This window comes from Camelina sativa, chromosome 19 (assembly GCF_030686135.1).
Source record: "Camelina sativa cultivar CO46 ecotype springtype chromosome 19, ASM3068613v1".
Taxonomy (NCBI): domain Eukaryota; kingdom Viridiplantae; phylum Streptophyta; class Magnoliopsida; order Brassicales; family Brassicaceae; genus Camelina; species Camelina sativa.
The window spans coordinates 24299249-24438519 of record NC_141898.1 but is presented as its reverse complement, the minus strand read 5'-3'; the positions used below and the strand labels follow the sequence as shown (position 1 = coordinate 24438519).

The window sequence follows — 139271 nt, the reverse complement described above, 5'->3', positions numbered from 1 at the left end:
CCCGTTTTTTTTAATTAATAATTAATAAATATAAATATAATATAACTACAACTAGTGATGTCATACCCACTAGCCACATATCCACAACCACAGACAACAGCGGAAATAGCAATATCAGTAAATATCCAATAATAATATAACCAATAAATATCCATAACAACAATCCAATAATCAAACATCAGGAAACATGAAACCGGCAACCTAACAATGTTCCTAAAAACCCAACTCTAGCAACCTAGCAATGCCAAACAACATATAATCGAGTCCCTAGAACATCCTCCTCTTCATCGCCTTGATTCCACGATCACACTTTGCCTTTACCTGCACCACAAACACATATTGAGATGCATGAGTATTTGATAAACACTCAGTGAGGCAATCCTCCCATCTACTGGGCTATACACACAAGCAACAGTGATTCCAATGTTCCAAACAAACAACAAACAAAACATACAAACCAGGAAATATAACATCATCTCGCTGGAAGGGAGGTGTCGATCGATGCCCAATTTGCTGGTGTCGATCGACACTCCCTCTGCAATCGCGATCCGCTCGATGCCGAGAGTCGAATCTCGCTCCTCCTCCAAATCGCCCAATACTCATAACCCAAGCCAAATACGTCCATAGGAACTTGTAGCAGCCAATCCCAACAAGAAAAACACACAAAACAACAACAAACAAGCAAGAACAAGGAAATCAAAGGCTTAGATTAGCCATGGTCATGCACTCACCTCTCTGCAGGAAGATTCTGTCCAACATAGAACGAAACCACACTCCCAGAAAGCTTCCCACACGTTCCTAGCCTTGAATCCTCACTCCCACAACAAGATCTCACCCACAAAGCCTTGAAATCTCATAAAACTCACAAAAACTCAAGTACAAACTTTTCTCTCTTTTGTTTCTCTCAAAAACGGCGTGAGACAAAACAAAACACGACCTAGGTCGTTTTCTCCCTTTAATATCTCGGTTCAATGGTTTTTCCTAAACCAAACCGGTCTAAATTGATAATTAAATCGAACTGGTCGAACCAGAGACCATTGGTGTCGACCAACACCACCACGGTGTCGGTCGACACCCATCCCAGAAAACCAATAATTGGTTCGCGGATGTTACAATTCTCCCCCACCAATATAGATTCGTCCTCGAATCTCGAATAACCATCAGCCAAGGACTCTCGTGCAACCGTCTCCACGGCCTGCACTCCTCCGGCCGAACTACGAAAGATCACCTTTAGGCGATAGACTCACGCTCCAGCATTATTTGCTCTCAACTTTTGGATTATCCTTTACTCATAGGCCTAAACCTTGAGTTTTCATTGGCTCCTCATCAGGCCGAAATCTGCATGCCATAATATTGGCTCCTCATCAGGCTGAAGCCTGCATGCCATAATATATAAAGAAGCCCAATACTCGTCTCTCGGGTTGCCACCCTACAGCGCGCCCCCGGATCGTCATCCGAAGTCGATATACCAACCAGACTCCCAAGCCACAAAGTCTCAGAATATGGCAGTACTAGGAGAACCTAAGTCCCCCAAGAGTCACGAGCAAACAATTTTGAACACGTCTGAGTCCTATCCATATCCAGGTTCCTTCCCGTGGCTCGCGTAAGACATATCAATGTCCTACCAACCACATATCCCCTCACTGGAATACCTCATGACCTCACATGGTTCATCTCACTACCACAAGGGCCAAACAAATGTCCTCAACAGGACTGTCACAAAGACCAAACAAATGTCCTAAACAGGACCGTCACAAAGACCAAACAAATGTCCTAAACAGGACCGTCACAAAGACCATTTGTCCTGAAGGACCGTCACAAAGACTATCTGTCCCAAAGGACCGTCACAAAGACCATCTGTCCCGAAGGACCGTCACAAAGACCATCTGTCCCGAAGGACCGTCACAAAGACTACACATCTGGCTAAATAGCTCACCACAAAGGCCACACATCTGGCTAAACAGCCCGCCACAAAGGCCACACAATATCTCAAAAGACCGCCACTAAAGCCACACAATGACTAAAAAGTCCGCCACTAAGGCCACACAAGCCCCTCCAAGGCTCTCTCCACTTAAATGGATAAATTTTAACTCACCTAAAACATTCCACTTTTGGAAACTTTCTACTTTAAGAAACTTCTATTTCAGAAAACTTTCCTCCAGAAACCCCCGCCTCACGGAAACTTTGTACCCCGAGCACCACCTCATCTTGTTACTTAGTCGCACAACCAACCACCCCAAGCGACCTAGTAAACAAGAGAGATGGGCTGGAATACTTCATTCCCGCTCCAGCCACGGATTACTGATGGGACCAGGCTAGACAAGCTCAAGTTGCGGCTGGCTTCTCATACCACTTCTTAAATCTTGACTTCATCCTCGCCTCAGGCTCCCAAGTCTGCTCCTCAACACCATCACAGTCCCAAAGGACTTTCATCAAAGGAATCTTCTTCTTCCGAAGTTCCTTAATCCTCCTCTCGAGAACCCTCACTGGTCTCGCCTCCAAAGTCATGTTAGGCTGAAGATCCTCAGGAATCTTAGCTAACAACTGATCATCCTCACGGAGACACTTCCTCAACATAGAAACATGGAAAACCTTATGGAATGCACGCATAACCTCAGGTAACTCCAGTCTATAAGCCACTGGTCCGACACATTCAATCACTCTGAACGGACCCGTATACCTCGGACTCAACTTAGTCTCAGTCAATGACCTATTCGGACCCCGCAACATGGCCATCTTGAAGTAAACTCTGTTTCCTACCTGAAACTCAAGATCTCTCCTCCTCCTATCGGCATAACTCCTCTGCCGATCCTGAGCCTCCTTCATGTTCAGCTTGAGAACCCAAATCTCTTTTGAGGTCTCCTGAACAAAATCTGCCCCGTAAATGCTCCTCTCCCCCACCTGAGTCCAGCATAACGGCGTACGACACGGCCTCCCATACAAAGCCTCATAGGGAGCCATCTTAATGCTCGCCTGATAATTGTTGTTGTAAGCAAACTCTACCAAGCTCAAATGATCTGCCCAATGGCCTCCCCAATCCAACACACACATCCTCAGAAAATCCTCCAGCGTCTGAATCGTCCTCTCTGACTGTCCATATGTTTGGGGATGGTAAGCAGTGCTCATATGCACCTTAATGCTCATCTCTGCCTGAAACACTCTCCAGAACACCGAAGTGAAATTAGAATCCCTATTAGACACAATGCTCGCTGGCACCCCATGCAACCTGACTATCTCCTTCACATACTTCTTAGCCAAGACCGCTGCTCCATCAGTCTTCTTAATGGCCAGAAAATGTGCCGACTTAGTCAGCCGGTCCACAATGACCCAAATAGCATCAAACGTCCTGGACACTGGCAAACCTACCACGAAGTCCATAGTAATCATATCCCACTTCCACTCCGGAATGGGAAGACTCCTCAGTAACCCTCCTGGAACATGATGCTCAGCCTTCACTAGCTGGCACACATCGCACCTCGCGACCCAACTAGCTACATCCTTCTTCATCCCGACCCAATGATAGTACCTCTTGAGATCACGGTACATCTTAGTCGCTCCTGGATGAATAGAAAACTTGCTCCCATGAGCCTTTCTCAGGATCTCCTGCCTCAACTCCTCATCCTTGGGCACACAAACCCGACTGTGCACCAAGATAGTACCATTATCTGAGTCCTGATACTCTAAAACAACATCCTTTGAGACATTCACCAGCCCCAAATCCCCCTCCTGAACCAACCGCACTTTGCTCAAAAGATCTGCTCTATCAACCGCCTCCAAACCCAACGGTTCCTGAGACACAGCACACAAACTCAACACACAAATCTCTCCTACAAGAGACTCCATCTCCTGCTCCTGAGTCGAAGCTACCCTCTTCCGACTCAGAGCATCTGCAACCAAGTTAGCCTTACCATGATGATAGGCTATCTCCAAATCATAGTCTGCCACAAGCTCCATCCACCGCCTCTGCCTCAAACTCAGCTCAGGCTGAGTGAATATATACTTCAGACTCTTATGATCTGTAAGCACCTGTACCTTTGCACCATAAAGATAAGATCTCCAAATCTTCAGGGCAAAAACTACAGCACCCATCTCCAAGTCATTAGTAGGATAGTTGCCTTCATGCTTCCGCAACTGCCGCGACGCGTAGCAAATCACCTTCCCATGCTGCATCAGAACACACTCCAAACCAACTCTAGATGCATCTGTATAAACCACATAGGGTTCTCCCTCCTCACGCAAAGCCAACACTGACGCAGTAGTCAACATCTCCTTCAGGCTTGCAAAGCCTTCCTCACACTCCTCTGACAAAACAAAAGGAACATCCTTCCCTGTCAACTTAGTCATAGGACGTGCTCTGCTCGCAAACCCCTGCACAAACCTCCTGTAGTAACCTGCCAACCCGAGAAAACTACTGATCTCTTTGGCATTCTGCGGTCTAGGCCAATCTCTGATAGCCTGAATCTTCTCTGGATCTTTAGAAACCCCATTTGCAGACACAATATCGCCCAAAAAGCCCATCTCACGCTGCCAAAAACTGCACTTGCTCAACTTAGCAAACAACTTCTGCTCCTGCAGCTTCTCCATAACTGCCCTCAAATGCACTGCATGTTCCTCAGAACTCTTAGAATAAACCAGGATATCGTCGATAAAAATGATGACAGATATGTCCAGAAACTTCTGAAACACGCTGTTCATCAACCTCATAAACGTCGTTGGTGCGTTAGTCAACCCGAAAGGCATCACCACAAACTCATAATGCCCATACCTCGTCCTGAAAGCAGTCTTCCTCACTCTGCCTCATCTATCGGTAGCTGATGATAACCCGACGCCAGACCTACCTTGGAGAACCAAGTAGCACCCCTCAACTGATCCAACAACTCATCAATCCTGGGAAGAGGGTATTTGTTCTTCACAGTGACCCAGTTCAAACCCCTGTAATCAATACATAACCGGAAACTCCCATCCTTCATCTTGACAAACAACACCGGTGCTCCCCACGGTGATACACTAGGACGGATGAATCCCTTACTCAATAAATCCTCTAGCTGCTTCTTCAGCTCTACCATCTCTATAAGGAGCCTTGGATAACGGCATTGTCCCTGGCTCCAGTTCAATCGTAAAAGGGTCAGACCGAGATGGTGGTAACCCCTGCAACGACTGGAACACATCCTCAAACTCCTCTACAACCAAAATACCGCTAACCGTAGACTTCCCCACTAACTCAGGCATAGATATGGTAACCAAATAAGCCTCACGGCCCTTCTCGATCATCTTCCCAGCCTGAATGGCCGAGATCACGAGACTCCCTGAAGTCGGTCTAATCCCCTGAAAAACCAACTTTCCTCCTGGACGCTCAAACTCCACTCTACCCCGAAAGCAATCCAAATGCACCATATGCCGATGCAACCAATCCATCCCGAGAATAACATCATACAACTCCACTGGACTGATAAGCGAATTTGCTGGCCACGATTCCCCTGCGATCTGAATATCAATTCCTCTGACTCGTCCAATAACCCTCAGGAACTTGCCTCCCGCAACTCTGACTAATCATGTACGCTCCCCGGGATCCCCTCTGATTCCCGCGCTCTCTGCACACTCCAGAGTAACGAAGCTATGAGAAGCTCCAGAATCAAACATAACATGGGACTTAAACCCGTCCACCAACAAGGTCCCTACACAAACCTCATGTGTTGAGAACCTAACACTTTATCACAGGACAACATAAAATCTGAACCTACTAAGAATTCACAAAGTTACAGTACCAGAAATTATACTTGTGATCGCACCGGCACTGGTCCCACCAGTCTCTGCAGTCGTGTAAACCCGTGGCGCCTCCTCAATCCGTGTCACATGCTGCCCTCCATGTTGCACCTGCTGCAATGCTGCCATTGCCACCGGCTGCAACTTGGGACACATGGGCCTAATATGCCCCGGCTCCCTGCAATGATAGCACACACGAACCCCTGCCGTCGGAGCACTCCTCTTGGGACAACTAGCAATCCTGTGATCCTTGCTCCCACAACCGAAGCAACTCTCACCACTCGGCCTCTGCATAGCCTCCCACCTCCTCTTGGTTCCCTGCGCAAGCTTACCGTCCCTGCTAGAACCACCCTGCTGCTGAGCCCTACTAGGCTGAACTGCTGAACTAACCGCCACTAACTGTGCCCGGATGTCCTCCTCAATCCCTGCTGCAGTCTCAACCAGCTCTGCACGCGTAGCATAACTCCGCCCTCTATAGTGAACCCTCAAATCATCACATAGGTCCCTCAAAAACCTCCTGATCTGAGCCTCCTCAGTCTCCATATCCCGACCCCCATAACATAGAAGTCGACTGAACTCCAAGTCCAGCTCCCGCACCGACCGCGTCCCCTGAGACAACTGAAGGAACTGCACCTCCAACCGGTCCAATGCCTCTCTCGGAAAGTACTTGCGGTTCAACTCCCCCACGAAGTCAGCCCAAGTCATCTCCCGCTGCACTCTCCTAGCAGTCACTGATCTCCACCATAAGTACTTTCCGAGCCCCTATGTCCACCCAAAACTCCTCAGGGCATCTCCAATTATGGAAGTTACGTTCCACACTCGTCCTCCACGCATCTACAGCAGTAGGATCTGTACCACCCGAAAACTATGCGGTCACGAGACCCTTCATCTCCTTGAGCATGGACAAATAACGTCCATGTGCTCCTGCATCCACAGCCACTGGCTGCCGCTCCTCCGCCACCACTGGTGACACAACCTGAGCCTGAGCCGGTACCACTGCTAGCAACCGCTCCAACAACTGTGCTAGCAAAGCCGTAAAGTCAGCACCAAGGACTCCACCCGCTGGGACTCCCACACCCAGGGGCCCTAACATCAGCGGCCACTAGAGCATCAACACCGCCCCCTCCGGCCACACTCATGGAATCCTCCTGGACACCCTGCGACTCGCCAACACCCTCAGCTGTCACACTCTGGTCCTCAGTCTCACTAACCTCTGGGACTTTGCCCCTACCACGACCACGTCCGCGTCCACGACATCGTTCGCGTCCACGACCACGACCAGCAACAGCACCACCTCTAACCATCTGCACTACCATGAACAGAAGGCTAAGCACACAATTATACATATCACAGAAACATAAACTCATCGTGGAATCACACAGTAGGCTCGAAGAGGATGTTCTAGGAATCCATGCCACACACAATTGACTAACTCACATAATCATTCAAAGCATGAAATTCCCAAAAATCTATAGCACAAAGCCTAGTGAACCCAAACCTAGAACCGTAAGGGCTCTGATACCAAACTGAAACGACCCGACCCGTTTTTTTTAATTAATAATTAATAAATATAAATATAATATAACTATAATTAGTGGTCTCATACCCAGTAGCCACCTATCCACAACCACAGTCAACAGCGGAAATAGCAATATCAGTAAATATCTAATAATAATATAACCAATAAATATCCATAACAACAATCCAATAATCAAACATCAGGAAACATGAAACCGGCAAACTAACAATGTTCCTAAAAACTCAACCCTAGCAACCTAGCAATGCCAGAAAACATACATTCGAGTCCCTAGAACATCCTCCTTCTCATCGCCTTGATTCCACGATCACACTTTGCCTTTACCTGCACCACAAACACATATTGAGATGCATGAGTATTTGATAAACACTCAGTGAGGCAATCCTCCCATCTACTGGCTATACACACAAGCAACAGTGATTCCAATGTTCCAAACAAACAACAAACAAAACATACACACCAGGAAAGCAAACATCATCTTGCTGGAAGGGAGGTGTCGACCGACACTGGCCTTGGTGTCGACCGACACTACCCCACAGTGTCGATCGATGCCCAATTTGCTGGTGTCGACCGACACCAAGTGGTGTCAATCGACACTCCCTCTGCAATCGTGATCCACTCGAAGCCGAGAGTCGAATCTCGCTCCCAACCTCCTCCAAATCGCCCAATACTCATAAACCAAGCCAAATACGTCCATAGGAACCTGTAGCAACTAATCCCAGCAAGAAAAACAAACAAAACAGGCAAGAACAATGAAATCAAAGGCTTAGATTAGTCATGGTCATGCACTCACCTCTCTGCAGGAAGATCCTGACCAACAAAGAACGAAACCACACTCCCAAAAAGCTTCCCACACGTTCCTAGCCTTGAATCCTCACTCCCACAGTAAGATCTCACCCACAAAGCCTTGAAATCTCACAAAACTCACAAAAACCCAAGAACAAATTTTTCTCTCTTTTGTTTCTCTCAAAAACGGCGTGAGACAAAACAAAACACGACCTAGGTCGTTTTCTCCCTTTAATATCTCGGTTCAATGGTTTTTCCTACACCAAACCGGTCCAATTCGATAATTAAATCGAACTGGTCGAACCAGAGAATATTGGTGTCGACCGACACCACCATGGTGTCGATCGACACCCATCCCAGAAAACCAATAATTGGTTCACGGATGTTACACTTTGTTGCAGAGAAGCGTCTAAGAACCCGATGTTTGCATAGTATCTGCTTTTCAAAAGGCGAGACAGAAGATAATTTGGAGATTTCAGAAGTCTCCATGCTTGCTTTGCCAAAAGAGCTTGTTTGAATGCATGAATGTTTATGAAGCCTAAACCATCAAGATCCTTTGATAGACACAACTTCTCCCAGCTTTGCCAATGAATTTTCCTTGAATGATCACAAGAGTTCCACCAGAACAAGGCCATAGCACTTTCCAGATTTTCACAAGTGTTCTTTGGCAACTTAAAACACGACATATCAAACACTGGCATTGATAGCGCCACTGATTTGAGAAGAACCTCTTTCCCTCCCTAAGACAAACTTCTGTTATGCCAGCTTGAAATCTTTGTCTTCAATCTGTCTTTTAAATAATCTAGCATAGCAACCTTGGAACCACTGAAACATTCTGGGAGACAAAGATAAGCCCTTGCTCCTCCTTCAGCCGAAATACCTAGACAAGCTTTGATATTTACTTTAATCTGCTCTTGAACATTGGCACCAAAGGTGATGGAGGATTTATCCAAGTTGATTGTTTTTCCTGTAGCAGCTCCATATCTTCCCAAAATGTTTTGCAAATCTAAGCTTTGCTCTCTCGTTACTTTACAGGTGAACAGACTATCATCTGCGAATAGTAAGTGATGCACCATTGGACCATTATCAGAGAACTGAATACCCTCGAGCCTATCTTCCGATTGAGCTTTGTTTAAGAGGTGCGTTAAGCCTTCTGTACACAAAACAAAGAGAAAAGGAGAAAGCGGGTCGCCTTGTCTCAGACCTCTTTGAGGAGAAATCAAGCCAAAAGGATTGTCATTGATTAGAAATGAATACGTTACAGTTGATACACAAATCATGATCCAATTTACCCATTTCTGATGGAAACCGAGAGCCAGCAGGAGAGATCTCAAGTAACTCCACTCGACTCTGTCAAAAGCTTTTGACATATCCGATTTGATGGCCATGAATTCCTCAGAAATCCTTGGATTAACCTTGAGGCTATGCACCAGCTCATGAGCTACTAAAATGTTATCTGAGATTAACCTTTCAGCCACAAAAGCAAATTGAGTCTCTGAAACTATTGTCGGGAGCCAAGGTTGTAATCTCTTTACTAAAATCTTTGAAATGATTTTGTAAAGGACCGAGCAAAGACTTATAGGCCTAAGATTAGCCATCTCATCAGGGTGAAGGGATTTTGGTATCAGACAGAGATGAGTAAAATTCCATTCCCTAGGAAGCACACCATTGAGGAAGAAATTTTGCACCTCTATAGAGACCTGAGTGCCTACTGTTGACCAATACTTCTGGAAAAATAGTGCTGACATCCCATCAGGACCTGGGGCACTAGCTGGTTTGATTGAGAAAACAGCTTCCTTGATCTCCTGATTACTAACTTCTTCAGTCAAACTAGCATTCATTTCATCTGTTACCCATGGTGTAAAGCCCTCTAACCAATTGTTGAAACTAGAAGGATTTGACGAAGTAAAAAGATTTTGGAAATAGGCTGCTGCAACTTCCCCTTTAGCAGCCTCTGGAACCTGAAAATTCCCATTTATATCCTTTAACTTCTCAATTCTCTTTCTTTGTCTGTTTAACTTCACCGACGCATGGAAAAACTTGGAGTTTCTATTCCCACATCTTAACCATTTATGTCTGTTTTTTTGTTTCCAATAAGCTTCCTCTTCTCTATAGGCTTTAGCTAAATCTTTTTTTAGAAAGGCGACTCTTTGAGTAACTGGCCAAATCCGCGATTGTTCTGCCTCTAGGGACACTTCCAGCTGCTGGATCTTATCTTGTGAATTCATTGAATTTTTTTTCTTCCACTCGCTTAGTGATCTTCTGCAAGCTCTCATTCTGTCAGCCACTGATAAGTTGATACCTTCCCTTCCCAAATTCCAGGAATTATTGATAGCTTCTTTAACCTCTTTTTTGTGAAGAAATCTTCTATCAAACCTAAACTGACCTCTGTAAGAATCTTGAGAAGACATTAACTTTAACAGAACCGGTCTATGATCTGATCCTGTCAGTTCCAAAAAGGATTGATTTGAGGTTGGGAATTGTTTGAACCAATCATCATTACCAAAGGCTCTGTCTAATCTGCATTGGATCCAATGTTCCCCTCTTCGCCCTACCCAAGTGAACCTATTCCCTTGGCTTGGTAATTCAGACATAGCAAAAACTTTGATTATATCTATAAATGGTGTGAAATCTTTATCACTTCTTCTTGGTCCTCCATTTTTCTCACCATTATGTAGTAGATCATTAAAATCTCCAAACATGCACCAGCTATCTCTTCTTCCCCAGCCAATCCTAGAGATTCTCTCCCAAACAGCCCCTCTTTTTTTTCTATCCGGATCTCCATATACACAAGAAACAAAGAAGTTGAAAGCTCCAAACTGTACTTGAGCATCCAACAAATTTTTATCTACAAACTTGATATCAACTATTACACTACTCTTCCAAAACAGAGCCAGACCTCCACATTTACCTATCGGCTCCACCGTATATACTTGGTCATAACCTAACCAAACTTGCAAATCCACCAAGACATCTCTCCTGTGCATCGTTTCCATCAAGAACAACATCTCGGGAAGTAATTTTTACGCATCTCCCTAAGACGAGGAATTGTCAAGTCATGAGACCGTCCCAATCCTTGACAATTCCAACTGATGATGCTCATTGGAGTTTAGGCAATCCTCCATTTGGGATCACCTCTTGAGGGTTAAGCTTTGCAAATTTAACAGTGCTTGTACCCACAATGTCTGTTTTTTTTTTCCTGCATCCCCTTCTTAAGTCCTTCAACCGACTCCTCTTTATCAGTGACCAGGCTTAAAGTCGCTGGTTTAGGTTTCCTATTACCCTTAGTTGGTCTATTCCTGATCTTTGTCTTTGGTTTATTCGGGACAATCCCGGAGGACCCTGCTACAAAGAAGCTAGGTCCATAAACCGTTAAATTGTCCTGAAACGGTTGGGACAAAGCCAAGAAATTACCTGAATGCTCTGCTGAGAAGGATGTGTCAGCTTCCATCTGCCAAGAGTGACTGGGTCCCTGAGAATGCGATGATAAAGTGGGAATAACCAACTCAAGATCTCTCGAAACCCTCTCTTGTCCTGTAGCCTTTTCATAACTAAAAACCCTTCCCTTTCCTTTGGATAATTCTTGGTGAAAGATTGGCAGAGGCTCCAACCTTAAGATAGACTTTTGAGCTAAGGGATCCTTTTCCACCTCACTGACTGACGATTTAACTTTATTCATCCTTAAGACCTATTCCTCCTCATTAGCTACTCTTAAATACTGCCTCATCCCTTCCAATACCACAGGCGCAATTTTAGGTCTCCCTGTATTGGGGTCTATCCCAACTTGATCTTCTTTAAGAACCCCGAATAGTGGATCTGACTCCTTCAAAACTGGATCTTTCTTAGCTTTCACTATCGGAGTTCCCGCTCTTCTTGCATCAGCCTCTAATTGCTTTTTCCTCTGAATTAGGGGGCAAGAGACGTTATCATGAGTCATCCTTTGGCATTCAAAACACCTTTTCTGTACTCTTTCATACTCAAAGTAAACTGAAGTTGTTTCCCCCTTCAGCAGATTAACCACTTTTGTTCTTCGAAGAGGTCTAGAGACGTCAAAGAGAACTTTTGCTCTGACAAACTCCTGAAGTTGTGGCTTCTCCGTATCGAAAGACACCTCTAAAACTTGACCAATCTGTTCTCCTAAAGCTGTGAGAGCCTTTTCAGTATAGAAGTTTATCGGTAAATTCCACATTTGGATTCAGATGGACGTGAACTGTAGGAAGTTATCTGGAGGGTTCTCAGACCATCTATCCACCACGATAGTCCAATCATTGAAGGTCTGTAAACCTTTCTCTATAACTTCCACCAGATCATGCTCAGAATTGAAGAAAAACTGAAACTTTTCTTTTGATAAGGCTACACCTCTACACCTACCAACCTTCTGCCATTATCTTGGCATACTACGAATCAATTGGTCCATGGGTTGAGCTTCGGGGTTAAGAATGCGACCAATCAAGCTTAAAACGTTTTTTTTCAGAATATGAGAATTCAGGTAGAGCTGGCATATCAAAAGGAACTTCTTCTTCCTCTAGAGACATCTCCATCAAGGTTATATCCATAGTAGAAGACATCTTTTTTGCTGATGTTTAACAAAATAGATCTGAGATTTAAAAACTCGAAATCAACTAAAAACCTTTTCCTTACTCGATCCAAAGACTACCCAACACTAGAACGGATAGAAACTAAGATTAAGCAGGATAATACCATTTTTAGATTTTTCTAAGTGCGTGCTTCTAAAGAACTCTTGGCAAGAACTCAAGGGAACTAAAGAAAACGGTAAAAAGTGACTTGAACTGGATAGAAAGGTCTAAAAGGAGAATGTTTTACTCCGGTATGATCTCTTTTCTGCCCCTAATGGAAGACACTAGTTCAGAAAGAGAGTCTTAAAAGATATTTTGTCTTTTATGAGTTACTTTTTTCTGGTTTCACTCCATGTATTAACCATATAAAATGAATTTGAATAAACATAATTACTTTATTGATTGATTTGCGCTACTCCCTTCTAATAGTACTAACCTACTTGAACTGTGAATCTACAGCAAAAAAATAACAAAAGTTGGACTGAGAATGGAACAAAAAAACAAAGGGGAATTGCACTCAATAACCAACAAAAAAACTATATTTCAATAACTAATTATTCTAACCATACTAAAGTAATATACTCTGTATAAACTATAATGTATTCTATTTTATCCTTATCACTACCATCCACCACCATTATCCCCACCTCCTATCACCACCATCCCACACCCTACAACCACGACTCCCTAACCCTATCACAACTTCCGGCGACCACCACCACCACCACCTTCGGCAACGACAACCTCCGGTAACCATCACCTCCGGCCACCGTCGGACTCCGGCCACCATTGCCGGCCACTCTCTCCGGTCATCGGTCGTCGGCCTCCGGCCACTACCGCCAGCCATCACCATCACCCCTATCCCTTACACATCAAAATAGTAATTTTTCATACCCTTCATCTTATTCTTCAAATATACTGCTATATTCTTAATTATATTATTGATTTTGGTTATACACTTAATTCACCCAAAAACAAATAATATTATTATAAAAACAAAAAAAATATATATATATATATATATTATTATTATCATGAACCAAAGTAAAGGTGATTAACACTTGGTCAGAGAGTGCAGGACAAAAGGCTGGGCAATTGCCACGTGATGTATTTGTTGAGCAAGTCCTCATTGCATGCCCAATGCAATAAACGAAGATTTTAATCCATACATAAACAGATTGTGACATAACAGGCTAACGATTATTTTAGTATTTATCTTATCAATTACTCGGAAATTGCTCCGTAACAAGTTGTCATTGTCGACATGTTTTTAAGAAAGTAAAGGTTAGAGAAATATTTTAACTTATTAACAATTCAAAATTCCTATTGAAAAATATTCTGTTGTTGCCAGAGTATCCAGATGCATTACACCTGGTCATGTTCCTTCTTTTAATATCTACGTAGTTGTACGTCAATATCTGTTTTTCTATATATAAGGTCTGTTTTTTTTTTTTTACATATCCCGGTGTGTGTTTTGTTTCTTATCCTAATTGAGACTTATCCTAATTAATCGGGAACATATTTACACATTAGCGTGACGAAACAAAATAAGGCAGAACAAAAGATAAAACTTTTGCTCATTCTGTTAAGTAAAGAAACCAAATGAGTTTTCTTACTTTGAAAAATACATATGATTATGGTGTTGTTATAAGCTTAAAGTAGCTTAGACATCAAGCTGAGTATATTTAGGAGAATCTAAATATACATATCAAATTTGTTAGTTTTACTTTCTTTAGAAGTCATCTAAATTTAATTTTCCAAAAGTGTTTTGAAAATATAGTTTCATATATAAAGAGGTGTTAATGTGTAGCACAACTTATGAGTTTGAGAGAGAACAAGAAAGAGCTTTAGGTTTTGAGTAATTTTCCTAAAAATGAATAAAAGAGAGTAATTCTTTTAATCTTGTGTTCTTATTTCTTTGAAGTACTTTTGTTCTTGTTCTAGATATGGGACAATGTTTTATACACCATGTAACATAGACTTTTATTATTGTTGTTGTAGAATTTCTTTCTCGTATGTATTTGAGTTACCAAATAAATATTATGTTTTGGATGGAATCATGTTCTTAGTTATTTGTATTTTCTTATTTTCATGTTTTAGATCGTTTATATGTACACTACGAAAAAATTATTGTGTTAAATCATTTATTTTATATTTTGCATCAGATTTAAATGATGTAAAAATAACTTGTATCACTTTTTAAAATGATTTACTATTTGTTGATGCAAATAATTTGTATCAGTTTATTTCAAACTGATGCTCTATTAAATCAGTTATAACAAATGATTTTAATTATTTATGTCAGTTTTTTGTAAATGATTTTTAATTTTGGTATCATTTATGAATAACCGATACTAATAAAATATTTTTTGTTTTAATAATACAAAAATTAATAACAGATTTTTTACATTAAATATTTTCGAAATTATTTTTAATATGCAGAAAATTGTTTTAGATATCTAATAAAATATTTTCAAATCTTTACTAATATCTTTTTATTAAATTCGTTACTTACAAAAATAGTAAAAACAAAAAACAAAACCCAATTATTATAGATTCATCAACGATTTACAAAAGAAAAAAAAAATAAGATGAACTTAGATCATAAATTCATAACCTAGCTATGGTTTTTTCTTGCTTAAGTGTTATATGTATTTCTCCATGCTTAAGTGTTATATGAAACACATATTACTTGTCTTCCATGCCTTTCTTTTCCAGATTTTGATGACATTGTTATTTCATCTTGAGATTTTCTGAGTATATAACCAAAAATAACAGAGAGAAAAGTTCGAATTCTACATGAGATAATAAAAAATTGATAAAAAAAAATATGGAAAAGAAAATTACACTTACCTTCAAATCTTCTAAGATGTGATGATAATATGCCGAAGATGTGTTGTAGATGCATAATTTGTTTCACCAGTAGTTGTTTTGTTGATAATCAAAAAAGAACTTATACAAAAGTTGTTGTTTTGATCACTCCCAATTTTTTTGTTTGTTTTTGCTAATGGAGAACCACTTTCACCTTTAAATAATCACAAAGATTATTTTTTTTGGAAAGTTACAAAGATCGTAAATAGTATGGAAATGAATTTCAGTTTTTTTTTTTTTTTTAATTAATACATCTAAAATCCAAACAAAAAAAGTGAAGAATTTTAAAAATAAAAGAAACAAGTTTCGGTATTTTGAATATTAAAACCACATCTGGAAATGATTTGTGGTATATTGCTTTATTGTTTTAATAATATTTTATTATGAGATCAATTTTGTATCATTTATTAATTGATATTTAATTTGCATCATTATATTAAGTGATGTAAATTTATATTTTTGTTAAATATTTTTGAAGTGATACAAGTTAAAATAATTTTGTGTCACTTTTATTGAACTGATGTCAAATTATTCCATTACCACATCAATAATTACAATTGATACTAAACCACATATTATGCATCATTTATCAAAAGTCATTTAAATTAATATTATTTACATTTATGATACTATTTAAATGATGCAATCAACTATTTTTTTTTGTAGTGTGTACACTACAACCTTTACTATTTTTGGTATATCTGATACCATTTTAGAAAGAAAAGTAAAAAAAAAAAAGAGAGTGATGACTACAAGGATGATTATCTTCGTTGATCATGGTAAAAAAACTTCCTATACGGAACTTTCCATACAATTTGTTTACATTATTTGATTAGCATATGATTTTACTTTCAGACCGATTGTCGTGATATTAAATTAAACCATATGTACGTAGATTCTTATAGCCATTTAACTAAAAATAAATATATCAAGATTCTTTAGCTTTGTATTCAAAATATATTCTTCTTAAATGTCCTGTCATCAAAAATTATTCCAGCACTTTGTTTCTATAATCAATATATTCGTTTAGTGTTTACCTTTATTTTTAATAAATTTTTTAGATCAATAAGACATGATCCATAATTCAATCCTTCCTACGCAGAACAATATAATTTGATAGAATTGAATTCCGATGAAAAAAGACTGAGAAATGGACCATTAATCACTTTCTCTATAGTTCTTACTGGTTATTTTTTATAGGACTTTATAACTAATAATTATAGCACCAAAAACTGCTAGCTAACTATTCAAAATCCATATATGAAATCACTCTTACAATTGGCTTCTATAACAAATAACATTGAATCTTTTAATTTATTGTTATATACACCAACAATAAGTATCATAAAAACTAAAAGCTAATAAAAAAACTCGGCTAGAGTTCTTAATAAATATATATCTCGAATTGATGATCGAACAAAAAAAAACCTCATGCTTCAATATTTGTTTTCTTCGGTAGCCAAACTCTGAATGAATTCCACGAAAACTGTATATGCCGGAAATTATATAGTATGCAACATATTCGTTTTCTTCTTGTCTCCTAAACTTTTGAATATTATTTTCGAAAAAATGCATTATTAGAAATTTAAGAATATAAAATACTGTATATTGTAAAAGAAATAATCGAGTCAGATTTCCCCCAACGTGTGGCCGCGAGGAACAGCATATAGGATGGGACATGTCGCACATGAAAAATTCGTAGAGTTACATGTATCTAGACTGACATTTTAGATCTAAATATAATTGTTTAATTACATAAATTATAATAATCATTTATGCCATGAACGAATCATAATCATTATCCCAGCAATACAATTTTTTTTTGGTTTTCTATCATGGTGTCAGTGATACTTTGCCTCTTCATTTTGGAGGAATCAACCATAAGAGCATTGTTTGTTCAACAATACTATCTTATTATCATAAATTACCACTACAAGAAAATCGTGTATTTATAGCATAAGAAGATAGCGTTTTAACGCTTTATGCTATATTAACTAAACGTGAAATTATAGATAACGTGTGTTTATAAGTAGACGCTATAAATGCATCGGTCAAACTTAAAGATTTTGATGTGGAAAGTTTTTGGGTTTCGCGGGTATCAATTAATAGCATAAGTCATAAAAAATGCTATTGAAATGGAAAGCGGAAATATTTTTTTTAATGCCCGCCATTTGTAAAAAAAAAAAAAAAAAAAAAAGAGGAATATGAAGAAATAGATCTAGAATTTTCTTTCGACTCAGTCACTTCCAAACATCTCACCTTCTCACTCGTCTCTTGAATTCTCAGTCAATTTGTCTTTTTCAGTCTCTAATATCTCAGTTTTCAATCTCTAATCTCACTCGGAGCCTCACTCATCGAATTTCTCATTCGTTTGGTATCACTCGGAACCTCACTCGAAGCCTCACTCGTCGGATTTCTCAGTTTTCCATCTCTAATCTGTCAACCCTCACTCGAAGTCTCACTCGTCGATTTCTGAAAACCGAAGGTGATTTATTTAATCGAATCGTTTATCAAATCGTTTTCATTGTTTGGTATTTGCTCTCACTAGGATTCGTTTCTTTTGTTATTTTGCATGCAGATTTCAGGATTCGTTTGAGTTTAAGGTACTGTAAATTTGTGTTTTCGATCTTAATATTCTTCTAAATGTTATCGAGTTAATGTTATGTGTGGGTATATAGATCTAATTAGCGTTTTTTCAATTATACAGAGAATTTTTTAAGTTCGCAAAGACTTAGATCTATTTGTCTAGTGAGTAATTATTTAGGAGTTTCATTTTTTATTATGTTCTTGTTCTCTTCGATCTGTGTTTTTGATTGATATGGTTTGACAACCCTTTGTTCGTGGTCGATTCAACACTGTGTTCGTGGTCGAATTTTGGTGATTTTGTAAGATGGACAAATCTTGGGTCTGGCTTCCAAGGTATGAACTTGTCTTTTTCTTTCTGTTATATGTTTTTCCTTTTCTAAGAATTAACCTTTGAAATATTTTTCACTTGAAGGGCCAGCCTTGAGTTTCAGACAGGGGCAACTAATTTTTTGTATCAATCAACACTGAGATTGAGTAATCCTAGTGACATGTTCTGTCCCTGTATAGATTGCCGCAATATGTGCCATCAGCCGATAGCTATAGTGTTGGATCATCTAGTGATTAGGGGTATGGATCAGAAATACAAGAGAAATTCATGTTGGAGTAAGCATGGGGATATTAGGACTAATAAATCAGCTGAAGATCCGAAAGCTGACTTTGATGCTTATGACTTGATTAGGACAGCTTTCTTTGATGGTGATTCACATCCGACGAGCTATTTTGTAGATCAGGCAGATGTTGTTGATGGTGGTAGTAAAGAAGAGTCTGAGTTTAGGAAGAAGCTCGATGATGCTGAAACTCCACTATACTCCAACTGTCCCAACTACACGAAGGTGTCTGCAATTATGGGGTTTTACCGCCTCAAAGTGAAGAGTGGAATGTCAGAGAACTATTTTGATCAGCTTCTGACGATGATTCATGATATGCTTCCCACAGATAATGTTCTCCCGCAATCAACATATGGGATTAAGAAGTTCTTGAATATGTTTGGCTTCAGATATGATATGATTCATGCATGCAAGAACGATTGTATTCTATACCGGAAGGAATACGAGGCTATGGAAAGCTGTCCAATGTGTAGTGTTTCAAGATGGGAGAGGGATAAGAAAACTGGTGAGGAGAAAAAGAGGATACCAGCCAAGGTATTAAGATATTTTCCAATCAAAGACAGATTGAGACGGCTATTTAGATCCAAAAGGACGGCTGAAGAGGTTCGTTGGCATTTAAACAATAATAGTTCAGATGGTGCAATAAGGCATTCAGTGGACTCTTTAACGTGGGCCAATGTGACTGATAAATGGCCAGAGTTTTCAGCTGAACCAAGAAACCTCCGCCTTGGTATCTCTACAGATGAGATGAGTCCTTTCTGCCTTCAGAACAGCACATACAACACATGGCCAGTGTTATTAGTAAACTATAACATGCATCCAACTTTGTGTATGAAAGCAGAGAATATAATGTTGAGTCTGTTGATCCCATGACCTACATCACCAGGCAACAACATTGACGTCTATCTAGCTCCATTGATAGATGACCTAAAGGAATTGTGGAATGAAGGACTTGTGGTTTACGATTCATTTATGAAGGAGAATTTTACACTTAAAGCAATGTTGTTGTGGAGTATCACTGATTATCCTGCTTTGGGAACATTATTTGGGTGTAAGGTGAAAGGCAAACAGGCGTGCAATGTGTGGAAAGGATACACCTTTTAGGTGGTTCAAATTCAGTCGGAAGCATGTTTATTTGGGAAACAGAAAAAGACTTAGACCTGGGCATCCTTTTAGAAGAAGAAAAAATGGTTTGACAACACTGTGGAGGAAAGGAGTGCAAGTAGGATTCAAAGTGGAGTAGAAATTTTTAATATACTCAAGGATTTGAAAAATGAGTTTGGAAAACAGTTTGGGGAAAAAAGCAAAAAGAAACGAAAACGAGTATCTGAAGATGAGGTGCCTTTGGACGAAGAAAACGATGAAGACAATGATAATTGGAGGTGGAAGAAACGGTCCATTCTATTCGGGTTACCTTATTGGAAGGTAACTTTTTAGTAGATTTCAATAACTTACTACTTGCATATTCTTTTTGAAATTGACTTTTTGACTTGGTCTTTATCTTCTATGTTAGGATATGCCGGTTCGTCACAATATTGATGTGATGCATGTTGAGAAGAATGTGTCTGATGTTATATTGTCTATTCTTATGAAATCTATTAAGTCAAAAGATGGTTTGAAAGCAAGGAAAGACTTGGAAGATATGGGGATCCGTACACATTCAGAACAAAGGGAAGAGAAAGTACTTACCTCCAGCTTCTTTTTGGCTGTCCAAAGAAGAAAGAAAAATATTTTGTAAGAGGTTAAGTTCATTCAGAGGACCTGATGGATATTGTGCGAATATCACCAATTGTGTTTCTGTGGATCCTCCACTAATTAGTGGATTGAAGTCTCACGATCATCACGTACTTCTGCAAAACCTGTTACCAGTTGTTTTGCGAGGCTTGTTACCAAATGGACCAAGGATTGCAGTTACTAGATTGTGCAGCTTCTTTTAACAGATTGTGTCAACGAGTTATTGATCCTGAGAAGCTTATAACATTGGAGGCTGAGTGTGTAGAGACATTATGCCAGCTAGAGAGATATTTTCCTCCCTCTCTATTCGATATTATGTTCCACCTTCCCATACATCTAGCAAAAGAGGCATGTTTGGGTGGACCTGTCCACTTTCGTTGGATGTATCCATTTGAAAGGTACTCAAAAGTTTTCATTTGCCTTTGTGTGTATTTGTTGTGTTCTATACAATTAGTAACTAACATATTTATGCTTAACATGTAGGTACATGAAAACATTAAAGTCGTATGTAAAGAACTATGCAAGGCCAGAAGCGTGTATGGTTGAAGAATATTTGGCTGGAGAATGTATTGCTTTCTGCATGGAGTTCCTTCAGAATTATGTAATATTTCAAGAAACAACAAATCGTAATGAAGATGTTGAGTCCTCTGAAGGTCGTCCATTAAATAAGGCTGCCCAAGTTGTTCTTACTGACAAAGAGCGAGACATAGCCCATCGATATGTTTTAATGAACATGGAAATGATGAATCCATATGTTGAGTAAGTTTATCCCTTTCACGAAACTTATAAATTTTTATTTTGCCATCATTACTGTGTATAAACTAACTTATTGTGTTTTTCTTTAAGCATGCATTTGGAAGAATTACAAGCTACTGATCGTAGATGTATTTTGAGCTGTGTGGTTGGATTTTGATTTACTAGTTTATGCATTTAGAACATTGTAAACTTTGATTTCAATTATTCGATGTTCAGGATTTTTAAGGTTTAACCTTTTTATATTTAAATACAAATTAATCAAAAATCAGTTAAATTGACGACATAAAAATAACATAATACGAATGCTATTTTAAAAAAAAATATAACATTAAATAACGCTATTAATTAAAATAAAATAATAAAACCAAATTGCTATTATTAAAAGGAATATAGCACGTGAACAAACGCTATTTTATATTACCAAAAGATAGCATACCGTAAAGCGCTATGTAATATGCCAGATCTATTATTGCGGGCGATGATAGAACGTTTACAAAAACGCTATAATAATGTTCGATAGCGTTTTCCCGATGTTAAGAATACACAATTTTTTTGTAGTGTACATATCCAAATAAAAAATGGGGCAAAGAGAAAACGCTAGGTCAATAATTCAAACAGTTATCGGTTGTGATCTCTAATGTAAAAAGTTAAAAAAAAATATAGAAAATAAAAATCATTTAAATATCTTTTCTTATTGTAAAGGAAAAAAAATATTTTCATCAATTTGGCAAATAAATTAATACTCACATTTTTAAAACATATGCAACTATCTTTTTTATTACTTATTTTTAACATTCATTTTATTAATCAAAATAATAATTAGGTTGTAATCCAATTTTATTGGTTAGGAATCAAATCCGTCGGGTTAAATTAAGTATTGTTAAACAAAACAAAAAAGGCAGTTAGAGATGGCAATGATTGAATTAAAACCAATGGTCAAATAATAATTATGATGATTGATAACAAATGATTAAATAGTAAAAAAAAATACTAAAATAGTATTATAAAAAGATAATTGTTTATTTTTTCTCACTAAGATTTTTTTTTTTTTTTTTTTGGTAAAATTCTCACTAAGATAATTGTTCTTAGTGGGGTTTGAATCTTTTAAATGATACTTGGCTGCTAGGTGACTGAAATTGTTCAGGTAAGAGAACTCATTCATCTACGTATTTAGCTACTAATAATTTTTTCCATCAACTAAATTTAAAACACACGGGGCAATAAGATACAACTGTTGTACTACTACTTGACTGGTAAGAAAGAAAAAAACTAACGTAAGAACCGGAAGAGTCTTGTAACTCTTGTATGTACGGTTCGGCGAATGAACAATCATTGAATCCTCCTTTTTTCGTTTAACCTCTTAAATGCTTCTTTCAACAACATATTCAGTTCTCTCGTGTTACCCGCTTGTTTTAACTATTAGTCAGATTAGTAATCACATGAGCACTTAAGTTTCCAACCGCTCTTAATTAAGTCACCAGTCCAATTTATGTGGTATATATAATTATACATATGCATATATCTTGGTTTTACATTTATATGTTATATAACTTATATGTCATGAGAACATCATTCGCCTTATTTCTTTCTTTTTCGTTTTGATGTTTATACTGACTTTTTCTCACTTTTACATAGAGATTCGTCGCCTCCTCCAAGTCTTTTCTATGTCTCTCAGTGTAGCAAAGTTTTCTGAACCCTATCCAGCTATGCGGCTAGCCCCTAGGTCGCATTCTCATACACGAAACCAGCCAAAACAATGTCATTTACTCCGTATTTTTAATGCGCTTTAATACACCAAAAATTTCTGTTTCACAGTTCAAGAATTCCTGTTTTGCCTTAACCCGCTGATTTTTAAGGGTTTGGTAGAAAATATTTTTTTGCTACCCATGAGGTGATTGTATTGTACAATTAATATTAATTTCGAATCAATATTGGTTTCAAAGTTGAAATTAGAATATCGATGAGAATTTTGGTTCTTGCTATTAAAAATAGTAAGATATAATAAACTTAAAAAATTGTAAAAATATAGTCAACTAGAATTAAACCACACCATGCATTCCTGTCTCTTAATTTTAAAAAGAAAATTAATAGGTTAATTAATTTGATAGATCAGTTTTATTAAAGTTATAATGGAATCATGTCTTCAAATAAATGGTATATTATCATACTTTTTTTTTGAAAGGGATTAATCACCGATATATTTGTGATCTTTATATTCTTCAAAGTTAAAATAAGAATATCTATTATAAATAGGGGAATTTCAAAAATACCTCTTTTAGAATACCTTTTTTTTTTCAAAAATACCTTTTCTTTTAAACTTTACCAAAAAAACTACTAAAAATTTGCAATTTTCAAAATTTGTGTGTAAACTTATAAATATATGCATAAATTACCTTTTTATGTGTGTAATTTTTTATATATATTTTATAAATACAGTATAAATACCTTTAAAAACCTTTTAAAAACTGTTTAAAAATCTTTTAAAAACCTTATAAACCTTTTAAAAATCTTGTAAAAACCTTTTAAAATGTTTTAAAACTTTATAAATATTAGGATTGAGTCTAGAGGTAGTAGTTATTATCTAGAAGTACCTTGTGAACCATATAAAACTTCATAATTTTTCATATTTAAAAAAAAGATATTTTTGAAAAAAAGTCTACCAAAAGGTGTATTTCTCAATTCTCATTATAAATTCGCTTCCATTCGTATAAATATAAAAATAAATATAAAAAGTTGAAAAGTTTGACTCCACTAAGTCGCGTTAACCTGCGTAGTAGAGATTGATTATGAATCGGATTTTCTCCATGAAAAAAAAAGTTAAAAATTATAAAAAATAGAATCCACTAAAAGCAAATAGCAACATGCATTTAAAAAAAAATCGAGTTCTTGCTTCTTATTTTTTAAAAGAAATTTGTTAGGATAATTAATTTGATAAAGAGAGTTTATTTTTTATACGTTTCTATAGTATTTAATTTATAAATACACATACATGTAAGCAAGTATTTCAGAACATAAAAAGTATCCGAAATTCTAGATTGAAGTATTTCATTTGCCACTTATGATTATCTAAGTTATATGACAAATCGAATTTTTGTTATGACTTTTTTTGTTTGGTTATACTTATGACTTATGTGAATGTGAAACATACCATAGTATATACACGAACATTTTGACTGCACTCTTTGTTCAGCACGGATCACACTAATCCTACGTATTTTACTCTAAGCCACATTAATCTCATCAACCATACTACTAATCGAGAGTGTTATGAGACATTCGAGTTAATTAACACAAGATGATATCAGTAGCTAACATCTTTTTCTTTTATTAACAAAAATAATTTATGAGAGTATTACGACCAATGTGCGGACACTGTATGATAGAGAAACAACGTGGCACTGTCTGCTAACAAGTCCACATCTTACTTTCTCTCTCCATCTCTTGTTTGATAGTGGACTTGGTTATTATTGGCACAGACCAAACCCACTTGCTTTCCCAATCTCTTCCTTAGATTTTTTTTTTGCTTTCTCTCTTGGAAATTGATGGGCAATAGGAAACACAATTCTCTCTCTCTCTCTCTAGAAAAACCAAACACATCATCTCTCTCCTCATGTCTTTCTTTTCTCTCTCCTTTCCTCTCTCCATTAGTAAAGACCTAAACTTTATCTTCTTTTCTTGCTGGGTTTAATCTCTTCTTAAATGAGGGTTAGATCAAATTCACCTTTAATTTAATTGCTTGTAGACTTGAGATTAGTCTAGTGTAGGTTTTGGTGGGCTATCACTAAGACTAAGACAAAGTCAAAGTCAAAAAAAAAAAAAAAAGGTTTGAAACTTTGGAAGAGATAGATATTTTATCATCTCCATTCTCTCTAATAGGTAGCTTATGAAGCTAAAGCTATATATGATGACTTCTTTAATCAAAATAGCTTAGGGTTTTGAAGAGAGAGATAAGAGAAGAAATTTATAATCTTTGTTTAAGAAAAAGGTTATATAAAAAAAAGATTAGGGTTTTTTTTTTCTTTTTCAAGAAGCTTCAAGATCAAAGAGACATGGAGGTCAGAGAGAAGAAAGATGAGAAAATAGAGATGGTAAGAAGTAAACCATCAGTTCTAGATCATCATCGTCTTCCTCCGTACGCTTACCCCCAAACCGCCGACAAAGATAAACCCACCACCAAAAGAAACGGGTCGGACCCGGATCCGGATCTTGATACCAACCCCATTTCTATAGCTCCTGCTCCAAGGTCATACGCTAGGCCTCAAACTACTTCCCCGGGGAAGGCGAGGTATAGAGAATGCCAAAAGAACCACGCGGCCAGCTCCGGCGGACACGTGGTGGACGGTTGCGGCGAGTTTATGTCTTCCGGGGAAGAGGGTACGGCTGCGTCTCTTCTTTGTGCAGCTTGTGACTGTCACCGGAGTTTCCATAGAAAAGAGATCGACGGTTTGTTTGTTGTCAATTTCAATAGCTTTGGCCATTCTCAAAGGCCACTTGTTGGCCGCCACGTGTCTCCGATTATGATGAGCTTCGGTGGCGGAGGAGGTGGTGGTGGTCCGGCGGAGTCATCGACGGAGGATCTAAACAAGTTTCATCAATCTTTTAGTGGTAATGGAGTGGATCAGTTTCATCAGTTTCAGCCCAAGAAACGGTTTAGGACAAAGTTTAATGAAGAACAAAAGGATAAGATGATGGAGTTTGCTGAGAAGATTGGTTGGAGAATGACAAAGCAAGAAGACGATGAAGTGAATCGGTTTTGTCGTGAGATTAATGTGAAAAGACAAGTGTTTAAAGTTTGGATGCACAACAATAAACAATCAGCAAAGAAGAAGGATTTGTAAGAGTTTTTATATATAAACATACTATTTTTACTTCTTTTTGTTCAACGTTCCTTAACTTTAAGATTATGTTTCTACATTTTGAAAAGGAGATTGGATTTAGTAGGTTCAGAATTGTTGTATCTCTCTGGCGACTTGAAAAGCCTTCTTCTTTACGGTTTCATAAGAAGCGTATTTTATGACTTGTCTTCTATATAGTCAACCGAATCAACCATTGCTTTTGCTGTTTTGTCTTTGCCGTACTACATTGCATGTTCTGCTTTTATCAGCTGCCATGTCTTTCGCACTCACTGACTTCTCTTTGGCTCCTTCATATGCTTCACCTGTCTTGTTCGTTGCCACCCTGATCACATCGCCAGTCTTGTCGTAAGCTGTATCTTTTGCATTGCCTTGTAGGCGAAGTCTTTGGCCTCACCAGCTTTCACATAACCAGAATCCCTTGCCTTGTGCGAAATGTCATAAGCAGATCCCACCTTATCATAGGCCATGTCCTTGGCATTGCCTGCCATCTCATAAGCTGTCTTTAGCGTTGTCAGCTTTCTCGTAAGCCACGTCCTTGGCATTGCCTGATTTTTCCGAGACAGTATCATATTCCTTTGCATCCCCCGCTTTTCCATAGGCCGTGTCTTTTTGCAATGCATGCCTTCTTTAATGCCAATGCCCTTTACATTGCCCTCCTTCTCATAGGCCATGTCCTTTGTATCACCGGCCGGCCTTATCATAACTAGAGTCTATCACACTCAGCGCACTTTCGTAAGCAGATCCTACCTTATCATATGTTAAATCCTTCACGTGTCCCGCCTTCTCATAAGCCACGTCCTTGGCACTGCTCACCTTCTCATAGGTGATATCCTTTGCATTGCGTGCATTATTGCATATCCCGCTTTCTAATTCTCGTAGGCGATGTCCTTTACATCACCGTATCAGCCTTGAGAGAAGCGAAATCTTTTGCATATTGTGCCTTATTCTCGGCAAAATCCTTGGCAGTTGGCACAACCTGCATTGTGTTTTATCATAAACTTATTTTTCCGCGACTCTGGCTGCTTTACCTGCATCCATCTTTTTTCTTTTGGAAAATTCATACTTCCTCTTTCTTGCTACCAAATCCACTACGTACAAAAAGAGTAACCCCTCAACTCAATGTCACCTATAATAACGCCCAAAAATACGTGCCTATATATCCAATGTAGTCAACGAATCTAAAGATTCTAGAAAAGAAAACAAAAAACCAAGAAGACACTACTTACTTATGAATTATGATTAAAATGAGAAAGTGTAGACCAAAATAGAATCAACGTGATGGGTGGTACGTAAGCGACTGATTTAAGCCAGAAGTGGGTGTAACCAATTTACTCACGTCGTGGTTTTCTCGGAGACCCAACCAGCCCATGAACCAGACTTCTCCTGCGGCGTCGTCTCATTCCTTTTCCAAAAGACCCTCTGTCACGTCAGCACCACCACAACAACCAGCGACACCAATGTCGTACTTCTCTCCATCATCTCTTTTAACGAGTGATTACGGACGGATCAAACTAATTCTTTTTTTTTCCCTTGTTTAAATGTTTTGATTCTAGTTCCAATGTCCTTGGAAGTTTATACTTGTTAGTTTATAAAGAGAAGAGACGCTCGAGTCCAAGACCAGTGGTCTTTCCGAGAAGCGGTTACTGTTCTCCACGTGTTTTGACGAGGTTACGTGGCTACAAACTACAAAGGATGCGGTTTTGTTGTGGGTACGTGTCCTATTAAACGGCTGGTCTTGTTCCCCTCGTAGACCATACTTTGGAAAAAGTAATACAACGAGTAGAGAGAGAGAGAAAAAAAGAGAGATAGCTCAGAAACCCTTGTTTCTGAAGCGGTTTGCATAATCGGGCTGGTAAGCCGAAATTTATAACTGCACCACAATTCTAGCTAACCGAAATAGAACCGGTCACTCAAACAGTGTTCACTATTTCATTTTTATATAGAATCAATTCAAAAGTCAAAACTATGGAAACGATTGGCCGCCTTCAGTCGCAAGTCTGATTCTCTGGTGATGTTCTTCAATTTTATAATCCACAATTTCTTCAAATAGTTGGGAATCCAAGACGCAGTCCTTTCGTCCGTACACCGCAGCTTGAACTCCAGCAACAAGCTTAGCAATCTCACGACCAGAGAAACCTTCCATCTTTTTTGCAGCTTCTCTGATCACTTGGTCGGTTAGGTCTCCTTCAACGGTGATCTTCTGTGACTTCTTCTTGAAAAAGCTGCTCCATTTAAGGTTTGACTCTTTGTCTTCACCAGATAGGTACTTGTTGAGATAGAGCTTGAGGAGCTTGAAGCGCTCTTCTTCACCAGGGAGAGGAAACTCGATAACTTCGTCAATCCTGTCTGTGACTGCACTATCAAGATCACCGGGTCTGTTTGTAGCCAGGACAAGAACTATGTCCCGTGACTGATCACCGGTTCGAAATAGTAACGCGTTCAGAGCGCTGCGCTGGGCCTCGCTCATGTACGTACTGTTACGTCTGCAATAGAAGATGAACTATTAAGAAAACAAACCCTGGAGATACTGTACGAAGTAACAAAATGAGCTTTAGTAATCGGTGGGACAATCCACAGATTATTCTCAGACTATACTACATTCTGCCTTGCGTTGGTAAAAAGTTTGCAATCCAAGTAAGAGATATATTGGTTCAAAGTCCAAACTATATTATATATATTATAGAATTCTAGTAGATGAGAAGCACTAGAATATCAAAAGGCTATAGGAAAGAGGTGAAGCATCTTACTCGCATAGGAAAGCATCGGCCTCATCGATGAAAAGCAGTAAGCCTTTGTTTGATTTCTTAGCCCAATCAAATATCTGATGGATTTTTGTTACAGCCTGTGCACCAAGAGGAGCAACATCTCCTCCTGTCATCATAGCATAATCAAGACCCTGCAGCACAATATAATCAAAACAGGTGTAAAAGCAAGGCATGAATTTGGTCAATCCATAGTAGATTCATAATATGTGGTTCAAGTTCGCAGTTGCATAAAGAAAACAAACTCACCGACTTCCGAGCAATCTCCCTCGCCACCATAGTTTTACCAGTACCTGGAGGCCCATAAAACATCATGTTGCGGAATGGGGCTTGATGGGACTTGGTATTTGCTGTGGCTCTAGCAAGACGCTCAATTCTCTTCTTCAAGGAATGATGGAGAATTACATTCTCAAGGGGCTTTTCTCCTTCTGCAGATGCTGCTGCTCCTGCAGCTGTACTAATTTTGTTCTTAAACTGAGACACTGAGCTTGCCCATGGAAATCTACCCATGGAAGATTCTCTGATAAGTGATGGCTGCCCAAGAATCCTGTTGATATAACCCCAGGTAACCCTAGCACCCTCTCTGTTATCATAAGAGAACAGTTAAGCTTCTTAATTCACAGCTACATAAACTTTTAAAATGAGATATAAATATTGCAAAATTAGGAGATGCATACCGAGTTGTGTAAACCCCAGCAGCTAATGCTGTAACTCCTCCAACAGTCATAATCAGTTTATTTCGATCAGTTAATAACGTCCTGACTCCCCCTGACAAGTTCAATATAGAAGGAAATGAATATGAAGCCACAATTTTCAATAGCAATATATTCGCAGCATAAAACTTTTGAAAGCGAGAATTAAACAACATCAGCAGGTGGATGTCTTCTAAAATATTCCTCGGAAGGTTAATTAGTTTCAGAACAATCTAGAGAGAACCAAAGCATAACAGGATGGAACAATGCTTATAAGGTCTATACCTTCAATGTGACTGAAGGTTGTGTTGATTGCTGCAAGCCATTTTTCCCTTTCACCATTGATCTTATCCAGAAGCATTCTCCTATTCTGCTCCTCAGTAAGTTTAGCTTCATGAGCTCGGCCTTCAGCCTCAGCCATGGCTTTGACGCGAATTGTTTCTCGCTCAAGTTCAGCTCTCTCTTTCTCAGTCTGGCGCTGCTGTGCTTGAATCTGTTCTTCCGTGGAAATTCTTGCTTTCTCCTTCCGTATAGAAGACTCTTCTTGCATCTTAACCAATTCACCATTATGCCTTCTCTGAGCTTCATGATCTGTCTGCAAAATTTCCATTTCAAGGACAGACACACAACAGGGATCCCTAAAAACTGTTAAACATAGTTTCTTTCTAAAAAAAGTACCTGCTGTCGCTTCCTTGCCAACTCATCCTCATATCGAAGCATTTGCGCTTTCGCTTGTGCCTGTTGCTGCACTAGATTCCTCTGCTCCTCAGCTAGCTTCCGCTGTCTTTCCTGCCCCATTCAAATCCCCCATAAAAAACAATCATATTTATCACTTCCCAGCTTCCAATGAAATAACAAAGACATCAAAAAGACAGTTGAATGAATTCACAAGGAGAAGGTTTACTCACAATGTCCTTGTGAGCTTGAATAGCTTCATTATGTTCTTTCTCAGCCGCTAATTCAGCTAATCGAGTCTTCTCCTGCTTTCGCATTAGATCAAACACCTGGTGAACACAAAAGAACATCATGTAAGCAACGTCTCAACACACAACAAAGAACGACGAGGTATCTAGAGATTCAATCATCACCTGTTTGGAATGAGGAGAGCTGTTGATTTCGCGAAGAGCTTTAGCACCTCTTTCCAAAGACTCAGGATCGAAACCAGATCCTTTAGGCTCATCGGAGTCCGATTTAGAATTCGTCGATGAAGACTTGTGATCGGTTGGAGATTCTTCTGCCGGAGGTGAAGAAGAGAAGAAAGGAAAGCGAAATCGCGAGTCAGCGTAGGCGCGGTTCTGTGACATCGACATGGAAGTGAACGCAGCAGCTATCGCCGCCGCGGAACATAGTCTAGAAGCAGCCATTTGGAGTACACGACTAGAAGCAGCTTCCTAAACCCCAATCAAGAAACGAAGAAGAATCTTTCTAAAATTCAAACATTTCGAAATGAGAAATGGTGCTTCCAAGGATTACTATAGAAATGGTTGTGGACAGTCGTCGGAAAAGTTTCTCCGGCAGGCAAGACCATAAACCCCACGGTGGCTAGGTTATGATGAGTCTTTATGATTTATTTGTGAGCTGTCACAGACTCGAATCAAGCTATGGGCTAACTTTTAAATTTGAGCCCATCTTTAGCCCCTTGTTTAAAGCCCAGTTTTCATATTAGATCTTTTCGGAGGCACATAGTTTAAAGCCCAGTTTTCATATTAGATCTTTTCGGAGGCACATGGTTTAAACTTTGAATTTTGATTTAAGTATATGTTTTCGTAAACCCCACAGAGCCTAGCCTAGCTAGAAAATCAGAAAATCAGAAATTAAACAGAGATTAATAATTGAAAATTAATTTTAAAGTTATTTTATTAAATTAATAATAAAACAAAAATATATGTATAATTATATTTATATTAAAAAAGAAAATATTAAATAAAATAGAAAACTACAATACTGTGTTTAAAATTACGGTAAACACATAAAAACGTAACAAAAACATTTCATGATTTTCATTTAAAGTTTGTACATTAGTTATTGTAAAACATCATAAACTCTTAATTTAAATGTCTAAATAACAATATATATATATATATATATATATATATATATATATATATTTAGCTCCAAAAATAATAGGTATACACAAAATTAAGCGGGAAGTAATAGGATTAGACGGATTATAATCAAATTATATAGATATAATCAGATAATCGATGCTAGGCGAGGATTAGTTATTAATCGAGACGGAGAGGATGGGCCTAGCAATTTTACGGGACCACGGAGATTTTTAAAACAGTATATTTATATCAGTCTAAGTTATGGTTTGGATTTTTAATTTATAGGAATAACTTGATTTATCTTTGTTTCTTTCTATTATAAATTTATAATCATTGTTTATGTAATAGTTTTATAAAATGAATATTATTGTTTATGTTGTTGTTACTCCTTTATATTGCGATAACTCTTTATAATATTTCTATATGTGTAAACTGGTTATTATATAAATTAATAAAATAGATGTTACAAAAATTATACATAAACACAGACGTACGAATTTCGAAAGCATCGTTAGTACTGTGTTTCATTTGAGCATTTCGAGTTTTTGTCCATAATTTTTCTATTTACAAAACATAGACTACAAATATTTGAGTTATTATAAGGAATTCTATTGTCTTTTTAAAAAAAATATATATTATTTTTTAAATGAAAAAGACATGTGAATAATATATATACTGAAAATGAAACAAATTTTGTAGTCTAACAATTTATTTGCTTGTGAAAATAGAAATTTTGAAATGTTAAATGTAAAAAAGTTCCCGCTCAAAATCGTCTTCATATTTTGAAACAATCCATGATCTTCTCCTCTTCCATTTACCATCAATCATTTTTTAATATTGTTCGATCAGATAATGCCCAAGAGATTTCGGAATTAAGCTGAAAGCTAAGGTGCCAAATATGGCGTGTTGGCTGGTTAGTATGCTCAATACATTAAACTGAGAGTATGATCCGAGACTGTTACTATATGAACTCAAATTGACTAAAATATATAAATAATGGTGGAATTGAGAGAGATTATTACATAGTATTGAAAACCAAACAGAAATTAAACGAAGCCAATAAAAGCAATACATCGAATTCTTAATTAGTTCTTCATAGATTCTCTCAAATGTCCTCTTCTTGATTTAAGTCATGTTATTAATGGCTTCAATTAGTGTTACGGTACCTAGGTTGTGGATAGCGTCCAGACTCAATGTCATTCACATCCCTGATTAGCAATTCGTAATGTCGCTTTACCTCCTCAGCTGATTTCCCACCAACTGCTCTTGCAACGTTTTGCCAGCGGTCAGGAGTGTCTTGGTCATATGTAGCCAACGCCATTTCGAATTGCTTGTCCTGTTTAGGTGTCCATGAAGAGTTAGAGCTTCGGGAAGTGCTGATTGAATTGGAAGCCATTAGTGAAAATGTGGATCAAAAATGAGGAATTGAGAATAAGGTTGGTTGTTGTATTGATGATGAGTTGAGATGATTTGAATTGGTTAAATTTTGAGAGTGTGGAGCTCCTTATATGTAGGAGGGGAAAAGCAATATGTGGGGTTATAAGCCAGTTGGAAGAATATATACTTCGAAATGAGAGATTTTTAGAATGACCATTCTTTTAGCAACCACATAAAATTTTAGTGAAGGGACAAAAGTTTTGATATGATGATCATCATGATTAGAGTCTAGTCCCTTAAAAGGACATAATAAAGGTTTAATAGTTTAGTGGAATGAGATTCTCTTGACTATTGCTATAAGGAAATTATGAGGCTTCCTTTTTCTTGCTAGTGTCCTAAAAGTTTACCAATAACTATTGGACCCTCCCTTACCCCTTTCAGCATTTTTGGATCTTATCATCATTAGTGTCGACTTAACCCCCTATCGTATCTGATACTATTCATAAAGCATGTGCTTATAAGCATTTTGTCTAATAATATTTTTTGAACATTTTCTCTTGTGCGATTTAGAGATATAATATCTATAGGATTCCTATTTGCATTGTTTGATTAGCAGTTTAATTTTATGTCTTTTCTACGATGGACTGTGACACAAGAAGCGAATCTTGCCATTCTTGGTCCCAAGATCTTTGAGCAACTTCAGGTAATATTCTTTTTTCTTTCTTTTTATGAAATGTAAATATCAGCAAAACTGTGAGCTAGTACATAATATGGTTTTACAAAAGAGCTTTACCATATTGAAATGAGACCTTAACCAAAAAAAACATGGGATCATATGGGTGTTTATATATGAGTGAGTACGTAGTTTAACATCTACGTCGTCCTATTTGCCCGATGCTTTATATATAGCTCTAGTAGGTTTAAGTGAATTGTTAAGCTTGTGTTTTATATTTCTTGCAATTTTTCCTCCATCACACAAGATGAAAAATTGAGCAAGAAAAATAAAAATATTAACTAAGTTCATGTTTGCACTGATAGATGTCTTTTCGATCTGGTTGTAGCTCTAAGTCTTTATTCATCTCTCTTCCATCACCGGAGTGTGACAAAAAGAGAAGCATGCCAATATTGGTCTCGAGATCATTGAGCAAGTTCAGGTAATCATACATTTACTGGTTTATATTGAGCATCTCTAGGAAAACAAAAAAAGGACCATGATTTTGTGAATATTAAACCCTGTTTATGTCTGGTGCCTTTAGCTAGTAGCTGTACGTCAGAACATGATTCTAATTATTAGACAATAAGACAAAATCTCATACGACACACAGTACTAATTAAAGAAGATGTACTTTGGCATAATCAGAGGTTTTAGCCCTCAAAAACATTTTCATTCGTGGGTGCCACGGAATAACATTCTTTGACAATGATAGGTCCATTTATTATTTTTTTTTTAAAAAAAATCAAGATGGTTTACTCACTAACCTAACCATTTTTTTCTTTCTTTTTGTGCAGCCTCTTCTCTTCTAAACCTTGTGTAAAAATCTCTTATCTCTTGGGATTTTGTTCTTGCTTACCTAGAGATGGGAAAAGCTAGCTAGCAGCAGCACATTTGTATAAAGAATATTCAGGTGTTCATGTCTTCTTTTTAATTTTCACCTTTGAACATGGTTAGAGAATATATCGGACTAATTCTCCAAATCTTGGGATCTTATCTTCGAGAGATCTTCTGCGCCTTTCTTACGCTTCTTGTGCTTATTTGTTCAAAACATTTTTTCGATCCTCAGATTCTTCGACTACCGAGAGGGTGAGAAGTTATGGAACTTTCTTCGTACATAAAATTTGTATACAAAAAATGTGTTTACCTCTCTAGCTAACTTTGCGTGGTAGGTAGATTCCCCTACTTTCATGTTGTGTTTTATTTGTAGCCATTTTTTCAATCGTGGTTGTTATTACTTATTATGAAAAAAACAAAGTACAATTAATTACATTAGGAAAACAAAAATGGACTGTATATTGTACATAATAAGTTAAAGCATATAAACAAAAAAATCATTTGACGAGAATCTAAAACCGTACGTCCTACAAGGCTACAATGCAGCCATGCTTCATCTTATAGTCCAATATTTTAAGTGGTTTGTAAGCTTTGAAACTTTTATTTATTTTGTTGAATACAAAATTTTTAGAATTAATATTTTACATGATAAGTTGAAATATCATGAACCATAACTGAGATATTATGAAAAGGGAAATAAGGATCACTGAAAGTCTAATTTAGATTACAAAATGGGATACATAAAATTATAAATTTATATATTTGAAATTGAAACCTAAATTATTAGGATTGTAAATTTGCAATCACAACAATAAAATTAATTACAAAAAGTAAGAGTAACAAACAGAAAGCTAATAGTTAGTTATGAAACTTACTGAAAGGAAGACGTTTATAGAATTTAATAAAAATTGTAAATTCAACAATGACAATTTCAAAAAAAAAATAATAATAATAAAAAAATCAAATTGGCTATCTTGCAATATTTTTCTTTGACTAAAAGTATTAAGATTGTAGTTATAGCTTTACAATAACAAAAATGAACTATAAAGTGTACGAATAACAAACATATAGCTAATGACATGCAGCTGCATCAGTTACATTGAGTCTTGAATGGGTTTGGCATCAACTTCCGTGGAGCACCGACAGCATAAGCGAGTAGTCCAAACATCAGCTAATAGTTTTTGCAAAAGTTATTCGAAGCTTACAGATGGAAGTGGCAGTCCTGATGCGGTGGGTTCCCTGAGTGCTAAGAGCCTAAGAGAACTTTGAAATTTCTCGATTCCATTTTTTGAAGAAGACTGCTGAACACATCATTTGAGAAATTATTATTATTTGAGATCACAAACACACTAACAACTTGATTGGGATGAAGAGCGAATGGTCCACAGCCATGAGAAGAATGTCCCTCATCATCATTTTAGCTCTCTCATGTATGTTCCCTGACTCTATATATCAAATCAGAGATACTACTAATGATTACATAACATATACGATTAAAGGAAAGTGTCTTTAGTCAAGTGGTTACCGCACCACCTCTGCTATCGATCCTACCGGAGTTCCACTCTACTAAGTCGCGTTACCCCACGTTGTAGAAATTGATTATGAATCGAGACTTGTCGATTCAACGATCACAAGATAAAGAAGAGAAAAAGGTGTTAAAAAGAAGGTTTTATATATAGGACCTTCGAGAAGAAAAGTGAATAGGAGTTAGTAGTAATTTTCTTAGCTCCTCTGGAAAATCGTTCAGCTGTTCTTCTCTCCCAAGAAAAAAAGAAAAAAAAAAGAGTGGCACACTTTCACTAGCAAGAACCTTACCCTCAACAGCTAATTTGATATTGTGATAAAGAACATATGGACTAAACTTATGAGGAATTGGGTAATGAGTTTTTAAAACTTATGTAGTGTTGGATATAGATTTCACCCTACCTTAACAAGCCTCCTCTCAGCCCAACTAGCAAATGGTCAACGGAGCTTCTAAAACAGTTGACCAACCAAATAGAACGAGTTGGGCCGGCGACACACCTAGAAGGCCTGTTAGGACGCTCAGCCAATTTCAACGACGGCCCGACCACGATTAACCGCCGCCAAAGCAATGAAGTGGTACCACATGGATCTCAAGACAAGAAGATGATACGTACTGTCAACTATAAATAGAGGAAGGCCCCGAGTGAGCAGAGACAGAAGTTAACTGGAGTAAGAGTAAGGATATTATCTGATTCTAATTTAAGTTCTTAAGTTGTATTAGCGAGTATACGGTTCTGTAACTAGCCGTCTGGCTTTTAGTAACATTACTGTAATCTTGCTGATCCTTGATAAACTCAAGAAAAAGTTCTTCGTTTAGTCCCATTTATTACTTGTTCCTTAGTTCGACGAGCTCTAGATCAACATGTGGGATTGCGAAATCATCAATATCATATGGAATAAACTTATGAGTTTCTAAAAATCCTAAAAATACAAGAATCTCAGTCTTATGATTACGTTCAAACTAGCTGGTACAAACGAGAAGAAAAATAGGTGCTAGCATTCAAATGTTATTTACTTATTTTAGGACTAAAGAGAAACTTCTTACAATTCTGTTCATAATGACATTTACTCCCACAAAAAATGGCTACCTTAGCAAATAATATAAGAATACCCGGTCTGAGTTATCCCTAAAACCCGAATTGTTAAATATTCGGATAGAATTAGGAAAACCAATGTTTTTAAAACCGGACCGGAGAGTAAACTAGAAGTCTTTCGGGTCACTGGATCAACCGGTCGAACCGGTCCGACCAGGAGTCAATCAAATAATGTATATTTTAATTATATGAACATAATTTTAACCTTTTTTTATCTTTTTCTTACAAAATATATCAACAATACATTACTAATTTACGTACCTTTCAATTAATAAAACATAAATTAGTAACTGAAGAATGTATTATGTATATATAAATAATAGAAAATCTTCACTGAAAACAAACAGCAACATAAGCAACATGACATGAACCAAACAAAAAAAGGTATGAACCACGTATGATAGATAAACTTTTTGTCCCACATCGACCACGAGCTAAGTAAATTACATGATTAATTTGATATAAGCAGTTCAGATTTTTTTGGGCTGTAAAGGCCCGTGTCGTAGTGTAAAAATTGATTTTTTTATTGACCCGACCCATCGGTTTAACCCCGGATTTTTGGGTTTTAGTGGGTCTTCCCAGTTTTATCCGAGTATTTAACAATTCGGGTTTTAGGGGTAACTCGGATAGGACTGTAAGCTGGTTCATGGGTTAACCAGTCCGACCGGCCGGTCCGATCTAGGTTTAAAAACACTGGTGTTCGGGTATTCTTATATTATTTGCTAAGGTAGCCATTTTTTGTGGGAGTAAATGTCATTCTTTGATTGACCCGTGGTACGATTGGTTCAACCAGTTAACCCAATAATCCGAAAGACTTCCGGTTCACTCTTCGGTCTGGTTTAAAAACATCGCCGAACACAAATGTATACGTACGTACCTCACTGGATCTAACACTTCGAATATAAGGTGTATAGTGGCGTAGTAGTCGAAATCAAAGATTCTTAGACTTTTTGAGCTAAAATAGTTTCTTATATATATATATATGGTCCAATTACATAAACAAAAATCATGTTTTTGTTTACTTTGAATTGACAATGTAAGACAAAGCATTTGGAAGAAAATACACTATATGAAAAGATTTCAATAACTTATTTTGTCAACCAATATTATTGTTTTATTTTATTTTATAATTCATATTTTTTTTTTTTAATTGGCTAAAAATTTTCATTGTAAATTAGGATATCGATAGTGTAAAGTTGTAAATTTTGATTATGGAACTAGTGTTTAAAATAAGATTTATTACATATAATGACAATGAATATGAATGCTGTCTAAGAAAATAATTACAAAGATTCTTTGGATGATTTAATCTTCATTAAAACTATTATCAGATGAGTTTTTTTTTTCTCTGTAATATGTTAACTTTTAGTTTTATGTGGAAATCTATTTTATGTGACGGAGACTAAAGAGTTTAGGATTTTGAGTTTATATTTTACTTTTGTGTAGCATTCGATATTTAATTTTGTAAAAAAATCATGCATTACCATTTACCAAAATATGCGTCCAATAAATAAAAGACCCATATTTTAACCCAAAAGAAAAAAAATCTACGAAATAACATTCTCTAAAATCACTATGACATTTCAATAAAAGATAAAATATTAACTAATACTACTAAACTACCATATTATTATTTTCTCAATTAAATATTGTCTTTTTTATCGGATGTCCCCGAAGGGACACTCAATTATAAATATTGTCATCCATAATTCACTCTTTGAATTTTGTATTGTGATCAACTTTTTACTATATCGACCTCGTCATGTGCCACTCGTACTGGCTATTGGTTGTTGCTGTTGACTCTGTCTATAGCCTTCATGGACCAAATTCGCTCTGATAAAGTAAAGTTTATTTTATTTTATTTGAACAGATTCCAATCTTTACATGATCCCTTTGAAAAGATTAACATTCGATGTTGTGAAGATGCTCCCTCGTACTCATATGCCCACGTAAATTATTAAACATGTAATTTCATATATGGAAAAAACAACAATTATTGTTTATATAAAAAATGTAATTAGTTTACGTTATCTCTAGTTTTAAATTCAAATCTTGATATAGAGATTATCAAAACAGATTAGAACATTGCATTTAGTTTTCTTAGAAAAAAACTCAAAAAAACAAATTTTTGTTCACTTTCCATACAATACTAATTAATTAAAATTTTAAAATGTATTATGTATGCAAACTTTTTTTCTTTCAAATATCTATTTTAAATATACAACATACTGATCATAATATACAACCTAGCTACTGGTTTTGCTAGTATTATCATTGTGTCATTGGCCAACATAAAGTATGTAGAGTTTGGGTATTTGGATTTTCGATACCAAAATAAATTGTATTGAATTAGTAAAATAAGATCTTAGGCTTGACCAAAAATATATGTCATGGGAAAAAAATTATGCATTATAACTTAACTTATTTTTTCCTGACTTAAAAGCCCTAGGAATCAAACACATGTTCACATGGAACTAGTTGTGGAGTGTGGCAACACTAAGTTAATCAACTTTTTCATGCAAAGGAATTTGCATTAGTTTATTGCATATCTGGTCCAGAATCCCATTTATTCTATACTTTTTATACTTTTTAAAAAAAATATAATCTTATTCAATTTGTCTCGTAAGAGAATAGAACACACGGATTCGTCCGGATAGAAGGATATTTTATTTGGTGCCTATTTAAAGAAGTAAAAGTTGATATTGAAGTTTATAGCATCGCGTTTTATTTGGTGTTAGTGATATATTAGAAGTCGATTTAATCTGATAGTATGCGATAAAAGAAAAAACAAAGCTGCCAATCGTTTTAACTTTTACTAAAATGAAGAAAAAATATTTCTTCCTGTTAGAATATTTAATCAAAAATTAAGAACATTTTTCAGTGATAGATAGTCAAATTTATTTTTTAGGAGTCTTTTCATGTGCTATTATAATCTTAAATCATTTTAAATATTCCAGTTTTATAGTTACCCACAACAAAAAAATCACAATGTTTTTGTTGCAAACTAGATCGTCATTCCAACGATGTAAATGTATTTGATTACTCGCATGAGTTCGTTTTTGATATCATTTTTGATTAGTGGCGGATGCATAAATAATTTTTATCGGGGTCATTCAAGATAAAACTGTAAATTTCGAGAGAGTACATGGGTTATAGAGAGTCATTTTGGGTGGACTTGCCAACTTTAATTTGCTGCCAATTCTTTATTGTTCTTTTTGGCTAAAGACATATATAATTATCTAACATTAATATTATTATTGAGTATGCGTCTGTCCCTGGTTGTAACATCTTGACCGCCACCATCTGTGGAATCCTAACCCCGTCCGAAGGTTTGAGGAACTTGTGACCATTTAGTTATTCATTTCAATATTTTATTTTGTTGCATTTCTTATAAATTTTGACTAAAACCTAAGAAGTGTTGTTATGTTTCCTTTAGTCACACGATGAGAAGTTGAGAACTAACAAGGTTAGATTTGGATCAGAAAAGAATCTTTAATTGTAGGGGTTCTTCACACGCACTGTTGAGTGTTGTCTAGACTGGGCTTGACTTCATATTTGCATTGGAGCCCAAAATTGAAGCTTGTTTGTGTAGTCCTGTCCAGTGTCCACAAGTTATTGCCTTTCGTTTTGATTGTTCATTACCCTAGAATGTTGTTGATACACTCTAAGGTATCACAAGTTACTATAATTTTTTTTTTAAATGTCCGCATTAATGGATCATGTCGATTGTTTAAAAAAAAATAGAACACATCACCCAGTGTTCAACTACACCTTGTGATAAGATCCAAATATCTCTAAAGAAACAACACAAGCTAGTATTTTCACTATATGATAATTATGCCGGTGAAATTGAAGATAAAGAGCAAAGAACTATTCTAGTCAAGTCTCTTACTAGATTTTTTTAAAAAAACTGCCGAATAGAAACAAAATAATTGTCGACTACAAGAAAAAAACGAATGCGAAGAGTGAAGCTTTTTTTTTTGTTCAAAGAAAAAAGATAAGCTATCATCATAAAATAAGCTATATTAACAAATTGTAAGTCTTGTTGTTTCCTTAGCTTCGTGACTCGTAGTAATTAGACCTTGTTGTTGGTTGGTTGGTTTCCACTTGTTTTCTTTACTTTTGCTCTTCCTCTTTCTTGATTTGCACTAAACTTGGAACATAAGAGCTAGAGCAACACAATTGTGGTTCTTATTGTTATCATATCGAAAAGCATACATGCGTGCGGTTTTTGTTGTGGTTTTGGTTTGGATCCATCTGGTTTGTCCTAAATATGGGTTCTAAACCACAAACCTAGCGGTGTGCTCCCTGGTCACAGTAAAAGACTTTAGCTATCTCTACTTGTTTAAGAAAATTACGTATGTCCTTTATTGATGGCTCAACGAATTCGTCCTTGAGTATTCCATGAAGATTAAACCTCATTGAAAAATGTCTATAACAACCCATCATTATTGTAAGAAAAAATCTGTTTGTGTATCAAACTTTTCAGTCGACATAGGAAACGACATTATTTTAAGATTTTTCTCTTTGGCATCAACAGTTATAATGCCTCGTAATTTATTAAACAAAAATATTTTAGTATGAAAAAAAAATCATTATTGCATCTAATGTTACCAAGTCGTTTCAATTTGGTCAAACTAATTATATCGAAAAGTAATGAATGTATACGACATGTATTACTATTAACAGTAACTAGCTAACTATTTTACAATGGAAACTCATAATAACTCAAATCCAAAAAAAAAAGATCATTGTGCAGTGACCATCTACAGTGTAGTTAAATTATATAGAGGTAAAAGAATGTTTTGAAATTTGGAAGTGGGTAAAGTTGAAAACTTTGATATATATTATTGGGATATTTATGGATTTAGGGCTTTATTGTGCCAAATCTTTTAAATTATGAACTATAGTCCATACTCTCAGATTTAAGTATTTTTGGACTAAAGAAAAAATTAGTTTTGCCTCTATCTTCTTCTTCTTCGTTTTCTTCACCGAACAACAACAACTTTTCTTCCGCCGATCAAATCCTTCGCTTCCCCTCCCTATCAAAACTATGGCTTCTCACCTTCCCATCAGCACCATCTCTATTACGTTTAACACCAATTATTTAGCTTCTAAAACATAATCTCTCTCAACCAAAACTATAATTTAATAGATTTAATTTAATTTTGTTTTGAGTGAAGAAATATAAACCCTAAGAGGATACTATCTTGTGAACCCAAGGGATCTAATCACAAATAATGATCAAATAAAAAATTCCGATCATCTTTAAATCATCTCATTGACCTGGATTTCATTATCATCAGCTCATCGCCATCTCGTTCACTCATCGGCGAAATCGCTGGTCAAAAAAAAAATCATTTTCCTTTTTTGAGGAGAGTAAAAACGTCTTTCTATCCAACTATAAATGCTCATTTCTATAATCACGCACAGAAGTTCCTGATTCAATAAGAATCTGGAAAATGATGTCTTATTCAGTAATTAATCCATGTATTATTACTTTAGTGAATAGAGAGGGACATATAAGAATATGAGTGGGTAAATGGTATAGGAACACTCTCTGATCAAAAGCAATGGTCTCCTACCTTCCAATCACTATCTTCAAACCCATTGTTTTTTCTTTATATTTTATTTTGTTGCATTTCTTATAGTTAGAGAGTTCTTCACACGCATTGTCGAGTATTGACTAGACTGGGCTTGACTTCATGTTTTGTTTGCATTGGATGTATGGCCCAACATCGTAGCTTGTTTGTGTAGTCCACAGTTACTTCATTTGTTTTGATTCTCGATGCCGTTGAATGTCGATACACATACACTTACGGTATTACTATGAGTATATAACTTTTGATTGTGTTCATTAATGACATCGTGTCGATTGATATTAAAAATTCGAACATTATCACATTGTGTTCAACGACACCTTGTGATAAGCTCCAAATCAAGCTCAAAAGAAATAAGACAAGAGTTTTTTTTTTTTGCTAAATGAAATAACACAACAGTTATCAAATTAAAGTGATCAAAATCTGTTAATTAAGACGATGAAATTAAATTTAAGGGCAGAAGAGCTAATTTCTAGCCATGTCAATGACTACTCTTGAAAGAAATAGAAACAAATAATTATTGACTACTCTTGTTTAAAGGATAAAGGATAATGCAAAAAGAAAAGGGATTAATAAAAAAAAAGCTATGTTTATAAATTGCAAGTCTTGTTGTTTCCTTCTTGACTCGTACTGTTTAAGATCTTCTTGTTGTTGGTTCGGTTCCACTTCTTCGCTTTCCTATTGCTCTTCCTCTTCCTTAATTTGCACTAAACTTGGAACATAAGAACTAGTGGACACAATTTTTTTGTTTTGTTTTTTTTTTAGCTAAGCGAGTAAATATCATATAAAATAAAAAAGGTTTGGTTTTATATGTTGGTTACCTAACATTTGGTTCCTTGGCAAAAAAAGAAATAAAAAACAAGGGAGCAAATTAGAATTTCAGCTTTCTTAGACCATTTCTTCATCTGATCCAAAGACCCATAAGATTCCTGAATTTCCGTCGATGTTGTTTCGCATGGATAGTGTTGATGATCACTCGATCAATAGTCTTGAAAATCGTAGCTGGTGGTATGACTTGAAGATTGTGTAAAACGTTGTTTCTCTGCTTCCAAATAGCAACACCGTCGTTTGAGAAGCAAGTTTCCGTAGGATGGATGGCGATGAAGATGTGCTGAGTTTGATCCAGGAGAGCAGGCTGTCCCAGTCCCTAAACTGAACCGGAGCTAGGCGCAATCTGGTCTGCACTAAATTCCAGAGGGTGACGCTGAAACTACATGTGAGGAGGAGATGGTCCCTTGTCTCTGCATTCGCTACGCAAATACAACAGAGGGGGGAAACCTGCAGACCCCATGAGTTCAATCTTGATCGGGTAGGTAGCCTATTTAGGTGAGCCACCCACATGTGGAAAGAGTTCCTTGGGGTAGCTCCTTTAAACCAAATCACGGGGAACCAGTCCTTTTCAGGTTCTCTACGCCTTAAAGCTTCCCACGTCCTAGCAGATGAGAAACCGTTGCATTCCACGTTGTTGACAGCCCAGCCATAGTTGTCTTCAAGATTAGGCTGCAGAGGGAGGTCAAGAGTGGTAAGGTATGAGTGAAGGTCAAGAGCTTGTTGGGATCTGGGAGAGGGTAATCTCCATGATGTTCCTTCGATAGCATCGGCGACCGCTGCCGTAATTGGGATTCTCAGGTTTCTCGGGCCATCAGCTCCCAAGAATTTTATCAAGGGTCCAAATATGCTCCAAGAGTCGTTCCAGAAGCTCGCAGTTAAACCATTTCCTATTGAACATTTCAGAAACCTCTCTGCAATTGGTCTAAGGCGAAGGGTACTTTTCCAGGACCAAGTATCATTGATATGTTCTTTTAAAGACCAGAAGTCCGCTATGGAGCCACTTCCTGAGCCCGGGAAATGGTGATGCATATGCCATTTTACCCATAAAGAGTGTTTATTTGAGAATAACATCCAGATGAGCTTAAGGTTGAGGGTTAAATTCCAGTCGAAGAAAATTCTGAGACCCAGACCTCCCTCTTCTCTTGGCAAACAGACCTGCGACCAAGCCACTTTAGCTTTGTAGTGGTTTTCTATGCCTCCAGACCAAATAAAACGTGAGCAAAGTGACTCAAGTTCTTTGATACAGCTTCGTGGCAAAGTGAAAGTAGAGATCCAAAACACTATAACACCAGAGATGACTGAAGCTAAGAGTTGGATTCTTCCCGCAAATGATAGAGATTTTACAGACCAAGTGGTGAACTTGCTCTTCACTTTCTCCACAAGTGGGGCATATTCTGAAGTTTTGAGCTTGTGACTCATTAGGGGGAGCCCCAGATACCTTATAGGTAAGGATGCTAAGGGGAACCCGTATTGTGTAATTGTTGCTACCTCAGCTTTGCTCTATCTTGTTGACATTCATGTTCAGGCCAGACCAACCAGCGAAATCATCTAGCGTTTCATTTATACCGTGGAGAGAGGAGCTACCTCCGTCGAAGAAAACCATCATGTCATCCGCAAACATCAAATGAGTAATGTTCAGATCTGATGTTTTCGGATGATAAAAGATATAGCCTGAGGAGTACCTTGATGAGAGAAGTTTTGAAAATACTTCCATTGCTAGAACAAAGAGGTAGGGTGACATAGGATCACCTTGCCTCAAACCTCTTCTACTCTTGAAAAAGCCTCCTGAGACACCATTTATGGCAACAGAGAATGAAGGAGTGGTGATGCATTCCTCAATCCAGCTAATGAAAACATATGGCAGGTTGATTCCCTTTAAAACCGCTAGAATGAAATCCCATCGAACAGAATTAAACGCTTTCCTTAGGTCAACTTTAAGCATCCCTCGAGCATCAACATTTTTCCTGTTGTAACCATGTACTAATTCTGTGGCTAACAACACGTTTTCCGATAAGTTTCTCCCTTTAATGAAAGCAGATTGGCTTGGAGATATGACATTTGGGAGTAGGACCTTGAGTCTATTTGCAATCACTTTTGAAACCACCTTGTAGAGAGTATTCAGACAGGAGATAGGTCTAAATTCGCAGGGCTTTGAGGCGTTGGGGATCTTCGGGATAAGAACCAGGGTGGTTGCATTCCATTGCTTGAGGAGCTTTCCTGAGGAAAAAAATTCTTTTACTGCAGCGATGACCTCGCCCCCAATGATGTTCCAGCAACTGATGAAGAATTTTGCAGGATATCCGTCTGGGCCGCTGGATTTGTTTCTTGGAAGAGAGAAAAAAACCTCTTTAATCTCCTCTGAGGAAAAAGGCCTTACTAGATGAGCTTGTTGATCAGAAGAGCAAGTAAAATCCAACGGACTTGTAATGTCCTCCTTGTGGTGAATCAATTTTTTTTCCTATCGCGTTCTCCAGGAAATGAATATGGACACAATTGGGAGACCAAATGCTTCAACTTCTTTAAGATCCACTTTTTTCAAGCATATTTTCTCTCTAATGATGTAAGCATTGTAGCTTTGAGAACCATCAAACAGATAACCAAATTTAGTGAGCGGTTCTATCTCAAAGTTTAAGAATGGGATCCACGATACTGCGTTGGGATCCACGATACCATGGAGATTAAACCTCATTGAACAAATCCTTTTATAATCCTTCATGATGAACCTTATAAACTGATTCTTTGGTTTTGCTTTACATAAAATCTGAGTTTTGCACACCCAAGATCCAAGGTGGAGTTGAACGTGCATGCTTACCTAAAATCTACTTAAGCAACGCCAATTCCTGATAAGCAGGATGAATATAACTGGTCATTGATTCCACTAATTGCAACGGCTTCTCGACATCAAGAACCTGGAACAGCCTCAGACCAAGGCGTGATGAAACTACCTGGTACTCCGAAATCTGGTTCAAAGGAGCCATCCCAAAGCATGCTTTCAACATGTGGGTAACTCAGCTTAATCGACTTCCAACCAAGCAAAGACTGTTCTCTTGGGGGATCATTCCCTCTCCAGCCTACAGCTTCTGTTCTTTGGAGTCAAGAGATCACCTGTTTTTTACCTGCTTCTTTCCCTTCGAGATCTGGCGTCTAGTACCAGCAAGGATCGATCCAAACTCGCAACTTCCTCTATCCTGGACAGAACTTCTCTTCTGAGTTCGACTCTCTTCAGCAGCAACACCACCCCTCCTGCGTAAACTCGTCTCACAAGCATCAATCTACCACATTTGGAAGCAGCGCAACAACTTGATCCACAACCAAGTATCTATACCTCCAGCCATAACATTCAAGATAATTCATAAGGAGGTAAAAAATATCATCTCTGCAAAACAACACCGAAAGACTTTGATTAAAAAAACGTTGTGACTTTTCTCTCAAACACGCGATCCCTTTGTTTCTCCTCTCACCTTCGCCGATCTCGGCGTCGGTCCCCTCCGCCCCTCATGGGCAAACAGAAAGCCAAACAAAAACCTCCCCGCGGTATCCCCATTGGATCCGCTTCTTCCAGTTTGTCTTCCTCGAAGTGTACCCCACCGAAATCCCCAAATTCAGTCGGAGCTACATCGGCTCCAAATCCAGTCAATCCGTTGCCTGAATCCCCCAAGATTTCAGGCAACATCATCAACTCCTCCGATTCCTACCAAGCAGGTAACCCGGTTACTGTTGAGGTAGCAATCGAAAACCCTAGATCTGAAAATTCTGGGGAAATAGTCGCTGCTACAAGTCCCAAAACCAATGTACCAGCATCCGTAGCAATTGAGGCTCCCTCTCCTCAGGTAGAAGGCTTGGCTGCTGAGAGTCTCAAACCTACGCCTGTTCCGATTGGATCTGCTGCTGAATCCCGTAAGCCGTCTGAGGAATCCCCTTGGAAGGATCTGGTAAAGGGGTTCTCTGACCAGCTGGAAAAGAAGGGCACTCCCTACACCCTCGAGTCGGGTGAGATGTGTGTGACTATACCCAACTCAGTCATTGAAAAAAAACAAGAAATCCTGGGATTTATTTATCCTCGGACAATTTTATGAGGAACCTCCTCATCGAGGAGCGGTCCATGCCATTGTGAACGGTATTTGGAGCAAGCAAAGGAGAGATATAACAGTGTCAAAAATGGAGGGACACTCTTTCCTCTTTCGGGTCCCCTGTCCCAATGTCAGGCGTCACATTCTAAGTCAACCTCTCTGGCAGGTGGATGGACAGACAATGTTTGTTGCTAAATGGTCACCGGACATAACACCCAAGAAGCCAGAATTAGCTAAGGTCCCAGTCTGGCTTGATTTCCACGGAGTGCCGTTGGAGTTTTTCAACAGAGAAGGGCTGCAGTATGTCGCGGGGCTTGTTGGACATCCGGTTTGCTTGTACCCACAAACAGAGAAACTGGTAAACATCGAAGTTGCCAAAGTCTACACCATCATTGACCCTCGTAAGCCGTTGCCTGAAGCAGTTAATGTGAGGTTTGAGTCTGGTCAGACTAGAAGAATCTCGGTGACTAGTCCCTGGCTACCTTCGCTTTGCAGTAACTGCAAGAAGGTTGGACACACCATCAATCGTTGTACAAAAAATCCGCCGACCTGCAATCTTTGTGGTTCGGTTAAGCACATGGAGGGCTCTTGCCCGCGCTCAGGGCACAACAAGAAACATGGTAAGGCACCAGTTCAGTGTCACCTGCCTATTGTGGAATTAGCACCTCGACCCAACCGTACTGCTTCCCCACAAAAAGAGGCAATCTGGCAACCAGTAAAGGCTCCCAAGCAATTGGTTCACGATAAGCAGGCGAATGGAGAATCTAGTAATGCTCCTGCTCAAACCAACTTGGTGGGCTCTCAACCTTCCCCACCAAGGCGTAGGCAAATTCTGGATGAAGGGCAGCTATGTGTTGATCTCTCGGCAAACCTGTTTAACTCTCTGAGGCCCATTGCGGATAAAGAGGATAACCAGGTGGATGATTCTGAACCTGACAGCCTATCGGGGGATGAAGTTAATCCAGATGCTGAGTCGGATCGTTTCTTGAGGGTGATATCGAAAAGAATGCAGAAGAAAAAGGATGGTCGAGCCAGGGCTGGAGGCCCTCAAATCCTCTAAGCCAATATCCCTTTAATGGATATTTTTTGTCGTAATGTAAGAGGATTTAATGATCCTGTAAAGCGGAGAAGTTTTAGGAATTGGATTAAGGTATATAAACCTTGTTTTGGTGGGATTATAGAAACCCGCGTCCATCCTGAGAAGGCGAGTCATATCCTTTCTCGTAGTCTTCCAGGGTGGTTTTTGGTAGATAATTATGAGTTCTCGCCTCTTGGGAAGATATGGGTAGTGTGGCACCCTTCTGTCAAAGTCACAATCTTATCCAAGTCCTTGCAGATGATCACCTGTCTGGTAAAGATCCCTTTTGTGTCGGAGGAAGTGGTGGTGTCTATAGTCTATGCTTCGTCAACATGCAGTGAGGAAAGGAAACTACTATGGGCTGAGATTCAACTTCTAGCAGGTTCTACTACAGTAATCAACAGGCCTTGGCTGGTAACAGGGGATTTTAACCAAATCTTATCTCCTGATGAGCACTCTGATCCTGGTGTACTCACAACTACAAGAGGTATGTGAGACTTCGCTCAATGTCTCTCTGATTCTCAGCTCTCGGATCTCCCATACTGCGGTAACACCTTTACCTGGTCCAACAAGCACTCTATTGACCCCTTATCAAAGAAGCTCGACCGGATATTAGTCAATGACAATTGGTTGAATGCTTTCCCAACTTCACTGGGTGTGTTCGGTGATCCTGGTTTCTCGGACCATAGCCCGTCTTGCATTTTTGTGGACTTCGGTAAGCCAAAAATACATAAACCCTTCAAGTTCCTCACTCTACTGAATTGCAATGCAGAGTTTGTCCCTCTCATCAAGCTTTGGTGGAATGCTCTTTCGTTTGACTGCTCAAGGATGCTGTTGGTGTCGAAAAAACTCAAAGCCCTGAAACGGGTGATATCAGATTTCAGCAAAGAAAACTATTCGGACATAGAAAAAAGAACCAAGGAAGCTTTTGAGTCTCTCCAACATTGCCAGCAAGCTCTATTAGCCTCACCATCAACTCAGCTGGCTCTGTTGGAAAAAGAAGCGCATAACGTGTGGTGCACCTTGGCTGCTGCGGAGGAGTCCTACCTTCGACAAAAGTCCAGAATATGCTGGTTAGAGGAAGGAGACAAGAACTCCAACTTCTTCCACCGAACTGTCTTGACCCGTCAATCAGTAAACCAAATCTTGTTCCTGCTGGACGACAATGGTCAGATTGTAGACTCCAAACACGGTATTCAGCAAATGGCGGTTAGTTTCTTCGAGTCTCTTATAGGGGATAAAGGTTCAGTACAACCTCCTACTATTGAGGAGCTTGCAGTGATTGTGCCTCAACGTTGCTCCCAATCAGCATTACAGGTCCTCTCCTCACCCTTCACACCGGAAGAGATCAAGAAAGGTTTCCTTTCTCTCCCAAAGAACAAGGCACCGGGCCCGGATGGATATAGTGCAGAGTTCTTTACGGCTCACTGGGATACTGTCGGACCTGATATGGTCAGTACTATAATGGAATTTAACAACTCTGGTCAGCTCCTCAAGCAATGGAATGCTACATTGCTGACCTTGGTTCCAAAAACGCCTAATGCTTCAAGAATGTCTGATTTCAGACCCATTGCCTGCTGTAACTCCATTTACAAGGTAATCTCGAAGCTCCTTGCTAACCGTCTCAAAACCATTCTACCTGATCTTATAGCAAACACGCAATCAACTTTCATCCCGGGAAGGTTGTTGGTTGAAAATGTGTTGTTAGCCACAGAGCTCGTGCAAGGGTACAACCAGAAAAATATCTCTGCAAGAGGCATGTTGAAGGTGGATTTGAAAAAAGCTTTTGACTCAGTAGACTGGCAGTTCATCATCAATGTATTAAGGACCATGGCCTTCCCAGATCACTTTGTCAAACTCATCACTGTTTGCATAACCTCCCCCACGTTTTCGGTCTGTGTGAATGGTGAGAGCTGTGGGTACTTCAAAGGAGCCAAGGGCTTGAGGCAAGGAGACTCAATTTCCCCTTACCTGTTTACGATTGCAATGGAAGTCTTCACGCAAATGTTGATCACCAAATTCAGGTCCAACCACGTCGGATACCACCCTCAAGCGTCGAACCCCCGTGTGCCCCTGTTAGCATTCGCTGACGATATAATGGTCTTCTTTGATGGCCAAAAGGGTTCTCTGGAAAACATTTCATCAGTCCTGCAGCATTTCTCGGTTCTGTCTGGTTTATCAATGAACAAAGACAAGACAGAACTCTTCTTGGCAGGAGTGAACCAGGATGAAACCTTACAGTTTAATTCGCTTGGTTTCACCCTTGGTTCACTTCCTATCCGCTACCTTGGGTTGCCCCTGATGCATCGGAAACTACGGATCTCAGATTACAGACCTTTGTTGGACAAAATAACAGGCAAATTCTCTACTTGGTCAGCGAGGGCCCTGTCGTATGCAGGCAAAAAAGAGCTGATCTCATCTGTTATATATGGAGTCATTAATTTTTGGGCCTCAGCCTTCATTCTCCCAAAAGGATGTGTGAAAAGTATTGAGAGCCTTTGTGCTAGGTTTCTGTGGAGTGGTGATATCACTAAGCTGTCAAACGCTAAAGTCGCATGGTCATCTCTCTGCCTACCTAAGGAAGAAGGTGGTCTAGGCTTTCGGTGCATAGCTCAGTGGAACAAGACTCTTTGTCTTAAGCTTATTTGGAGATTGTTAACTGCTAGAGACTCCCTTTGGGCAAAGTGGCTGCAAAACAACAAGATCAAAGACGATGTGTTCTGGCAAATTGATGCAGAGAAGCAAACCTCCTGGACTTGGCGAGCAATCCTCTGACTGCGCCCTCTAGCTCTTCACTTTCTTCGTTGCAATGTGGGTAATGGAAGGATAGCAAGTTTCTGGTTTGATTGGTGGACTCCGCTAGGTCCCTTGCTGGACTACATGGGGCCAACGGGGCCTTCCCAATCAGGGGTTCCGCTAAACCAGACTGTGGCCCAAGCATGCTCTCATATTGGGTGGAAAATAAGATCAGCAAGATCAATTCAAGCGGAAGCTCTCCAAACTCACCTCACAACAGTTCCCTTGCCAACGTTATGCTCAGAGCCAGACTATTTCACTTGGAAAATTGAAGACTCGGAGCTGGAACAATTCAACACTTTGAAAACTTGGGAAATCATTCGCCCACGTCAACCTCCTCAGTCTTGGACCAGTCAAGTTTGGTTCAAAGGGGCTATTCCAAGACATGCATTCATGATGTGGCTTTTGCACCTCGACAGATTGCCAACTCGCACAAGATTGGTAAGCTGGGGTATGCAAATTGTTTCATCCTGTTGTATCTGTGGTAGGGATCCATAAGACAGAGAGCATTTATTCCTCCGTTGTGATCTTAGTGAGGATCTGTGGACAGAGGTAACGCGGTGGCTAGGATATCGCCCATTTGTATTCCATACCTGGAACGCATTCTCAGCGTGGCTAGATGTCAAGGACTCCACATCCTCCTTAACTCTCCGGCTGATAGTGGCACAGGCAACCCTCTATGCTATCTGGACTGAGAGGAACGCAAGGCTTCACAACAATCAGTCAACCACATCGCACGTTCTTTTCAATACCCTCGACAGGCAAATCCGAGATGCCGTCATCGCAAAGCATCATCGTAATGACTTTAAGGATTCACTTCAAGAATTGCTAACTTTTGTGTAATCCTCCCTTAATTGTAAAGGGTTGTATCAGATCCCCTCTGTTTTTTTTTTTTTTTTCTTGGGCAGGCTATTGTAAAATTTTACAATTGAGTTTCAGTAATGAAAATTCACAATTTTACAAAAAAAAAAAAAAAAAAAAAAAAAAAAAAAAAAAAAAAGACTTTCCGCAACTTGATGCAGCGATGGATCTAATGAACCCATTTTGTGTGTTCCCAATCTTGTAACCTTATTTTTCTTCTCTTTGCCAAGGTTTCAAGGACCATGTGCTTAATGTTTGTAAAAGCCAGACTTTTTCATTTTTAAATGATATTAACATTCTTAGTAAAAAAAAAAAAATCGAGTTTTAGATAAAACGTTACATCCTTTGCAAGTGGATCTCACTACTCCAAGAGAAGTTATGAGAACTCTAGATAATATGGCTTCTACCAAATCCTGCGAAAGATCAGACATCATTGTCATTAGAAATTAGGGTTTTAAGTTTTAACTTTCAATAACTGTGTTATTTTAAAGAAAAAAACAAAAAAACTATGTTATTTTGTTTCAATGACTATATAACTATATAACTGATTACTGAGCTTTACGCCTATATATAATCATAACCTGAGATGGGCCTGTTTGCTCATCTATTTATCTTTGTCACGGTGTGGACTTTTAAGCCTTTTAAATGTCATAATTTTTTTCCGAATGTTTTTTTTTTTGGTTTTATGTTAAATATTAGTAAACAAATTTGAAAAACTATATAACCAAAACAAAATAACTTAATATTGTTAGAAAAATACATCTTAGATGTGAGAACTTTAAGAAGTTTTTAAAAAGGTCTATTGACTCGTAACTATATATACATATAATAATTAAAATTGTTTAAATGTTTAATTTATTATAATTATATTTTTAATTTTAAAATTTGGCAAAACAAAGTTTTTGTATAATACATGGAAAAATCTCTAATCTTTCAAATTGACAATCACGATCACCTAAGTTACTAACTTTGAAAACTAAAGTTTATATAATAAAATATATATATATTATATAATAGTATGATATAAAGTCGATTTGGAAGTGGGTAAACCACATTGGCTGATTATTTCAGTAGAATTAAGAATGTTTTGAAATTTGTAAGTGGGTAAAATAAAAAACTATAATATATATATATATTATTACTACAGTGAATAGAGAGGGACATAAGAATATGAGTGGGTATAGGAACAAACACTCTGATCAAAAGCAATGGTCTCTTACCTTCCAATCACTTATCTTCAAACCCATTGTTTTTTCATTATATTTTTTAATATATTTGTATGTCCCTTTTAATTATTAACATGTTATGTTATAGATTGATTTCTAAAATATCCAATGATTGGTGGTATACTGTTCTTTATTGTCTTGCTGTATTATCTACTCTTGGATTTTTTTTTTCTTTTATGGATACTCCAAGATGACAAGATCTTTTGTATGATCTTATGTCTTTATTTTAGATATAGTTTTTATTAATGTTTTATTATAATTGAACAATTAGCTGGAGTAGCTCAGTTGGTTAGAGCGTGTTGCTGTTAACCACAAAGTTAGAGGTTCGACTCCTCTCTCTAGCATTTTTTTACATAATTTTTATTTTTGTATGAAACTTTTTCTTTGTGTTTTCAAATTTTTAGTTAGCAGTATTCATTTTGTGGACTTAGACATGGATGGTGAGATGAATACAGTACAAATTATAGAGTTAGATTACATATTATGGTGCAAATCCAAAAAAAAGTTTGAATATACACATCAACAAAAAGCACGTATGAGTTATGGACTGATCAGTGATCACATTGTAACATAGAAAACAAAAAAATATATATCACGTTCTTAACTGTTTTCACTTAACGCAAATTATAAATTTAAGTAAGATCCCAAATTAGTCAGGTTCAAGTTTTTTTTTTTAACATATGTTTTAATTTATTTTATATTAACATTATAAGGAAATAAGTAGACAACAATCACAACAGTGCAACTAGTAAAAGTGTAAAAATAGTAAACAAATTATTTCAAATTAAACATCATATTTAAGTAGGTTAGGCGGTCAGAAGTTTTTTTAAGAGTTAATTGGCATTTTGATACATTTTGAAACATAATTATCAGAATAATACATTCACTATTTACAATTAGAGAAACCCACATATGACACTGTTGGCCTGTTTTCTCTTCTCTTTTTTGCCATTCAACAGTCTTATTAATTACATTTACTGCCATTGTACCTTTTTTCTCCCTATTTCTTGATTTCTCAAATAATTATTGATATAATTTTTTTTTAGAAAACTTCTTAGATACACAAAAATCTATATTTTTTTCTTTACAATTTGATATGAATTTTGTTTAATAATTTTTAAATATATTATATACATCTTTTTGTATCTGTATACATTTTTAAGTGTACAGATACCTTTACACCTTATTAAGTGTACAGATGTGTGTACACATAATTAAGTGTACAGATGTTTGTACTTCTTTTAAGTGTATAGATCTTTAGACACAAGTGTACAGATGTCTGTACACATTATTAAGTGTACAGATGTAATTTTTACAAAACCATTGCAGTACACACATTTGAAACTCTAATTATCAAACAAATTACGTATGTACACTTAATAATGTGTACAAGCATCTGTACACATTATAAGGTGTATAAACATCTGTATACTTAAAAAAGTGTACGGATACAAAAATGTAAAAAATATTTAATATTGTTAAATAAAATCATCAAACAAAATGCATATCAAATTATAAAGAAAAAACATAGATTTTTTTATGTGGAAAGAATTTGGAAACAAAAGACATATTAATAAATATTTAGATAATTAGGAAAAGAGGAATGTGATGGAAAAAAAAATCCAAAAACAAGGAGACCCTTACTCGTAATTTTGTACATTGAAACCCAATCCCACATTTTTTCTATCTCACACCATCTGTATTATACAAACAGTACATATGGAGGATTTTTCTAATTTTAAATAGTAATTGTACTATAAAACCTATTATGTTTCCAAAATGTATTGTTTTGCTAAAAAACCATTTTTTTAATATAAGTTTTGTTACATCGGTTGAATGTAGTTTGTTTGGATTCACTTTGTGAGTTTAAAGTTTCTTTGAAACAATCAATTTTTCTATATTTTAGTTTGGTCTAAATTCAATTAATCTGACTATCTTATATTCTACCATCCAACCCCAAAATACATATGTCATCATATAAGCTCCTCTCACAAACTTGAAAGGGCAAGAAAAGAAGAAAATAAGAAAACATAACACATACACACACACAAGAAGGGATAAAGAACCTCTAAATTTAGTTTTCATAAGGACATGCCCACATGGTGTGGGTTATGTTACTTAGACCCCACTCCTTGCTCCTCTCACCTTCTTTGCTCCCAACCTTTACTTTTATCATCAATTTATGTCCCTCTCTCCCTTAGATACCGAATCTTTACTACTATTTTTTATGCAATTTGTTCTTGAGCCTCTATTTTTTCTCGTAGTCATAGTCAAGTGTCTCAAACGCTCGCTGGACCCGATTTATCCACCAACGCTAACGTTTAAGCTATCTAACTGTCCTTTGTGATGATCACATATCTACTACACTTCGACCATCTCCGTAATATTATCATATATTTGCTACACGAATTTCATTTTGCAACATTAGGTCTCCCAAATCCGTTACTATTTTTATGTTAAGACTTTATAGATAAGAAAAACAAAACTATTGTGATTGCTACATAGAAACCATATGTTTCAAGGGTACGTATAAAAAAGTTGTGGCGTATAAAAAACGTGTGGTACCATTTTTGTATTGGTAAGTATTTATTTCTAGAGGTAAGATAACATACATGATACCAAAAAATATCATTTATAAATTTAAAAAGGAAAATAGAAAACATAAGAAGTAGGGGACCTTATGTGTGTGGGTCAATGTTGTTTTCTATTTAAAGCTAAGAAGAATGATATCAATGGATTAGTTTCTCCCACCTCTTTCATCTTTTCTAAGCAATCACTCAAAGCAACAATTATACATAACCTAAATCTCTTCTTCTTCATACATTTATAGCAAATCCTCTTTTGCTTTTAAACCCACCAAAAAAAAACTCAGCTTTTCTCTTCACCTTCTCTATTCTATTTGTACTTTTGGTCTCACTTTATAAGATCATATATATAAATAGAAGTTGAAATATTATTTCAGAGAAGCAATATGTTGGAAGGTCTTGTCTCTCAAGAAAGCTTGTCCTTGAACTCCATGGACATGTCTGTACTTGAAAGGCTTAAATGGGTGCAACAGCAACAACAACAAGTTGTGTCACAGAGCAGTAATAATTCACCTGAACTTCTTCATCAGATACTTCAGTTCCATGGAAGTAACAATGATGAGTTGTTACAGGGTAGTTTCAGCCAATTTCAAATGATTAGATCTGGTTTTGGACCAAACTATAACATGGGTTATGGTCCTCAACATGAAGCTATGGATGGCTGCATTTCAAGAACAAGCAGCTGCCAGATGGAACCAGTGGATACAATGGAAGTATTGTTGAAGAATGGTACTGAAGAAGACAGACCCATTTCCTTGAAGAACAAGAGAAAACAAGAGGTTTGTAAGATCAAATTTTGGGTAATTGAAGTTATGTTTTGAGACATGGGTTTTGATATATATTATTAATAATGTCTCAGGTAAAGACAAGGGAAGAGGAAAAGACAGAGAAGAAGATCAAAGTAGAGGCTGATACAGAGTCAAGCATGAAAGGAAAATCAAACATGAGAAACAGAGAAGCATCTTCAGAGACTTCAAAGGAGACATTGAAGGAAGTTTCGAAAATTCCGAAATTAGATTATATACACGTGAGAGCTCGACGAGGGCAAGCCACTGACAGACACAGCTTGGCAGAAAGGGTAATAGATAGTGTTTCAGAGAAGTTTCTTGTGATACAAGAAGAAAGATATATCTAGGGTTTCTGACTGGATTTGGATTTGCAGGCAAGAAGAGAAAAGATCAGTAAGAAGATGAAATATCTGCAAGATATTGTGCCTGGATGCAACAAGGTCACTGGAAAAGCTGGTATGCTTGATGAGATCATCAATTATGTTCAATGTCTTCAGAGACAAGTCGAGGTAAGTAATAAAACCATTATTTCTCTGTTACTTCATTTCACTACTAACCAAAGAGAACAAGTCTAATTCTTCATGGGCAAATTGTGCAGTTCTTGTCGATGAAACTCGCTGTCTTGAACCCAGAACTCGAGCTTGCTGTGGAAGATGTATCTGTTAAACAGGTAAAGACACACTCTCTAGAACCTCAAGATCAAATTGCTATTACTCAAGAACTTATCATCATAAATGTAATTTCAGTTTCAGGCTTACTTTACAAATGTTGTTGGTTCATCAAAGCACTCCATAATGGTTGATGTGCCATTGTTTCCGTTAGACCAGCAAGGCTCTCTAGATTTATCTGCGATAAACCCGAACCAAACGACATCCATTGAAGCTGTAAGCACAACTATACATGAAACTAAAAAACTTGTCTGATAATTCTGAGTTCTTGTTCCTTGTCTAGGAAGTAACCCTGTCTTGTCTCTGTGTTTCAGCCATCTGCAAGCTGGGAATCTCAGTCACAGGGTCTCTACAACACATCTAGCCTTGGGTTTCAGTATTAGGAACGATTCTTGGGAAAACAAAAAGAGTCCAGCCACATTATCTTGTTTTCTGATATTTAAACTAGAAGAACTGGAGATAGCAATCCAATGGTCTTGTTGCCATCAATCTTTGTGTATAACTATATAATATATAGAGAGATAGTTAAATATGTTTTTATAGGACTTATAGATATGTCATATGTGTAGAAGAAAGAGAAAAAAAAAACTCTTGTGGTGATTACATTTCTTGTTATTATTTTTTGGATATATAAATATCTAAGAAAATTATTAAACATTTTATTGTTTCTATTTTTTTCTGCAACTTGTAAAAGTTCCGATCTTTCTATGATTCCATTATCAACGACATGTATCCATCAATATGTTCGCATTTGAAGGGTATGGATATAGAGAGTTATTAGGTCTAGGCTTTGGATGGCCAAGTTCATCAATGTCGATTTTATCTCCATATATAATTTTATTTATTGGATATAAATTATGTTTTAGCTAATTTACTGTAAAACTAATTAATATGATCGTAAGAAAAAAAATTTAAGCTTAAAAACATGGAAATTTTTATTATATATGATTGTATTGAGAGTTTTTTCCTATAAAAATCACAAACGAACAACTTCACATCGGGATATTAATTACTTCCGAATGCAAATATTGGTTTTAAAAATGAACAACATCAAGATGCTGAATATGGCTGTCGAATCCGGGATGACTCTCAATGCACATTTCACATTTGGATGAACAAAAAAAAAAGAATGGAAACTGACAGTTTAAAGATTCGTGAGGGATTATTTATATATTCGAAGTAGGATTGTTGTAAATGGCAAACATCATAAAATGTGAAATATTTTCACAAGCTAATAGTTTTTCTTATGATCATACTTTACAATAAAATAACTAAAATATTATTTTATACTGTATGAACTAATTTTCAGTTTTAGTTTATGATGATATAAATGATCAAATTAAACTGTTGGTTAAATTGAAAATAACTTTTCTCGGATAGTTATTTAGCATCAAAATTATTTTTACTGAGTTAAATGCTAAAATAATAATTATCATAATAGTAAAATAATAAAAATATAGAATTTTCAGTGTTGTCACCAAAACATGATTTTGAAATTTGGGTCTAAAATAAGATACAATTTTAATTCAAAGAATAATATTGTATGTTTTCTTCCTTTTTTTTTTTTTATAGCTAAGAAGTTTTAAGTCTAAACTCGTACATCATCTTATGCAGAAACAAGAGCATTTTAGATGTAACTATTTCATTTTAACTTTAGTTTTCGTTACATTATTCCACATATATAATGTTTTATCCGGATGCGCCTATGGATAATTTGAGAAAGCGAACATTCATGCATCTATATGATGGAGAAACAAAAAAAAACCCTTAAATTTTCAGCTTACTGTTCTCTTTTCCAACTTGATCAATGTACTACAAATCTATTACTATACTGCTATAGGGATATGTATAATGTTACTGATGCTGACACAAGCTTTCTCCATCTATATATAATATCATAATATGTTTTTTGAAAGTAGCTTTCAAGCTAACAAGTGGGTACGTCAATGTTCTTTCCTCATATCAATTTTTCCAACCAATGATCTAATCCATGAACTGTCTGATTTTGACAAGATCTATGACAAGATATTATCCATAACCAAAAATGAAACTGGAGGTAGTTTTTGAATAGTAGGAGTAGTTAGGAGATTTGGGAGGATCGAAGAATGGAGAATGAGAACCACAAAGAGTGGGAATCATTGTGGTTGCAGAGATTTTTAACCAAAGTGGACCTTCTTTTGTTCTTTCGGTTCCTATGGTTTTTATTATCCATCCCTTTTTCTTTTCTTTTTGAAGTATTTGGAAATTTCTACTACATTATTTGATATTTCTAAAAAGGAAATATTACGGAGGTGTCGTTATCATAATTTTTTTTATATGCAACTTTAGTTTTGTATATATTTAGGTGTTGACTGGTTCTTCCGCTACCTCCCGCAAATGCTGCGTTTGCGGGTGGTAGCGGTTGCTAGCGATTGGAACCAATCACATAAACCGCTTTCAATCGCTCCTAATCGCTCCCAACCGCTCTAAACCACTGAATTCCAAAAGCTGCTTCCCGCAAGCGTTTGCGGTCGCGGGCGATTGCAGTTGGATTTTTTTTTTTTTGTAAAAAAACTTAAAAGAAATCAATGATAATGAAATTTTTTATATATATATTTTCTATCTAACCATTTTACTCGTTAAGGATGGGAGAAAATGAAGTACGGATACGATTACATAGATTATAAAATAAACAATTAGAAGAAAATAATATTCCAATTAACAATAACCCGAAAAACTTGATGTAAATTTAATGGCACATCGCACATAAGTTCAAAAAAATCTAAATAAATATAATATTTCATCAGAAATTTAAGAAAATAAGATTATTTGTGAAAAATATTAATACAAATCACCAGTGACTCTTCTCAACTCTCACTTGACCATTCCTACCGATGCAACTACTGACCCACGATCTAAGAGAAAAGAGAAAAGATCTACGATCTAAAGCATATGTTTTGTCATTTATCAAATTACTTGATTAAAATCTTGGTGAAAAGCCAAATGCATAAAAGAATAAGTATCTCAATATGAATTTTGTTTTGAATAATTATTATTTTAATAAATTTTAATTATAAATCAAGTTTAATAAAATTTTTGGTGTTTTTAAACATTTATATATTAGATATCACATTTATTATGTTCCAACCGCTATTGCACCCGCTGGTCAACCAATCCTAAACCTCCCGCAAACGCACCAATTTTAAACCGCTAAACCAGTCGTTCAAAACGCTTAATAACGCTTGAAACCGCAATCGCCCGCTTCTGCAATCTCCCGCAACTGCAACCGCAACCGCAGCGTTTTAACCAGTCAGACCCTTACTTAAAATTTTATTAAACTGATTGTATATATCAATGATCTTAAATGATTTTTATTTAATTTGATAAAATGTGAATTCTATCACCTAATAGTTAAGGAACACTGTTATTACTATGCCTGAGAGAAGCATTAGAATTAGAAGTTTAAATTTTAAGAATAGCAAATGCTCCAAGAATTAGTCTGGATTTTAGATTTGATATTCGTCGATTTTTTTTCTTTCTAATATCAATGATATTGAATCGCAATCCTATGAAGATGGCTATTATACTTTATAAAAAAATAAGTAAATATCAATTTTGCTTGTTCATTTAGCAGTTTTTAACAACGACATATTTTTTAGCCACCAGCAAAAGTAGTGATTACTTCTTGTTCGTTTTGTAATTATTGGTTAAATAATAATTTCCAGTGATAGATTTTAACAATTCACAACATAAAATTTTTGTTGCTTACAACTCTTTTAACGTTTGAAATTTTAAATGAATGACTAGTCGTTGTCGTTATCGCTTCTCGCTCTCGTTGTCTTTAGTTGCTATTTGCTAATGGCTGCGGTACAAACATAAAATAGTTATTTGTCATCGTCACTGTCGCTGGTCACTAGCAGACTGACCATCCTATCGTATGCAAGTTACACATCTTGTTAACGGATGGTTTTCTGGTTTGGTTTTGGTTTAACTTTTTCAGTTTATTGATTTTTTATAAAACCATATAGAAACGATATATAATTCGGTTTGGTTACAGTTTATCCACTTGTAAAAATAAAAATATCTATAATTCGGTTCGGTTTGGTTTCAGTTATTTTAATTTATTTTATGAATTTTCTACCCAAAAAAAAAATGACATTAGTTGTTTATCTTGAATTGTAGTATCCTTGATTTAGAATCTATGAAACTGTTCGTACATTGCAACATGTTTTTTAAATAAATATTAAACTATGAATTATATAAGTTTTCAAAGAGTTTTTAATTTCCTCTGTTCAATATGAATAGAAAGTTTCTAAAATAAAAATAATTTGATTCAGAAATTTACTCAAATACCTTAAATCACCGAGAAAAAGAAACAAAGATTGTAAAAATTAACCTCTAACCAAACAAGTTGTATTATATCAATTAAAAAACCAAAAAAATGAACAATTTTATGGTAAAAAAAATGAACAATTTTATTGTTTAAAAAAGAACCAAACCAAAACCGAAACCAAAATAAATTTAACAAGTATAACCGAAAAGAATTTTAGAGGAAACCAAAACCGAGAAATTCCAGGGACACAAGGGTGACAGGGTATCTGGTCAACATAACACCAGTTATTTGTGTTATGTGGATGGTTCTTGGAAAGCGACTAATCCATTTGTAGGTAAAGGTTGGTATTGCTCGCCACCGGCGGGGGAATCACCGACCATGGGGGCTGCCAATCTTCGACGTAGCCTTTCTCTTCTACATGCCGAGGTTGAAGCACTAGTTTGGGCGATGAGATGTATGATTGGAGCGGATAATCAGAATGTCGTTTTCCTTACAGACTGCTCCGATTTGATGAAGATGGTGTCTTCGTCCTCTGAGTGGCCAGCTGTCAAGCCTTATATGGATGCGATTCAGCTTGACAAAAAGGAATTTACTTCTTTTGCTCTGTGTTAATTCCACGTACTCAGAATGGTGCTGCAGACAGATTGGTCCGACGTGTTCGGTCCGAACTGCGTTTGATTACCTATGTAAGCGAAACCAAAACCAAACCGAAAACTTAAATCAATATTTTGGGTAATTTTTTTTTTTTTGCCCTATCCCCTAAACTTCTCTCTTTTACTCAGAAAATAAACTATCTGAGTAACAAACATAATGATCGTTTTTTTGTCGTTTCCATTTAACAATAACAAACATAATGCCGTTTCAAGCGCTCATTAACGACACGACATTTTTCTATGAGCCAGAGAGAGAGAAGACAAATTCAAAACCTCGTTGGAGGGTTTTAGGTGTACGATTCTCAAATATCGAATCTAAGATCTCGGAGAGGGGTGAGCTATGGCGACAGAGTCATCGGAATCGGAAGAAGAAGGAAAGATCAGAGGAGGAAACGATAAGCTAATAATAGAAGACGATCTGAGAGAGATGAGCAAAAACGCAGCTTGGAGCGTGAGCTCTTGTAAGCCTGGCAATGGCGTCACCACTCTCCGCGACGACAATCTCGAGACTTATTGGCAGTTGAGACCAAAAAAAAAAACCCTTTAAATTTCATCTCTCTCTATTTACTCAAATGATTCGACTTTATATTTTTTTTTGTTTCTGATTTTGTAGATCAGATGGGTTACAACCACATCTGATTAACATTCAATTCCAGAAGAAAGTGAAATTGCAGGTATGGTTTTGTGAATCTGTTCGCTTATTAGATCTTTCGTTTTGTTATCTTTGGGTATTTTGATTTTGAGTAACCCCTTTTTGTTTTGAATTTTGAAAGTTAGTGGTTCTGTATGTTGACTTTAAGCTTGATGAGAGCTACACGCCTAGTAAAATCTCTATTCGAGCTGGTGATGGTTTTCATAACTTAAAGGTAATATAGCTTTTGCTTAGAGAATCTAACTTCTGATGATGGATTGATATTTCATGTTGTGTGTTACTCTTTCATTGTTTAGGAGATTAAAAGTGTGGAGCTTGTTAAACCAACTGGTTGGGTTTGCTTATCTCTCTCTGGAACTGATCCACGGTATGTTTGTTTCTTATTCAAATTATGGCTCTGTGGTTGTTTCGTTACAAGAATCTAGCTAGCTGCTGATAAAGATGAGGAGAGGTGTTTGCTACAATGTTAGTTCTCTGATTAGAGAAAATCTGCTAGCTACCAAGTTTAGACATGTCTTTAGCTAGCAAGTTGTATTAGCTTTTTGAGGTTTCACTTAGTAAAGGTCTAAACTAACTTCTGCTGTCATGAATGATTTGTTTCTGTTTGTTACTACTACGCATTGAGCTGGTAACTTTTAACCATTTTGTGCTCTCTTCTCAGGGAAACTTTTGTCAATACATTTATGTTGCAAATAGCCATTTTGTCGAATCATCTCAACGGGAGAGACACTCATATCCGCCAGATCAAAGTTTACGGCCCTAGACCGTGAGTCCCATTTCTCCTTCACTTAAACTGTGCACATTATATGCTTTGATTTAAAATTGTGATTGCCTTGGCGTGACTCCTTGCTCTTTGCAATTGCAGAAATCCTATTCCCCGCCAACCATTTCAGTTTACGTCAATGGAGTTTCTGACTTATTCAACACTGAGATGAGAACCTTTGGGCAGGAAGAGTATGAAGGACATGGACTGTGAAAGAGACCACTGGTATTGGGGGGAAGAGTCTGTAGTCACGTTAGGTTTTGAAGCTCAAGAGTTTTATATGTTGTTTGTAATGGCTTCTGTTTATATATTACATTGGATATAATATAACATCATTAAGCTTATCCACCGAGTGCCCCATCAAACAGAAGCATAGTTCAAAAGAGCTACAACATTCTACATACAAAGAACTTTTCGTGAATTGAACATTGAAACCTAAAGATAAGAAAAGCCTTCTATGACGATTTGCGGAGATGGATTATACTCAAGGGGGTTAACTTTACCCTTCACAAGCCGGTTTGGTGTCAAAGCTGCTGATGCATATAGCAAAGGCTTGAAAAGCAGAGAGAGGGTAGCGATAATCCATGGTGAAAATGTCCTTACCGATTTTGCCAAACTGTAAAATCACTCTCTCATGTTCTTCAGGCGGCGCTTCCAATGAAGTGTCAATGTCTGCCACAAGCTGAAAGTTTTTAACTGAAGCCACGGTCACCCTCCCCTTGAAGTTGAGGCACCAGCACTGCAATTGCTCGTGCCATCGTGGGGATTTGTTTTTGAGAACCAGCGGCTGATCTCTTAAGCTTGGGGAGATATCAGGGACCTCTCTGTCTGTTGCGCTGGTTTTTCCTTTTGGTGAAGGCGAGGATGATACTTCCTCTTTTATGCCTTGAACTACTGATGGTTCAGCAATAACAGAAGAGAGGGGTATAGAATCCATAGCGCAATGCATTCTTCTAGGTCCCCTTGTGCGAAGAACATTGAGCTCGTAGGTAATGTTTCCTACGGTAGAGCTATTGGCAGGTAACTTAGGGGCCGCTTGCTTGGGGTGAAGCCTTCTGTTAGGTTGAGCTTGTGTTGTGGATGATGCTGTTTGGTTGTCATATATTGTGAACTTGGTTCCAAGAAAACCAGACCTATCCCACAATATAAGTACAGACTCTTTAGAAAAAGGAGCTTTCGATGGTTAAGACTTGATGCAGGTGGAACTAGGGACAGTTACCTTAATTTGCCAACATAAGTGCTGCTGCTGCGTGAGAAGTTTTTAGCAGATAGTGAGATTATAAAATCCGTGCACGTCGCTCTTCTAATCCTTCTTGCTGCTAACAACAGTTTGTCGTTCTCTGTCTCAGCTGAAACTCACAAAGTGATCAATATCGTCAGAACAACCACATCGTTGAACAGCAATTTCTTAAACTTGAAATAAAGATCTCACTCACAAGGCATCAAGCCATAGTAGAGAATATATGTAGCTGTTGTTCTGTTCCTCTTAATAAAGCATTGAATAGGAGAGTCTCGAGGCCCCGGCTGCTCACAATCAAACAAGAAGTTTAGATAAGCAAACATGAGCAGCTCTACAGAGAGCTTTGAAGATGATGATGAGAGCTTTGAAGATGATGATGTGAAGAAAGAACCGGTAAGTTAACTTTCTTTACCTGTTTCAATGAGATTGGAAAAGTGAGCTTCCCACACTGCTCAGGGATCTTCACAATCTCCATAGTGATTCCTCTCCATGATTTACAGACGGAAGCACAAGAGACCACGGCAGCTCGAGCAGGCCAAGACGTCTCACTCTCTTCAACCCTCCGGATTATGTCGTGAAGCAACTCAGGCGGCAAAGAAGCCCATGGGCTCTGCGGGATGTTTTCCAGAGGTGGTGTTGTTTGATCAGGAGCAATGTGAGACGACTTTGACCAACTACGCTTCGAGATACCTCCAAGTCCATCCCTCACTTCCTTCAGATCACGAAGGATGCTTTTCAAGGACATCTCTTTTCAGCATACCAATAACTGCAGTCACACAAAGTTCATATTTTTATAAATGCTTCATCAACGCCAAATTAAAGGAAACAAAACAAAAGCTCAACACTTTTGACATACAAAGTTGGGATTTGCAATCAAAGTTGAGGTTTTTATAATCTAAAGCTAGACACTTTGACAAACCCAAAAGATAAAAACATGATCTATGCACATGAGACCCAATCTTGAACAATCTCAGATTCACATTACTCCCAACTTATTAACCATTGAAGCTCCTCAAATCCAATTCAGAAAACACAACAGATCCAGAAACAGAGGAAGAAGAAGAAGAAGAGCCTTCTTCCCCAAATGTTAAAGAGAAATGAAAACAAACCTCAAATGAAATCGACGGATTCAAAAGACGAAAACTTTTAAAAACTGCAAAGATGAGATCAGCGGGCAGCTTCTCTTCACCGGATCCGAGAGACAATATCGTCGAGAGAAAAAGAAGAAACAGAGGCAAACATTGGCTGTTTTCTTGACAGATTCTTCGATGCTCTCGTCGTCTCCGGAGAAGAAGAAGAAGAACGGATTCGCCAGTGACTATCTCGGCATGACTCCCGTCGTCTTGAGTCCGCCGCCGATCTCACCGCAGGTAACAAAATAAAAGAAGTGGTCACCACCAAAACGTAACCTCTCTCTCTCTCTCTCTCTCTCTTCTTACAAATTTGAGAAAGAAAGGATCCGAAGTCTTCGCTTTTTCTTATAGTTTTCAAAGAAACGTTTAAAGGGCAGATAGAAAACTCCAAATTGTAATTAAATTTTTTTAATACTATTATTAAGAATATAGTTTTTGTCGGAAAATATATTTTTAACATCTAATAAAGTTTAGTTCTTTAGTTAGTTAAATAATTTATTAGAAGCATTGTATGATAATAAGACCCCTGGCTTCAATTTATAATGACTTACTGCATGTGGCAATAACATATTTGGTTGGTAAATAATATTACTATTTATATCAAGAAACCCTTTAGAATTAGCCGACAAAATAAAGCTTTAAGAAAAAAAAATTAACAAAACAAGTCGAGATATTACTGTTTTTTTTTTTTTTTTGGTTTTCAGTTCAATAGATTGGAAAATACAACTCATATGTTTTCGTCCGTTAATTTCTTACTAATAACTATAAGTTGGATAAAACATCTGTCTTATGAACCTTTATAGTTATTATCTTCTTCTTATGAAACTGTTTTGTTACCAATGTTTTCTTTATTTAGATAGAAGTTGGAGATATTATCTTTGGGTTTTTCATAAGACATAGAATGCTCATTTTATTTCATTTTCATGATAAATATCTCTTATTTTATGAAAAGTCGCAATCAGGATGTCAAGCCAATCAATAATTAGTCTAACACTATTCTTATAATTAGGCTTAACTTAGTCTAATCCACATCCATAACATATTCTCTATTTCTTTAACAAAAAGTACATATTCTCTTGCTAAGTACGATATTCAACTTTAGTTTTCTTTCTTAATCCAATTATATATTCCCCTCCAGACAACTTCTCGTAATCGGTGGACAATTGCATATACGTTAGTACGCTTGGATACGACCATCAACTCGTTTTGTAATAGTTAGTTACTTGCTTGAGTTACAAAACTTTTTATCAATGTTTTTTCTTTATGTTTTATTGTATCTAATTAATGTTTGTATTTTTTCTGACCTTAAATGTTTTGTTTTCATTTATTTTCATGAAAATATATTTGTTATATATATATATATATGAAAATGGTAATTACAAGATAAAGTCAACAAATCTAGTTCTAATCCATTCTCCATACCTAAAAATATATTTCGTTGACAAGAGAAATTATATTTGTGCTAAACACAAATAATATTTCCTTGAACATACGTACTTCCTTCATATTTTTTTTGTTTGACCTCCTTATCCAACAATGTGAAATATTTTATAAATGATACACACATCACGCATGTATATATGATGTATCAATTCACATAATTTAAACTTCATACTAGATCTCTCTGTCTCTCTCAAGCCACCCATTTTGACACCATGCATATATTTATTGTTTTACCCAATCTATACATTTAATTATATATGAGAAAGTCTGCTTCAAAAACTTCAAAGCTTGATACAGGTGGTAATTAAGATCAAACGATCTATGAAGTGATATCATAATTATATATGAGAAAGTGTGGTTCAGAAATTTCAAAGCTTGATACAGGTGGTAAAGATCAAACTCTAGGAAGTGGTGATATTATAATTTTTTGATATTTGGGAACAGTATATCAATATGCCACCAGCCACCTAATCAACTTTTTCATACATTTGTTTGTCAATTACTGACATATTAAATTTTTGATGACTTTTGTTATGTGGTACCTACAAAACCTAATGAATCGTATACCCGAAAAATATAATTATTCTCCACCACCATAGCCATATGATTGATTTTCTGAAAAACTATTATAACTAATTAATTATCTTAAATCAAAATAGTAATTTTCTGCAAATAACATGATACTTATATGAACATTAACACAATAACAACACTAGTACAAATCACTATTACATTTTTTAATTATGCCTTTGAAACCTACAATTGATCGTGAATGTTTAGCATTGATAGAGTTCATGGAAAAACCTACAAAATATTACTATAACAAAGAAGCATGTTGTTAATGTTTTAAGACCAGCTTCAATGGTACTTTAATCTTACTCCAAACACTATATTTAGATTAAACTGATCTCCACTAATATTTTATATCTCACATTAAAAATAGAAAAATATGTAGATTTAATTTGTAGAATCCAAATAATACTGCATCAGTTTCTAGATTTAATTTGTAGCCAAAACTATATTATTTTTCTTGGTAATTTGGGTGAAGGGGCAGATGATGAAATTGACATTTATCTTCCAAAGACTTAAAGATGTTGACCAGAAATGAATTTATACAACAACAACAACAAAAATCTTTTGAGAAGTCCATTTCAGTGGATTCCACTAATGCTCGAAAATCTTTTTACTAAAATTCTTCGGTAACTTTTATGATTCAGTAACTGGGTAGAAATTTTTTGGTAATATTCGAGAAAATTTTGAATATAGCTTAGTTCCAATGAGTAAATTATAGAATTATTTTAATGATTTTCGTTAAATAAAACACAGTTATGTTAATACTAAAATTTGAACTTTAAACTTCACCTAAAAAAAAACTTTAAAGAGTAAATAAAAAGGTTAGTTTTCTTTCTTTTTTTTCCAAAAATTAAAAAAAAAAAAAATCAACTTTCTACAGTAATATTTTGTAATTTAGTTTTTTTTTCTTCTATATGTTCCTTCATTTTACCTTTGCAATGTTACAAAATTCAGTCTAATGAATCGTAATGATTAATTCCATTCATCTTGACATATAAGTATTAGTTATTCACCACATCCTCTCCATTAAAGTTATGATGATGTTGAAGCGACTGAAGAGGCTATGATAGATACTAAGCAAAAGGCTTTTTAGAAGATGAGAATCATTACATTTTAAAAGCTAAATACATGAATCATTGAAAATTACAATCAGGAGGACTAATTAAAACTTAAGAGGGAGTGGCTCATGTTTGGTGTGTGTGGACCATTAACCACAATACTATCCTATATATATATACACTCATAAATATTTGTGTATACAAAGTGTGAAGTAGATATTATGTAATTCACAAATGCATATGTAAGTTATGTGTATGGGTCCATAAAGAAAAGAAGAAGAAAAAGCATGATGGGTATTGATTCCAGTTTTGTGTGTTTGTCCATTTGGGATTGATAAAATTTTGATTAGATTGGGAACCATATGTTTTTGCCATCTTACACTTGTCAATTCTCTTAAACCATTACCCCATCACTCTTTTCTTAGTCAATGTTCTCAAAATCTGCTAGTCAATTGAAAATTTTAGTATACCTTGGTTTACTGACTAGTTGACGTAAATGGTAGATGCAAAAAGTAACTGAAACAGCAAGTGATCAGCCAATCATCTAATCTAAAAGAGAATCAACTAGTTGTTGTGTACTAATTAGTAAACCAACTTAATAATAGGTTTAACAGTTAAGTTAACCAATTTTAAAACTTCGTCCATTTCCATTTCCATTTCCATTAGCTTGCTTGTTTTCTATTGTTTGTACCACATCTTTGTCAAATCTCACCAAATTTTGTTTGATTCTTGTTGAAATCTCTCTACTCTACTAGTAGTAGTCCAATCTTGTCAATTAATTATATAAACTATTGTCTCGATTCAGAACACTTCAGATATCTAACTAGTCCAATAGAAACATTATCTCGTGTACTTGTCTCTTAAGTTAAGCCAGTCAATTCAAGTTTGGTTATACGATCAACACAAAAGATCTCTGGACAAAGAAAGATTCATCAAATCAAAACCTGAAATTCAAATACAGAGTCAAGAAATTTCATAGTTTCAAAACATAAAGTTTCTGATCATACACAAATCATGAAAAACATCTACTGAATAGAGATTAGACCAGCGCAGTATCTCTCAAGTTGAGATCATTCAAAAGAACAGAATAAGCAACCTAATCTCTCCTCAAGAACACTCAACGAGAAGCAAGCATTGAGATGACACATACAAGGAGAATAAGAACACCCAAAACCGAAACCCAAAGAACCCAACTCTTAGTCTTCTTCTTTATCTGATTAGCATAGTACAAACTGTTGGTTCCTCCACTGACATAGCTCCCTGCATTAGCCACATTAGCTTCAATGTCATCAATCCGATCTCCTTGAGTCTCAACAAGAACAGCCATGTCAAGAAACACTTGATGAAGCCTGTTAAGACTCCTCTTGATATCATTCACTGCTTCATGTCTCTCTTTAGTCTTCAAATCCATCTCTGGCCTCACTTCAAACGTCTTAACCAAATCAGAACCAGACCCTGATCCAGAGATCATCTTCTCCATGTCCTCATTACTTGGTTCTTCACCAGTCGCTAAAAAATACTTCCTTTTGAGATCTTCTCTGTAATCAGCAAAGATCCTTTCCCTCAGACGATGGAACTCACTCATCGTATCTCTCAGTTTCGCCCTAACTCCATTAGTAATCGAAGTTCTTGTCCTGTACACGCAAGACCCTTCCTTGAAACTCGCACGGTTCGCGACGTTGCTCTTCTCCAAAGCCTCGATTAGGGTTTTGACTCTGTTGGCCTTGCGAGAGATGGTGACGATGTTTGATTCCATCCTGTCTCTTAACCCGCGTAAGATCTTGGCGCTGTGAGTAGATTTGGTCTCTTCGTTTAGGTTTTGGAGATCGAGTAAGAGATGAGTGATCTCTTCGATTAGGGTTTTGATGGTTTCGATTTCTTGAAAGAAACCAGAGAGGTTCTCTTCATCCGCTGGGCTGAAATCGAACTTAAAGTCTTCACCTTTCTCCAAATCACGATCAGATTCCATATCTTTCTTCGCTTGTTTCTTCAATTCAACATAACTTAAGAACGATTTCGTCATTAGATCATTCATCTTCTCTTGTAAACCCTAGAACAAGAAACAGAAAAAAGAAACTGAGAATTCACCAAAATCAATGTGAAGAATCGAAACGAAACAGAGGAGATAAGAACAGAACAGATGTTTACGGTGATGGGTTTGTGAAACAGAGTAAGGATCTTCGTTATCTCTGAAACGGGATGTTTCAGTATCTCCGGGAGAAAGAACTGCAAAAGAGAGAGAGTAGAAGCGATTCAACAATGGCTGAAACTAAGAAACCCTAAAGATCGAAGAAAAAGAAGAAGAGATCAGAGATCATTACCTAAGAAGTGCTTGTTAATCAAGGAACCGTTTCTCTCTCAACGTCGCTTCTCTCTCTCTTTCTCTCTCTGTGCGCTCCTTTGTGATATCAGAAGAATGATTCAAATTTTAAAAGAGAAGGAAGAGATATGGGGAAGTTATAAAGAAGATCTACAAGAATCCGATTTTTCAGTTTCCAAAGATTTGTTATTCAAAAAATTGCTCTTTTATTAATCACAAAAGAGCCGTTGTTGAAAACGTTTCTGTTCCGACTTGGCTTCTTCATGTTTCCTTTGTAAACGTTGTCGTTTTCTAACATACAAACAAAAACGAGACCGTTTCAGCCAAAAGGTATGCAAAAGTCTTGACCTTTATTGATGTTGCGAGGAATATCAATCTAATGAATGCACACAAACGTATCCTAATAACAAACAAAGTTGATTTTACATATGACTAGTTCTTGTTCCGAGTTAGGGAATGCAAAGCTTGGACCTTTATTGATCTGTTTCAGCCAATTTACAGCATTTTGAAGTATACATAAGTGTATTAAGTTACAAACAAAGTTGAGAGTTTAAGCATGATGAGTTTACAATGTTTTTTCTTCTGCGGGTTGTTTTTGTTTCTCGGCTTTCTCAGCCTCCAACTTCCTCAGGGTACTCGAACTTATCTTATTTCCACTAGATCCATCAGAAACTATTTCCACAACTTCAATCTGTACAAGCATGTCCAAGAAAGATTGGTTCAAGTGATGGTTGAAGATCTTAAAATGCATCAGGAGGTCACAATCACTGGTGGAATAAAAGTAACAAACCTTAAGTTGTGAAAGCCCTCTTTCTGCTCTTTTTCTGTTGACTGACAAGCCACCAGGTAATGTCTCTTTGCTGTAGATGATGTTTAGTTACAAGAGCCTATAAACATGGAAATGGAATAGAAGAACATATGCAAAAAAGATCAACAGATAGATGGTAAAAACCTGACAACAATAGCTTCCAAATTTTCATCAACAATAGAAGGACCATACGGATCCGTAATAGGTTCAGCTTGTACAACCAGCTCGGGCTTGATAGACTACACAAGAAGAACATGGAGAAACGTAAACTCACGTGATAGCCTATTTCATCTACACACTCTCCTTTCACATTAAATGATTCAATGTAAACATTCCATTGAAGAAGAAGACTATGTAGATGTATATGAAACTTGATGACAATATTCCACTTTAAGATGAAATTTACCTTGACATAGTTCTCCACATTACTCATCCTTTCTTCAATGGGTTGTATCATTTCAGTGAACTGTATCCACAAAAGAATGAAATGAGACCTCGAAAGAAGTCATCAACAAAGCATAAAAGTTTCAGACTTTATAGCAAAGATCAGTTCAAAGGTTCTTCTTTTTTGCAATATTCTCATAAGTAACAACATCACTCCAAGTCGAAATCAATCAAAGCAACTTAACTTAGCTACATATATATACAAAACAGAGATTGAAGGTGTGATTGCTTACTTGCTTGTTGGCCAACATAGGACCATCACATACTCCAACTACGATCCGATCCCTGGCCAACTCTGCAGCCGCCTGATTTTATATATTTCACCACAAACAATTCAAAATACTACTTGGATTCTCAATAAATCGAAGAAAATAAAAATACCAAATTTACCTTAAGGAACATTCGATGCCCATCGTGTAATCGATCAAACGTACCGCCGAGAACGACAGAACCAAACGAATTCGCCGGAGACATCTTTGACTCTTCCGCAGCTGCCATTTCCGAAGATCAGAGTATATAATAAATCAACCAATTGGGGTTGTTCGTCTCAGAAACTTTTTGATTTGGGGATCGAAGGAGAAGAAGATTGAAAAAAGAAAACAAACCCGCTGGGTTGGTTCATTTATGTATGACATGTCGGTTCACCTTGCCTTCCAACGAACCGGTTTAGTAGGTGAACCAAAACACACTTTTTTTTTTTTGGGCAAAAGGTGAACCAAAACACACATAACTCAGCATTGAACACCAAAAACCCTTGCAATGTTGTGTGTTAAATATCAAATCTTATTAAACTTTGGTTTTAGAATGTTTTAATAAATAGTTTTTTTTTGTTGGAAGAAAAATACTTATCCTAATTATAATGTGCAATTTAATATTTCAAATAGTATATTGTAGTCTACAAGACGATAGAACACAACTTTATCATTTGGCTGGCAGAGAGACGTATCTTAAAGAGATGAAGTATAAGAATGGAAAACTGGAACAAGAAAACCACGAGTTGCTTGGTTCATTGAAAGAACTCGAGGAAGCTACAATTCAGGGATCAGGAAGTTCTGCACTATCGAAGCTGAAAAACAAGTTTCGGGACTTGGAAAACATTCATAAGAAGTTAGAATAGGAAAGGGTCAAAGAAACCAAATGTTTGAGGCTACCAATGGAGTCGGGTATGGTACCTGAAAAAGCTGTGTTGTAAAGGCTTATCTCAAACAAAGAGTTATTTTCATGAAAAATGGGAAGGTTGCCTCTCAGATTTAGATTGTAGTCTAAGGCAATGGACTCTAACTTGGGGATCAGAAAGATACTGCTTGGAAACTCTCCAAGTAGGTTGCACCTCGACAAGATGTAGCAATCTTAGAGACGACATGTTTGAAAACTCATTTGGAACTTTTGAGGAAATGTTCGAGAAGCTCATATTCAGTTCTCTAAGGGTTACTCAAAGTTTTGAGCAAGTAGACGAAGAAAAGATTCATCAATAGCAAAAGATGAATAAGAAAGATCGAGAGGCACCAAATTGGTTAGTTGAAGAAGATTGGTTGGAGTTGGGCCTGAAAATGATGAACGGGCGAGGTTAAGTCTTTATAGCTCCATCAGTTTATCAAAACCAGCTGGGATTGGCGAACCAGTGAAATTGTTATATGCCAGGTTCAAGTCACGGAGATGAAGTAGTCTAAGTTGGCCATGGAGACAGCTGGCCATGGAGACAGCTGGAACTTCCGACAACATTGCCTGACGTAGCATCACACACGTGATACCATCCCACGAACAACAATCACTATTATTCACCCATGATGTTGTCTTGGGATAACATGAGACATGAAAATAAACAAAAGTAAGCTTCTGGAACCCAAACTCCTTCTTGAGCATCCATTTGTCACAGAGAAGAATTTTAGTTATGGAAAAAGAAATTCAGAAGCATAAGGAGATGCTTTGAGGAATCACACAATTGTCGGGTGCTTTTATTTTAGAGGCCATTATTGGTCTAAACGAAGAGCATATGCAACAGGAGCTTATGATAATTACAAGGAGAGGCTCGCTGAGTCTGTCTACCAAAAGTCAACTTCTCTTGCAACATTAGACATGGCATCATATATATATATATATATATATATATATATAGTCTTCTCGATTATCCAAAGAAGCTAAATAATGAACATTAAAACAACAAACACAAGTAATCTAACAAGCAATCCAGTTTCCTATACAATTGTTTAAAACTTGAATACACCACCAAACATAGATACACAAAACACCGAGAGTAGCGATTCTAAGATATCAAATCCCAGAAAAAATCAAAACCCAGAGTCAATTTGTTTCTCAGATATCAAAACCCAGAAAAAAACAGAGAGACCGAGAGAGAGACAAAGACACCAAGACAGACGGAGAGAGGGAGAGAGAGAGAGTACGAGAGAAGAAACAAACCTGAACTCAGGCGAGGATGAGAGGAGCGAACCAGCTGTCTGGTTCCCGCCGGCAAAGATCCGATCCAAATTCTATTTTTCTCATCAAATCACGATGAAGCTGTTTTGGGAAAAAAAAATCAAACCATTAATCGGTTTATACATTTTGATTGCTTTACAGATTTTTGGTTATATTTAACCGATTTAACCATTTCACTCGATAAAAATAGAATTGATGGATTAAATGATTAAACTATTACTCATTGCAACTCAATTCAGTTGATCTACTAAACCAATTAGCCTATTTTATTCGTGAACTCATTAGAATAATTAAATTTTGTTAACTCATTAAGGTTCATGGTTTGGTTTGAGTTGAGTTGATCCATTTTTACACCTCTAATTGTAAATGGGATATTTTTATGCTTTTTTTCCCTTTGGTTTTCAAAGTAGCTAACTCATATTGCTACACGTGTATGTCAACATTTGTCAATTCTATACTTGTTAATATTTAAAAATAAAAGTAAAAGAGTCTTAAGAAAATATATAAGACACTATACAAATTATTTTTATATTCAATTTTTTTTCAATATATTAAATTATTAACTTAATATGATTTTCAAAAATAATGTTTTATTATATAAAGTTAGGTTTTGAAAGTTAGTCATTAACAAGATTTTGACATGTGTCAAGTTTATACCAATCTGAGATTTTGACATGTGTAAAAGTTAATATTTAATAGAAAGGATTTGAGATTACAACAAAAACAAAATATTTTGTCTTAAACAATATTAAAAATGTAAAAAGATAATTATTAATTCTACAAAAAAAAATAGAAATGGGATTAAGGAAAACATACAGTTAATTATTAATTCTAAATTTTGTTAATACTCACTTCTATATAAACATAGATTGTCTCATACTTTTCATATAACAAAATAATTTATTCAAAAAGATTACTTTCAACTTTGTTCTATTGGTAAAACTTTTTTTATGGAAAGGTAAATTTTTCTTATTTTTTAAACCAAAATTTCTCCTACTTACTCTTTTTTCTCAGTTTGTAATAGGTAATATTAATATATTGACAAAAAAGATTAATATATGCGTCTTCTTTTTTAAATACTGTATTTTAAAATTTAATGCAGTATTTTTAGATTGTTTTATTTAATTTATCTTTTCACCTTTGAATTATTTGGAATTCATATATTATCGTGATTCTAATTTTCTATTATTTCTTTATTTATGTCAAACTAATTTTCTTCTATTTTTTCAACCTTGATTGGTTGGTCATAGACCCTTTTTGTGCAAACATAATTGGTACTATTCATTCAATCCCAAAGGGAGATAAAAAATATAAGCTAACCTAATGGTTAGATAAAATAGGCTAATCAAACACAAGCTTACAACAAACATAGATAGATTGGAAAAACATAAATTGTTGTTGATAGATCCATAGGAGTTCAGAGACTGTGACACCCTAGTTGGCGGATAGGTTTACAAGAATCGATTTGGTCACCTATATCACCAAAGTGCACTTATCTTTTCGATTAAGGGTCCTAAGAGAACTCAAAAGATCATATGGTGATTTATAGGGGTAAGTATTTAAAGTCTCTCGGACTTAACAAACCGGCCGTCGGATATGGGTGGGCAGAAGTAGACGTGGGGCCCACTGAGAAAGGTGGGCCCATAGACTGAGAGTGGACATGGGGCTCACTAAGCAAGGTGGCCGTCCGGGCGTTCCAGAGACAAAGGCTACATCACGGTATGTCAAAGATACTTCCACGAATACATTAGAAAATTTAATATTAGTTGCTATCAAAAGATTTTATGACGTTAGAAAATGGTCTTTAGTTTCATTGGTTGTCGGAGCAAGCCATTTTTAGATACCTAAAAGACGTGACCATGTTCTCTCTATGGTGGAGGAGGTTGGACGCAAGGTTATCTTCCCAAGAGAGGACGGTGGAGGAGGTTGGACGCAAGGTTATCTCCCCAAGGGAGGAAGGTGGAGTCAAAGTTCTCTCCATGGTGGAGGAGGTTGGACGCAAGGGAGAAGGGCGGAGCCGAGGTTCTTTTTATGATTGGTCATACACTATTGTAATGTTACATCATTGATTAGTATACCATGTAATATATTTTTTCTTCAAAATATTTTTTGAGCCAATAATTTTAGTAATTAAAAAAACTATGCAAAAGTGAAAGTAAAAAGACATATATAACAGTTGTTCATATAAACATTTTCTAGGTGGTGGTAAAGAATATATTTGTAACATACAATATATCTAGGTGTTAAAAATACGCTTATAATGGTGACATACATAAAAGATTTGTAAATGAATATAAATCAATATATTATAGCAAAAATAAGACTTATACACAACGTTATTTATAAAACTTTAAACCCGCACATTGGGCGGGTCCTGATCTAGTTATTATATAAACATTGATTTCAAAGTTAGTCATTAACAAGATTTTGAAACCGATCAAGTTATCTATCAGAGATTTTGACAAGAAATCTAGAGAAAACAAGCTTACGAAAGAATATCTCTATTTTATTATGTAACAAAGTGGCTAATTATGTGTTTTACTGGTTTCACACATACCATCAAAGCATACCCAAAACCAGAGAATTGTCAGGTCTTATAGATTGCAAGATCATTCCTCATTGATTTTAATCCTTGCTTAATGAATGCAAACGTCGCTGCTCCCCAATCATAGTAATTCACTGAATCTCCAAGTAAGGGTAGATATATAGGAGATACACTTTATGTTGTTTTTGAAAAAAGCAAACTCCCCACCAAAAATAAAAGATATGTCTTTCGGTAAGGCATCGAAATCATCCGCTTCAACTGGCACCGTTTTCAAATCTAGATCGCAGCTTCTTGAGATAGATGGTGAGAGAGTTTTGTCCCTCATATTGATAAAGCAAGCTGCGAGGCTCATCTTCTGTAACTTTTAGGTGTTCCATAATTGTACGGTAGGGATATTGATCCTCATATCCAGATACCTGAATTCAAATAGAGCATAACAATCAAAAATTAAAATTAAATAAAAATTCAGATTAAGCATAAAAATTCAAATTAAATATCTGTCACCCATCAATTGGAATTCCAGTACTATATAAGATATCTTCAAGTCAGATATCTACATAGAATTTACTACCATTTCTCTCTCCAAAAGCAAAAGTGTAATGTTCTACGCCATAAAACTTTGCTAGAACGGTGATGAGCTTCATATTCAGATTAGGTGCCCTCTTGGGAATACTTAAAAAGTATTTAAAGCATGTAGCTTCCACAAGGTTTTTGATTCTTGGATCTAAATTCCAAGACAGAAATGTCTACATATGAGACAAACTTTTAAAATGTTTTTCCTGCCCATTACGCCTGCCATTGTGCCTACAATTTAAAGGATAGAGATGTTCATACTCATCACACCACAAATACGCCCTAGGTAACACTTGACATGCTTATGTATTATGTAAACATTTTTTTATTTCAATATATTTGATTTGCCGGAAAAAAAAAAGAGATATAGTAGACATTGTACTTATTTTAAAATTTCATTGTCCAACATAGTTTTACAAAATATGAACACTATATGAAAATTAATATTTTATAAACTGATTATATTAATATTTATTTTCTAACTTAAGTAAGTGTATCATTTTCCTTTTTTTGAAAGATGACACAAAAACTATTAGTCAAACACATATGAACATAATATCAATATATGTGTCTATATTAGTAAAAGACATTATTAGCTTAGAATAAGGATAACTTAAGTTCAATATCACATTTTTTTAATAGACTCTTTCAGATATGTTGAATTGTATATTTCTTCTTCTTCTTTTGTTTGTTTTTCTATCTAAGAAAAGTGTAAAATATATTTGTTTCAACAAAATACATAAATATATTATTCTAATAAATATGAACCTAAAGTATGTTAGTAAAATATATATATATATATGCTTTGATTAAAAAGAATTTCTAATTGAAAAGATCTTCTTTTATGTTTTTTTCTTCAACAAAATATTATATTTATCTAATGTTATTTAAATTAAAAATAACTAACAATAGGGCATTAAAATAGAAGAGTTCCACAAAGTAAAAAAAAAAATCAATTAGGGCATTAAAAATAAACACAACACAAGAAAAACAGTTGTAAGAAAAACTGAAATTTTTAATGTGGTTTTCTACAATCAATTCAATATTATGTTCATATTTTCTACAATCAATTCAATATTATTATGTGCTTTTCGATATAATTTTAACTTTACTTTTCATTTTTAATATTCATATTTTATATTATTTAGAGTTCAGTTAGAAATTTTCAGACGTAAATATTTAGTGTAACCCTAACTAATCTATTACATTTTTTTTGAACAAAACTAATCTATTACATTATCTTAATTAGTTGGGTGTTACATTAATTATAAGATACATTAATTGTGTTAACCCAAGAATCCATCAAATTCTAATAAATCAAATCAACATGTAATTTTATTAGTTTTGTAGGTTAAATGGTTAAATATGTCGGCGAAAAATATATAATTTACATATATATATATATATATATATATTTGTTTAGCATTAGTTTTAAAGTGATGCCAGAATTTTAAAAAGCGATACCAAAATTTTATTCTGCATCATAATTCTCAATTGATGTTAATTTGTAAAGACTTTACAATCAAAATTAGTAAAACAAATTGATTTGAAAGAAATACAATAAATGACGCAATCCAAACATATATGGGAAATTATATTTTTAGGTAGGAAGTTAAGAAAAAACATTTTTTACAGAATGTTTTAGGAGATATTATTGATAATGGTGAATATTTGGGAAATTTTTTGATGGTTGACAATTTAACATTACTAGATATTTGTAATAATAAATTTTAATATATATTTGTAAATAAATTTATTGAGACAAAATATGTAAATAACTCTACTTACTAACTAAAAATATTCTCAATTCTTAGGATACCATGCATTTCCGTAGAATAAAATTTTAATTTTAATCTTTATAAAAAATAAGTAATCCGCCCACACAATGTACCTACTTTGTGCATCAGTTGCATACCATTGAAGCCGCAGCAAACCGTTTTTTGTTGCAGGATTAACCACAACATTCTATATCGGAAACGAACGGTCACTTTCGTGCATAAAACAAATCTTTGACAGTAATTTCAATTAATCACTGTAAGCATACTTACTTGTATATGCCAAGAATTCAATGTTGTTTAAGACCATGCTGCCAAGTGAATCAAGAAAGAGAGAGGCAAACACAACTAAGCGAGCATTACTCAGTGCAGAATGTTTCCAGATGATACAACCCGATCACTAACAACCCTAGAGGGTGGGTTGGGTCATATTAATTTCCAGAACCTCCTCAAAGGAGGAAACTTACTTTGTGGGAATTGATTCTTTTGTCGGGAGTTATCCCCAAAGGTTCTCGCTTTAGCCTTCTCTTCCGGGTATACACTCAAATCTCCGACCCAAAAGCTCCATTGGCTGGTTCTAGTGCAACATACTAGTCAAGCACCGCATGATAATAACAGCAACAACAAAACAAAAATTCCCAAGGAAGAGTGATAGAGAAAAGAACCTGAGTTGGAATCTGGGAGAGAATTCAAGGAGATGGGTTTCTAGGAAGATACAGTTCCGTGAATTTGGCGATTCATGATTTGAATTCGATAAAACCAAGCGGCATCGTGAGAAGGGTTGAAGAAGCGGCTTTGTAAATGTAAAGGTAAATTAGTACACTAAAGAATTACAGTTTTTTTTTTAATTAATAATTTTAAAAAGATGATAAAATAAAATAAAATTTATTAGTATAATTTAGCTGAGAAAGAAGCAAAAAGAGTTCAAAGATATAAAAAAAGTCGGTAAGTAAATTTTTTTTTTCCAAAATAAACATATATATAATGTGGGAAGATATAAAAATATAAATCAACAAAAGAATAAAAATTAGTAATATATATTTGTTCTTATCAAAATTAGTATTATATATATTTATTGGAAGCAAAATTATTACTCCTTTTGATCTTAAAGAAGTTTTTTGTTTTTGTTTCATTTTATAAGATGTTTTACAAACTTTTATACTTTTTTCAATGTTGTTGGGCAATTTTTATTTATATTATGCAGTTTTTTCTCATGATTGGTTAAATAGTATTTTTAGTTAACTGTTAATTAGTTTTTTAAAAGTAATTTCTTAAATTTGGTGCTTTATAAAACATCTTTTATAATTTAGGATAGATGTAGTAATTTGTTGTGGAGAAAATGTTAAAAAAGCATCAACTTATCAAAAAATATAAAAAAGCACAAAATTTATATAATGGATTAAATATCTATTTTTTATTGACTTTTATTTATTTCGTTCACTCTTCGATGAGCATTTTAGTGCTAATCACGCGGCAAGTGAGGTTTGAGAAAAAGGAATGATTTTTTTTTTTTTTTAACACTGGATACTTTACTGATTATTGAGGATTGTTGTTTACATAATCCAAATCAGAACGAAAACAAAGAGGGATAGATAGGTGAAATATGAAGTCTGTGTTAACATATCTTTGAGCTTTGGCCAATTTATCTGCTAGATATTTGTAATAAATGTAATAATGAATTTTTAATATATTTCTGTAAATAAATTTATTGAGACAAAATATGTAAATAACTCTACTTAGTACTTACTAACTAAAAATATTCTCAATTCTTAAAATATATATATATATATATATATATATATATATATATTTGGATACCATGCATTTCCCTAGAATAAAATTTTAATTTTAATCGTTATAAAAATAAGTAATCCGCCCATAGGAAGGGTGTTTTTTTTTTTTCAACCAGGAAGGATGTTTTACTACCCACTTTCATAATCATTCAGTCAGAGAAGCAAACCTTACAAAGATTATGTGGAAAAGGATCTATATTCCAAAAACAGAATCAAAGAGCTTGTTGTTTTGTGGGAGTGAGGCACTTTTCCAAGAAGTTGCGAAGCTGTGAGGAATACAAGTCAGGAAAGTTCCGGTAATGATCAACATGAGGTGATGACGTGAAATTGAAAGAATGTATGTTTCTTCCCATCTTCTGTTGTTCTCTGATGCGGAGCTCAACGGAATGAGACGGAACTACTTTGTCCCCGGAGCTGTAAAGATAGAGCTGTGGACATGGAGGATGGTTCTCATATAGTTTTTTGATGACTTTCGTTAGCCTCCTGCAAGAGAAAAGATAACTCAGATTGATCAACCTAAAATACAAACACGAAGCAGATGGGGCTGTTCTACTGTGTGGTGTGAATCTTACGTATTGACGTCCTGGAGGTTTAGGATGATGGGGAAGACTTTCTCTAGAGATGATAGCAGCATGCTTTCCATTCCTAAAGGTTCCTTCTTTTGTGGGGTTGAAGCATTTTCTTCGTTTATGGAACCATTTGGTTCTGTGGTTATGGTGGAGCTACGCTTCTTCAGTATAGCAGCGGTGAACCCGGCTGCCCAAATCTGCACAAGAACAGTATTCAATCGTTCATCTATAAAATCTGCAAAGGTATACTCAAATCTACGCAAGACGAATAATTATGATGTCTATTAAGACTATGAAATGATCAAGTACACGGAAACAATTTTCAACAAAAGAGACTTCAGAACAAACTAGGGCATGTGCTATGAAGCTCATTTTATCTTGTTCACATGCCTAAGACATCAATATCTTGCAAGAGAACAAGATGGCATTCACAAGATATATAGACCGATGTACCATCAACCTTTGAATGATGGCTACGTGAATAAAAGAAATCAGCGGTTTTAACTCATAAGTATGGTTTTTTTCTGAGTACCGAGTTATCTCTCTACAAAGCTAATTGCTTAGATATCAAAATCAAAGTCCTCTAGTCATGGTTTGGCAAATGCTTGTAACAAATACAGAGTTCTTCAACATAAAACTCAAACTAGCAAAGTTTCACAATAGCATAGCTCAAAAAGATAGATCCTGTTCTCTCAAGAAAGCAAAAGAAAGTCTATCCACTTGCAATAGAAGAAGATAAGGAAGTCTTGGTTACATGAAAGAGAGAAACATTATAAAAGAAACAAACCTTGGTATCTAGAGGATCTGCTCCTCCCGAGTCAATGATACAACCCTTAATCTTTTCTACTAAATCTTGTCTACCAATGAAGCTTTCGAGCAAAGCACCATATCTGCCACAAGTAAAAAGCTCACCTAATTCATCATCTAGCTCAAATCAACACTAAATTCATCATCATCATCAGTAATAAGGAGACCAGAATCACAATCAAAATGTAATAAGTTTGACGAAGGATTTGGCTTCCATCAACCTACACAAGCCAACCAGTGTTGCTGAAGCTGTGGAACACCAAGCATTTCTCTCTACCATCATCTTCCTTCTGCGATACCCAATTAACCAATTCGTTCCCAAATTCAGCTATCCTTCGTTCGAGCCTCCGACCAAGATCTAACCGGAGCAAATCCCTAACGTCGACAGTGAAAGTAACGGCGTTAATTCCCCTGGAGTTGTACCACTCAACGTATCTCCTCAAATGCTTAGCTTTCGCACCTAACCAACCGAGGAGAACCACAGTCGTCTCTTTTCCTTCGCTCCCGGCTATTATCGCCGCGTTTCCACCTCCGTTCACGGTCGGCGGAGCTCTGTTCCAAACCGCGACGCCGTCGTTAGGTTCGGATCGGAATGGGTTAGCGTGAACGGCGGAGTTCTCGAGACGACACGTTGACGTTAGGAAGAAGAGAGATTTGAAGAGATTCGCGTTTGGAGGAAGCGAAGAACACCGTATACGAGCGGCGGACGCAGATGACGATCGTCGGGAGATGGCATTGTGTGAGGGAAAACAAAACTGATCTGTGAATTTGATGGAACGGGTGTCAGGTTTTAGGTTGAGCTTACTGAGAAGAAGACGACGATTGAGAGCAGTAGTGCTCAAGATTCTTGTTGTTGCTTCCATGGCGGATTTTGGATTATTCTCGTAAAATCGCTTCCAGTAACCCACAGAGAAGGAAAGATCAAAGATGGTTAAGTATCTCGAAAACACTCTGCCTGACTCGGAGGGTTTCGTTTGAGACTCTTTTAACTACTCTTCACAAGAGAAGAGTCTGTAAGACGATTTCGACCACAGCAAGCAAGGTATTTGGAGGCTGTCAACACATCTTTGTGTGATTAGTTGTGTCCACAGAGGAATTCGTATCTACAGTCATGTGATTCCCAAATTCATTCAATCGTATAATTTGTAAATACCCTTGTTGTTGTTATACATTACAATGGAAATCCAGAAAATTGCAAGAGATTACTCAAAACATAAGTGTGATTTCTTAGTTCTGTTAAGCTGTAAGAACTTTGTTTTTCATATTCCATCAACATGAATATAGTACACTTGATAGTCTTCTCGTCTTACTTTGTATCCTTTCGCCTATCACCACGTAGAGATCAGTACCTGATCAATGGTTTACATCTAATCCTGTTTTTCACTTCCATGAGATGAACTGCTGCTACTTGGAGCATCATTTCCACCATCATCCCTCTGTCAAAAACAATCTATGCTCATCACTTTTTACTTTCCAAACTAGAGATTCAAGACTATCATCCAAAACAAAATCGTTTACCTTGATTCTTAAAAAGGTCAGAACACTATCAGCAAGAACCTTGAAGAGCTTTACAGGCTTCCTAACGTCGAAAGGGAAGTATCTATACTTCCACATGTGCACGATTAAGCGTTTCATAGTTAGAGAATACAGAACCAACCAGTAACACAACAAGATGGGCCAGAACACAGGTACATCCAAGAACGAGAAGAAAGTCATCACAAACGCAACAACGAAGGCCTTAGTCGCCGCATACCTGAATCAAGATTGACAAAAAAAAGAACAAAACTTTCATGAGAATTCAGAATATAAGATTGGTAAAGTACAAATTTCATGACAATTTAAACCTAAATTAGACCTCACACTAATAATCAGTAACATGACAATCATTAATCAAACTATCTCAAAAGACCCATCCATCATCTAAACTAAGAGAAATTTACCAGAACTTGAGCAAGAATGGCAAAAAACACAAACTTTCCATGAGAGAAGCCAAACCCATGAATCAGATCATCCAATCATCAAAAGTAAAAAAGAGAAATATCTTACCAGAACTTGAACTCAGGAAGACGACGAACAAAGGGCTTATACTCATCAGAAACATCACTAGGCAAAGAATCAGGATCCAAAGCTTCAAGCTCAGGATCAACCTTAGGAGAGAGGAAACCAATCAATAGGTTCAAGATGTAAGTAGCTAAACCATAAGAGATGACGAAGTATCCATAAACATAGTAAACCCTATAGATATAGATCACAGCAGCGAGTAAAGTCACAAGCCATCTTCGAACAATGTTAGGAGCAGATCTGTCTAAGTAATTCTGAAACGATCTCGAGAATTGGATTCTCCATTTAGCAAGTGGTGATGCAACTATGGTGTCTCCTTCACTTTCGCTACCTTGTTCGTCTTCCATTGAAATTGTAAACTGGCTATAAACCCTAATCACAACCACTGATCTCTAAATCAACTTGACAAAATCGAAACCAAACGAAAGTTTCTGAAAGAGAATCAAATCAAATTGAGGATGATTTTGAACCAATTGAGAATTGAATTTTTTTCTCAGTTTTGTCTGAAGTTTTCTTAGTCGTATTAAAGTCGTTTGCTTGGTTTTTTACGGAAAGAAGAAGAAGAAGAAGAAGAAACTCAATGACGTGGGGGGGGGGGGGGGAGTATAGTCGACACGTGCCACGCTTTGAGATGCTCTCCGGGAAAAGAAAAAGGCTTTATAGAATTGTTTAGCATAATTGGGCTTCTCATGTTATTTGTCGGCCCACTTTATATTTGTGATTTCTTTTTTTTTTGGAACACGAACTTTTTTATCTTCATTTCTTGAAATTGAGAACTAAAAAGAATTTTACATTTTGGCAGTGGTCCATTCGATTCGATATAAGAGTAGCCCGACCAAACGTTGAAAGAATCTAAAATCGAATCTTTTTGTTTTGGTTTGGGACATTAAATCGAAGTTTTAACCTCTTTCTCGGATATAATATCTACCAACCTTTGATTCTAGACTTCTTATTCTATAGTTGACAGTCACCAGATAACAACTGCTCACAGCGACACAGTTTTTTTGTGTGGTTAGCACTACTGAATGATATTCATTTTTTTCCCATTTGAATATTAGATACTTATATGAAAGAAGAAAAATACCAAAAGAGGTAGTTTTGTTGCTAGTGGAGACTAGAGTTCAACTTGTATTTATGTATATATATGGAATATATATTTTTAAATTGGTAACAAAAATCTTGCAACAATTTCCTTTAATTTGTTGCCTAACATTTAGTCTTCTTCTTCTCTTCCTTGAGGTAGAGGCGTAGAGCTAAACCCTCAAATCAAATGAGCTATACAAGATCAGCGCCTAACATTCTTAGAAAACGCAAATTGATTCTCTAGTTAAAATATGGTGAAATGAAAGATTCGTCTACATTTTGCTAAAGTGTATTCTGATAGTTTTTAATGACAAGTATAATTATTATCATCTACTCTATCAAAGAATGAGCAATTTGAACCAAACACAAAACCAAAAACAAAATATAAGAAAGAAGAAAGAATTTGAGTGATATAGATTTCTCTCTTTATCCTAAGAAATAAAATAAAGGAATTGTTGCCATAAACAGAAAACAACAAAATAAAAAAGAGGAATCTTAGTGAAAGAAAGTGCCTAATTTTCAGGACACGCGTCATATAACAATTTGTCAGTGAGATACTTTTTTGGTACATCAAGCCATCAATTAAATTTTTCCTTCAATTAAAAAGGTACAACACACATATTAAAAACTACAACCGTCGGATCTAATTGGCCTTTTCAAATTCAACGTACACGATTCATCGTACAATTGACGATGTACAATAACCAAGGGAAAAAAAAAGGTGACGTCAGCATCTCCTTCATCCTCCTTCCAACGTCTTATAAAGAAGCGCCATAATAAGAAGTCACAGTCACACGAATGCTCTACTGTAACTGCACAATCTTGTTTGTTTTCTCCAACACGAAGAGAGAGAGAGAAGAAGCAAAAAAAAAAAAAAAAAAAAAAAAACGTTACGAGCTCTCTTCTTCGGTTGCGCGATTGAAGCTTGAAGTTGCATCTGTAAGATCATCTTCTCTCTCGTTTGTTTTCATTAGGAATCCGTCGATTAGGTCCATTTTGTTTATCGTGTGGTGTTAATGGTGCTTGATTTTGATATCTGCTTGTTGAATCGGATCGGTTTCGTTTGATTTTGCGTTTTTTTTCTTTAAGGTCGGTTTCGTTTTGAGCGGCGAGAACTTGGATTGTTCTTCGCTGATGATCGATCTGTGGATTTAGTTGTTTTGTGTTGGATTAGTACTGTCAGATTCTTCGATTGATGTAGCTTAGTACAGGTTACACTAGTTGGTGATTCCGGAGTGTTTGGTTTGTGTGATTCATGAAATCGATGATGGATCTGTGTTCTTCGTATATCGCTGATACATTTTGCCTCTCGCGTTGTTAGATTGTTGCTTAAGATGATTATGGAGTTGCATTGGAACAGTGAATAATCGTAGATTCGTATGTGTGCTATTTGAAAAATAATCTTTCTGATCTTTCTGGAAGTTTCTTATGTTTTAGAAGATTGGGTTCTGATGGAACTTTAAAGGATTTGTTCCTTTTATATCCTCTGGTGGTTGATTTGTTCATTAGTGATAATTATTTATATGATTGGGTTGATATTTTTTTAGTTTTGGTATATGATTGAATGACTCTCTTTCCTTTTGTTTGCAAGTTATAGTGAACATTCGATATGGCTGATAACAACGGTGAAGGAAGCCCCGAGGGCTATGCTTTCCCTCTCAGGAACCCTAATGTTACCCTGAACGAGAGAAACTTTGCAGCCTTCACTCACCGATCAGCTGCTGCTCATCCTTGGCATGACTTGGAGATTGGTACGCTAATCATCTGATACATGATATGTTTTTTCTTACTGATTCATATAAGGAGATTGGTATCCTTTTCTTTGTTAGTCTTAATAGTTATGTGAGTCAAAGCCATTCATGTCACTGCGATGAATCACTGTTTGCTTGGATAACTAAACGTTCATCCTTTGATTTGAGTGTTTGTTTGTTGAATCTTTCAGGTCCGGAAGCTCCTGCTGTTTTCAACTGCGTAAGCATTATCTGCCTCCCCATCATTTCCAGACAGCACTTTTTGGTTATCCTATGATTGTTAAACGAGCTTGAACTCTTTGCCAGGTTGTTGAAATTAGCAAAGGTGGCAAGGTTAAGTATGAGCTAGACAAGAACAGTGGCCTTATCAAGGTACAGTGTTCTCTGGCAGTCTCTGAGTGCATCTTATAAACCTGATTGGCTTGATTGAGTATATGCACCTGTCTGTTGATCCCTCATATTCTTGTTTAATTATGCCGTTAAATGCATCATCAAGTCGCGTTATGTGCATTCCACCTAAACATTCTTCATCATAATAGGAAAAACTCTGATCACTGAATCTTACTCCTCTCTAGGTTGATCGTGTTCTTTACTCATCCATTGTGTACCCCCACAACTACGGTTTCATTCCACGAACTATCTGTGAAGACAGTGATCCAATAGATGTCCTGGTGCTGATGCAGGTGCTTTCTCTCGCCTCTTTTTAGCTTTTATGGTCATGCAAATTTGATAAAAACAGGCAGTGAAATAATGGAATAACGAATGTTCAGGAGCCTGTGCTAACCGGATCATTCCTCCGTGCCCGTGCTATTGGTCTAATGCCCATGATTGATCAGGTAACAACAACCCGGGAACCCAATTCTATCTCCCTGACATGTAAGAAACCATGAATCACCTTGTTCCGAAACTTGCAGGGTGAAAAAGACGACAAGATAATTGCAGTATGTGCCGACGATCCTGAGTTCCGTCACTACAGAGAACTCAATGAGCTTCCCCCTCACCGTCTAGCTGAAATCCGCCGCTTCTTCGAGGACTGTATCCACAACATAACATCCCATATTGCATCTAACTTTAAATTTTGTTTTAGCTTGGTGCTTTATTTTCAGTTTTCACTTAACATACAACTTTTAGACAAGAAGAACGAGAACAAGAAAGTCGACGTTGAAGCTTTCCTTCCAGCTCAAGCTGCCATAGCTGCAATTAAGGACTCCATGTAAGTTTGTCTTACGCAAAACACCAAAGTATTTCACACGTTTACTTTGATAATAACGAGCAACGTACTGTTTTTGAAACACAGGGATCTTTACGCAGCTTACATCAAAGCTGGCCTGCAACGCTAATGAAGAAACTAGTCAACTCCGTTCCTCCTGGTTCACGTTGATGTCACTGTCATTGAAGCAGCCTTCTATACTTGGTGCATTTTCGTAATGCACATCAAAAAACATTGTCGAACTTAAAGCTTTCTGATAATGATGATGAAAAACTTCTAGTACAATCATTTAAGCTTCTCTTTTTCCCAAAATTTGATTTTGTCTATTGTTGTTTGGTAAACATCCGAAAAAGTAATCTCACAGAATCAAATAGAAGGTACAAAAACAACTAAGCTACTCGTGCTTTCTTCTTCTTGGTCTTCTTGTAAGTCTTATGCCAGGTCTTATAAGTGCCCTTAGTTTTCTTAGAGGTCTTATTAGATGTCTTTGTCTCAGGATCTGTAATTTCGTCTGCTGCATCCTCATCATCATCTTTGTCTGCTCCTATATCAAACAGATCATCCTCTTCCTCTTCATCAGAACTCAACACAAAATCCTCCACAACGTCATCTTCTCCTGCACCATCCTCTTCCTGCTTTTTCTCTGATTTACTCTTACCACCTCTCTTCCTTTTCTTCTTTTTCGTCTTCTCTTCCTCCGGCTCTTTCTCTCTGTCAAACAACATTTGCTCTAGGTTATATAGCACAACGGCCAGATAAAGTGTCGACATTATAGGCATAAGAGACGACCAGATTCAGCTCCTATCTACATTCCCCCAAGTTAATCAAGCCACCCGTAGCTATCCAAAGTACTTTAAAACATAGACACAATCTAGATATGGCTGTATTGGGGGAAATAATTTTGCAGGAACAACCCCTACTCACACCATAATCTACCACACCAACCCTGTGATTTACCATAAGAAATCCTGATATGTTTGTAATTCAAGAGGAAGAAAGACATACTTGGGGTCACTTCCCGGTAACCAGGAGGAATTGAAAGCTGCAGCACCCTTTTCAATCCTATCTTCATCATCTTCCTCATCACTGCTTGGTGCGTTTTTCCCAAAGACAGCTGAGTTCTCTCCCACAATAACACTAAGAGAAACCAAACGGATTATTATTAGCAGTCAAAGTCATAAAAGAAAATATACAAAGTGATCAATTTTAGAGGAATGTAACGCACTCTGATTCCACCAGTGATTCGTTTCTTTGTTGGGCTCTTTGGCGGATAATTTCTGCGTATTGCAATAGAGGGCTTTTTCCTGACTTCTTCTCATCCTGAACAGAGAAGACCAAAATAGCGTAACATAAATGAAGCCATGTTTATATGCTTTGCAGCAGGAGTTCATAGACACGTGGATAAAAACAACAAATATTCAAATGAATCAAGAGAAATGATTTACTAAACCTCAAGGAATGATGCAGCAGCAAGATCATTGGGTAGAAACTTAATTGAAGCTCTCTTTTTGTTGACAAACTCTGAGTTAGCTTCAATCTGAAAAGCAAAGAAAAAAATAATAAGCAAGAGAGATTGAAGGAGTCATCAACACACAAGTCAATATAGTCATACAGTCAGTTCTTTTATTGCAAGTACAAGATACATCACGTAAAGCCCTCTTTTTTTTTTGGTTGAAGTACCTGGCTAATGAGTTGTTTCATTTCTTTCCTAAACCTCTCAGCTTTAGTGGACTTGGAAAAGCTACGCAGCCTTATGGTTGGAATAAATGACAATTCAAAGAAAGCGACAGAACAACTCCACTGAGACAAATGCTCCACGAGCTCCTCAACTACAGAATAAACACATGCCTCCTGAAACGCTCGTGTCTTCACTGCTGGTTTACTTACCTGAAAAGAGATTTCAATATCCAAAATGGTTAGTTTCCAGGATAAAATATCATCCTATACTCTTTATTAAAGACCCAACCAAAGTAAGTTTTTACCTTCAGTAGTGTTCGTAAGTCTACACCTTTGCCAACGCCTCCAGTGGGGGGTCTGTTGAGCTCCTTCATCTCTAACATGTCCACAAGAAGCATAGAGACGGGTATAAAGGTACCAGTTGAAGCAGCAATCCGGTTTAACATACGAACACATCTTAGTCTAAGGGGAATGTAGCGAGCAGTGGGAACAAGTCGTGCTACACCAGTTATTATTTGGGCTAGCGGATAAGCAACTGGTCTGAGTTCAGACTGAGAGCTGTATGCACAAACAGCTCCAGTCCAAAGCTCAAGGCAATGGATGAATTTCCATTGATACACTTTCCGAAATGCTTCCTGTAAAAAAAAGCAACCAAATGTACGTACACAAGAGTTAACAACAACTTTTCACAACACATATATGTTGGCAGAAGAACTCAATTTTTATGAAGATTAATGAGAACGTACTTTTGTTTTTGTGTTAAGCGCTTCACGCAGAATCATTGCCAATTGCCTTATGAAGACGAAAGCATGCTGATATGATGCAGAGATATCTGTGCCGATAAGCTCGATGAAGCAGTTACCAAGAAAGAAAATATGCCGCAATTTATCAGCATTCACAAACTGGCAATTTAACACATATGCTTTGTACATTCCCTTGATGCAGTCATCCACACAGTCAGATCCAATGCGTATGCACAAATCTCTCAGGAACAACAAGGAAACAACAGGGAGCGCGCCACTACCAGTTCCCCAGAAATGAAGTGCTACCTAGATGGACAAAGAGCAGCGAAATGAGCAAAGAAAGGACAGTAAAGAAACATGAACATAATACTATTTCGCTCCAACACACACCTTAATATATTTCCTTAGGAGGCTCGGGAAAGCAGCTAAAAAAACCGATGAGTGCTTCAGGCGGCGCAGAGTAAAAGATATCATTTCAGTGTCAGTCATCTGGTTCAGAACATGAAGGGAATTGCCGAGATATGATTTGAGTAAATGATTATAGTTCTTCCAAGGCCTGGTGTTTGTCAGTTCCAATACAGTCTCTTTTGTTCCTCTCGTATCTTCAGGAAACCTCAACAACTTACGAAGAATCCCATCCATTTCACTCAGAACAAATATCATTATCTCATTAAACACAGCGCTTGACATAACACTAAACTTTGTGGACTGATCATCCCCGGTATCATCACCATAGTGACAGGCAGTTCTATAAGCTCTCAAGATAGAACGTACTGCACCTAGCTTCGCGTCTTCACGGATTGAATCACACCATGATTCAACCATCGCTAATGTAATCGTTTTCTGCTCATTCACTTTCTTTGGGATTTTAACATCAGTATCTTGCTTCTCAATGTCTTCTACGTCAGTATCAGGTTCAACATCAGCATCATCCTACCAAAAAATATGAAAATCGCTAAAGACAAAAAGCTTTGAACACAATTTGGCTTCAAAGTCAAGATATGCAATCTACAAACTTACCTCGACTTCAGTAGCATCAAACTTAAGAAGCCCTGCATCATGCTCTTTCATATACTCATAAAAATCAGCTTGCTGCGGCAAAAAAAAACACACAAATCCGCATAAGTTAAAAACTCATATATCCATCACAATCAAACATGTAACACACAAAGATGACTCACAGTTTCTTGAAGCCTCTTAAGCTGTTCTTCATGCTCCTCAGCTTCTGCTTTCTTAGACTTCACCTTCTTCTTGCGCTTCTTATCGCTCTTCTGATCCGTTTCTATATCATCTACATCAGTTTCTTCAACACTGTTGAGCTGATCCTCATCATGCTCCTCAGCTTCTTCTGCTTTCTTAGATTTCAACTTCTTCTTCCCACGCTTCTTATCGCTCTTCTTATCCGTTTCTATATCATCTACATTCAATTCTTCAACACTCTGGTCATCATCATGCTCCTCAGCTTCTTCTGCTTTCTTAGATTTCAACTTCTTCTTCCGAAGCTTTTTATCACTCTTTCGATCCATTGCTATATCATTTACATCCGATAAAAAGTTTTAATCAATCTCAAATCCAATAAACTCAAAATCACAATATGAATCCGAAAATTAGATAAAAATCGAACCTTTGGCACCCATTTGTTAACACACACCACGCCCTGATAAGTCCACCTGCAAATCAAAACCATCAATGGTTAACAAAAGAACAACTCAGTCAAGTCGGGAACTAAAAGACTCAATGTAAGTATCAGTATCATCAATTGAATAGGCAATCACCAAAAAAAACGAAAACCCTAAAATATCGAAACAAAGATAAGAAATCGCACCGGGAAACAAAGATGAAGAAGAAGAAGAAGAAGAAGAAGAGTGTCGACGGAGAGACGAAGAAACTAGGGTTTAAGCGGAGGGTTTTTATTACAATGTGTTCCTTTTTTTTTTCAATCAAATTATCCGGACATAACCGGGTTCGATTCCGGCCGAACCGCAATTTCGAATTGTTCTAATTTCCCAGAACAGAGCAACAGCAAACAAAAAAAAAACAGAGTTCCCCAGATTGGGAAAACAGAGAGACACGTAAACGAGATTTACCGAAGATTCCCAGAGAAGAAGAGAAGAAGAAGAAGATGTTCTCTCGTGGTCGCCGGTCTGAGTTGAGAGAAGTCAAGTGTTGTTTTAGGGTTCTTTTGTCAACTCCCGAATCCTCTTAGACAAAAAGAAGGTTTAAGTTTTGACACATCAAACAAATCGGTTTTCCCAAAATCCAATTTGTGAGTGTTAACCGAACGATTTAGGCTTTAACCGGCTATGTGTTCATAAAATCCTTTATTCTTCGTCTATCTTCTTCAATAAAATCTAAAAAAAAACGTGCTTTTAAAAAGTAATTATTCATTTCATAATTTTAAAGTTAAATTAATCATGATTAGGTTTTCACCCACGGTATACTGCAATGACTAAATTATAAATTATTATATTTTAAATAATAATTTTTAATTTATTTAGTTTTCAAATTCTCAATTAATTAACTTTTATCTAATTAATTTATACAATTTATAACCTAATTAAAATGTTTTTTTCTTCTTTTTACGATTTTTACAGTTTATAACCTAATTACGTTAAATTTGTTATTAGATAGAATATAAAATTTTAAAACACTTAATTTTGTTTTCTATAATTAAACAGAGGTATATGCCTATATAGTATGTTAGTGTATATTTTTATGTGTATACAATTTTTTTTTTTGAATATTAAGAATGTGTTGTAGTATGTGTAATATTTTGTAGTTCATACACTAAATAATTTATAAGTTAATTTTTTAAAACTATGACTACAAATCTATAGTATATGAAATAAACTAATAGTTTTATTGTTGGCTCTATAGTCCAAACCCGCCATGTTAGGTGGATCACACAACATGTTCAAAGATTTTTAATCCGCAAAAACTTATCATACGAAACCCGTGAAAGTAAAATATAGTATGTGAGACTAAAAGTCACTTTTTATCAAATCAGTTTTTCAAAATTTTAAATAACAATACCTCTTCACTCACCTCCTTATAAAATAAAAAAAAATAAAATCCGTATATATTTACAATTATTTTTGTTACCTTTTAAAACACTTAGTTTCTATAAAAAAAATCGAATATAAATAGAATTAATTTATTTATTAAATTAATTCTTTAATGTCAATGACATGCCTGTAAATAAGTGTCAACTTCAGGATTTATTTTATAAACTAGGTTATTAATCCGTGCTACGCGAGGATATATCTATAGCAATCGATTCAAAATATTTTTGGGTTGCTATACACTCACACAAAAGTTCTATAATGATTTTTTTTTTCTTAACACATGATTTTTTTAAATATTTTGAACACCATTTCTGTTATTTAAAAGAGAAATAAAAAGTAAAACTTATATAAGTAAAAAATTGTTTTATAAATATGTTGGTAATAATATGTTATAAATATGTTGGTAATAATATGTTGTTAACAAATGACAAGAAACATTTTTAGTTTCAAAAATTTCAGATAATTATTCGAGAATTTTTGAAAAATGCCTCTTTCCCCATTTCTCTTTTCAGAATAGTCTCTTCCTTTAAAAAAATATTTGAAAATGCCCTTCAAAATTCTAAGATCTAACCAAATATTGTAACCTTATCAAAATATACAAAAAATACATTTATATGTGTGTAAAATATTATACATAATTTTAAACCTTATTAATCATACACATATTATCTTGTTATATCTCCGTACCATTTATTTATGTTTTTTGGTCTTTAAATTATTTTGAATATTTAAATGATAGTATGTTTGTGTGACTAATAATATTTATTGAAAAATTAACATTTATGTTTATATGTCTACTTATTGTTAATAATTTGAATTCCTTGAATTTTAAAATTAACATGGCAAATAGTTCAATTCAAATACACAATTAGAAGAAACTCTAACACAGCTTTTAGATTTTTACAACATTGATCAAAATAACATCTTTTGTTTCACAGCTCTCTATAGTTTTAGATATTTTGGATAGCTCTCCATAGTTTTAGATATTTTGGATAATCAGATTTTTCACCGAAGATATTTTGTCATAAATTAATTTATTGTATGAGGACTAATTTTCACTAACTTTCGCAATTTTTTTCTCCAGATCTGTCATTCTTTATTTCTTTTTACAAAACACTCATTGTTTTACTCTTTATTCTCTATTCCCATCAGCTAGCACATCTACCATTCACAAACTTAGACAGACTCTTTTGGCTATGGTCTCACCAAAATAATAAACAAATGAAAATATCTCAGTTCAACATTGTTTGTGAATGGATAAGCAAACATGTTCTCATCCTCTGTTCCTCCTCGTCGTTCTTGGTTAATACCAAAAATAATCATAATCACATTAGCAAGTATGATTCGTTAATACCAAAAAAAAATACAAAAAGTAAAACCTATTGAAATAAACAAATGTATAAACACACCAAAACAAAAACAGAATCATCAATACCTTATCGATTTTTTGTTTCGTTATATACTCGTTCACACAATATCAAAATTTTAAATTATATGTGTCGACACGTAGATTCAGTCTTATTCACAGCAGGAACATCATCGGTTTTGGATAAATCTCACATGATCTGAAACCTAAACATAAATCAATATAAGGAAAATCAATTAAAATATATTTATATTGATTCATAGTAAAATAATAAGAGCTCTTGAAAAATAAATAACACAAAGAATACAACCTCGACAGAAATAATAAAAAATCATAAGGCATAATAAGAAATTAAACTATAAAAGAACCAAAAACAATATAAAAAACTATAAAATCAACACTATCTAATTAACCTAATGAAAATTTGATATCGTCCTGCATTGTAATACAGATTAAGAAATTAAACTATATAATAGGTGTTATTTGTAAATACATGCTTACTTATATTTATCAAATCTTTCATGGAAGAGACTATACCAATTAACATTAGGTTACTTGTAGGAGAGTAAGATTTGACGTATCAGTTTCGGGTGATGACCTTATCATAAACTATTTTCTTTGACCACCAGAAAAACAAAACAATTTTAAAATCATGAATTTAACTCGTTTTTATATTTAATTGATCGCTACCACCTATGTTTTCGTGTTTTTTATTCAATGTTTTTTTATTCTTCATATTCTTTCTTGTCATTTTCATTGTCAAATTTTGTGTTAATTGTCATCGTAACTTTTACTGTTTGGTTCTTCGTTATACTCTTTTTCTTCTTCTTCTTCGTCAACTTCTTCAAAAATTTCTAACCATAACCGATGGTTAATAAATCTTAACCATGACAACCGTAACCCTGGTCATGCCTATGTATAGCTAATAAAACATGTGTGTTTGTCGTCCATATTTCTTCTTTAAACCTCAAAATTTGACTCAAACATCAAATTAAGGTTTTGCGATGTCAATCCTTCTTCCTTAGACCCAAAAATAAAAAAATAATGAAAGAATATCAACTCATCTAAAAAATCATACACAAAAATATGTTTTACAGCTCATAAGAAATAAAAAACACAAATGTAGATAAATAAGATAATTTATGTTTTTCATCAATATTTATAATATTTTGAACTTTTAAAAGGTTTCGAAATATAAAATTTGAACCTTTTAAAAAATTTCAATATTTATAATATTTTAAACTTTTGAAATTTAAAACTTATAATATTTAAAAACTAAGAACTTTTAAAAGTTTCAATATTTATAATATTTAAACTTTTAAAATTTTTAAATATTATAATATTTTTTTGAAACTGTTTAAAGTTTTAATTTGATCAAATAAAAAACCAGACCAAACCAAATAAAACTTTTAAACTTGGACGACTGATAAATCAACTCATTCGTTGTTGGAAGCATATTAATCTTATTTATACTGGTTCTGAACTATTGTCTAAAAAATTTATAGCCGATGTGGATATTGTGCTTAGTTCTTTGATTTCCATAAATTTAAAATTTTCTTTTTTTCTAAAAAATTCTGTAAATTTAAAAAATGTTAATGAATGACATGTCAAATCATCATAGGTTATTTAAAATAATTCTTAATATAGAAAATTATGGAAATTGTATAAAATGTTAATAAGTGATATGTCAAATTTCTATTGGTTGTTCTAAATCTTACGTGGATGTCTACTTTTTATTAGTATAGATGTTTTCAAAAATGTATATATAAATTAGCCTCTCTAGACATTTTAAATATTGAAAACCTTAGATTTTCAGTGGTTCGAAAATTAGTATCGATTTTGTTCTAGAATTCTTTTAGTGAACAAAAACCTTTTTTTATGAAATAGGCGAAACAAAAGAATTGTGTTATTTTTCAAATTTTGACAAGTGTTTGCAGATTTTGCTTTATTTTGGTCAATGAAAATTTAAGCTATTTTAAAATGTGAATATCTTAAATCGTAAAAAAAAAAGGGGTTTCATAAGGTTCCGGAAATTAGTATCGGTTTCCATGAGCAATTTTCCTACTGAAACAAAATATTAAGTTAGTTTTTCAAACTTTGATAGTGTTTGCAGAATTTAATTACGTTATAATTTTTAGTCGATGAACAAACCTGAATTGCTATTGTGTGTATTACTTTTACGCATATATTCATATTCTTTATATTTTTATCGGATCTTTCTGGGAAACATACTAGCCAAGTTAAATACAATATACAATTTCCCGGTCAAAAACACAAGTTCTCGAGCTGGCAAAAAAAAAAAAAAAAAAAAAAAAAAAAAAAAAAAAAAAGACAAGTTCTCGAATATCTCTAGTTACCACTACTTAGCAGCTTCCAAGTTCCAACGACATGAAAGCAAACTGATGCGTTTGACTCATTTGAATATGCACAAGACAAGACTGGTCCACATATATATATATATATATCTTTTTAACACATCAGGGTTTTTTTTTTTTTTTGCGTTGTCATGAATTACAATAATTTGGTTACGTAACGTAATATATAAACCCATCAACCATGTGCTTGTTGGCCATTTCTTTTGTTTATTAAGTGTTTATAGACACGTACATTATAAGTCTGTGTTCCTTAATTATAAAAATAAAGTCTCTAAACTCTCTATGTTTATTCTATTGTTAACACAACGTTTATCATGCATCGCAAATCCTAAATACTCTTTTGTATATAGTTTATTAACGTTAAAAAGAAGAAGAAAATATAATACTAGCTAATAGAAAAGACGATACGACCGGTGAAGTTTGAATTTTCCAAATTGGCTACCTAACTTCAATAATGCACAATCATTATTCGTACCTACAATTTTAAAATTATATCAACAAAGCTATATAAAGACAATAGAGAACTCTCTCTTTAATTACAACAACCACAAACAACAAAAACTTTCTCTTGACGTCTATCTCTTTCTCATCATCACCATTACCTTCTTAATTAACTCTCCTCTCTTCCAAGAATTTTAAACGTTAATATACCAAACAAAAAGAAAACTAATCCAGATATGCAAATGATAAGAACCCTAAGCACAAGGACAAGAAGCCGTCGCAGCCGATACGAGCGTGTAAGCGATGATTCCACCTTTAGCTTACTCGGAGCAAAGCTGAGGAGGTCAACTAGCGTTCCGTACTATGCTCCATCGATAAAGCTTGGTGGAGACTTTCCTGTGATCTAAAAGCTTCCAAGCAAAAAACCAAATAAAACAGTGGTGACAAGCAAGTTGAGCCATCCGATCTTTAGTTTATTTGATGGTTATCGCCGCCGTAGCAAGAAGAAAGCAACGGCTAAGCCGGAGTTCTCTAGATACCATGAATACCTTAAGGAAAGTGGAATGTGGGATTCGAGATCTAATACTCCTGTTATCTACTTCAAGTAGCTGTATATATAAATTATATCTTTATAATTTGTTAGACCTATAACATTACTCATCTTGCATAGGACTTTTTTTTTTTTTGGGTCAAAATCAGTCATAGGCTGTCATAGAAACAGAAAGCTTAATCGCGTTTGTTTACTGTTTTTTGAAGAAAAATATTCAACTTTCTCTAAATTTCTCTCTTCTCCCCTCGACGTCGGCCTCACGCCGGTGGTCGGAAATTTCCCATGACTCCCAAGAAAAGAAGGAAGGCTCTCAGAGGGGTCATACCCGGCTCCTCCAAGTTCGCTAGGCTGAATGCCCGTGCTGTCGTTGGCAAGCTTAAGCCTGCTACTCTGCCGGTCTCCGGTGACTGCTCTGTTGCTGAAGCCTCGCTCCCTGCAGTCCAGGATCCCCCGCTGGATTGCTCAACTCCTACCTCTGCAATTCCGGAGATAGATCTGAAAGTTGACGCCGCATCGGGTTCTGTGCCCTGTGCAGATCTGGTCCTCGCCCCCGAGAACTCTCCTTCTTTCATCGTCGCAGGTTCATCCTCCGGTGAAGTTCCCGCAGGAGACCACGTGGTGGGTGTTCCAGACCCTTGCCATACAGCCGACGTAGGTCCATCCTCCGGAAATGACAAGACTTCCTCTTCCACGCCGCTCAAGTACTCCACGGTTGCTCGCGACCCCTCATGCTTGGAGGAAATTGGTACTCCAACACAACATGTTTCTGGAGTTCCATTTGTACTTATCCCTGATGAGAATATCCAGGCTGCGAAGATTGAGTTTGAAGACTTCATCTTTGCTCAGTTTCATGGACCTTCCCCAGCAATGGGTAGAATCATTGGTGTTGTCAATGCGATTTGGGCCAAATCAGGACCTCGTATCTTTGTTCACCGCATTGGTGAAGGAATTTTCCTCCTTAAGGTAACTAATGGCAGAGTTAAGGACACGATTCTTAGCATGAACATGTGGAGCATCGCAGGTCACCCAATGTTTGTAGCACCTTGGTCGCCTGACTTCAATCCCGACGCACCACCTATCTCGTCTGCTATCGTCACAGTTGAACTCAAAGGGGTGCCATATCTGCTATTCAACAGGGAAAGCCTCGGAAGGCTTGCGACTGCTGTTGGTAAACCAGTTGCTTTAGCTCCTGAGACAGCTCGTAAAGAGAACTTCGAGGTGGCAAAGATTCTGGTGCGAGTGAATCTCCTCAAAGACCTACCCACCCGTATTGTCTCTGGTTTTAGCGATGGGAGGGAGATGGGCATTTCTGTATCCTACCCCTGGCTACCAGCGAAGTGTGATGTTTGTAACCAGTTTGGCCACAACTCACAAGAATGCAGACGTAGCCTAACTTCCCTGTCTGGACGGAAGATTCCTCGCAGATCTACCAGTCGTAGAGGCCGTCCCTCTCGCCGTGAGAGATTATCCAGGAAGGAATCTCACTCACGAGTTGGAAGGACTAGAACTATTGTGCATTCTGACAATAACATCTCACCTTCTACAATTACTCGAGTACAAGGATTGGAGGACACACCTACACGTATAGATGACTTGGATCTTGCTGCGTCCCCGACTCCCCTAGTAGTGTGTACTAAACCATCTCTGACTAATGGGGAGATGGCAGGAGAGGCGGCTACGGAAGTGGACATGGCTCTGCAACAATCCCAATCTGATGCAATGACTACAACGAAGCAAGTTCTACATCAGACTGATTCGGGTTTGGTCTCTTTGGACCCAGGGTCGACATCGCAGCAGCACGCACCAGACATTGTGGTTTCATTGCCACCTAGTAGTACCGTCTCTAGTATCCAGTTGGAGGAGAAACCGTTTATTCTGGTCTCGCGCCGGAAGAGTGGCCGTAAGGTCACAAAGTCACTTTAACTACCCATTATCATGTATTTTGTATGGAACATTCGAGGGCTGAATAGCAGTTCTAGACAGAATTCGACTAAGGATTGGATTAATATCCGCAAGCCTTTTTTTGGAGCTTTTTTGGAGACTCATATCAGAGAAGTAAACTGTAGGAGAATTGCAAGTGCCATCCCCGCAGGATGGAAGTTCTTTGGAAACTTTGATCATCACAGCTATGCACGGATTGTGGTGGTTTGGGATCCAAGTATCTCGATGGTGATCTATAAATCATCGGCTCAGATGATAACCTGTGGAGTCTTCCTGCCGGCGAATAATGTGAGTATCACCGTATCTTTTGTCTACGGTTTTAATACCGTTGAACAGAGAAGATCGTTGTGGGAGGAGCTGACTCTTCTTAATAATACTACACCTGTGGCATCTCACCCGTGGGCGGTGCTAGGAGATTTCAATCAGATCATGCGTGAGTCCCACCATTCGGACTTTCAGATACGTGAAGTTGACTCTAGTGGTGTGGAGGAGATGAATTTGGCTTTGCAGGATGCAGAGCGATTCGAGGCTCAGGCGAAAGGGTTAATTTTCTCGTGGTGGAACAGCAGTGATAATGATACTATCTCGAAAAGGATTGATCACGCACTTATCAATCAACATTGGGCCACAGCTTACCCTGACGCTTATGCTGAGTTCTTGGATCCCAAGCAATCAGATCACACACCAATTTGGTTCAATGTTTCTGCTCTCAACAGACACACTGTCCGGCCTTTTCAGTTCTTTCATCATGTGGTGGATCACCCTGATTATGCTATGACGGTAAGTCGATCTTGGACTAGCTCATCTGTGGCAGGGTCGAACCAGTTCCGCGTGGCTAAGTCTCTGAAAGCTTTAAAGCCAGCTCTCCGGAAGCTGAATAGAACACACTTTAGTGGGATCTCTCAACGTGTTAAAGCAGAGGAACAAAAACTTGATATCCTTCAGAGAGCCATCCTCACGAACCCTACTGAGCAGTTGGCTAGAGAGGAGCGTCGGGTGCGCGAAAAATGGAAGTTACTGAGCAAAGAACGCGGATAAAATGGGCTCATCTTGGGGACAGGAACACAACATTCTTCCACAAAACAGTCATCGCCAGAACAAATAAGAACCATATCCACTTCCTACAGGACCAAAGTGGTAGAAGAATCAATGAAAGCACAGAGCTCAAGGAACATGCTGCAGATTACTTTGAGGAAATCCTTGGCTCAACGGATTTGCTGCACTCTCCTTGCTCTGTTACTGATCTCGAAGAGCTCCTTTCTTTTCGCTGCTCTGAGGTACACAAGCTTACTCTGGTAAGAGATGTAACGGAAGAGGAGATCAGAACTACCATCTTTGCCCTGCTCCTAGACAAATGCCCAGGCCCTGATGGGTATTCAGTGGAGTTCTTTAGAGCTTCTTGGAGTGTTGTGGGATCGGATGTGGTTGCGGCAATACAGGAATTCTTCCGGAATGGCAGGCTACTTAAAGACTTTAATACCACAAAGATTGCTCTGATTCCTAAATTCCCTGAAGCGTGCAAGCTAGGAGACTACCGCCCTATCAGTTGCTGTAACTTGGTTTATAAAGTCATCTCTAAGATCATTGCCAATCATCTAAAGCCCATCCTCCAGGAATGTATCTCACCCAATCAAGCAGCCTTCCTCAAGGGCAGATTACTAGGTGAAAATGTTCTTCTTGCGTCAGAGCTTATCAAGAATTATCAGAAATCGACTTGTCAAGAGAGCTCCATGCTGAAGGTGGATATTAAGAAAGCTTTTGATACGGTCTGCTGGGACTTTGTGTTAAAGCTGTTGGCGGCTCAAGGATTCCCTCCACTGTTCTGTATATGGATCAAGGAATGCATCACATCACCTAGGTTCTCGGTTGCTATAAATGGAGAATTGGCAGGGTTTTTCAAAGGTAAGAAGGATTTGAGACAGGGCGATCCTCTCTCACCATATCTTTTCATCATGGTGATGGAGGTGTTGTCTAAACTGTTGGATAAAGCTGTCTTGGAGGGCAGAGTTGAGGTACACCCGAGATGTCAGACGCCTAGCATTACACACTTGCTTTTTGCTGATGACCTCTTGGTTTTCTCAAATGGCTCGCGGGTCTCGTTAACTGGGATTGCGGAAGTCATGAGCAGATTTAAGGAAATGACTGGAATGGATATGAACCCTGCTAAGTCCGAACTCTTCTTTGGAGGTTACACAGAATCTGATGCTAACGAATTGAGCGCTCTGGCTGGCATTAAGCTTGGAGTTTTCCCAACCAGGTATCTTGGCTTGCCCCTCAACCCTTCAAGAATCTCTAATGCCACCTTACAGCCATTTATTGAGAGAATAACGAGTAAGCTTCACTCATGGACTGCTAAGTTCCTATCTTTTGCGGGTAAAGTAAGACTGATCTCTGCGGTGATTTATGGAATGGTAAACTTTTGGAGTAGTGTATTTGTGCTTCCAAAGCACTTCTACGCACGAGTGGACTCCCTTTGTTCTGCTTTCTTATGGAAAAACAAAACGAGCTCTGCTTCAGGCGCTAGAGTGGCATGGCGAGACATATGTAGGCCAAAAACTGAAGGAGGACTGGGTATTCGCTTGTTGGAGGATTTTGAAGTCGTGTTCAGACTCAAGCAAGTCTGGAACTTTTTCTCAAAGTCTGGCTCTTTATGGGTGGCTTGGTTGCGGGAGAACATCTTTAAGCGAAAGAATTTCTGGGAAACGAACGTATCTAGTCGTTTTTCCAAGGCAATCAACAGTATGCTACAACTCAAACCAACTCTTCAAAACTTCCTCAAGTGCGAGGTCGGGGATGGAAGCACCGCTTCTTTCTGGTATGATAACTGGACTGACTTTGGACCACTAATCACCTTCCTTGGGGTGGCGGGTCCAAGTCAGCTTCGAGTCAGAAGAAGCACAAAAGTTACTGAAGCCTCGAGGAATGGTGGATGGAACCTCCCACCAGCCCGATCAATCAATGGTCAGTCCCTAATGGTAGCACTCACGGAACTTCCTGCCCCTGTCGCAAGTCGCGGTCCAGACATCTTCCTATGGCGTAAAGCCTCAGGTAATTTCTCTCATACTTTCTCCTCCAAGGAAACATGGGAGCAAGTCCGACATAGATCTCCTTTGGTACCGTGGGCGAAGATTGTTTGGTTCAAACAGCATGTTCCGCGCTACTCCTTCATTGCCTGGTTAGCAATGCTCAACCGGCTTCCCACTCGAGATAGACTCCACAGGTGGGGAATGAATGTTCCTACCTCTTGTGTGTTATGCTCGTCTGGGGTTGAGAGCCATGCCCATTTGTTCTTTGAATGCCCATTTGCCTCTAACTTGTGGGGTTTTCTAGCTGCAAAGTTCATTTCAAACCCTCCCTGCAACCTCCCTGCCGCTGCATCGTGGATCGCCTCTCGCAACTCGCCTTCTCAAGCTAACCTAACCGCCATCCTCAAGCTCCTCCTTACGACTATCCTCTATCACGTATGGAAGGAGCGAAATTCCAGGATCTTCGCCAACGCCGCCTCCACCATCCACCAACTCCGTACTGCTGTTGATCGTGCAATGCGGGACAGGCTTCTGTCCTTCACGGGCCATTTCGTGCACTCCTCTCTCCTCCTTACTTACTTCTCGCATGTTTCTCCTGTATCCTTTTTGGTGTAAATAATTTTTTTTTTTTTTTTTTTTTTTTTTTTTTTTTTTTTTTTTTTCTGTCTAATGTTTCTGTACTAATGGGTAGTTTTTGTAATAGTAGGACCTTCTGTTTCTTTTGGAATGAAATCTTCACATTAAAATCAAAAAAATATTTAAATTATGTTATGATTTGTGTTCATTTTATTATATTATTTGTGACAAATCTAAGTGATACGAATATTGATTATCTCTAAGATTGAGAAAATAGAACACTATAAATATGACTTATAAATGTCACTACAAGAAATATGCGTATTCTTATCACACAAAAAATGCTATTATATCGTTTAGATAGTAATTTCGTAAACGTTGTTTTTGCCGGTGCTATCTTAGAGGGGCACATACAATATCGTTTTTTCATATACTATTATTCGTCACTTTATAATAGCACTTTATTATCGCTATATTAAAATTATTAGTAGCGTCTTTTATTTGTTATCGCTATATTAAAATTATTAGTAGCGTCTTTTATTTGTTATATTATAATTAATAGTGGCGAAATATTTGTACTATAGTTTTGTCAACCGTAGCTATATATTGTTGCTATAATATATTTTGCATTTTATATTTTATACATTAATATATATATATATATATATATATATTAAACTTGGTCAAACAATATAAATTTAAATATAAATTTTCAATAGAAACTCCATAAAAACATATCAAGTCTTGCAAACATTAATCCACACCAAATCTTATACAAAAACATCAACTACCCTACTCTATTCTAATCTAAATCTAAATGCTCCTCTTCTTGCTTAATAGGTCACCCGCTGATCTCTACTTCTTCTTCGCGCACAATCCCACAACCACTTTGCTTTCCAACAGTACACAACCGTTCTGGTCCTTTCTCCCTGTGAAACTCCAAATGGTGCTTCACTGCTGAAGACTTGTTCTTGCTGCAAATTAAGAAAGTATGACCCGATATTTTGGAAGATATCTACTAGATCAAGCTGCAAATTTACACCAACTCAGTTGATAGGAACCAAAAAGAGAACGAAAACCAAAAACTATAGATAAGTTCTCAAACCGAAGAGCTAACTTTGTATGCCAAATCTAGAAGTCTTTGGTAAAGACTCAAGCTTGGTGCTATTCCTTGATCTACTCACTGATCGAACTCTAATGATCAAATGGCTAAATACATGTTGAATCGTCCTTAACAGAAATAAACAACAGTTCTTGACAAATAAAGATTCAACCCTTTAGAGTACCAAAACATTAAAAGCCAAGTGAATATACCTTGTAAGCACCAGCATAAAACTCATTTCCGAGCATGTCCTGCAAGTGTTCATTCGTATAGAGACAATTAATTGTAGAATTAGAGTTGGAACAATCAAAGATAAATATAAGCAACGAAAAAGGCTTATACTTATTCTCTGGAATTTAACATGGAGAAAGAAACAAGACTAACAACCATTTCAGGTTTAAAATTTTCAAGATTCCATCTCAAACAAGCATTCTCATGTTCAGATTTTACCTTCTCCCACCAAGGTTTGAGTTTGATGGTAGGACGTATATGTAGATATCATAAGGAAAGAGAGTAACAAATAATATATCCCATCAAAAATCTCACCTGTATTTTGAAAAAGCATACTTGCTGCTTCTTTAGGTAGCAAGCTAGTTTAACGCAAACAGTTGTCTATCCAACTCTTTGGAGCCTGATTAAGCAAAGTCTTGAAGTCCTCCAGTTTTAGTAGACCCATTCTTACTCAACCTGCAACTAAACAACACAAATTAGGATAAGGCCTTGACTGGTGATACAGATCTCATTCTCGTTAATCGGAGACTCAAGCTACGGTTTATTGAAGCTCTTGTATTTATCCATTTTACTTCAAAGTCAAAAGATATAAGCTAGAGAATGGCAAAATGTTGAATAACTTACACATGCCTTCAAAATCCAAAACTCGCAATCAAAGAGGAAAATTAAACAAAAACCAATTATGAATCTCAAGTGCAATCACGATCACGATGCAGAATAAGAGAGATATCCTACAACAACAATGAAAAAAAACAGAGTTGAAACCCTTCAAATTACAGGAAAAGACGAGATTGAGAGGCAGAGAGATATGAAGGATTACCGGTCAACACAAACCCTAACTAATACGGAGATGACGGAGAAGAAGGATTTGGAAACGAAGACAAGAAGAGATGTGTAGATCTAGGGTGTCAGGAGTTGCATAACCGGCGGCGAGTTGCTGATTGTGCAGATCTCCTGACTGTTTAAATTATCTAAAGAAGCAATATCGACATGCTGAAAGACGGTATCGCCGTAGAGGTCTCGATTTCGTTTTGCAAATTTCCATGGTCATGAAGCGTGTAGAAAACAGAACAAAACTTGAGGAAGATTAGCTTCGACAAGACGATGAGGAGAACTGGAGAAGAGGAGCTTGGCCATCGGCATCGGCGAAGACAAGAGGAAGATCTGGGTTTAGGGGATTATTAGGTTTAAAGTTTTTTTTTCTCCACTCTTAATGTTTTTTTTGTTAAAAGACTCTAAACTTTCTTCTAGGTGTATAGAGGGAAAAGAGTGAGTTTTGGTCAATTTTTACTAAGTATTCGGCGGAAATAATAATTTTTAGTTACATATTTTTAGGATTAGCATTTTAAAAACGCCATTATAGAGACTCATTTTAAAATATTTATCAAAGATAACATTTACCAAAACTGTGCTATCTTTTTCTGCTATCAATACCTATATTTCTTGTAGTGTGTAAACCATATAGAATGCAACTAGAACTTTGTGAAAGTTCTGATAAAATAAATGTTTGCTAATTATATACCTCAGAAACAACATTTTATTGGCGGCCTCGTTAGTTTTATTCATCTTTTCTGACTTATCCACGTCTAAAAGATTCAAACAAACATTTGAGCAATACGAAGTCGAGGCATCTTGCTGAGAAACCATCGATTCTAAATTTTGTTTCAAGATCTTGTCATCAAATCCGCTAACGGATAAATCAGACATCCCCGGTCTTGGAAAGTTCTTGACCAATTATCTCCAACATAACATCTCAGACGCAGTACTAAACCAGATACAGTCTATTGTCAAAAACATAATTGATACTAATTCTAAGAAACTTTATAATAAATGCCTGGAGCATCTCAAGTGGTCTTCTACATATTGCGATAACGCACTTCAGGAATTGGCGATAAAACTCACTTCATAGAATTCTCTTTTTGATGCGACTAAATGGGGGAGATGAGTGTAAGTTCAGGATACAAGATGTTCAGAAGATTGAATGATTGATGATTTGATGCTTTTCAGAATGCATGTGATGTTTCCGTAGTGTTTGTCAACAGGTTGCCGTAGACAAGTTTATATAACTAACTATAAATCGATGTTGGTTCTCTTAATAATACCATTTGATATTTTTTCTGACAGGAAAATAATAATAATAAGTAATCACTTCAGTGTACCTGTTATTAGATGGCATGATGCTGTTAGATCAAGTTATAAACCATTTTTTTCTATTTTCTTGTTTATGGATCGTTCTTTTTTTTTTTTTTTGCCATCTGAATTTCATTAGAAACATACAAAAAAATATTTGTGGAATATAAAACAAGTGAAGATAAAAATATCATCCGAGTCTAAACACTAGTAAAATTGTTTTGTATAGTTACTAAATATTTTGTAACTATTACATGTTTTTCCTAGCAACAAAATATTTGTTACAGTTTTGTGATAAATTAAATTAGTAATTATTTGGTCGTACTAATTTCTCTTTTATAGCTAATTGTCACAAAGTACTACAGTTTAGATACTAATAAATCTGTCGCAAATTGCTACTAATTGTTACAAATTGCGTCAGAAATATGAGTAACATTTAGTTTCAAAAAGCCACAAAAAATTTGGTCGCTAATTGAGTCACAACAAGCTACAAATTACTTGTCATAAACTTGTTACAAATTGCTACACCTTTTCGTATCCATTACAAAATTTATATGTAGGGCCAAAACAAATTATCTCCAAAAAAACCTTGAAAATCAAATTGCAAAATGAAAGTACAAAAGTTCCGATTAATGTTAAACCTTAGCTTTAAACATTCAAAATAGATAGAGTTTTACACTAGCAGACAAAAGACAAGAGTTTTAAACGAAAGTCGTAGAAGCCAAGTACCATAGACAAGAGGGATGATAGAAAGCTGAGACAACAAGTTCATCAGAAGAGTGCACTACCTACAAGTTCCTCATCGTCATCGTCTTCTTGCTCATGAGACTCATTAGACACATTGCGGAAGCTCAGTCATTTGCGGAGATTCAGTCACAGCTTCAGGATTGGCAGCTCGGTTCTCCCTGTTGTTGCCTTGAGTTGGGCTCGCCGTGGAGGGTTATCAAGAACAAACCTGAAAAGAAACACATTTTGTTAAAAATAATGTAATATTAATGTTGTGTTCAATCACTATCTAGTATATTAATACTACATTAACAAGGACTAAAGTTTTAAAAGGACTAAGATTAAAAAACACCAACCCAGCATGAATCTTAGTCCTTGTTCTTCAAAAAATCTCCCTGGATCATATGAATACAATCAACAACACAACTATCTTATACCAATACTTCAATCTCAGATGATGTTAGCATATTGGTTTGCACAACCCAGCTTTAGTGTGAACAAAGAGCTAACTGATATAGTGACAATGTGCTCGAACGTAACCATTCTCAGCGGATTGCTTCAACCACTTGATCGCTTCCTTGGGATTGTGATATTGTGCTCGAACATGCAACACTTATTAAACCAAATCTGAGGATATAAACCAAACTAGTATAACTTGCAATAGCCAACCAGATTTCACAATCAATAGATAACCATATCATCATTACATATGTAGAACTTCAATTCAGGTTTACAAAACTAAAGTATCACGAAAAAAAAGAAGCAAACCTTGGGATTTATGTATGTTACGTAACATCACTACAAGAGTATACATGTTATGTAACATCACTACAAGAGTAAACACAATATAAAGAAGTCATTAATTATGATATACGAGGGATATGACAAGAGATGTTTTATAAAAAAAAAAAAACCTTCTTCTTGGACCCTTTCTTCACAAAAACCATCACTTGTTGTTGGAAACGAGAGAGGATGAGGACGAAGAAGTTTGTTGAAAAGATTTTCTCATTTCATATCTTTGTAAACTGTACAATCCATGTGATATATATAAGTAAAGTAAATTAGCTAAACCGAGTCAACTAAACCAGACTATTTACATAACCAATATAACCAATAATCCCCCTCAAGATGAGACGAATATATTATGGAGACTCATCTTGGATTTTAGATTCTCAAACTGGGGAAGAGACAACGGTTTAGTCAAGATATCGGCCACCTGATCCTGTGTGTTCACATGAAGCAGTTTGATGAGGCCTCTGTCCAGCTTCTCTCGGATCGTGTGACAATCCACCTCAATGTGTTTGGTGCGTTCGTGGAAGACAGGATTAGTGGCAATGTAAATGGCCGAAGTCCTATCCGAGTAAAGAACTGGAACAGACGAAATACCAATCCTGAAATCAGAGAGCAGAGTTCGAAGCCACATCATCTCACAAGAAGCAAGAGCGAGAGCTCTGTCTTCCGCCTCAGCAGAAGAACGAGAGATAGTCGGCTGTTTCTTGGACCGCCAAGAGATAAGAGAGGAGCCCAAAAACATAGCAAAACCAGTAGTAGAGCGTCTACTGTCGAGACAAGATGCATAATCTGAATCAGCAGAACCTTTAAGTGTGAGGTCGGGGTCTGCAGAGTAGAAAAGACCTTGCCCAATGGTTCCCTTAATATATTGAAGAACCTGATAAGCAGCAGTGAGATGAGATGTGCGAGGTGCAGAGGAGAATTGGCACAACTTATTCACAGCAAAAGTGATATCAGGTTGGGTTATGGTTAAATACATTAACTGCCCAACGAGACTCCGATACATCTCCTTGTTCAGCAATAAATCCCCAGAAGTTTTAGACAACTGAAGATTAGGAACCATAGGTGTGTCTGCATCCTTACAAGCTAACATACCAGAGGATGTGAGGAGCTCAAGTGCATATTTTCGTTGACATATAGAGATCCCAGAAGAATTACGAGCAATCTCTAACCCCAGAAAATACTTCAAAGGACCGAGTTCACGGAGTTTAAAACTCTGTTTTAAAGCCGCAGTCAAGTCATTAGCACTAGACTCCGAAGTGCTGGCGATGACAATATCATCAATGTAGACCAACACAACAATGAATTCCTTTCCATGACTGCGAGTGAACAAAGTATGATCACCATGACATTTTGTGAATCCCAAATGCAGGAGTGAGTCGGAAAATTTTATAAACCATTGCCTGGATGCTTGTTTCAGGCCATAAATCGATTTCTTCAAACGACAAACTGCATTCTTAGGCAAAATGTCCCCCTTAAGCTCTGCATAGTCCTCTGGCAACCTCATATAAATGTCCTCCTCTAAATCACCATTCAAGAAAGCGTTTGATATGTCAAGTTGTTGGAGAAACCACGTTCTTGAAGCAGCAATCTTAAGTAACATCTTCACCGTGACCATCTTCGCAACAGGAGAGAATGTCTCATTGTAGTCCAATCCTTCCTTTTGAGTATACCCTTTGGCAACCAAACGTGCCTTATAGCGTTCAAGTGTTCCATCCGCATAGAACTTTAAGGTGAAAACCCACTTACATCCAACAACTTTCTTACCAGGAGGTAGAGTGGTAACATCCCAAGTATTTGTCCTTTCCATCGCTCCTATCTCCTTATCAACTGCATCACACCATTCCTTGGATTTTTTTGCCTCATTATAAGACTGAGGGATCGGAATCTTAGTAATGTTATTGATGTATAACATATATGATGGTGAGAGTTTTGAATAAGAAAGAAAAGAAGAAATGGGGTGAACAACATCATCATTAAGAGAATAACAATGATAGTCATTGAAGTGAGCAGGAGGTTTACGAGCTCTTTGAGTAGAAATTTGTGTTGGTGGAGAGATTTGTGATGGAGGATTTTGTGTTAATGGAGAAATTTGTGATGAGGGCAAAGAAGGAAGAGGATTTGTATCGTTACCTGGAGACAAAAAATCCATTGGTGTGGTGTTGTTATGAGTAGGGAGATGCTCCAGAGGATCAGCCAAAGGAAAGACGTGTTCATGAAACTCAACATGCCGTGATATATATATGACATTACTCTCCAAGTCCATGACCTTGTATCCTTTAAAACCTGCCGGATAACCCAAGAATATGCAAGCTCTCGAACGTGGTTGAAACTTATGTCGTTGCTTGGGAGATGTAGATGCATAACAGAGACAACCAAAAGTTCGAATGCGAGTGTAGTCCGGTGGTTTGTTGGTGAGAAGTTCATACGGTGTCTTATTTGAGAGCAACGGAGAAGGAGTCCGGTTGATCAGAAAGACAACTGTGAGGATACAGTCACCCCAGTAGGAGAGAGGAACTTGTGACTGAAAACGTAGAGCACGCGCAACGTTGAGGATGTGTTGGTGCTTACGTTCGACAACCGAGTTTTGCTCAGGTGTCTCAGGACACGAGTGATAAGATATGATGCCTTGAGACTGATAGAATTCATTAAACTGCAGTGCTTTTAGCATTATCTGAGCGAACCGATTTGACTTTGGTGTTGTATTGAGTTTCAACCCTTTTGATGAAAGCTGGAAATACTGAGAGAACATCACTTTTGTTCTTGAGTAAGTAAATCCAAGTGGCTCTTGAGTGATCATCAACTATGGTCAAGAAATATTTATAACCTTCAACTGTCTCCACTGAAAAAGGTCCCCAAATATCTATATGTAACAACTCAAAAGTCGCATTACAAATATTGTTCTCCGAGGGAAAAGAAAGTTTCTTCTGCTTTGCCAAGTGACAGACATGACAATATGCAGGCTTTTATTCTTGTGTCTTGTAGTTCCCAAAACTTCTGAAAGTACATCCAATCTTGAGTAAGATGGATGACCAAGTCTCTTATGCCAGGTACCAACATCCATCACTGCATTGATCGAAATAGATGGAGAAGTATCTAGCTCATAGAGCTTTCCAATCCGTCTGCCTTTACCAATCGTCATCCCCTTGATAGGATCCTGTATTTCGCAACAAGAAGTATCGAAGGTCACGTTGGAGCCAATGTCATCGGTCAAAGAACTGATACTGATAAGGCTTAAACGGAACTCAGGGATAAACAGAACACTCTGAAGCAATATATCCTTATTCAAATGAACCATTCCCACTCCACTGATTTTCACTTGAGGACCAGTAGGCAGATTCACAAAACTATCCACAGAAGTGTCCAGAGAAATAAAACTATTTCTGTCATGGGACACATGGTGAGTTGCACCAGAGTCAATCACCCATGTGTCAGTAGAAAATGTGTGTTTCGAAGCCGCAAGTATACCAATAAAAGCATAAGTGTTGGGAGAGAATGAGATACCCGGGTGATCAAACGGAGTCTGAGGTGTACTTGCTTCGATTTGAGCTGGAACTGATGAAGAAGATGGCAGCTGAGAGCTGAAAAGGGCTATGAGACTCTGCAACTGATCCGGAGAGAGCTTTCCAATCAGACCTTCAACATTGTTCGAGGATTTCTCTGGTGTAGGAGATAAAGAAACCTGTGCTGCGAGAGCAGGTTGTTTCTGAGTTTTCTCACCAGACTTGCCTTTCGGAGTGAAACCTGGTGGAAATCCATGTTTCCTGTAGCACCTCTCAGCGATATGACCAACCCTGTTGCAGAAAGAGCAAATTGGTCTACCTTTGTTAGGACCATTTTCTACATACATCACTATAGGAGTGGTTGGAGCAACAGTCTGATAAGTCTGGAAAGCCGAAGGAGAAATTGGAGCAACAGTCTGAGAAACTTGGAAGGTCGAAGGACGTACCACCGGCGAGAATCCTTTCTGACTGTCATCCTGATCCAAAATTTTGTATACCTCAACCAAAGAAGGTAACGCCTTCTTAACAATGATCTGTCTACGAACAATAGCGTAGGAATCATTCAGACCTGCCAAGAACTTCACAGTTTTGGCTCTCTCTGCTTTCAACTGCAAACGAGCATCTTTTCCACAAACACAAGGATCATCTGGTTCCTCTGAACCATCCAGCTGATCCCAAAGAGTCTTCAGGCGAGTGTAATACTCAGACAAAGACATGGAACCTTGACGAAGATCCTGAATCGCTTGAGTAAGATTATACGTGCGAGGAAGATTAGTCAGATGATACCGACCATAGAGATCTCGCCATATATCAGTAGCATCATTCATCCGCAAGATACTACGATAAATCTGAGGTGAAACAGCATTCAATAGCCACGATTTGACCATGCTATTGCATCGTGACCATAAATCAAAGTTAGGATCTGTGGTTAAAGGCCTAGGCAAGCTACCATCGATAAACTTGATTTTGTTCTTAGCATCAAGAGAGATACGCATAGCATAACTCCAGTCATCATAGTTCGTTTCGTCTAAACGAAGAGAGATGATGCTCAAACCTGGATGATCGACGTTGTGGAGGAAGAAATGAGAGTGAGATGGATCATCAAAGATTGGTGATGTGACAGCTCGCGAAAGCCCGAAAACCTGAGAATCGGCTGCTGAGAGAGAGATCGGAGCAGGATCTTCAACATCGGAGTTCAATCTCTGAGATCTTCGAACAGCGGAACTTGATTGAGACTTCGTTTTACCCATTTTTCGATTTGCTCGAGCAACGGTCACCATCGGAACACGAGGAAAGCACAAAATCGAAGAAAAATAAGCTCAACGAAGGAAAAGGATCAACAAACTAAGAGAGATCTGAGCTTTGGTAGCTCTGATACCATGTTGGAAACGAGAGAGGATGAGGACGAAGAAGTTTGTTGAAAAGATTTTCTCATTTCATATCTTTGTAAACTATACTATCCATGTGATATATACAAGTAAAGTAAATTAGCTAAACCGAGTCAACTAAACCAGACTATTTACATAACCAATATAACCAATACTTGTATCCAGCATCCGCGATTCATAAACATAGCTTGAAAACCAAATACTTAAATCAGGAGGTTCTGAGAATCAAACAGCTAGAATCAAATTAAGTTTGAAACAAATATGCATCAATAGCTGCAGACATAAAGGTTTAACAAGAGTACTTACATGAAAGGAGTGAATCATAAAGGGGTTGATTTGCTCTTTACATCATGAAAAGGGTCTAATAAGAAAAAACAAGTATCAGTATGAATAATAGTTAGCACCTGCAACTAAGACACGCCTTGAACATGAAACTGAACATCAAGAAACAGTAGCAAAACAAACAACTAATAACCCACAAATAGATGTTTCATAGACCAAACAAATTAAACAAGTTTGATGGTACCTTCACTATCGCACATCTCTCAATGCAAAAACCTGTAGTGTAGACTGTGTAGTTAAACATTTAGTGAAAACTACAACAACCACAATAATGTACTAACTAAACCATTCAATATACTAACATGTCTTGTGATTACAAGAAAAGAGAAGCTTCTCTATCTCCAAACTTGTGCGACAACAACAAAAATTAAAAAATTGTACCACATAAGAAGAAACCAAACAAAGTTCAGCACTTTACCCAATAAACCAAAGAAGTAACACTAGTGATAAATCAAAAAAGTTTTAACTTTCAACCCAAATACACTTTGCAACAGAAATGAGAATGTGTTGAGTTGTTTCTATCTCCAAACTAATTAAACCAACCAAAAATCCAAACTTTAAATCTCTATTTCCAACAACTTCTAAATCAAATCCCAAAAACCTTAACATGAGAACGAAATTGAAACTGATTTTTGAGAGAACTACTCGAATCTAAGAAATTTGAAGAGGCTTACTTGCAAATCGTGATTGGGTGAGAGCGATAGATAACAAGAGCAAGGAAGAACACAAATCATTGTTTAAGATAGATCCCTTTCAATATCCAATCACAACACCATCACATTGATTTCATCGAACACTTGGTGTGCATACGACCGACAAAACTCTTAGACCAAAAAATGACATAAAGGGAGAGAGAGAGAGGACGACCCAGTGAGAGAACAAAGAAGATGGATCGAAAGAAAGGATACAGTGGAGAAGAAGAGAGCGAGATAATATTTTAATTTGTTAAAATAATAGTTTTACCACAATGTGTGAAGTTTTGTGTTGTGTGCATCCTTGCTACACCATTGTGTTTTCCTAAATTTGTCTCAATTTTGCTACAATTTATTGCTGTTACTATTTGTTATTACATAGCTACGTTTAGTAACCAATTAGGTACAAATTTTATTAATTAAAATTTTGTCACTAATTTATAAATATTTGTAGTTAATATTTATTATTATTTTTTCTATAGCAAAAAATGTAATTATATGATTAACATTTACTAGTGAAAGTCCGAATACTAAAAAACAAACAATATAAAGATTGACAAAACCTAAAAAGCAGCAAACTAATACGATTTAAAACTAAACTCAATATTTGACGACTGATTTGGATACACAAGAGTCATACATTTCTTTTAACCATTTTTTCGTCTCAAAATTCATGTTTTGCTTACAGTACTTGCAGCTGTTAGTGAGTTACAATCATACGATTACGTGATATATTGTGATAGACTCCTGGATGAGGATCTACTCCCAAGGACACACTTTGCAAGGTCTTGAAGAGGAATGGACGAAGTGATGAAGAAGAATGAATGGTAGATGCAGCGGAAAAGATAGATGAACGGCGATGAAGGTGAAAAGGATGGAATGCAGCGGATTTGAAGGGAGATTGAGATGTACTTCCAAGAGAGGTGAAAGTCTCTTAGACTACAGGCTTGGATATATCTTAGATATGCCACACTAAGAAATAAACAAGTTGAGAAGATACTACACACGTCTCTGATCAAACAAGTAAAAAGAAGGTTTTTGATTGAAATGTTTGATGGTTTGCAAAAGAGAAATACATGATCTTTAAATAGGAGAAGGGGAACGAAGGAGAAGAGAATTAAAAGCCTAGGAAATCATGCAAGAGCTTTAATAAGGTCAAGCTCATGCATAATGTCTAGGAAATTACAAAACAATAAATGCAAGTTTGAATAAGAGAGAAAAGATAGAAAATGGGCCAAGACAAAGAGATGGGTCTTGGACCACAAATTGGGTTGGCAAAGGGGACTTATAAAGTGCTACTTAGGCCTCATTAAAAACCTTGTCAAGAAAACCCAATGGGACAAAACTTGACAAGGGAAAAAGAGTGCATAAGCAACACTTAACCCTTTACCAAACACCTTGAGCTGTGAGCAACGTCCAAATGGTTTGAACCACATCTTCCTGCTTCTTGTCCAGCTCCTTGAGTATTCCATTGATAGCTTGTTTGAACCTCTTGGACCGTGACCTTGTTAGAGGACCCGCCAGGACGATCAATGCTTCCTCCGCTGCTTCCGCTGGTACACGCTGCTCCTCTGGTGCTTCCGCTGGTACAAGCTGCTCCTCCGGTGCTTCCTCTGGTTCAAGCTGTTCCTCATGTCCATGTTCTTTAGTCGATCTTTCCATGGTCTCATCATCCTCTCCCACTTGAAAAGGATTTGACCTCAAATCCGAATTATCTGCACAATAAGGAAGAAGATCAGAAACATTGAAACTGCCACTAACTTTGTTCTTACCTTGGAGGTCGAGTTGGTAGGCATTTTTGTTGATTCTTTTGAGCATTTTGAACGGTTCATCAATCCTTGGCATTAGTTTGGATGCTCTCTCCGGGAAACGCTCCTTCCTAAGATGAACCCACACTTGATCACCCTCATTGAAGATGACCTCTTTACGCCCTTTGTTCGCATACTTCTCATACAGCTTCGTCCTTGCCTCAAGATTTTCCTTAGCCTTTTTGTGAACATGTTTAACTAAATTGGCCTTTTTCTTGCCATCAAGACTTGATCTTTCACTCAAAGGTAAAAGCATTAGATCCAAAGGAGAAGTGGGGTTGAACCCATAAACAATTTCAAATGGAGAAAACTTAGTCGCATAATGCATAGAATGATTATAAGCAAATTCAACATGCGGCAAGCAATCTTCCCAAGTCTTAAGGTTCTTTTTAATGAGCACACGCAACAATGTAGACAAGGTTCTATTGACAACTTCTGTTTGACCATCAGTTTGCGGATGACATGTAGTAGAGAAAAGCAATCTAGTTCCTAACTTAGACCACAAAGTTTTTCCAAAAATAACTAAGGAGCTTAGTGTCACGATCAGAAAATATGGTCTTAGGTATGCCATGCAAACGAACAACTTCCTTAAAGAACAAGCTAGCAACATGAGATGCATCATCAGTTTTATGACATGGAATAAAATGCGCCATTTTAGAAAAACGATCAACCACCACAAAAATAGAATCCTTACCAGCCCTAGTACTAGGCAATCCAACCACAAAATCCATAGATATATCAGTTCAAGGATGCAAAGGAATAGGTAAAGAGGTATACAAACCGTGGGATTGAACCTTAGCCTTAGCTTGTTTACAAGTTGCACACCATTAACATAATCGTTCGACATCTCTTTTCATGTGCGGCCAATGAAAGTGTTCTTGCATCACCTTATATGTCTTAGCAACTCCAAAGTGTCCCATTAAACCACCACCATGAGCTTCCCTTAGAAACAATTCTCTCAAAGAAGAGTGAGGCACACAAAGTCGATTTTGAAAGAATAAATAACCCTCATGGCGATAATATTTCCCAAAGACAAACTTCTCACAAGATTGGAATATTTTGCTAAAATCAGAATCATTAGCATACAAGTCTTTTATCTGCTCAAAACCCAACAATCTTGCATCCAAAGAAGTAAGTTAAACATACATGTGAGATAATGCGTCGGCTACACCATTATCTTTACCTTTTTTTTACTTGATCACATATGGGAAAGTTTCTATGAATTCGACCCACCACGCATGACGTTTGTTGAGCTTTTGTTGACCCTTTAGGTGCTTGAGAGACTCATGATCAGTATGAATGACAAACTCCTTTGGCCATAGATAATGCTGCCAAGTTTATAGTGCTCGGACCAATGCGTAAAGCTCCTTATCGTAGGTCGGATAATTGAGTGTCGCTCCTCCCAGCTTCTCACTGAAGAATGCTATGGGCTTATGATCCTGCATCAAAACAGCTCCAACACCTATCCCTGAGACATCACACTCAATCTCAAAAGTTTTCATAAAATTTGGAAGAATTAAAACAGGGAAATTAGTGAGCTTCTCTTTCAAGGCCTGGAAGGCGTTTTCTTGTGAAGCTTCCCATTTGAAACCAACGTCCTTTTTAATAACTTCCGTAAGCGGTGCGGCAATGGTGCTGAAATCCTTGACAAACCGTCGGTAGAATCCTGCTAAGCCGTGAAAGCTTCTCACCTCGCTAACATTTGTAGGACTTGGCCAATCTTTGATTGCCTTGACTTTTTCCTCATCAACCTTGATTCCATCTACACTCACTACAAAGCCTAGGAAAACAAGATTATCTGTGCAAAAGGTGCACTTCTTAAAGTTTGCATAAAGCTTTTCCTTGCGAAGCAAATCCAAAACAAGTTTAAGATGCATGACATGATCCTCTAAATTTTTGCTGTAAACCAAAATGTCATCAAAATAAACCACAACAAAATCACCAATATGCTTCCTAAGGACATGATTCATCAATCTCATGAAAGTACTAAGCGCATTAGTTAACCCAAATGGCATGACTAACCATTCATATAACCCTTGTTTAGTTTTAAAAGTCGTTTTCCACTCATCACCTTCTTTCATGCGAATTTGATGATAACCACTTTTAAGATCAATTTTAGAAAAGATGCTAGAACCATGTAATTCATCAAGCATATCATCTAATCTTGGGATAGGGTGGCGATATTTAACCGTAATGTTGTTGATGGCTCGACAGTCCACGCACATACGCCAACTCCCATCTTTCTTAGGTACTAGCAACACTAGAACGACACATGGACTCATGCTTTCTCTAATATGTCCTTTGTCCATCAGCTCGTTCACTTGTCTTTCAAGTTTTTTTGTTTCAGTTGGGTTGCTGCGATAAGCTGGTCGGTTTGGTAAAGCGGTTCCCGGCACAAAGTCGATTTGATGCTCGATCCCTCGGATAGGTGGTAAACCAATGGGATTGTCTTCCGGAAACACATCCTTGTACTCTTGCAAAACCAACTCAATTTTAATCGACAGCACCGGTTCAAGTTTAGTTGAACAAGCAAGGGTTTCTTTGTAAACAAATAGTAAACTATTGTGACTTACCTTGCTCTTACCCTTTGTATCGATTGGTTCGGTTTGTTTGGCGGTCCGCTGTTTCATGCTTAGCTGATCTAGATAGACCTCATGCGGCGTCATTGGAATGAGAGTTGTCTTTCGGCCATTATGTTCGAAGGTGTGTCGATTGGTGAAGCCATCGTGGACAACTTGTCGGTCTGATTTCCATGGACGTCCAAGAAGAATGTGGCTATCGTCCATCGGAAGTATGTCGCACATGACCTCGTCTTGATACTTACCTATTGAAAGCGGCACTTTGACTTGCTCCTTGACGGACATCTCACCTTTTTTGTTAAGCCATTGGAGCGCATATGGTTTTGGATGTTTAAGCACTTCTAAGCCAAGCTTCTCAACCATAGTCCTGCTTGCAACGTTAGTACAACTACCACCATCAATAATTAAACTGCATACCTTATCTTTGACTAAGCATCGCGTGTGGAACAAGTTTTACCTTTGTGCTTGCTCCTCGGTTTTAGTTAGAACACTCAAAGATCTTCTAGCAACAAGCAACTCTCCTTTAGCAGGGGATTCCAAACCCTCTTCCAAAGAGTCGTTTTCCGAACGCTCTTCTTCAGACTCTACTTCGCCATTATCTCTAAGGACCATGATTCTCTTGTTGGAACACTCGCTTGCATAATGCCCAAGTCCTTGACACTTAAAGCATCAAATATCTCTTGCTCTGGTGTTCACCTCCTTACCCTTACCTTTCAGGTCAGAATCTATCGGTTTTGGCTTGACGAATGGCTTGTAGTCTTTCTGATAGCCGGGCTTGTCCTCCTTTTGATAGCTTGACTTTCCTGAGCTGTAGCTGGTCTTGGCTGTGTTGTAGCTAGATCGAGAATTCTTCCTTTTGATTTGCTGTTCGAACATGACTGCCTTGTGAAGCATCTCCTCAATTTCCACATAGTGCTGGGTTTCTAGACGGTCTTGGATTTCGCGGTTAAGACCTCCCATGAATCGCGACATAACAACTTCTCCATCTTCATGAATATCGGCTCTTAGTATAAGGGTTTCCATTTCCTTGAAGTACTCCTCGATAGACTTGCTTCCTTGAACCAAATTCCTCAAACGCTGAAGAAGATCACGGTGATAGTAACTCGGCACAAATCTCCTACGCATGATGGCTTTCAGCTGGTTCCATGTTTCGATCGGCACATATCCGATACGTCTGCGGCTGGTAACAAGCTGATCCCACCAACTTAAGGCATAGTCGTAGAACTCGGTAGCAGCAACTTTAACCTTATTGTCCTCGGTGACCTCTTGACAAACGAAGACTAACTCCACTTTCTGCTCCCACTCCATGTAGGTATCCGGATTGCTGGTTCCATCAAAGGCAGGGATCTTGAACTTTAGACCTCCCAATGGATCTCTAGGGACTGGACGTTCACGTCGACGCCTTCGCTGACCACTGTGTGAAGAACTGTGACTGTAATACTCCCTGGTCTCATCGTTTGGTCTTGGTTCCTCCTGGTTCTGCCTTTGACGCTGATTTGGTTCTAGGTTGGTTTGATTCAAGTGAATAGCGCCAAGTCTTGCATCAAGCATGGTTGCCATAACTGCTGTGACAGACTTAAGGATCCTCCTTTCAAGACTAGATGTAGAAGACTCTTCCTCTTCTGACGTCACCATGGTACCGGAAAAGAAAACAAAGATCCACAAGTAAAAAGTTCCAAAAACACGCAAATAAAAACGGATCTGGGAAAATTATAAAAACGAATCCAAAAATTCTCAAATCAATTTTCAAAAATACTAGACTCTTTCCTGGTTCTAACAAATTTGATTTTGTAATTTTTGAACGAGTAAAACATTTTATAAAACTCTCGCAAGATAAATGACAGATCTGAAAAAAAAATAAAAAGTGACGATTGGAATCTCAAAACCTGGTTGCAAAGTGGCTCTGATACTACATGATAGACTCCTGGATGAGGATCTACTCCCAAAGACACACTTTGCAAGGTATTGAAGAGGAATGGACGAAGTGATGAAGAAGAATGAATGGTAGATGCAGCGGAAAGGATAGATGAACGGTGATGAAGGTGAAAAGGATAGAATGCAGCGGATTTTACTGGGGATTGAGATGTACTTCCAAGAGAGGTGAAAGTCTCTTAGAATACAGGCTTGGATATATCTTAGATATGACACACTAAGAAATAAACAAGTTGAGAAGATACTACACACTTCTCTGATCAAACAAGTAAAAAGAAGATTTTTGATTGAAATGTTTGATGGTTTGCAAAAGAGAAATACATGGTCTTTAAATAGGAGAAGGGGGACGAAGGAGAAGAGAATTAAAAGCCTAAAAAATCATGCAAGAGCTTTAATAAGGTCAAGCTCATGCATAATGTCTAGGAAATTACAAAACAATAAATGCAAGTTTGAATAAGAGAGAAAAAATAGAAAATGGGCCAGGACAAAGAGATGGGCCTTGGACCACAAATTGAGTTGGCAAAGGGGACTTAGAAAGTGCTACTTAGGCCTCATTAAAAACCTTGTCAAGAAAACCCAATGGGAGGCAACACTTAATCCTTTTCCGAACACCTTGAGCTGTGAGCAACGTCCAAATTGTTTGAACCACATCTTCCTGCTTCTTGTCCAGTTCCTTGAGTATTCCATTGATAGCTTGGTTGAACCTCTTGGACCGTGACCTTGTTAGAGGACCCGCCGGGACAATCAATGCTTCTTCCGCTGCTTCCGCTGGTACAAGCTGCTCCTTCCATGTTCTTTGGTACAAGCTGCTCCTCCGCTACTTCCGCTAGTACAAGTTGCTCCTCCGATGCTTTTTCTAGTTCAAGCTGCTCCTCATGTCCATGTTCCATGGTCTCATCATACTGATATATATATATATATAAAGCTACCAACCATGTGACATTTTGGTATGATAACATACATGTCGTCTAACGTATTTAGTCTTTTTGTTTTTTTTGGTCAACAGTCTTGTGTTTATTCTATTGTTAACACAACGTTTATCATGAAACTAATGCAAGTCCTAGCTAGTCTTTATTAATTTATTCTAACGGGACTAAAATAATATAACTAATGAGAAAAGAGGATACGACCAACGAAAGTTTGAATTTTCCAAATCGGCCACTTAACTTGCACAATTATCATACCTACGATTTTTATATTATATATTTATATCAACAAAACTATATAAAGACAATCGAATACTCTCTCTTTACAATAACCACAAACAACAATATACTTTCGCTGGACTCCTCTCTTCCAAGAAAATTTAAACCTTAATATTCAACATCGATACACCAACCAAAAATCCAGATATGCAAATGCTAAGAACCCTAAGCACGAGGACAAGGAGCCGTCGCAGCGGATACGAGCGTGTAAGTGATGATTCCACCTTTAGCTTACTCGGAGCAAAGCTGAGGAGGTCAACTAGCGTTCCGTACTATGCTCCATCGATAAGGCTTGGTGGAGACTTTCCTGTGATCTTGGAAAAGCTTCCAAGCCAAAAACCAAATAAGACAGTGGTGACAAGCAAGTTGAGCCATCCAATCTTTAGTCTATTTGATGGTTATCGCCGCCGTAGTAAGAAGAAAGCGACGGCTAAACCGGAGTTTTCTAGATACCATGAGTACCTTAAAGAAAGTGGAATTTGGGATTTGAGATCTAATACTCCTGTTATCTACTTTAAGTAGATGTGTGTAAATAAATTATGTTATGATTTGTGTTCATTAATTTTTTGTTTGTGAAAACCTTATTGATATGATTGCTATAATTTAGAATTTTTTGCGAGTAATATTCTTTTTGTTTTTTAAAGTCAACTGGTATGATGTAATATTTGGTTTTCATTTGACTTAAAAAAAAGGTGAAAAATTATATTATGTTACCGTAATTAAATTTACCAAATCTCACTTGGCCTAACTTCAAAAATTCAAATCTAAACTTTACAAATTTTGGAAAAAAATAAAAATAAAACATGACAATAGTTTATTGGAAAAAATGTCATTTAAACCATAAACTTTCAAATTTTGGCCATATAAATCATAAACTTTGTTGTTGGCCATTTAAACATGAAGTTTCGTTGACCAAGCCAAAAAAGACATGACGTTAAATCCGATAATTAACATACTAACAGACGTTACTATGTCGTTAATCACTACGTTACTGACAAAACGACGTCGTTTTAATGGAAGTTTTAATTCGAAAAGTGTCATTTAAACCATGAACTTTTAAATATAGGTCATTTAAACAATATAATTGTAAATGTATGTCATGTAAACCAAGAGCTTTCAAATTTATGTCATTTAAACCATAATACATGAAAAAGGCGATCAATCCTTCAAACTCTAGTGTAGTGTCCTAAAACAAGATGATCAATCCTTCAAGCTCTAGTCTAGTGTAGTGTCCTAATAAATGAAAAAGACTCAAGACAAAAACAAAAAGACATAAAATACATGACAAAGATCGAAAAAGAAGGATGAATTGATGTTCTTCTTTCTCTTTCTCAGGATCGCATCATATGGCAGAGTCGAAGAAAGAAGAGAGAAACTAAACTCAGGTTAAATGGGTTAGCCGGTTAGGCTTATTATATACTTCTGTGGTTTCTAATAAACCAATCGGTCCGATTACAAAACCGAACCGAAATCCGATTATGCAAATCAATTGCGCTGAACAGTTAGGCTTTCTCTCTTCGGTTTGCTTCCGTAACCGAAATTTTCAGGTTGTCTGGTTTTCACGGAATGTCGAGGGCGAGTTCACGGTTTAAATGACATAAACTTGAAAGTTCATGGTTTAAATGATATACATTTACAAGTCCATGGTTTAAATGACCTATATTTAAAATTTTATAGCTTAAATGACATTTTTCGAACTAAAACTTCCATTAAAATGACGTTATTTTATCAGTAACGGAGTGATTAACGGCATAGTAACGTCTGTTAGTAGGCCAATTATCGGATTTCACGTCATGTTTTTTTTGGTTTAGTCAACGAAACTTCATGTTTAAAAACGCTAATCAACAAAAGTTGATGTTTTAAATGGCATAATACAACAAAATTCATGATTTAAATGGCCAAAATTTAAAAGTTCATGGTTTAAATGACATTTTCTCATAGTTTATTGACCTTGTTAGTAGTGTTCATCTCTCTTGGTACATCCTCGTGTACAATATCCTTACATTAACATTTGAAGGATATGAGGCCGACAAAATTTTGCTCAGAAACACTTGACTCTTCATTTTGTCTCAAGATCTTGAAATCAAACCCGCTAATAGAGAAGACATATTTTCCTGGCCGTGATAAGATTGGCAGCTTGCAGAAACTATTTGAAATTGATAACTTATGCGTATGCTGAAGATTATCGATGATCTATATATATATGCATGTGACATTGCTTTTCGGCTTACCAACAAGTGTATGTTGGGTTCAAACTTCTAAAATCTGCTTTGGGGGGGGGGGGGGGGGGGGGGCGAATTTTTGGGCTCTGAGCAGTGAACACCCTCGGCCCACTAAGAGAGAAAGAGGCAAAATTTTATTATTCTAGAGTCTAGACGTATCTGTACTTTATTCATCGAACGGACCAAATCAAAGAGGGGAAAGAGCCAAGTAGATTCGTTCGTCACATGTAGCTTTACCAATTGACCTCTGACGTGTAAACGGACGTCTTCTCCTTGCGGCGCAAGCTTTTCCCTTCCTTCCTCTGCAAGTCTCTTTACTCTTTCTTTTTGTTTAGTAGGTCAAGTCTCTTTACTCTGTTAAGACTTGTTTATTATTTTTCTATTTGGTCATATGTGAAAAACAATTTGGGCATGTGCGTCTATAAGAAGAACACTACCTCTTTCTCACTTTTTTGTTAACTCATCATCCCCATCACTTCTTCTCACTCAGTCTCTTTCACCGGAATAAAATCTTTAGGTCATCGGAAAATTTCATCGGTTTTTTCTTTAGGCCATATCGATTCTCAAGAGATGTATCCATCATCCGATTTCTCTTTCTCGCCATCGTCGCTGTTCTCAGCGTACGCTTCTTTAACCGGGTTCTTGATGCTCTTTAGATCGATGCTCCACGATTTCGTACCGGAAAAGCTCCGATCTTACTTCTCCAGCTTACTCGACCGGTTCTTTACTCCGAAATCGAAGTATATAACGGTGGTTATCGACGAGAACTTCGGATTGAACCAAGTCTTCGACGCGGCGGAGATGTACCTCCGGAACAGAATCGGACCTGATACAGAGCGTTTACGAGTCGGCAAGATCCCTAAGCAGAAACATTTCACGATCTCCATCGAGAAAGGCTAAGAGATCCTCGATACTTTCGAGGGTTCCGAGGTGACATGGAGCTACGTTCAATCCGAGAACGAGAAAGGTGATAAAGTGAAACGTTGCTACGAGCTCACCTTCGAGAAGAAGCTTAGAGACAAAGTCATGGACTCTTATCTCAGCCACGTTGTAGCCGAGTCAGAGGAGATCAAGAGGAACTTGAGAGTGGTGAAGCTTTATAGCAGAGATGTGTACGCCAGTGATGATGACGATGGTATGGCTGGTGGGAACTGGGGATGTATCAATCTCGAGCATCCATCGACTTTTGATACACTGGCCATGGATCCGGATGCGAAGAAGAAGATCATCGATGATCTGGAGGGGTTATTGAAGAGGAGAGAGTTTTACAAGAGAGTTGGTAAAGCTTGGAAGCGAGGTTACTTGTTGTATGGTCCTCCAGGAACTGGCAAATCAAGCTTGATCGCTGCTATGGCTAATTACTTGAAGTTTGATGTGTTTGATCTTGAGCGTAGTAGTATTTATGACAATGGTGAACTGAAGAGGGTTTTGTTATCTACAACGAACCGTTCGATTTTGGTTATTGAAGATATTGATTGTAATGCTGAGGTGAGAGACAGGGAAGCTGAGAATCAAGAAGATGATAAGAAGAGTGGAAAGGTGAAATCTTTTTTGAATTTGTGATTTGGTTTTGATCTTTCAAGAGAATTTATTATTTGTTCTGACTGTGATATGTTGTCAGGGATTCTGAACTTCATTGATGGGTTATGGTCGAGTTTTGGAGATGAGAGAATCATAGTGTTCACGACGAATCACAAAGACCGGCTAGACCCTGCTCTGCTACGTCCTGGGAGGATGGATGTGCATATCAACATGTCTTATTGTACAGGTCTAGGATTTAGGACATTGGTCTCGAACTACCTCGGTTTAGATGGGTTAAACCATCCTCTTTGTGAAGAAATCGAGGCGCTGATCGATTCTACTGAAGTTACTCCTGCTGAGTTAGCTGAAGAGCTGATGCAAGATGATGATACCGATGTTGTTCTTCGTGGGGTAATTAGCTTTGTTGAGAAGAGGAAGGTTGAGAGAAGCAAGACCAGTACTAAGGAGGTTTCTACTTGTAAAGCAATTGATGATGACGAAAAACAGAGTGGTTCTTTGGATTGTGTGAAGAAGAAGAAGAAGAGTGGTAAACAAAAAGGAAAAGGGAAAGGAAAGGCCAAAACTTATTAGATAAGAGATAGCTTTGTGATATATGATATGGTGTGTTGTGTAACTTGGTACTTTAACATTAAGCCTAATAAAATAAAAGGCTTGTATGGGTTGTAAACCTTATACTTTTGACAGAAGCTTGTATGAGGTTATTAAAAATTAGTTTTGAAGTCACCAGAGCTATCTTTACCAATGTTATTAAAAATTACTGGAAGGCACTGCAATTTTTCACCATTACGAAAGTTGACAAAACCTAAAAAGCAGCAAAGTAAAAGGTCGTGAGTATGTTCGAGAATCTGATATTGCCATAGTGGTTGCCAACAGGTTACCTACTTACCGTAGACAATAACTATAAATCGATGTTGGTTCTCTTAGTAATACCATTTGGTATTAAAGCTATTGATCAAATAGTGAGGAACAGATTTTACTATCTTCAGAAACAAGGTTCGAAGAAGCATCAGGATGCATGGTTTGTCTTTGTGGTTTGGTTCAAAATTTTAAAACTCTACTTGCTCTGCTTTTTTAAACTCTGTTTTCCTTTTTGCCTTCAGCAGATTTTGTTAAAGGATGCATATACTGTAAACAAGGTTTTTTTGGGATATATGATATGGTCTGTTGTGTAACTTGATGGGTTATGGTCGAGTTTTGGATTGTAATGCTGAGGTGAAAGACAGGGAAGAAGAATTTGCTTACAATTGGAGCAGAATCTCACTGGCCAGGTAAAAAATAGAGAAAATTACGTGACAATAGTTTTTTTATAAATTAAAATATAAAATAGAAATCATATGGCAGAATCTCATTGGACAGGTGAGATATGTTTTTATAGGATAAAAGATTGATTCTGAAACAAAGATTTCAACATGATGATTAAAATATCATTACACTTTATAATAATATAAAATAGAGTTACACTTTCATTGAATCTATTATAGAGGAAAAAAAAAAGTGAAATAGAAATAACTACTGATATAAATAAAAACATTAATCATAAAAATAGTAACAAAAAATAGTTGATAAACATTACACACTAGAATTAGGTTCATCTTGTGTTAGGGTACAACAACAACATAATACTTTCCCTACTTTATATAAGAAGAAGACGTAAATCAAAAGAAGACCTACCAAACAGCAGTATAAGAACCAGGGGGCCATAATAAGAACCATTATGTTTGTTTCTACAACACAACGAAACTTGTTCTCTTGTATCTTCTCCCTTCTTCTTTTAAATAAGCTTCTAGGAATTAGGATACATTAGAGAGGTAATGTGGTCTATATATATATATATATATAAATCTTATTTGCCTTATTTCCACCACTTGCTTATCAAAATTAACATAACCTGGAAAATTCAACTTAAGTAAATAAAAAAACACCAAAAAGAAAAATTAACATAACAATAAAATACATAATATACATACAATTCTTTTTTTTTTTGTCTGCCAAACTTTTTCATTTAATCGCAAAGTGGGCAAATATACAAATGGGTTTGAGTCCAACAACCTTAATACAAGCCCGTAACCGTTCTAAAGGATAAACAAGTTGGTGTTATAGATGGTTGTGATATATGAAGGTTTTTGTGGTTTTTAACTACGATATAAGGAGTTTTTTTTAGAGTCTTTTGATTTGTTTTCTAGGATGTTTTAGAGTCTTCACAGGTTTTCTAGGATTTTGGCATGAAAGAAGCAAAATGGAGCAATTAGAGGGATTTTGAAGCAATTCAGCTAAGGAAGAGAATTTGGAGCCGAGGAAGGATGAGAGTGTCGATCAACACTGTCTTAGCATCGATTGACACCCTATTTTAGCCGAGAGAGAAGAAGTTTTGGAAGTTTACAAATTTACCCGAAGTTTTTCATATTGCATCATTAGTCCCTAGACGTGTTTTAAGACATATATATAGTATTTTTAGGTTTCAGAAACCCTTAAGTTATTTTCTAGCAAGTTTTATTTTCTGCAACCCTGTGAGATTTTGAGAGCTTTTGGGAGAGAGAGATCTAAACTCCTTCGAGAGTTTCTTTACTCTTTTAATTTCAATTGCTTATTATTCAGAATTATGTTTTGTTCTTCATTGAATATGTGTGAGTAGTTTGCTTGTTAGGTTCAAGATTTTTCACATGGATTTTATGACTTATTAGATCTATTTATTTAGGATTTATTATCTTTCTAGATCTTCATCATAGGTTGTTCTTCATATTAATCCTTGATTGGCCATCTAGAATTAATACTCTAGGAAAATAAATTGATATGAGAATATAATTGATTTTCCTGATAAAACCTTTTGATGAGCAAAATTACTTTCTGCAAAGAGATTTGATTTCGTAATTTTGTGAACTTATCTAAACCTGTTTTTAAAGCTGATTTTTAACCTAGAATTTTACAAAGAGATTTGGATTTTCTGGTTTTAAATTTAGATAATATTTGCAGTGAGAAATGATTTATTTTACAAAAAAGTTTAGAGTTCTAGATCTGATTTTTAATTGCTTGAATCCTAATTTATTGATTGACTTAATATTTCATAATTTCCTGAGAAATTCCCTAGACCTAGCTTTTTAATCCCTTGAATTTACAACAGTTTTATTTTAATATTTTGCATTGCTTTTCTTATTTAAATGAATTTGTTTAGTGTAATCATAAAACTCTATAATTTATTATGTAGTCTTGAGTCCTTGTGGAATTCGACCCCTAAGTACTGCAGTGATCTCTTAATTTGAGAGAGTAGCTCTAGGGTTTAATTTGAGCTTATCAAATTTTGGCGCCGTTGTCGGGGACTCTTTGATCTACCATTAGATTTGAGTTTTTGATTTTGTCTAAATTTTTCATTTTATTTTCAACTAACACGTTTTTGTTTTTCTTCTCTTGTGTGTTTCAGGTACATGCCAAATAAGCCTAACACAAGGAGCAACAAGACTGGTCCTACTGTGAAGCTTACAAATCAAGAGTTGGGAAAACTTGAGCGTGAAAACCGAAAAGCAGCCAAATCCTTGAAGATGGTTAACACAGTCATTCTGATGCGTGATGAGGATGGTGCTTTGAGGGATCAAGAGGGCCACTTGCGCAATGAGCAGGGCCAACAGCTTGATGCAGAAGGCAATGTGATTGCTGAAGCTGCTGTTGGCGACGAGCAAGCTGATGTTGTCGATGGTGTCGATCAACACCAACAGGGTATCGATCGACACCCCCTTCCTGCAGACGGGCGTGGAGCTTCAAACCACGTTAATAATCCGGTTCGAAGACAGGAGAACAACCGAGACTTGATCAGGACCATTGCTGACTACAACCGGGCTGATCTTGTGTATGAGAACCGGTCTGCTATTGTTCCTCCTCCATTCCAGAGGAATGATTTTGAGTTGAAACCTACTTACTTTCAACTAGTTGGGCAGAGACCTTTCTCTAACCTGCCCAATGAGAAGCCTTTCGACCACATTGAGCATTTTGAGGATCTTGTGACCAGTATCAAGGCTAATAGAGTGACTGAGGATTACATCTACTGCAAATTCTTTCCTTACTCACTTGCAGGAGAGGCATCTCAGTGGTTGAAGCAGTTGCCAGCTGGATCTTTGACATCTTGGCAACAAATCAAGGTGGCTGAACTATTTCTATGATGATGCAATGTCTGATGAGCTGAGAGTCAAGCTGTCCTCCTTCAAGCAAAGACCAGATGAAGCTTTCAAGGCAGTTTGGATGAGATTCAAGGCTTATCAAAGGGATTATCCACACCATGGTTTTTCAAGAGTACAATTGTTGAGTATCTTCTTCAGAGGAGGTGACTGGGAGTATCAGTTAGCTTTGGATGCTGCAAGCCATGGAAATTTCAAGACAAGATATCCTGAAGATGTTGAACCTTTGATTGAGAATTTGGCTTCCAGCAATAGCACTAAAAGAGCAGATGCTGAAAGGAAGAGATTGCATGGAGGATTTGATTCAAACCAGTTAGCTTCTGTTAATGTCAAGCTGGATTCAGTGCACAATCTTCTAGTTGGTAAGAAGTCAGTCCAATTTGCAGCTGAAGTTGAGACATTTGAGCCAGAGCCAGAGAATACAGAGGAGAATGTCAACTATGTGTATGGATCTGGGCAGAGATTCGGTAATCAGCAAGGCAACATGCCTTACAGTGGGAACTCTTCAGGGTACACTCCTAACCCAGATTATCAGAAGCAGAACAACAATTATACAAGAACCTATGGGAACTCATCCTATCAGTCTCCACCTCCTAAGACTTCTTCGGAGAGTAGAATGGAAGCCATGCTTGATCAGATTCTTCAGGGACAGGAGAATATGACAGTGACATTCAATGGAAAAATCGACAATGTCTACACAGAGCTTACCGGAAGGATTGATGCACTGAATGTTCATGTTAAGAAACTAGAGAATCAAGTTGCACAGACTGCTGGGTCTGTCAAACGATAAGAGGGTTTTCTTCCTGGAAGAACTGAGTCAAACCCCAAGCATGCTTGCAATGCCATATCACTGAGAGATGAAGATGATGGTGAAAATTCTTTCTGCAGAAAAGGGAGAGAAATCGACAAATCTGTCGGGTTCAGATGATGGTGTCGATCGACACCACCTGGGTGTCGGTCGACACTCATCTCAGACAGATGCGGAAATTACAAAATCTCAGGTCCCAGCAGCTGTTGAAAGGGTGTACCAACCGAAGATTCCTTTTCCTAAGCCAAGAAGGTCCAAGCAGGAGATTGAAGATGCTAGATGCAAGGCAATGATGGACAAGGTGATGATTGAGATGCCTTTGATTGATGCAGTAAAGCTTTTACCACCACTTAAGCGCTATGTGAAGAGAATGGTATCAAATAGTTTGAGCCCTGAGGAAGGAGCTTTGTTAACTAAGGATGTCAGTGCGATTCTGCTGAACCAGCCCTCACAGAAAAAGAAAGAGAAGAAACAAGAGGTGGTTGTCTCTAAGAAAGTGAGTGCAATGATTCAGTGTAGGACTGTAGAGAAATTACCAGATCCTGGGAGCTTTGTACTTGATTGCACTATCTCTGCAGAACGGTTTTCTCACTCACTTTGTGATCTAGGCTCTAGTATTAACTTGATGCCACATTCTGTTGCTGTGAAACTTGGGATGACAGAATTCAAGCCAACTAGATTATCTCTTATCTTAGCTGATAGATCTCAGAGAATTGCTGAAGGTGTCTTAGAGGATATTCCAATTAAGGTTGGAAACTTCATGATTCCCACTGACTTTGTGGTGCTGAAGTATGATAAAGAGCCTAAAGACCCTCTCATCTTAGGAAGATCTTTCTTGGTTACAGCTGGTGCCATCATAGATGTGCAGAAGGGACATATAACACTGAATGTGGATGGTTTAAGTGTGAACTTTGAGATGCATAAGCTGAGGAGAGCTCCTACCATTGATGGACAGACATTTTATGTTGAGAAGATTGCTAAGATAAGCTGCAAAGAAGCAAATACACAAGCAACAAGCTCAGTGTCGACCGACACCCTATCAGCATCGATCGACACCCCTCCACATCTGGGACCGAACTTGTCCAAAACTGATGCTCCAAGTCATAAACCTGATCCTAAACAGACAACTCAACACTCCATACTCCAAAGTCCTCAGGTAAGGCCAAGGTATGCATTTTCTTCACCCAAACCCCCTCGTATCATCAATAAGAATTTCAAAGATACAAAAACTGTTTTGCAGTTGACCAAGCCACGGAATTATCATAGAGCGCTTGTTTTTTCTGTTGATGATTTTGCAGGACATAAGAGAAGCAAACCCATCCCTAAATCCCGCTCTGGTCCTGTTCCTCACATCCTTGGCAGACCTCATGCACCTAAATCTTATACACCACCTTGGATGATGAGACATTTTCTCGGAAGCATTCATTGCCACTTTCCGATCCACCGAATGCCTGAGCTTCAACACAGTCAAGCTAATGACTGAAAACAAGCCCTTAGTGGGAGGCAACCCACTTCTAGTTTTTTTTTTTTCCTTTTGAGTCATTTTTCTTTTTGCATTGAGTCAGTTTTTGTTTGAATTTTGTTTGAAATTATGAACTATCTATCTATCATGTTGCTTTTAACCTGTGTTTGTGTTTGAGTGTTTCTTCTAGCATAATCATCAAAGGATTGATCCAACAACACATGAACACAACTAACTGCAACTAACAAGGAGTTTCGGCCAAGAATTCACCATTCGTCGAGGGTGTCGATCGACACTGTAATGGTGTCGGTCGACACCGATGGGTAACCCGAAAACAGTTCATCTTTTCTTTACACTTTTTCAACATATTTTTTGTTTCTTTTCCTCTCCCTTGCTTGATAACACTGGGGACAGTTTTTTTAAAATCTAGGGAGGTTAGTACTAACTAACTTAGTTTTTGTTGTGTCAAACCGTATTTTTGTTTTTATTGAGTCAAATTTTTCATTTTATTTTGGAAACTATGATTTTTCTTTTTAGTGTATTGCCTTGGTTGATTAATGCTGCAGATTGAATCCACAAATCCGACTAATGAAAAATCCAATGGCTGACCAGTGAACCAGAGACATCCGAATTTCTAAAAGAATCCATAAAAGCCTGAGGTAACTTATGCACTTTTCTTTTTACCTCATCAAGGAGATTGATGTTCATAGAGCTTGACTCCTTGTTCATAGCTGACAAGTAAGATTTCAAAAAAAAAAAAAAAATGGTACTCCTCTCCCTTATTTAAGTTTGAAAGATTTTTCATGAGAGCTTTGTTTAAAAAAAAAAAGAATAAAAGATGAGATGATTTTGATCAGTTTAGAGAGGTAGGTAAATTAAATATGACCTCATTATTCTACTCTTGAGTCAAATGATCACACAAAGCTTGGAAGCGAGGGGTAGGTAAATTACCGATGACCCCATTATTCGCCTACAACTTTGAGAAAAAAAGAAGTTAGTAAAAAAAAAACAGCAAAGCAAAGCTCAAAGGAGGATAAGAATAGAATAAGTCTGGGGGAGAGAAAGAGTACCACATGTTATAAAAGTTATATCTTGCTTGTTATAGTATAGTACGGGAATGAGTCTAGAAGGTTCTTGACATTGATCAAATTGATGAGTCCCACCGATGAAGGCTTAATGGAGGAAGTAGTGGAATTTGGTTTGAATCTGGGATGCTATGAATGTCAACGGAGAAGTACATGGTGGTTCGATTTGGATTTGTCTGCTAAGCATGTGGATTATGGTTTTGAATGATCATGGCATTACCTTAGAAAGAAAATGAGTTTCTATGTTTTCAAACCTCTTTCACAGGTCTAAGTTTCTGTTTTGCTTGAGATCAAGTAAAGGCTAGGTCTGGGGGAGTTGATATATCATGGTTTTTGTGGTTTTTAACCATGATATAAGGAGTCTTTTAGAGTCTTTTGATTTGTTTTCTAGGATGTTTTAGAGTCTTTACAGGTTTTCTAGGATTTTGGCATGAAAGGAGCAAAATTGAGTAATTAGAGGGATTTTGGAGCAATTCAGCTAAGGAAGAGAACTTGGAGCCGAGGAAGGATGAGAGTGTCGATCAACACTGCCTTAGCATCGATCGACACCCTGTTTTAGCCAAGAGAGAAGAAGTTTTGGAAGTTTACAAATTTACCCGAAGTTTTCCATATTTGCATCATTAGTCCCTGGACGTGTTTTAGGACATATATATATAGTATTTTTAGGTTTCAGAAACCCTTAAGTTATTTTCTAGCAAGTTTTATTTTCTGCAACCCTGTGAGATTTTGAGAGCTTTTGGGAGAGAGAGATCTGAACTCCTTCGAGAGAAGATTTCCTGAACTCCTTTCTTTACTCTTTTAATTTCAATTGCTTATTATTCAGAATTATGTTTTGTTCTTAATTGAATATGTCTGTTTAGTTTGCTTGTTAGGTTAAGGATTTTTCACATGGATTTTATGATTTATTAGATATGTTTATTTAGGATTCATTATCTTTCTAGATCTTTATCACAGGTTGTTCTTCATATTAATCCTTGATTGGCCATCTAGAATTAATACTCTAGGAAAATAAATTGATATGAGAATATAATTGATTTAACTGATAAAACCTTTTGATGAGCAAAATTACTTTCTGCTAAGAGATTTGATTTAGTAATTTTGTGAACTTATCTAAACCTGTTTTTAAAACTGATTTTTAACCTAGAATTTTACAAAGAGATTTGGATTTTCTGGTTTTAAATTTAGATAATATTTGCAGTGAGAAATGATTTATTTTACAAAAGAGTTTAGATTTCTAGATCTGATTTTTAATTGCTTGACTCCTAATTTATTGATTGATTTAATATTTCATAATATCTTGAGTTTTATTTTAATCCCTAGACCTAGCTTTATAATCCTTTGAATTTACAACAGTTTTATTTTAATATTTTGCATTGCTTTCCTTATTTAAATCAATTTGGTTAGCGTAATCATAAAACTCTATAATTTATTGTGTAGTCTTCAGTCCTTGTGGAATTCGACCCCTAAGTACTGCTGTGATCTCTTAATTTGAGAGAGTAGCTCTAGGGTTTAATTTGAGCTTATCAGGTTGTCAAACTGGTAAAGTTGGTGTTAAGTTAATTTAGTGTTGAGGTCAAGTCAGGCTAGGCCTTTTAACTGTTCATCATGTTTTTGAAGTTTCTGATTGTTAGATAGTTTTAGCCAGAGTCTGGTGGTGTTTAGCTGATGCAGTTAGTATCTTAAAATGCTCCCTAAATTTATGTAATCATGAACTGGGCAGGTGGAGTTGTCATCTCCAGTAATTAATTATTATATTTCACATGACTAACTAGCCTCCTTATTCATATTTTCTCAATGAATGAGTGAGAAATTCCTCCATTGTCGCAAGTTTGGTATTAATGAATGAGATGCTTGGACATTAGTTGAGAAGTTGTTGCTAACTTATTTTTAATTTTGCTGAAGTAAGCTTGATGATTGCAAATATCATTTGCAGGCTAAGACTATGCAGCTAACGAAGCAGTTGGAGCTGAAGAAACTCCTAATGGGTGGTGGTCTGTTACTAGATTAAGATCTGCTGCTCATGGAACTCTAAACATGCCTAGACTTAGCTTGGAAATTGGCCCTAAAGGAGTACTTGGTAGGCATGGGGTTTCTGTAGCCCTTCAGCTAATTCTTACCAAGCCCTCCCTTGTTGAGAGACGAATAGATAACTATCAAGTAAGTTGACAATACGTATTCTTTGTTTTTTTTTTCTTTTTCTTTTTTAGAGTTTTCATGTAAAAGTTTCCCATGATATATGGCCGTGCCATAAATTGAACATAAGTCAAATAACTTACACTGTTTGGGATGATAAAGTAAGACTGAAAATGAGTAAGTAGTAGCTTTTACTTTCTACTTGTCCAGTTTTAGTTTTGTTCTGTCAAAACGATTCCCTAATTGACATGCCTACCAACGATTAAGTCACTGGAATTAATTTAAACAATTATTCTCACTTGGCCTACCTTCTAGTCAAAAATTCAAATTGACAAATTTTTAAAAACGAAAAAACAAAAATCTGATAGTATTGTTCTTAGTTGTGTTCATATTCACAAAGTGTAAAATATGATCCACAAAACAAATCTCCCAAGATGTATATATGGGGATCGACGTATTATTTCCCCCTCGGAACTATCATATCGTTCCAGTTCCCCACTGATCTTTGATATCTTACCAGTTCTCCTTCGGACTTATCTCCTCTGATTATTTCCCCCCCCCCCCCCCCGAATCCATACTTCTCCGTCTATTTTCCCATCGAACTTAATCTACACGGTTTTGCCACAAAACCCGATAGAAAACCATGTTAAACCGGTATGAAACCAATTTATAATTCGGGTAACATATACAACCCGACCCGACTTCTTCTTCTTCTATTTTAAATCGAAAACCCCCAAATTGACAACTAAGAACCCTAAAATCAAAATTGAAAAGAAAATCTCTCTCGATTTCTCTCAAAATAATGAGCAATGTATCTGGATCTTCGAGCTCTTCGACAAATGTCCGCGAAATAGGAAGAGTTCTTGGTGTACCTAAGAGATGTTGGTGTGGGGAAGCAATTGTGGCCAAAACTTCCAAATCTGACCATAACCCAAATCGACGATACTTTCGTTGTGTGTATGCAGCTGGAAATAAGGTAATGACAATCACGTTTATGGTCTACACTATTATTAACTCGGTTCTAAACGATAATGAAAATCAATTGTCTATGGTCTAGCTTATGAATGACAATCACGTTTTCAAGTGGATTGATGAGGCTTTGTTGGATGAGGTGGAGACAATGAAAGAGTTCATATCAGAGACAATGAAGGTTGAGAAGAAGATGCAAATGGAGCTGCACATGTAGCTTGAGAAGAAGATGGAAATGGAGCTTGAGAAACAGATATTTGAGAGGATTGAAGATGTGAAAGCTGAATTCAAATCAAGGATGAATAGGATGATAATTGTTTTAGTATTTGGTTGTTTGATCATCTTTGGTTTAGTTAAGTTAATATGATGACATTGTAAGTTGTTAAGGTTCAATGTTAAGCTAATATTGCATGGAAACTCTTTTTAAGGTCCGTTTCCCGTTTCTGAAACGTTTCGGAAACAGAAACTCGTGGAAACACGGAAACAAGACACAGAAACACGATTTCGAAAAATCTTTGTTTGGAAACACGATGGAAACTCCGTTTTCGTTTTGGAAACACGACGAAAACTTTTTTTAAGCTTAGAAACCTAATAAATAGAATAATTTGAAAATATATATTCATAATACATATAAATATATAATATTATTAGTGTTTTAATTCAACTATTTAACATTTTTATTTTGAATTTGTGTTGTTTCAAATATTTCTTTTGATATAGGTTTTATGTTTGGTATTATATTGTATATATACATATATATATCCATATATATATATACATACGTTTCAAAAATGTTTCCATTTCTTAATTTTAAAAAAATATCGTTTCCCGTTTCCGAAACGTTTCGCTTCCGCGTATCCGTTTCCGTTTCCATGCAACCTAGCCCTGAACCATCGCAATACCTTTCTAAGCAGAAGTCATAACCTATAAATAAAATAAAGGACTATGGAAATGATTATCAGAAACAAAATTAATAATTATATACAAACTCAATTGTAACGTTAAGGAACGAATTCAAAGTAATATTATTTGAAACAGTTAATATTTGTTTAAACTCATTTTCATGGGTAAT

The 139271-nt window shown here is 36.7% G+C and overlaps 15 protein-coding genes, 2 long non-coding RNA genes, 1 other non-coding gene and 6 pseudogenes across 42 annotated transcripts; 11 read left to right on the top strand and 13 right to left on the bottom strand.

Annotated features, from left to right (window-relative positions):
• Positions 1-11774: 11774 nt before the first annotated feature.
• On the bottom strand, positions 11775-12275 carry LOC147920958 (uncharacterized protein At4g02000-like). Its single transcript, XM_087501309.1, has one exon. It carries the CDS (start codon positions 12273-12275, stop codon positions 11775-11777), a length of 501 nt encoding a protein of 166 aa, XP_087357435.1.
• A 6149-nt stretch (positions 12276-18424) lies between these two features.
• Positions 18425-21225, top strand: LOC147920957 (uncharacterized). Its single transcript, XM_087501308.1, has 7 exons — positions 18425-18453; positions 18533-19557; positions 19615-19784; positions 20019-20153; positions 20242-20409; positions 20598-20860; positions 20946-21225. Exons 1-7 carry the CDS (start codon positions 18425-18427, stop codon positions 21223-21225), a joined length of 2070 nt encoding a protein of 689 aa, XP_087357434.1.
• Positions 21226-24677: 3452 nt separating this feature from the next.
• Positions 24678-26235, top strand: LOC104767191 (zinc-finger homeodomain protein 6). The gene has a single exon (XM_087502409.1). The coding sequence runs from the start codon at positions 25268-25270 to the stop codon at positions 26054-26056; it is 789 nt and encodes a 262-aa protein (XP_087358535.1). The 5' UTR covers positions 24678-25267; the 3' UTR covers positions 26057-26235.
• On the bottom strand, positions 26081-26968 carry LOC104767192 (uncharacterized; annotated as a pseudogene).
• A 941-nt stretch (positions 26969-27909) lies between these two features.
• Positions 27910-31113, bottom strand: LOC104767190 (uncharacterized). The gene is made up of 8 exons (XM_010491235.3): positions 30617-31113; positions 30437-30532; positions 30207-30317; positions 29814-30123; positions 29514-29604; positions 29086-29419; positions 28822-28970; positions 27910-28557 (listed from the first exon to the last, which is right to left on the bottom strand). The coding sequence occupies exons 1-8, from the start codon at positions 30890-30892 to the stop codon at positions 28038-28040; spliced, it is 1887 nt and encodes a 628-aa protein (XP_010489537.1). The 5' UTR covers positions 30893-31113; the 3' UTR covers positions 27910-28037.
• A 1429-nt stretch (positions 31114-32542) lies between these two features.
• On the bottom strand, positions 32543-33070 carry LOC147920956 (protein RADIALIS-like 4). Its single transcript, XM_087500577.1, has one exon. The coding sequence runs from the start codon at positions 32970-32972 to the stop codon at positions 32724-32726; it is 249 nt and encodes an 82-aa protein (XP_087356703.1). The 5' UTR covers positions 32973-33070; the 3' UTR covers positions 32543-32723.
• An 18509-nt stretch (positions 33071-51579) lies between these two features.
• LOC147920955 (uncharacterized) lies at positions 51580-52338 on the top strand. Its single transcript, XM_087501307.1, has 2 exons — positions 51580-51946; positions 52046-52338. The coding sequence occupies exons 1-2, from the start codon at positions 51580-51582 to the stop codon at positions 52336-52338; spliced, it is 660 nt and encodes a 219-aa protein (XP_087357433.1).
• Positions 52339-53852: 1514 nt separating this feature from the next.
• On the top strand, positions 53853-53926 carry TRNAN-GUU (transfer RNA asparagine (anticodon GUU)). Its single transcript has one exon. It is a non-coding gene; the product is annotated as a tRNA-Asn (tRNA).
• A 2342-nt stretch (positions 53927-56268) lies between these two features.
• On the top strand, positions 56269-58280 carry LOC104767189 (transcription factor HBI1). 2 transcript variants are annotated; one of them, XM_010491233.3, is made up of 6 exons: positions 56269-56946; positions 57027-57245; positions 57330-57464; positions 57554-57625; positions 57702-57839; positions 57938-58280. In XM_010491233.3, the coding sequence occupies exons 1-6, from the start codon at positions 56554-56556 to the stop codon at positions 58004-58006; spliced, it is 1026 nt and encodes a 341-aa protein (XP_010489535.2). In that variant the 5' UTR covers positions 56269-56553; the 3' UTR covers positions 58007-58280. The 2 variants fall into 2 exon arrangements, with proteins under 2 accessions (XP_010489535.2, XP_010489536.2); XM_010491234.3 differs by having other exon boundaries at positions 56279-56946; positions 57708-57839.
• Positions 58281-62803: 4523 nt separating this feature from the next.
• On the top strand, positions 62804-64347 carry LOC104767187 (anaphase-promoting complex subunit 10). Its single transcript, XM_010491230.3, has 6 exons — positions 62804-63107; positions 63202-63262; positions 63362-63454; positions 63537-63607; positions 63902-64006; positions 64106-64347. Exons 1-6 carry the CDS (start codon positions 62929-62931, stop codon positions 64173-64175), a joined length of 579 nt encoding a protein of 192 aa, XP_010489532.1. The 5' UTR covers positions 62804-62928; the 3' UTR covers positions 64176-64347.
• LOC104767188 (tubby-like F-box protein 2) lies at positions 64262-66887 on the bottom strand. The gene is made up of 5 exons (XM_010491231.3): positions 66353-66887; positions 65656-66009; positions 65440-65527; positions 65223-65352; positions 64262-65136 (listed from the first exon to the last, which is right to left on the bottom strand). Exons 2-5 carry the CDS (start codon positions 65986-65988, stop codon positions 64503-64505), a joined length of 1185 nt encoding a protein of 394 aa, XP_010489533.1. The 5' UTR covers positions 65989-66009; positions 66353-66887; the 3' UTR covers positions 64262-64502.
• A 3475-nt stretch (positions 66888-70362) lies between these two features.
• Positions 70363-72061, bottom strand: LOC147920953 (syntaxin-112 pseudogene; annotated as a pseudogene). The gene is made up of 3 exons (XR_015591668.1): positions 71772-72061; positions 71599-71676; positions 70363-71500 (listed from the first exon to the last, which is right to left on the bottom strand). The product of XR_015591668.1 is annotated as a syntaxin-112 pseudogene (transcript).
• Positions 72062-72219: 158 nt separating this feature from the next.
• LOC104768208 (phosphopantetheine adenylyltransferase) lies at positions 72220-75690 on the bottom strand. 7 transcript variants are annotated; one of them, XM_087503192.1, is made up of 8 exons: positions 75441-75646; positions 73628-74816; positions 73413-73513; positions 73256-73327; positions 72985-73044; positions 72723-72817; positions 72561-72630; positions 72220-72461 (listed from the first exon to the last, which is right to left on the bottom strand). In XM_087503192.1, the coding sequence occupies exons 3-8, from the start codon at positions 73494-73496 to the stop codon at positions 72336-72338; spliced, it is 507 nt and encodes a 168-aa protein (XP_087359318.1). In that variant the 5' UTR covers positions 73497-73513; positions 73628-74816; positions 75441-75646; the 3' UTR covers positions 72220-72335. The 7 variants fall into 7 exon arrangements, with proteins under 7 accessions (XP_087359318.1, XP_087359319.1, XP_087359320.1 ...); XM_087503193.1 differs by lacking the exon at positions 75441-75646 and having other exon boundaries at positions 73628-74108; positions 74195-74615; XM_087503194.1 differs by lacking the exon at positions 75441-75646 and having other exon boundaries at positions 73628-73710; positions 74195-74568.
• Positions 75691-82175: 6485 nt separating this feature from the next.
• LOC104767185 (uncharacterized) lies at positions 82176-84633 on the bottom strand. Of its 2 annotated transcripts, none has more exons than XM_087502330.1 (4): positions 83746-84633; positions 83501-83603; positions 82717-82910; positions 82176-82627 (listed from the first exon to the last, which is right to left on the bottom strand). In XM_087502330.1, the coding sequence occupies exons 1-4, from the start codon at positions 84381-84383 to the stop codon at positions 82357-82359; spliced, it is 1206 nt and encodes a 401-aa protein (XP_087358456.1). In that variant the 5' UTR covers positions 84384-84633; the 3' UTR covers positions 82176-82356. The 2 variants fall into 2 exon arrangements, with proteins under 2 accessions (XP_087358456.1, XP_087358457.1); XM_087502331.1 differs by having other exon boundaries at positions 83742-84540.
• Position 84634: 1 nt separating this feature from the next.
• Positions 84635-86209, bottom strand: LOC104747662 (protein RER1D). Its single transcript, XM_010469337.2, has 3 exons — positions 85567-86209; positions 85039-85273; positions 84635-84956 (listed from the first exon to the last, which is right to left on the bottom strand). The coding sequence occupies exons 1-3, from the start codon at positions 85926-85928 to the stop codon at positions 84888-84890; spliced, it is 666 nt and encodes a 221-aa protein (XP_010467639.2). The 5' UTR covers positions 85929-86209; the 3' UTR covers positions 84635-84887.
• Positions 86210-87294: 1085 nt separating this feature from the next.
• LOC104767182 (soluble inorganic pyrophosphatase 2-like) lies at positions 87295-89937 on the top strand. 2 transcript variants are annotated; one of them, XM_010491222.3, is made up of 9 exons: positions 87295-87603; positions 88256-88415; positions 88607-88635; positions 88722-88787; positions 88991-89098; positions 89186-89251; positions 89330-89450; positions 89547-89628; positions 89713-89937. In XM_010491222.3, the coding sequence occupies exons 2-9, from the start codon at positions 88274-88276 to the stop codon at positions 89753-89755; spliced, it is 657 nt and encodes a 218-aa protein (XP_010489524.1). In that variant the 5' UTR covers positions 87295-87603; positions 88256-88273; the 3' UTR covers positions 89756-89937. The 2 variants fall into 2 exon arrangements, with proteins under 2 accessions (XP_010489524.1, XP_087359314.1); XM_087503188.1 differs by having other exon boundaries at positions 87376-87603; positions 88262-88415.
• On the bottom strand, positions 89860-94328 carry LOC104767183 (nucleolar complex-associated protein 2). 2 transcript variants are annotated; one of them, XM_010491223.3, is made up of 12 exons: positions 94133-94328; positions 93670-93715; positions 93227-93573; positions 93066-93137; positions 92436-92978; positions 92049-92351; positions 91608-91937; positions 91306-91512; positions 91076-91162; positions 90851-90945; positions 90631-90762; positions 89860-90336 (listed from the first exon to the last, which is right to left on the bottom strand). In XM_010491223.3, exons 2-12 carry the CDS (start codon positions 93680-93682, stop codon positions 90015-90017), a joined length of 2451 nt encoding a protein of 816 aa, XP_010489525.1. In that variant the 5' UTR covers positions 93683-93715; positions 94133-94328; the 3' UTR covers positions 89860-90014. The 2 variants fall into 2 exon arrangements, with proteins under 2 accessions (XP_010489525.1, XP_010489527.1); XM_010491225.3 differs by having other exon boundaries at positions 93871-94239.
• Positions 94329-99528: 5200 nt separating this feature from the next.
• LOC104767180 (uncharacterized) lies at positions 99529-100071 on the top strand (annotated as a pseudogene).
• Positions 100072-106078: 6007 nt separating this feature from the next.
• LOC104767179 (uncharacterized) lies at positions 106079-108021 on the bottom strand. 9 transcript variants are annotated; one of them, XR_015591756.1, is made up of 5 exons: positions 107539-108021; positions 107343-107449; positions 107034-107180; positions 106700-106738; positions 106079-106359 (listed from the first exon to the last, which is right to left on the bottom strand). It is a non-coding gene; the product is annotated as an uncharacterized LOC104767179 (long non-coding RNA). The 9 variants fall into 9 exon arrangements; XR_015591755.1 differs by having other exon boundaries at positions 106079-106413; positions 107539-108018; XR_015591757.1 differs by having other exon boundaries at positions 106079-106413; positions 107034-107174; positions 107539-107976.
• A 1456-nt stretch (positions 108022-109477) lies between these two features.
• Positions 109478-116651, bottom strand: LOC109130721 (uncharacterized). 4 transcript variants are annotated; one of them, XR_015590384.1, is made up of 5 exons: positions 116274-116629; positions 115784-115827; positions 115564-115618; positions 109931-110201; positions 109478-109803 (listed from the first exon to the last, which is right to left on the bottom strand). It is a non-coding gene; the product is annotated as an uncharacterized LOC109130721 (long non-coding RNA). The 4 variants fall into 4 exon arrangements; XR_015590383.1 differs by having other exon boundaries at positions 115784-115815; positions 116274-116618; XR_002036659.2 differs by lacking the exon at positions 115784-115827 and having other exon boundaries at positions 116274-116651.
• A 172-nt stretch (positions 116652-116823) lies between these two features.
• LOC147920952 (uncharacterized) lies at positions 116824-122889 on the bottom strand (annotated as a pseudogene). Its single transcript, XR_015590629.1, has 5 exons — positions 121136-122889; positions 120673-121045; positions 119283-120382; positions 119017-119054; positions 116824-118427 (listed from the first exon to the last, which is right to left on the bottom strand). The product of XR_015590629.1 is annotated as an uncharacterized LOC147920952 (transcript).
• A 972-nt stretch (positions 122890-123861) lies between these two features.
• LOC104767176 (uncharacterized) lies at positions 123862-124438 on the top strand. Its single transcript, XM_010491216.2, has one exon. The coding sequence runs from the start codon at positions 123963-123965 to the stop codon at positions 124335-124337; it is 375 nt and encodes a 124-aa protein (XP_010489518.1). The 5' UTR covers positions 123862-123962; the 3' UTR covers positions 124338-124438.
• Positions 124439-127063: 2625 nt separating this feature from the next.
• On the top strand, positions 127064-127600 carry LOC147920951 (AAA-ATPase At2g18193 pseudogene; annotated as a pseudogene).
• Positions 127601-127639: 39 nt separating this feature from the next.
• Positions 127640-128302, top strand: LOC104768207 (AAA-ATPase At2g18193 pseudogene; annotated as a pseudogene). The gene has a single exon (XR_015590539.1). The product of XR_015590539.1 is annotated as an AAA-ATPase At2g18193 pseudogene (transcript).
• Positions 128303-139271: the final 10969 nt, after the last annotated feature.

Bases quoted from the DNA above. Each gene is read 5' to 3' on its own strand.
- LOC147920958 (XM_087501309.1), bottom strand. From the start codon at position 12,275: ATGTGGAATTTACCGATAAACTTCTATACTGAAAAGGCTCTCACAGCT.
- LOC104767189 (XM_010491233.3), top strand. From the start codon at position 56,554: ATGTTGGAAGGTCTTGTCTCTCAAGAAAGCTTGTCCTTGAACTCCATG. The intron at 56,947-57,026 runs GTTTGTAAGATC...ATAATGTCTCAG, and splicing joins AGAACAAGAGAAAACAAGAG to GTAAAGACAAGGGAAGAGGA. The intron at 57,246-57,329 runs GTAATAGATAGT...TTGGATTTGCAG, and splicing joins GACACAGCTTGGCAGAAAGG to GCAAGAAGAGAAAAGATCAG.
- LOC104767176 (XM_010491216.2), top strand. From the start codon at position 123,963: ATGCAAATGCTAAGAACCCTAAGCACGAGGACAAGGAGCCGTCGCAGC.
- LOC104767182 (XM_010491222.3), top strand. From the start codon at position 88,274: ATGGCTGATAACAACGGTGAAGGAAGCCCCGAGGGCTATGCTTTCCCT. The intron at 88,416-88,606 runs GTACGCTAATCA...TGAATCTTTCAG, and splicing joins TTGGCATGACTTGGAGATTG to GTCCGGAAGCTCCTGCTGTT. The intron at 89,099-89,185 runs GTGCTTTCTCTC...ACGAATGTTCAG, and splicing joins ATGTCCTGGTGCTGATGCAG to GAGCCTGTGCTAACCGGATC.
- LOC104767190 (XM_010491235.3), bottom strand. From the start codon at position 30,892: ATGGCTGCTTCTAGACTATGTTCCGCGGCGGCGATAGCTGCTGCGTTC. The intron at 29,605-29,813 runs GTATAGACCTTA...TGAACTTGTCAG, and splicing joins AACCTTCAGTCACATTGAAG to GGGGAGTCAGGACGTTATTA. The intron at 29,420-29,513 runs GTATGCATCTCC...TTATGATAACAG, and splicing joins GCTGGGGTTTACACAACTCG to AGAGGGTGCTAGGGTTACCT.
- LOC104767191 (XM_087502409.1), top strand. From the start codon at position 25,268: ATGGAGGTCAGAGAGAAGAAAGATGAGAAAATAGAGATGGTAAGAAGT.
- LOC104767183 (XM_010491223.3), bottom strand. The intron at 91,938-92,048 runs GTACGTTCTCAT...TTTTTTTTACAG, and splicing joins CGCTTAACACAAAAACAAAA to GAAGCATTTCGGAAAGTGTA. The intron at 90,337-90,630 runs GTATGTCTTTCT...GTTGTTTGACAG, and splicing joins TTACCGGGAAGTGACCCCAA to AGAGAAAGAGCCGGAGGAAG.
- LOC147920957 (XM_087501308.1), top strand. From the start codon at position 18,425: ATGGACAAATCTTGGGTCTGGCTTCCAAG. The intron at 18,454-18,532 runs GTATGAACTTGT...TTTCACTTGAAG, and splicing joins TCTTGGGTCTGGCTTCCAAG to GGCCAGCCTTGAGTTTCAGA. The intron at 19,785-20,018 runs GTGAAAGGCAAA...TTTGGAAAACAG, and splicing joins GAACATTATTTGGGTGTAAG to TTTGGGGAAAAAAGCAAAAA.
- LOC104767188 (XM_010491231.3), bottom strand. From the start codon at position 65,988: ATGTCCTTGAAAAGCATCCTTCGTGATCTGAAGGAAGTGAGGGATGGA. The intron at 65,353-65,439 runs GTGAGTGAGATC...TGTGAGTTTCAG, and splicing joins CTACTATGGCTTGATGCCTT to CTGAGACAGAGAACGACAAA. The intron at 65,137-65,222 runs GTAACTGTCCCT...ATTGTGGGATAG, and splicing joins ACTTATGTTGGCAAATTAAG to GTCTGGTTTTCTTGGAACCA.
- LOC104767185 (XM_087502330.1), bottom strand. From the start codon at position 84,383: ATGGAAGCAACAACAAGAATCTTGAGCACTACTGCTCTCAATCGTCGT. The intron at 83,604-83,745 runs GTAGGTTGATGG...TACTTGTGGCAG, and splicing joins AGCAACACTGGTTGGCTTGT to ATATGGTGCTTTGCTCGAAA. The intron at 82,628-82,716 runs GTAAGATTCACA...TTTCTCTTGCAG, and splicing joins AACCTCCAGGACGTCAATAC to GAGGCTAACGAAAGTCATCA.
- LOC104768208 (XM_087503190.1), bottom strand. From the start codon at position 73,520: ATGGCAGCTGCGGAAGAGTCAAAGATGTCTCCGGCGAATTCGTTTGGT. The intron at 73,045-73,255 runs GTAAGCAATCAC...TTGTGGATACAG, and splicing joins CTATGTTGGCCAACAAGCAA to TTCACTGAAATGATACAACC. The intron at 72,631-72,722 runs GTTTTTACCATC...CATCATCTACAG, and splicing joins TTGGAAGCTATTGTTGTCAG to CAAAGAGACATTACCTGGTG.
- LOC104767187 (XM_010491230.3), top strand. From the start codon at position 62,929: ATGGCGACAGAGTCATCGGAATCGGAAGAAGAAGGAAAGATCAGAGGA. The intron at 63,108-63,201 runs GTTGAGACCAAA...CTGATTTTGTAG, and splicing joins AATCTCGAGACTTATTGGCA to ATCAGATGGGTTACAACCAC. The intron at 63,608-63,901 runs GTATGTTTGTTT...CTCTCTTCTCAG, and splicing joins CTCTCTGGAACTGATCCACG to GGAAACTTTTGTCAATACAT.
- LOC104747662 (XM_010469337.2), bottom strand. From the start codon at position 85,928: ATGGAAGACGAACAAGGTAGCGAAAGTGAAGGAGACACCATAGTTGCA. The intron at 85,274-85,566 runs GTAAGATATTTC...ATCTTGATTCAG, and splicing joins CTTCCTGAGTTCAAGTTCTG to GTATGCGGCGACTAAGGCCT. The intron at 84,957-85,038 runs GTAAACGATTTT...TGTTTTTGACAG, and splicing joins TGACCTTTTTAAGAATCAAG to AGGGATGATGGTGGAAATGA.
- LOC147920955 (XM_087501307.1), top strand. From the start codon at position 51,580: ATGGGGCCAACGGGGCCTTCCCAATCAGGGGTTCCGCTAAACCAGACT. The intron at 51,947-52,045 runs GTATGCAAATTG...ATCTGTGGACAG, and splicing joins CACAAGATTGGTAAGCTGGG to AGGTAACGCGGTGGCTAGGA.
- LOC147920956 (XM_087500577.1), bottom strand. From the start codon at position 32,972: ATGGCTTCCAATTCAATCAGCACTTCCCGAAGCTCTAACTCTTCATGG.